General features: G+C 51.7%; 1 protein-coding gene across 3 annotated transcripts; it reads right to left on the bottom strand.

Moving 5' to 3' along the window:
• Positions 1–36046: 36046 nt before the first annotated feature.
• On the bottom strand, positions 36047–91989 carry BIN1 (bridging integrator 1). 3 transcript variants are annotated; one of them, XM_082841119.1, is made up of 16 exons: positions 91819–91989; positions 63371–63451; positions 57713–57767; positions 57390–57484; positions 56836–56931; positions 55699–55806; positions 50792–50877; positions 50520–50595; positions 49102–49184; positions 46059–46206; positions 44656–44784; positions 39900–40007; positions 39041–39130; positions 38712–38822; positions 38363–38464; positions 36047–36678 (listed from the first exon to the last, which is right to left on the bottom strand). In XM_082841119.1, the coding sequence occupies exons 1-16, from the start codon at positions 91900–91902 to the stop codon at positions 36571–36573; spliced, it is 1560 nt and encodes a 519-aa protein (XP_082697245.1). In that variant the 5' UTR covers positions 91903–91989; the 3' UTR covers positions 36047–36570. The 3 variants fall into 3 exon arrangements, with proteins under 3 accessions (XP_082697245.1, XP_082697246.1, XP_082697247.1); XM_082841120.1 differs by lacking the exon at positions 44656–44784; XM_082841121.1 differs by lacking the exons at positions 39900–40007; positions 44656–44784.
• Positions 91990–143407: the final 51418 nt, after the last annotated feature.

Here is a 143407-nt window from a genome sequence, read left to right as displayed (position 1 = left end):
ACTTAGCATAATGTTCATCCATGTTGTGACATATGTCAAAATTTCCTTCCTTCTTGAGGCTGAATAATATTGCATGGTATATAAGTGCTAAGTTTTATTTATCCATTCATCTCAGTGGACACTTGGGTTGCTGCCACATTTTGGCTATTGTGAATAATGCTGCTATGAACATGTGTGTACAAATCTGAGACCCCTGCTTTTTTGGGTATATGTGGAATTTCTGAATCATAGGGTAATTCTATTTTTAATTTTTTGAGGAACTGCCATACAGTTTTCCGTGGCATCTGTACCATTTTACATTCCCACCAACAATGCACCAGGGTTCCTATTTCTCCACATCCTCTCCAACACTGGTCCTTCTGTGTTGTTTTCTGTTTGCTTGTTTTATAGTAGCCATCCTAATGGATGTAGGATTCTATCTTATAGTGGCTTTGATTTGCACTTCCCTAATGATTGGTGATGTTGAGCATATTTTCATGTGTTTATTTGCCATTTGTATATCTACCTTGGAAAAAACTCTATCCAAGTCCTTTGGTCATTTTATAATTGCATCATTTGTCTTTTTGTTGTTCAGTTGTAGGAGTTCCCTATATATTCTGGATATTAACACCTTACTAGATATATGATTTAAAGTATTTTCTGCCATTCTGTGGGTTGCCTTTCTACTCTGTTCATAATGTCCTTTGATGCACAAAAGTTTTTAATTTTGTTGAAGTTCAATTTGTCTATTTTTTGTTTTGTTGCCTGTGCCTTTGGTGTCATATCCAAGAAATCATTGCTAAATTTAACGAAGATTTTGCCCTATGTTTTCTTCTCAGAGTTGAGAACATCAGATCTTTGATGTTTAAGTTAATTTTTGTTTATGTTGTTAGTTAAGGGTCCAACTTCCTTTTTTTTCTTTTCTTTTCTTTTTTTTTTTTTTTGCATCTGAACATCCAGTTTTCCCTACATCATTTGTTGAAAAGACTGTCCTTTCCCCATTGAATGGTCTTTGCACTCTTGTCAAAAATTATTTGATCATACATGCCAGGGTTTATTTCTGGGCTCCTCATTCCATTGGTTTATATGTCTCTCTTTCATACCAATACCACAGTTTTGATTATTGTAAATTTGTAGTAAGTTTTGAAATCAAGAAGCGTGAGAACTCCAACTTTGTTCCACTTTTTCAAGATTGTTTTGGCTCTTTGTGTTCCCTTGAGATTCTATATGAATTTTAAGATGGACTTTTCCATTTCTACAAAGACATTATTGGGATTTTGATAGAGATTGCATCAAGTCTGTAGATTGCTTTGGATATTATTATCATCTTAACTTAACATTAAGTCTTCAAATCTGTGACCATAGAATGCTTTTTCATTTAGTTATGTCTTCTTTAGTTTTTTTCAGCAATGTTTTATAGTTTTCATTGTACAAGTCTTTTGCCTCATTGGTTATATTCTTTTTGGTGCTATTGTAAATGGAATTGTTTTCCTAATTTCCGTTTAGAATTGTTTATTTTTAGTGTATACAAATGCAACTGATTTTTGCATGTTAATCTTGTATCCTGCTACTTTGCTGAATTTGTTAATTATTTCTAATAGTTTTCTGTAGAATCTTGGGAGTTTGCCACAGTAAGATCATATCATCTCAGAACAGAAACAATTTTACTTCTTCCTTTCCAATTTGAACACCTTCTGTTTCTTTTTCTTGTTTAATTGCTCTGGCTAGAACTTCCGGTAGTATGTTGAGTGGAAGTGGTAAAAGTGGGCATCCTTGCCTTGTTCCTGATCTTCAAGGAAAAGCTTTCAGTGCTTTACCATTGAATACGATGTTAGCTATGGGTTTTTTGTATGTGGCTTTTATTATGTTAAGGTAGTTTCTTTCTATTCCTAGTTTGTTGAGTGTTTTCATCATGAATGTATGTTGGATTTTGTCAAATGCTTTCTCTGCATTAATTGAGATAGCACGTGTTTTTCTTTCCTTCATACTGTTAATGTGGTATATTACATTGATCTATTTCATATGTTGAACCATCCTTGCCTTCCAGGCATAAATCTCATTTGATCATAGTGTATAATCCTTTTAATATGTTGCTGAATTCAGCCTGATAGTATTTTATTGAGGATCTTTGCATCAATTTTCAGAGAGATATTAGTCTGCAGTTTTCTCTTCTAATGACTTTGTCAGCTTTGATGTCAGAGCAGTGCTGGCCTCAGAATGAGTTAGGAAGTGTTTCCTCCTTTTCAGCTTGTGGAAAAAGGTTGAGAAAGAATGGTATTAGTTCTTTAAATGTCTTGGAGAATTCACCAGTAAAGCCATTAGATCCAGGGCTTTTCTTTTCTGGGAGGTTTTTAATTATTGATTCAATCTCCGTACTAATTATAGACCTATTCAGATGTTCTATTTCTTCATGATGCAGTCTTGGTAGGTTCTGGGTTTCTAGAAATTTGTCCACTTCATCTAGGTTATCCAATTTTTTGGCAGGCCATTGTTCATAGTATGCTCATAATCCTTTTTATTTCTGTGGAATTGGTAGTAATGATGCCACTTTCATTTCTGATTTTAGTAATTTTAGTCTTCTCTTTTTTTCTTTGTCAATCTTATAAACTTATTTTTAAAGTGAGAGTTTTCCAAAACTACCTCCTTCAGTGGGGTAAGTGAGTAAGTGGGTGACTGAATGAAAGTATCATATAACTCCCCTCTTACTATCCACATGCCTCCCACCTACCAGGCATGGATGTTGGAAAAGACAATCAAGGCTCAAAAAAGAATACAATCCTAAAAGTCAGTTTTCCTTAGAGACCCATCCAGAATGTTTCACAGCAACCTCCAGGACCCAGTCCATTCTCAACTTTATCCTTTTCTTTCTAGCTCTTTGAAAGTTGTTGACAGTTCTGAGCTGGTTTTCTTCTAGGTAGAGGAAAAGCAAGCACTTCCAGTCCAGCACAGACTGGACAGCTGACTTCGGAAGAAAGTAACTTTCCTCCACATTCCTGCTTTCCCTGCAGTGGGGCTCACACCTTCCTCAGTGCAGCCAGGCCCGTCATCTTTCACGCCAGTGCAGTGTCATGCTGCAATGTTCCCTTTTCCCCTCCAAGCATGGGTTTCTGTGTCCCAGGCTGGGACATTGCTCAGGGGCTGACTAATCCAATGAAGTTATCCAGGCTAAGACCCTAATGAGCCATACAGCTTAATGGATTCTACCTTCCATAAAACACCTGAATTTTAATTCAGTCTGAATGCATTAAGCCAAAGGAGGAAATAATTGAGTTTCATGTGCAGTGGCAGGTCAGTGGAAAAAGAGATTTGGGGATGTGGGAAAGACCTTCTTAGTAATGGCCCCCATACTGAGTGAAAGCTAAGAAACTGGAAGCATTGGAGAATCCAAGGAACATCAATTTCCAGCAAGGGTCAGGGAGACTGGGAGGGAAGAGGGATGATGAAGCAAAAGCTTGGAGCAGCCTTGGACACATCACAAAATATTTTCAAAACTACCTCACCCATCTTTTCACTCTCCTTCCAAAGATTTCAAGAAAGTATCATAATATACATTATGATAGGTACATTGGTCTCATGTGAGAGTTACTGAAATCAGTTCAGACTTATAGGATGACCAATATTCCGGGCTTGTCTGGGACATTGCATTTTTTAAAATTTTTTTTTTATTGAAGTATAGTTGAGTTGATTTACAATGTTGTGTTCGTTTCTGCTGTACAGCAAAGTGACCCAGTTATACACATACATACATTCTTTTTTATACTCTTTTCCATTATGTTTTATCTCAGGATATTGAATATAGTTCTCTGTGCTATACAATAGGACCTTGTTGTTTATCCATTCTATATGTAACAGTTTGCATCTACTAACCCCAAACTCCCAGTCCCTCCCTCCCCCACCTATATGATATGATCCAGCAATCCCACTCCTGGGCATATATCCAGATAAAACTATAATTCAGAAAGACACATGCACCCCTATGTTCATAGCAGCACTATTCACAATAGCCAAGACATGGAAACAACCTAAATGTCCATCGACAGATGCCTGGGACATTCTTAATTTCAGCACTGAAAGTCTCATTTCTTAGGAAACCTCTCAGTTTCAGACAAACTGGGATGGTTGGTCACCCTAAATCTGAGAGACACCTTTGGGATGCCTACCCAACCTACCCCCATCTTTCCAGAGGTCCACCAGTCTCCCGACTCCACTCTCACCCTCATAGAGGGCATCCAGGAGAGCAGGCTTCTGCACAGCCAACTGGACAAATTATACCAAACATGCAGCCTGACACAAGCTGGGCCAGTCAGAGTCTGATTCCCAGAAAATGACACCAGAATTCAGATACGGCAAAAACAATGGCAAAAAGATGAAGATTTATTAACATTATCCGAACATTATCAGAACATGCCAGGTTCTTTTCAAAACTCTCTACTTGTAGCAATTTCTTTAATCATCACCCTAACCCTAACCCTGTGATGTAAGTGCTACTGTTCCTCACCATTTTGTTGGAGAAGTGAGGGAATATGCCTGAGGTTGTACAGCTAGTAAATGGCAAACCTGGGGTTGAAATCCAAGCAGTTTGTGTCCAGAATTTTCTCAGTGTACCCAGCTTGACCCCTCTACACTGTTTCTATGAGAGGCACTCCTAAGAAAGGAATCAAATCTGGGCTGAACAACCATGTTCCTCTGTGTGTCTGGAGGAGCTGAGAAGGCTGGTGTGTTTATGGGAGAGAGACAGACTGGGAAGGAGAACGTGGCCCAGGGCTGGGCAGCCAGCCGGCCCCTGACCACTGACCACATCTAGACTTGGTTCCATGTGCTCCTAGATGTGGGAACACCTACTGCCCCAAATACCCCTGAACCCTTACATTTGTGTGGAAACTGGCTGGACTAGGTTTCTGGTTCTGCAAACCAAGCGGTCTAGTCTAATCAGACTGAGAGTTGGTAAGGCATGGTGGTGAAGGGCAGATTGAAAATAAATAAATAAATTCAGCTCTCCACTGCCCAGCTGAATGTCCCTGAACAAGTTTTGTGACTTGGAGCTTGAGTTTGCCTCTCTATAAGGCACAAACACAAATCCACTCTCATACTGGTCCTCGGGAAGACTGAGTGGGATTAAACTCTGCTGAAGAGATACACAACTAGCTCTTTGTGAGGCTGTAGCTGGGACCCCTTTCTTCCCTAGGGCTTCCCTGCAGCCATCTCTGAATCTAGGATTCATCTGGTATTGGTCATCACCTCTGCCTGACATCCATAAGGGAGAGCAGATGCCCCAGGGGCAGGGTGGAACCAGGAGTTGGTAATTTGAAGCCTTGGAAAAACTGGATTCGTTGACCCAAGAGGAAATGCCAGCAGAGGACAGGAGGAAGCATATTAGCAGGAGGCCACTGGGGCAATGACCAGCCTGAGCCCCTACCCCTCCACGCACCCTCAGTGAGCACGGCCTGCCCAGTCACAGGGACAGCTGTGCTCACTAGAAAGTTGTCCCTGGGATGCAGCAGTGGAGCATAGGGGACACACACACACACACACACACACTCAAACTCACACTCACACACACACAGAACCTAGAGACCGAGGTGAAGGTAGAAGCCTTTAAAGTTAGATCTAGGGCAGTGCATCTCAAAGTGTGTCCCCAGCAGCAACAGCCCACCTAGAAATGTATTAGAAATGCACAGCCTCGGGTTCCCACCCCAGAACTGCTGGATCAGAAACCTGGGGGTAGAGAGCCAGCTCTCTGTGTTTTCATCTTGTCTGTGATTATAACCAGACAAGAGCTCTAACTGTGAGAACAGCCCTGAGCAAAGAGGTGAGAGGCCCAGCCTGGCTGTGACCACTCCAGCCTGACATAATATCCAAGCCAGCAGGAAGTAGGCAGCACTGCAGACAGAACCCCCACCCCCGCCCCTACCACCCCTGGAACCAGGATCTGGGACTTCACAGACAACAGTGGTCACAGAGACTCACAGGGGCCCTACAGGGGCTGCTAGGTGGGCTGGCCTGGGAAACGGCTCTGGCTCACCCTCTCCACTCCTGTGTGTGCTGGAGACCTGTAAGTGCATCACAAGGTTCTTCTACAGGTAGAGTTTCTGTTCTTACCAGCTCTCCTGTTCCCACTCCACCATTGCACAGCGTGTGTGCCAGGGCTGACGAGCAAGGCTTTCAGCCAGAGGCTCCACCAGAAGGCGATCCACCTCGACCTAATGGACCAGTATCCAGACACAGAGATCGTGGAGCAGCTGCAGGAGGCGATGACATTTCAGCATTGTCTCCCTTTGGGGAGCGTCCCATGTGTGTGAACATCTTTGAAGGCCGAGGTCTGGAGGATGTTGGTAGCCAGGGGATAGACCCTAGTGGACACTGACAGCTGAGTCCTCTGTATCCATTTTATCCTTCTTGACTGACTTTCACTCAGATCTCCACTGTCCCCTGACCCACCCTATGCTTCAAGGGAGCCCGGCCTGCTCCCCAGTTCCTGGAGTGGAGTGGGGTGGCCAAAGGACGTAAAGGTAATCCAACCACCCTCTTCAGTTACTTGTTCCAGAATATGGTCCTAACCAAACACAGCCTCCACACCGCCGGGAATAGGCATATGGCCCAACTCTGAAAGAGGGTCAGCTAGAGCTGGAATTAGCTTTCTAGGCTAGTTTTCTTACTTACACATAAGAAATAACCAAAGGAATTCTCCTTTCTCTCTCTCACATCAAAATTTTCCCCCTCTCTGGATTAACCCCATCACCAAAGAAACTATTATTCATCTCACCTTTAAAAAAATATTCTTTTGATCCTTTTCCTCTGTAAGCAGCTTTTCGCAGGAAAGAGGTCTCTGCAGGGGGACCCTTTGTCTCTGACACACTATCCTTAAGCCAGCAGCTCCCATGCGCTACTCAGCTCCCATGCTCTACTCATCTCCGGCCCTAGCACACCTTTCAAATCTTTTGATCACACCATACCGTGCCTAATGTGTTGGTATGGAATCTATGGAATAGATTGACTACAGTTACTGTCTACCGCCCCCTGCTGGAACATGGACTCCTGGTCAAGGCATCTCCACCGCTTTTGTTCACTGATTTAACTCCAGCACCTAGAACAGTATAACACATGCAGTAGGCACCCAGTAAATATTTGCTGGATGAACGAATGAATGAGATGGTTTCTCTTCCTCTGGACATTGTGAGGCACAGACGCGAAGGCTGAAACTTGCCCCCAGCCTGAGGGCTGCTCCCAGACCTGGCAGAAGGCAGAGAGGAGAGAACAGCACAGGATGGAGCTGAGCCTGACTCCTGCACCAGTCACCCCCTGCACTGGGGAAGCTGCTGGGCTTGGGAGCTTTACTACTAGCAGCTCAGACCCTTCTGTGACCGGAGGTGACAACAGTTGTCTATGAAGACTTCAAGAAATCGCTCCACGGTGGTACGTAATTAAAGCGGTGACTGACAGCTGGTGGGCGGGGCTCAGCGTTGCCCACCACATCCGCCAGCGGGGGGCCCCCAAAGGTGTGATTTCTTCCTGCTGACTTCTCCCATCAGCCACACTGCGAGCTCGCAACCGGGATTTATTCTGATGTCATCCGATGTAAACGAGAGCCCTCATTAGCATCCGTCCCAATGAACAATTAGGCAGCTGAAAGCAACGCCCCCGCACGTGCAGTTCAGGAAGTACCAGCCCAGAGGACACAGCTCCCTCGCAGGTGAGGGCACAGACAGGCAGGCCCGGGGGACAGGGGCACGTGTGCGAGGACGTGGTAGAATCATCAGGGGCCTCGGAAAGCCCTCCCCGCGCCTTCTCTCCTCTTCGTCCCACATCCCCAGTAGGTGACCCTTCAACGCGCCTCTCCAGGCGCTCAGCCTCCACACTGCCCCTGCCCAGCCGCGGGCAGAGGCCTCCTCAGCCTGTCGTGACCGCGCATCGACACCCTCACACCGGGTGGGTCATCCTGATCTCACACGCCCCCACCCGCAGCTCAGTGCTCAGAGAGTCTGGTCCCCAGTTCTGGCTCCCTCCTCTCCTCCTGGGTGATCTGGGGTAAGCCCAAGCACTTCTCTCACCCTCATTTCTCCGCTGTGAACTGAGATTACCTCTGCAGTCTGTTAGCTCGCAGTCTGAGCACGGCAGACCTAGGACCACTTGGACTGTTCTGGTATCATTCTGCTGCTCTGCAGCCTCTGGGTCCACACACACACCCTCGCCCCACCCTCCCCTGCCCACATGCTATCTCCCCTCAACCAGGCCCTCCCAGGATGCTCATCCCCTCCTTTTTTCCTACCCAAACACCAAAGATCTTTCTCCTTTCAGGGTTCTCCTCACACTCTGCTTCCTCCAGGAAGCTCTCTTGGATCAGCTCAGCCTGAGCTCTCCTTCCTCTTGGTCTCTACGGGTCTTGGGCCCATCCGCCGTATTTAGAATATTGTGGATGATATTAGAATAAACCCTCCACTTACCTCCACCAGTCTCATGCCTGCAGCTTGTAGAAGTTTGCCAGTAAGACAGAGCAGTGATGTGACCGGAACAGAGACTGTGTGACCATGGGTAAGTTACTCGACATCTCTGAGTCTCAGCTTGGTTGTCAAGAAAAACAGGAATAATAACATGTGCTTTTGGGGATGCTATGAGCATTAAATGAAAGACTATATGTAAAGTACCCAGTACAGCTTCTGGAAACCAACAGCCAGTTAATAAATGGAAATTAATACCCTAGCCACCATGGAAAGGGGCTTCTTTATTGTGTCTCAAAAACCTACATTCCAAGCGTTTCACTGAGCTGTGCTAACCGATTCTTTGGTTAAATTATAAAAATATTCCAGCGTCTACAAAGCTGCCTCCCTTTATGATAATTCTAACCATGCCAGGTTGTCATAGAGGGACGCGAGCACTGCCACCACCTCCGCCCACCGTGACACTCTTCTCTACTGATCCTGAGACTAGCCTCGGAATCTTTCTCGGCACAGTTTTGAAAGCAGCCACTAACAAACCAGAATGGGCATACGTTGTATAATAAAGAATTGGGCTGGCCTTTTTCTAGGTTTCTGGGAAGTAACCTCGAAATCCCTGGAATTCCTGAGTAATAAGAGTACCTTGGTTATTCATAGCGCACCCCGATAGTTCATGCTAACAAGGTAACTCACATGGGCCCTGAGAGAGTCTCAGGATGGGGGAGAGACCAACCATGTGATTAGAGGGTTGGGCTTTGAGCCACTTGAGATCAGCCCAACCTCTGACCTCTGGGAGGAGAAGGGCTGGAGATCAAGTTCAACCCTATGGCCATGACTCAATCAACTGTGCCCATGTAATGGAATCCCAGTAGAAGCTTCCTGCCTGGTGAGCACATCGGTGTGCCTGGAGGGTGGCACATCCTGGGGGTACAGAGGCTTCACATTTGTGGCCCTCCCAGGCCGGACACTATGCATCTCTTCATTTGGCTGAATTGTATCCCTTATAATAAAACTGTAATGATACATGTAGCACTTTCTTGAGCTCTGTGGGCCATTCTAGCGAATTATTGAACCTGAGGTGGTCATGGGGACCCCTGAATTTGTAGCTGGTTGGTCAGAAGCACAGATGGCCTGGGACCCGCCCCCCAGAGCCTGTGGCTGGTTTTTAAAGAGAGGGGAGTCTCCTGGAGGAGGGTGCCCTCGGCCTGTGAGGTCTGCGCTAAGTCCGGGTGGTTAGTGTCAGGACTGCATCACACTTTCATCTAATCGGTCAAAAGCAGATCCTGTGGGTCTGGTGCGGGCCAGGCTGAAGGCCAGACCAGGGACCTACAGTGGAGCCAAGAGGACGATGAGAGGGAGTCCTATGGTCCTGCCCACAGGTGCTCAGGTACGAAATCAATCCTCAGTCAGGATGCTGCAAGTGCAGAGTTGGTGCCAGGCCCAAGCCTACAGGGCGAGCAGGAATTGCTGCGTGTCTGTCCCCCTTTGCCCAGGTCCTTAACGGTCCCCAGAACCACCCCAGCAGGTGGGGGACGAGAGCAGTAAATGCTCCAACTGCAGACCTCCCAATGGACGGTCTTTGGGAGTGACCCCATTGTCCACAGAATCCTACCTGATATGGGCTTTGTCTGCTTCCCAATCTTGGTTTGCCTCATTCCCTCTCTCCTGCTTCCCTTTGGGGTCACCTCCCAAATAAACTCCCGGCAGAGTCTGTTTCCAGGACAGCACACACCACAGCTGCGGGCGACTCTGCAGCGCCGTGCTCAGTAACATGGCTGGGCGGCCCGAAGCCCAGCCCCACCTCCATGCCGTGAGGGAATGGAGGGACAGAGAAGGGCAGTGTGGCACTCCTGGGGACAAGGTGGTCCTGGACAGGGGGAGGGGGCTCCTGGGGCCAACAAGGGAGTTCTGAGGACCTGCAGGGCAGCTTCAGAGGGGGCCACAGACACAATAGGAAGAGCCTTCATCCCTCCTGGCGCACAACCAGGGCTGGACAGCGGGGCCCTGCGGGACTGCCGTGGGGAAGGACGCAGGGACACGCAGGCCCTACTCCCCACCCACACCCCGGCAGGCTGCTCTGTCCAGGGGCGCATTGGGCTGGACGCCACCCCAGGCTGAAGCCCCAGTGACCTAATGACCTGGGACCCTTACCAGACCCATCTGCAGGGCAGCGTCCAGCCCACGTCAGGACAGACCACACTCTGCCCCAAGGTGCTGTTACCCGAAAACTGAGTTCGCCTCTTGGTGGGTGTCGAACCAATAGATACAACCAAGCCAAAGCTCCAGAGAAGGAAGCATTTATTACTTGCAGCAAGTGAGGAGAGCACCGGGGATCTTTCCCAAAGCAGGGTCTCCCCAGACAGCAAAATTGGGGAAGTTTTAAGCTAAGGGAACATGCATATTCATGAAGGGTCTTGAGCAGAGGAGAATTCAGCATAGAACTGGGGCAAAGGTTGACAGAGTCCAAGCTTTAGTTGACTGAAGTCAGGAGGGTCGCATCATCTTTCCATCCTCCACCTGGGTGGGGACCTTTGTTCCTGCAGAACTCAAAGATTTACTATTATGTATAGTCCTTAAGGAGGAACTAGGACCCTGCTTTACCACTGCACAATGGTTTGACTGCCTTTTCTCTGTTCCTGCATTCCTTTGTCCCCTTAAGATCATTAATTACTGAGACCTGTTCAAGGGCAAGCTTTGTGGCCAGGCTTAGGTCCCAAAATGGCTTAAGCCAAAATGGCTTCTCTTATGTCAAGAAAGCCATGCGGGGTTCTCTTTCTCCAGGGACCCCCTAACCTGTCTGCTTACAGTGCTTTCCGAGGGGCGGGGGTCAGGCACCACTCTGCTCACATCAGCCACCGTGCAGGGGCCTTCCCCTGCCCTCCGCCTCAGGGAATCTCATTCTAATTCACAGAACAACTGTGCCAGCAGAGGCCCTGAGTCCCTCCAGAGTCCCTCTTTCCCCCAGAGGGAAAGACCCCAAGAGGAGTGGCCCTGGATCTCCAGAATTCACCACAGCCTCGGCCTGGGGAAAGTTCTGGCACAGATTTTAGCGCTTGAGGGAGTGTAAGTGAGAGGACAGCTCCGTATCCCCACAAAGGGGGCTGCGGAGTGGACGTCTCTCCAGACCCTACTGCCCCAGCTGGCCTGGGGGCTCCTGACCGGCCAGCGTGTCCTGTTCTCTGAGGGTGGGCACTCCAGAGTGTAGGCAACCCAATGCCTGAAGGCCTTCAGTCTCCACGCTCACGCTCACGGCATGAAATCCAAGTCTCTTCACAAATAGCCTGCAGTCCCTCTTCTTACGCAGTCCAGAGGGAGCGCTGGGCCTTCCCATGCCTGCAGCTGCCCTGTCCCCTGCCTCCAGCTTAAAGGACAGCCCTTCCCCCTCCACCGCCCCAGCAGGAACTCTGTCTCGTTCCTAAGCTCCCTCTGCACTTTGTGGCATGAAGTGGGTGGTTCACTCCTGGGCCCAGCCCTTCTACTGAGACACCTTCAAGAGTAACGGGGTGAGGGAGTGCCTGTGGAGTTTCAGCTGTAGAGCCCCCTCTCCCGGTGACAGAGTTAATGCAAAAAACAACAAAAAACTCCATGATACACAAAATATCAAATTTTCCATTAAAGACAGCATCCATATTACTGATTTTTCTTTTTCCCTTAAGCTCCAATATGATTTGGCACTGATACTGTCTTCATTTAAAACTTTGTTATTTTGGGTTCATCTTGAAAATTTGACCCTAATTTTTTTTTATTTATTTTTCTAATTTTTTTTTATTATTATTATTTTTGGCTGTGTTGGGTCCTTGTTGCTGAGCGTGGGCTTTCTCCAGTTGTGGCGAATGGGGGCCACACTTCGTTGCAGTGTGCAGGCCTCTCATTGCAGTCGCTTCTCCTGTTGTGGAGCACGGGCTTCAGCAGTTGCAGCATGCAGGCTCAGTAGTTGTGGGTCACAGGCTCAGCTACTCCACGGCACGTGGGATCCTCCTGGACCAGGGCTCGAAACCACGTCCCCTCCACTGGCAGGCAGACTCCCGACAACCATGCCACCAGGGAAGTCCCTTAATTTTTTTTTAACATTGCATTAACATAATATGTATCTTGATTCCTGAGTTTTTTGGGTGCCATTTTAAAATTTGCACCCAAGGCAACTCCCTCATTCCCTGACCCTAGTGCCAGCCCTGCCCCCAAAGTAAACTTCTTGGACCTTCCAATGGAGGGGGCTCTAGACCAAGCCATTCCCTGCCATGTTTTGTGCAAGAGGGTTGACTAATCAACCTGAACCATGAACAGTTAAGACAGTCTTGGGAGAGGAGAGGAGAGGAGAGCAGAGAGAAAGAAGAGAGACACAGAGACAAAGGCAGAGAGGGAGAGAGAAGCGCAGAAGATGCAAAGATTAAAGAGAAGAGAAAGGACTGGGTCCAAGCCAATGATTGCAGGAGCTCATGCAAGGACTCCCCGCTCATAGATGCAGTACTTGTCCTGATTTGAAGGCTTTCCCTTCAAAGAGCTAATGTTTGTAATCAGCCAGACACAGTAGCAGAATCATAGTGAGTAATTCAGTAGCTTCCAAAAAAAAATCCACTGTTTATCTTGGATTCCCTGAAGAGTGGAAATAACCTCCATGGGGGCCCAAAGCACATGTCAATTTACAAACTCATTCCAAGCATGGCAGCCCTACTCACCTGTCCCGCTGTCAACATCTGGCAGAGCAAAGGCCGAAGTGTACAGAAAGGTCGCCCTCCATACTCAGGGTCACCAGGAGTCCCAATTTGTTCAGCATTGTCCCATTTGTACCTACTGTCCCTCTGTAGTTATGAATAACACACCCTGCCCCTCTCAAATCTGGCCCAGCTTGGACCAACAAACTACGTGGGTCACCTTATCCATACACAATGTCTGCGTGGGTTCTTTAAGCCTCAAAGCAACTCTTTGGGACAAACAGAACAGGTAGAATGATTTCTGTTTTATAGTTGAAGAGGCTGAGGGTCAGGGAAGTTATGATCCTACTCAAGGTCATAGAACTATTAAACAAAGGAGCCAGTATTTGAAGATTGGTCCACTACTATCCAGGTTCAAGGAACAAGTTAAAGCCAACAGACTGCAAAAGCAGGTCAGAACTGTCACAGATGTCAATCCACAAACACACCCTAAGGCACCAATATATGGCTCCTGGGTTTTGCAAACCAGAAAAAGGAGGCAATGGCAGCTCAATGAGCCAGTTTACTCTGTCAAAATCCCACGTTCCCACAAATGGCAGCCCTCCTGTTTTCCAAGTGGTAGATTTGTGATAATCAAATCTTTTTAAATCTTTTTCTCCTGAGGTCTGTGTTCCACAAGGCTAATTAACTCCCTTCTTGGCCAAGTCCATTTTCCTCAGTGGAACTTGAGTCAGCACGGAGAATGCGACAAGATAAGGCAGGAACGGTCGGCGAGGGTCAGACCGCATCAGGCCTTGAAGGCCCTGTTAGGGGCTGTGGTTTTTAAAGGCGAGAGCAATGGACAGCTACTGAGGAACTGTTTGCAGAGGGGCGATGTAAGGAGATCCATAGTTCTGGAAGATTGCAGGGGACAGAAATGGGACAAGAGTGTAGGCAGGCTGGCAATAGAGCAGAAACTGATTAGACTTGGTTAAGATTGGTTCTGGAAGGCAGTAGGAGGAAGAGGAAGGAGGTAAAAATGACCCCACTTCTGGATGGAAAGGATGCCTCTCATTGAAGGAGGAAAGGTGTGCGGGGCCTCAAGCCCTGCATTTTGTCTTACATGCTGGGCTAGGTCTGAGGTGCCTTTGAAAAATCCGTAACAACAGCCAGGTAGGCAGCTGCATATTTATGTTTAAAGCTCAGAGGAAAGGTCTGGGCTGGAGATAAAGAGAGATGGCTAGTCATCTGCATATGAATGGTCACTGCACCTTATAGCAGCTCCCAGGGAGCGGTTCACTCAAGGCCATGGCCTCCAGTGGGGCTGGAATGAGGCCAGAGTCAGGCTCACTCCTTTGCCCAAAGAACCGTAATATTGCTTGGAAGTTAAAGAAGTATTTACCCACCAAAATGTAAATTGGTGCAGCCACTGTGGAAAACAGTATGGAGATTCCTCAAAAGAATAAAAATAGAGTTGCCGTATCATCCAGCAATCCTACTCTTGGGCATCTATCCAGAGAAAACTATAATTCAAAAAGATACATACCCCCCAACGTTCATAGCAGCACTATTTACAGTAGCCAAGACATGGAAGCAACCCACATGTCCATCGACAGAGGAATGGATAAAGAAGATGTGGTACATATGTACAATGGAATATTACTCGGCCATGAAAAAGAATGAAATAATGCCATTTGCAGCTACATGGATGGACCTAGAGATCATCATACTAAGTGAAGTAAGTGAGAAAGTGAAAGACAAATATCATATGAGATCTCTTATATGTGGGATCTAAAATATGACACAAATGAACTTATCTATAAAACAGAAACAGACTCACAGACATAGAGAACAGACTTGTGGTTGCCAAAGGGGGCAGGGGGAGGGGTGGATTGGGAGTTTGGGATTAGCAGATGCAAGCTGTTATATATAAGACGGATAAACAACAAGGTCCTACTGTATAGCACAGAGAACTATATTCAATATCCTGTGACAAACCATAACAGAAAAGAGTAAGAGAAAGAATGTGTATGTGCATAACTGAATCACTTTGCTGTACAGCAGAAATTAACACAACATTGTAAATCAACTATACTTCAATAAAATTAATTTAAAAAAATTTATCCACCAAAACAACCTCTTCAAATACCCTCTCTTTGCTCAGACCATTTAGTCTTTCTGGGCTGTAGTGACCATCGCTGTGGCCCTTCCCACAGCTGTCCAGACCCCTGCAGCCCTAGTTCATCTGCTTTGGAAATTCCTTCAGTGGGATTTGTTTGCTAGAGGAAGCCCTAGAAGAATGGTATACCCAGCACGTCTTATTTGGGGAGCCGGCTTCACCCAGGGCCTCTCAGGGCCAGCCCACAGCTGCTCTGGGTCGGCAGCACCAGCTCATTCAATCCTCACTACCGCCTGGGAGACCAGTGTTACCCCCATTTGACAGACAGGAAGCCAAGGCACTGCCCAGGAACACAGATGGCAAGAGCAGAGCTCACACTGGAACCAGGCACCTGGGAGAGGAGACGCATGAGTCATGGGGGAAATGGCCCAGCGTGGCCACTTTGCCGTGACCAAGGAGCAAAAAAATTTAGCGCTTTGGCTTCGCTTTCAAAAGGAATTTTCTACTTTCGTTTTCAAAGGGAATGTTTTAGAATTCTTACTTGTAAAGGTGTGAGCACTCAGGTTGTTACTCAAAACTACTGGCACCGAAAAAACGTCCCTAAAAGTGAATCTGCGTAAAGCAGAGACTAAAGTTCAGAGGAAATATTAGAGGGAAAAGCTTCTAGTTAGACTTATTTTGGAAAATAAAGCTAAGAATTATAAAAATAACATTATTTCATCTTATCTGAAATAAAACCTGGTTTACAATTATAAACTGTGTTTCCACCACACAAAGGAGTACTGAGCAGCTATAATTAGAAATATCTCTATATACTGATGTGGCAAAGAAATAAGTAAGTGAGCACAGTTTATTCAATCAGTCCCCTGTACTGGTTTGAACCTTTATAGCGATTTTCCCTTATGAGTTCTACTTTTCAAGTCATTTGAATAATTTTTAGAAGTGAAGATTCCAAATAAATAACAACAAATCCTGTCCTATGGTTTCTCTTAAAATTTTTGATTTTTGTTTATCTTAGTTCCTTAAATGAGGTATTTTTAAAAATCCCATTGAGATCCCAGTGTTATGAGCACACATGAGGCAGCTGGAGTTGCCACCATGAGAATGGTCATTTGCTGGGCTTGTCACATATGACCCTCATCCCCACTCAGGCACCTCTCTGCCGTGGGAGCCTCTCTCCTGGTGCTCAGGTAGCTTGCTGTTCTGTTTCACTGATGCTTGGATACCACTGAGCCAAATTAAGGTCTTGTAGAAGGTGCAAAATTTTATAGATGTGACTTTGGAAAATTTTATAACTGTGACTCTGGAAAATTTCCATGTGCAGTAGAGTAACACAATTTGAATATCAAAATCACGAGGCTAGGACAGTGCATGACTGTACTGGACAAGTTCAGAATGAAGGGAAGTGCGCCTGATCACGCCACAATACTGTCAGCACACACTTTGTAGGAAAATCACCCCTGACCTCGTGCACCAATTGATGCTCTCCCTGCTGGTTCTAAGAATTAAATTTAATTGAGTTTTTAGCTCTAACTTGGAGTTTATAGGCAAAACAGGGGGTAGAGGAACAAATTAAATGACACCACGAAGAAATAATCAGACAGATCTAGAAGGTGGGTATTCTATGTAAAAACTGGCCAGATCCCTTTAACAGGTCAATATTATATATAAAAAGATGTCAGAGTGAACAAGGGGAATGTTCTAGACAAGCAGTGATGAGTAGAATTTTCTGTGATAATGCAAATGTTCTGTCGTGTAGGTGTGACTGTTAAGCACCGGAAGCGTGGCTGGTAAGACCTAAGAGCTGCATTTCTTATGTTATTTCATTTTTATTATTTATTTATTTTCAATTAATTCAGATAGCTGCATGTGGCCAGTGCCTACCATTTTGGACAGTGCAATATCTAGATTACAACATACCTAGAAGTCTAGGTTTATTGGACTTCTAGGTATACTGAAGTTGCATGCAATGAGTGGTTCTTGATTGGATCTTTGTTTGAACAACAAACTGTAAGATATTTGGGGGGCTATAAATGCGGGGCATTTAAACATGTTTTGGGTATAAGATGATATTAGGAAATTTTTGTTGATTTTCTTAAGTGTGATGATAGTTTTGTGTCTATGTAGGTAGATGTCATTTTTAAAAAAGATTCACATTGAAATGTCACAATATCTGTAATTGACTTTAAAATACTTGTGTCAAAAAAAGTAAATATAAAAAAATGTTCACAATGATTCAGTCTAGGTAATGGACACATGGAGTTTTGTTATACCATTCTGTTTCCTGTTCTGCTTGAAATTTTTCATAATAAAGAGTGGAAAAAAATCACTCTGCTGTACACCAGAAAATAACACAACACTGTAAAGCAACTATACTTCAATTTAAAAAGAAGAACAAACAAATGAATACAAAAAAGAAAGCAAGGGAGCTGTCAAAGACTGATGAGGTCATATTAAAGTAAAACAGAGGAGCACAGGGCCACCTGCAGCAGCTACTCCATAATGGAAAGACTGATCAGTCATTGCAAGACTCATGGGGGAGGGGTGGGGACTGCAGGGGGAAGGAAGGGGGGAGAAGGAGGCTCCCAGCACCAGCAGGGCAGGCCTGGATGCACACAGCATGGAGGGTGGGATTTAAACCCCAGCCTTGCATGCAGAGCCCCTGCACAGAGACCAGAACAAGACTGAGAATGCAAGAACCCAAGTAGCCCAGAGGGCCCCACCATCCCCAGGCTGAGGGTAGGGAACAACACCAAGGGCTGGAAACACATGTTGAAAGAACAGGTCCCCAGCCCGGCAGGAACTGGTGTCGGGAGAGTGTTGGGGGAGCAAAAATGTATTCTGAGGAAATAAATACGGATGTAAACAGAGAATATGTTACAGACGTGAAGTTTGTTAGAGTCCAACAGCAGGAGAAAACTTTAGTGAATGATACTAGATCCACACAGCCTGTAGGTAATCATCAGACTTAAGAAGGGTGTTTCACATATGCATGTAGCCGATTGATTTTAACTGCAATATAACGGATACTGTTAATCATACTTAAAAGTATAGATGTAGTAAAATATAGATAAATGTGTGAATGAAAAGATGTGACCTGCCATATCAGTACACGAAGGGTGTTGCAGCCATCAAGCCATCACATTACAGCCTCCCCAGGTGAGCCCTGAGGGACCTCAGGATAGAAACAGATGCGCGCCATCCAGCAGTCAGCCGCTGCAGCCACCCCTTGACAACGGTGCACCCTGGGGAGACTAGGGATGAGAAATCACAGGATGCTGGCCCCAGAGAGCTGAGGTGCGAATCAAAGGAATGATTTCAATGAGCCCAGACTCTTGCATCTTCCCGTATGTAGAAAAGCGCTAAATTCATTAACTTGAGATGTCTGGTCTTCTTTAATTAACAGTAATCTTCTGATGTTCTGACTACCTGGTCTTTGTTGCAAAAACTCCTATATATCCTGGCTCCCCCGCTTACCTCTTCAGAGCAGTCCCTCAGAGCATCTGAGAGGCTGTGTCCCTGGCTTGAAGCCCTCAGAATGTCTGCTGAATAAAACATAATTCTCAAATTTTAGGTTGTGCATTTTTCTCAGTCGACAAATAGAAAGACCCCAAATTATATACACAAAATATTAACTGAGGCTGGGCTCCTTTAGGGCATTTTCTGACTTTTCTGTCATGAACAGGCTGAAATTCACAGGAAGGAACTGGTCTGACCAAACCGAACTATTGTTTTTGCAGCTCACATCCATTCTCATTGGTCAGCACAGGGGCTCATTGGTCACTGTTGTGCCATTTTGGTTGTTAAAAACTTTTCAGCTCAATTCTGTAAGAAGAAAAGTAGTATGTGCATTTTTTAAAAATTATTACAGTATTCAGTCCTGTGCAGATTCCTCCAACACAGTTAAGATAAAATTTTATTTGTGAATACTCTGTGCAACTTTCCAGAAGAACTGGGGGAACAGAGGCGATAGCTACACATCCCTGCAGGAAGCCAGCAAGCCCAGGTCCTTAGCTGGTGTCCCCCTAGTCAACTTTAATAATGTAATAGTCAGTTATCTCACCAGCAAAGGCTAGTTTATCCAGGAATAGCCAGAGGAATTGCAATTAAGGACATGCCAATTATGATGGAGAATAGGCAAATCCAGAGAACAAGGAAGGGGATCTTGCTTTTATAGGGAAAGGAGGGGAGTTGGGAGGGGCTGAAATAACCAGAGTCTGTAACTGAGCAGGACCCTAGGGGCCTTCCTGGAACAGACCCCTCCCACCCATCTCCTCCACCTGCCTCTTGTGTGTAAAAATAACGTTAGCCTCCTAAGCCTTCTCCAAGTTCCAAAGACTAAATTTAATCAGAGAAGTGAGAAAATGCAGAAAGGAAAACAGTCAAGCAAGACAAAACAATAATACTTTAGCCATTAAACAAAGTCAAAGACCTTTAGTTCCTCCTCAAGGGCTATAGATAATATTCTGAGCCATGTCCTTGGAGCTGTTTTGCAGATACTGAAACCCTCATCAGGTGGAAGAAGTTAATTTTATGATTGACGCCTACAAGCATGTAGACCCCAGAAAGTTGGAACCACAAAGTTGATGATGTTGACTCCCAATTACCTCACCACCAACCAGTCAGAAGGTCCACGAGCTGATCACGCACCCCGCAACCCCCCTCCCTCACCCTGTCTTTAAAAACCTTTCCCTGAAAGCCATCAGGGAGTCCAGGTATTTTGAGCACCACCTCTCTGGACTCATTGCTGGGCACCCTGCAATAAACACTGCACCTTCCTTCACCACAGCCCAGTGTCAGTAGATTGGCGCACAGGCAAGAGGACCCAAGTTTGGTTTGATACCAAGTCCACTGGAGGAAGCTGGGAGTCCAAAGGATGAAGGCTTCTCATTGTTTGGGATGCTACAGTCTCTGATTGGCTGAGCTGTTGTAGGGTGGACAGAAGTATTTTTCTTCCTGCCGGATAGTAAAATAGGCAACACCTTTCTGCCCAAGATGTAAGGCATAGGTCTCATCCTGTTTGGAAGCAATTGAGAATGCAAGGCAGGGTGTGAGAGCGCCCCCTTCAGGCCTGTCCATACTTTGATTTTTAACTGAGGTTTGTTTAATTAATTCCACTGCCTCCACTTTCACCCTCTCCTAGACCCACACTCAATCTCTTTCCCCCGGGAGAAAGAAGTCAACTCAGAGGAGCCAAGGCAGAAGCCAAGTATGTACAACATCCTGGGGCCATAGCTCCTTCCTTGCTTGAGAACATCTCTAAGCACCTGGTGACTCCTGATCACTGGACTGACCAGTAGTTGCCAATTAGCTGGCCTCTCCTCTGTGACAGGTGCACTTCCTGCATCCTTCTGTCACGCAAAAGACTCTGGAATGGGAAAAAAAGATTCCAAGGTATCCTTACAATGGAATTCTGGTTGGTGGCTAGCGGACCCTCCAGGAGCTGTCTGATTCTATGGTGATGCACGCCTTGGGCTGTCTTTTTTTTTTTTTTTTTTTTTTGCGGGGAGGGGGCGTCTATTTGGCAACTCTGAAGAGACAGAAGTTAACTTGCAGAGGGTTGATGGTGATGTGGGTGTTTTCTGTCCTAGTAATGCCAAAGATGTTCACAGCCACGCAAATGGGTTTTATCCAATGGAGAATATAAATCTCTGTAAATCCATTTATCATTTGAACTGGCTCTCATTAATTTGTAGTTAAATAAAACCTTTGATAGGTATTCATTTTATATTTGTGTGAGAGTCACGATTTCACCTCTTGGAAAATTATCCTTTAGCAGTCTCAGAGGTCCCACTGAGATACATGGTGGATTCACCAAACAGAGCCAGGTAAACTGTGTGCTGGAGAGGACACAGGTAAACTGTGTCCTGGGCTGCTGAGCTAAGACACAGTTATTCTAGCCCCAGGGTGAGTCCCAATCAGCCACAGAGCTTTGACCTGATCCATTCTTTGTTTCTCTACTTCTATTTTCATAATCTTTACTGAATCTGTGTTTATGTTTTTGTTGCTGGTTCATGCATGACTGATAAGTTATTCTCCATTCTTGGCAACAGTGGTTGGGAATTTGGTTTTATGGTCTGAGCATTTGGTGATCTCTGTAGACGGATGATAGAGATCTAGTCCCTTCTGGTGAGAGACAACAGAAAATCCACCTTGTTAGTGCTTTTTTATTTAACTTTTTTTTTAATTGAATGAATGAGTCTTTAAATTCTATAGTGCTTTACAACTTTCAAAAGTTTCACACGTATGATTGTGTATACTCCCACAATAACCCTTTTTTCCCTCCAGTCCTATATTGCCCCTCCCCATTGGTAACCCACTAGTTCGTTCTCTATGAGTCTGCTTCTTTTTGTTTTATTCACTACTTTGTTGTGTTTTTTAGATTCCACATATAAGGGATATCAGACAGCATTTTCCTTTCTCTGATTTAAGTATTTCATTTAGCATAATGCCCTCCAAGTCCATCCATGTTGCTGCAAATGGCAAGATGTTATTCTTTTTTATGGCTGAGTAGTATTCCGTTGTGTATATATACCACATCTTCCCCATCCATTCTTCTGTTGCTTCCATACCTTGGCAATTGTAAATAATGCTGCTATGAACATTGGGGTGCATGTATCTTTAATACATTTTTAGTCCTTTTTTGTTTGCTTGTTTGTCTATTTTGAGCTCAAGTCAATTAAGAATTTAGTGCCTACTGGAAAGACCAGCTCTTTGAGATCTGGGATTGGTCAGATTTTGTCTTTACTTTTGGCCTGTGACTGAACTTGTAAAACCGAAGACAAATCTCTCTATGTATCTATGTATTCATGTGTCTGTGGATCTATTGTGGAAAAAGACCTTGACCTCTTGGTGTGTGAGCATAAAATACGTTAATAGATTATATTAGATTATCATATCTTAAAGAAACTCTGTTCTGATTTGTTTATAGAAAAAAATTAAGCAATATATAAATCTAATATTCCTAAGTGGTGATACTTTCAATGTATTTGAATAAAATATCCTTCATAAATAAATGGCTATCCTAGAAACATTTTATAAATCCAAGTTCATATAAATAAGGTAAATCAGGTTAGCTTAATAATTTTGGCTTTAAAAAACAGGTAGGTCTTTTCCTTGATTTGTCAGTGTTCAGTATAATGCAAGTGTACATTTTATTTGATTTCTCATGGAAAGAATAATTCATTGAACTTCTTAAATAGCTTACCGACCAAAAGGCTAACATTACTCTTATGTAATATTCCAATTATGAAAACTGTAAATTGGTGTTACTCGAAATTGAATCATTATTCAGACAAACTTACATGTTTTGTAGTGAATCAGATGAGGTCAGGTTCCAAGATCTTCACATCTTGGAAACTTTAAACTGATATTGAATGGAGATAATTAATGGATAATCATTGGCTACCTAGGTAATTTCTAAGATAGAATACTGAAAAACATTACTAAGCATAATTATAACTCTATGTACTTTTGCTTCTAATTTTTACATGCTACAGAAACGCTCTGTGTGGGAGTCATGTTAACAAACGTATTCACATTTTCCACTTGAAGAAGGAGTAACGCAGCCATAAAAAAGAACAAAATAATGCCATTTGCAGTAACATCAGTGGACCTAGAGATTCTCATAATTAGTGAAGTAAGTCGGACAGAGAGAGACAAATATCATATGATATCGCTTATAAGTGGAATCTAAAATATGACACAAACGGACTTATCTACGAAACCAAAACAGTTACAGATGTAGAAAATAAACTTAAGGTTACTGCGGGGGTAAGGGAGGGGAGGGATAAATTGGGAGATTGGGACTGACATATACACACTACTGTATATAAAATAGATAACTAATAAGGACCTACTGTATAGCACAGGTAACTCTACTCAATACCCTGTAATAACCTATGTGAGAAAAGAATCTAAAAAAAGAGTGGGTATATGTAGTTGTATAACAGAGTCACTTTGCTGTACACCTGAAACTAACACAACATTGTAAATCAACTATACCCCAGTAAAAAAATTAGAAAAAAAAAAAGAAGAAGGAGTAAGGGAGGTGTGTGCCCGTGAACTCATGTGCCCTGCTGGTCAGCTCAAAGGCTTGTGTGGGAAAGTTCTCAGTTTTCCACCCACCGCCCCAGTTTTTTCTGTAAAATACAAGCTAGTTACTTTGGATAAAAGTTATCACTAATATGGGTGGTTGATGTTCTACACAAAGCAATTGTAACAAAGAAATAACAACTGTGGATGGGCTTTCGTTTCGTGAGGCAGCGAAGGGCAGTTTTCTTCCACAATGTGAAAGAGTACAGTGAGGGACAAAATTGAAAAAGTAAATTTTATTCATCTTGGTTTAGAATACCTGATTCTGAAAAGAAATCATGAAACATATTTAAAATAGAACTACCATATGATCCAACAATCCCACCCCTGGACATATAGCCAGAGAAAACCATAATTCGAAAAGATACGTGCACCCCAGTGTTCACAGCAGCACTATTTACAATAGCCAGGATGTGGAAGCAACCTAAATGTCCATCGACAGAGGAATGGATAAAGATGTGATACATAAATACAATGGAATATTACTCAATCATAAAAAAGAATTAAATCGTGCCATTTGCAGCAACATGGATAGACCTAGAGATGATCATACTAAGTGAAGTAAGTCAGACAAAGACAAATATCATATGATATCACATATGTGGAATTTTTTAAAATGATACAAATGAACTTATTTACAAAAGAGAAACAGACTCACAGACATAGGAAACAAGCTTATGGTTACCAAAGGGGAAAGGTGGTGGGGAGGGATAAATTAGGAGTCTGGGATTAACATGTACACACTGCTATATATAAGATAGATAATCAGCAAGGACCTACTGTATAGCACAGGGAACTCTGCTCAATACTCTGTAGTAACCTATATGAGAAAAGAATCTGAAAAAGAATGGATATATGTATATGTATAACTGAATCACTTTGCTGTACACCTGAAACTAACACAATATTGTAAATCAACTAGACTCCGATATAAAATGAAAATGAAATTTTAAAAACATTGGCCAAGTTCACTCCCTATGGACGAGCCTGCTGCCTTTGTTTACTGACTAGCGCCTTTGTCTACAATATGAAAGGTGACTCTTTACCTTGCATGTAACCTGCCCAGATAACAGATAGTCTGGGTCTCACCATAAAAATTACTGTGCTTTATGTTGACTTTATGATGTCCTTGATTATGAACAAACAAAACACACACAAAGCCTCACTTGGGAAAGAGATGCAGCTCTTCAGAATCATCCCACCTTCTAGGTTGGCTTCACAATTTTGTATTATTCCCAAGTAGGAGAGCAAGAATTGTTTCTCAGTGCCTGATATTCTCTTAATCACATGCCCAGATCCTCTCTGACAACTCTTTTGATTTCTCCGTCCCAAGATCAGATCCTAACTACAGAAACAGTAAAATAAAACTTTCAGATATCTTTAAAACATTCTTTGAAACTTCTCAGAGGGGCCCTAGAAACTCACAAAGATTTGTTCTTTCACCTTATGAAACAAGAGAGTGAGATGCCAGAAGGAATTGTGTGTTTAATGGGTTCCACATTCCTTCATCAGAGCTGCACTGGAGGAGCTGAAACATCAGAGGAGCCCCTCAGCCTTCCGCAGGCTAAGTTGGTATCGGTAAATGTCATCAATATAAATATTCCCGACATTGCCTGCCTTATGGGAAGGCTCTGAAGGTTTGTCAGTGACCTTGCTTTTCATAATTCATTTTACCTTCAGGGAAACACTGATCAAAACTCTTATGAAATAGTTGTTTCCCAATAGAGATTTTTACTCTCCTCCATTTTTGCCTTGCTCGTTGCTGTCATAAATGAACCACAGCTTTTGTCATCGACAAAATTAGTCTTTAGTTTGCTGTTGGTCTGGAAGTTCTGCTATCAGCTACAGACCGGATGCTTTGTCTTCGGCAGTGACGTGCAGCCTGAGAGCCCCGTGAAAAGACCACTGATGCCTCATGGAACCACCTCCTGGGGACAGACTGGTGAGCTGACCTCCCCTGCACAGCCATCAGACCACACCAACCCGTAGATCAGGATTTCTAGGACTCTTTGTTCAGAGGAGACCGTTCTTGAAAGCAGACTGTTGACCCAGGGTGCAAGGAACGAGAATTAATTACTTAGGATTGAATGAGGCCATTTTATTGTGGGTAATTTTTTTTTTTTTGGAAAATTCCTGACGTTGCTTTAGCCTTTTTCATTTATAGATTCTGTGACAGAGGCCTTTCTCTTCCTCCTTAACCTACAGTTTAATTCACTTTGCTTTCGTAAATTGAAAAGAGACATTTTTTTTTCCAGAGATGACTTAAGTCCCTGGATAACCCCTCCCCACCTTCCTCCCTCCTCAGCGGTACTTATTCATCTAAATTTGATGTATGTTACTCCCGTGCATTTTTAAACACTTTGTTATATATGGATATCCATTAGCGATATATGGCATAGTTTTTTGCAAGCTTTCAATCTTCCTAAAGTTGGAATCATAACTCTCCTCTTGCAGTTTACTTTTTTGGGGAGAGTGTGGTGGACATTGCTTTTGAGATGACTCCGTATTGGTCTATATAGTTCTTGCTTATTCTTTTTCCTGTCTGTATATTCCATCATGTGACTATACTTTAATCATTTTTTGTTGGTAGACATTTAGGTTGTTTCCAGTTTTTACCCATATATGGTACACTAAACGTCTTGTACAGGTCTGATGACCTCTGTACTGAGTAGAACCACCTCAGATGGAAAGCGGGCATTGTTTTTAGCTGCTGAACAGTTCATAGCTGGGCATGGAAAGAAACATTTTCATCCAATTATTTCTGACCCCCTCAACTCCAGGATTCAGAGACTCTTGCTTAGTTCCCTGAACTTTGCATGGAAATGCAGTTATTGTCATATGTTCAATGAGAAACTGTCCTCCTTTTTCCTGGAATATAACTGGACTGTGTATTTGGGATGTCATACTTGGGGACGATTCTCATTTCGTCAGGTGTGATGAGCCACTTTATAGACACAATCAGTGCCACAAAGCCCATCCCAGCCTCACAGGTGGTGAAGAAGGTCGCTTCCTGCAGATCGGGAGGATTCCCCAATCGGAGAAGCTTTGACAAAAGAGGAAATATATCCAGTCATCCAGTGGCAACAGTTCCTTGGGGTCTGTTTCCCAGCAAATAATAGAGGCTTTGAAAAACCCAGCCTGGATCATATTCCAATATGACCCAGCAATATAGCCAGACAAAACTGTAATTCAAAAAGATACATGCACCATTATGTTCATAGCAGCACTATTCACAAGAGCCAAGACATGGAAGCAACCTAAGTGTCCATCGACAGACGAATGGATAAAGAAGGTGTGGTCTATATATACAGTGGAGTATTACTCAGCCATAAAAAATTGCAATAATGCAATTTGTAGGAACATGGATGGACCTAGAGATTATCATACTAAGCGAAGTAAGTCAGACAGAGAAAGACAAATACCATGTGATATCATTTATAGGTGGAAACTAAAATATGACACAAATGAAACAATCTCACAGACATAGAGAACAGACTTGTGGTTGCCAAGGGGGAAGGGGGTGGGGGAGGGATGGATTGGGAGTTTGGGATTAGCAGATGCAAACTGTTAGATATAGAATGTAGAATGGATAAACAATGAGGTCCTACTGTATAGCACAGGGAACTATATTTAATATCCTGTGATAAACTATAATGGAAAATAATATAAAAAAGCAAGTATATGTATGTATAACAATCACTTTGCTGTACAACAGAAATTAACACAACATTGGAAATCAACTATACTTCAATAAAAAAAAAAAAAATCCAGGCTGAGACTCATGAAAACTTCCCACAAAGGCTAATTCCAGGGCCTTGGCAGTTACTCGATGGCTCACAGAAAATTTAAGGAGGTCCGTAAATTAATGAACATTCTTACTGCATCTAAGTAAATAATCAGGCCAGACCTAATGAGACCGTAGTTTTGTGACCAAGAGGAATTGAAGGTGAAGCTTATGGCCCTAAAAATTGTGAGAAACTTTATTGCACAGAAAAAAAAAAATTACTGAGTGTCCCTTCATGGCATTCTGGGTGTCACCCAGTGAGAGGGTTGTCTGATTGTAAGAGGTGCGTGCCTGCAACCAACCTGGTGTTCCCGTTCTGGGGAGACTGAGTTAGTTCACGCAGGACTGACAGAATACATGTGATTCCTGGTCACAGGGCACGTGAATTTTGTCCAGGAGAGACCGTGAATCTCTGTGAATCCAGTGCCCATTGAAACTACCTTGTAGCATCTCGCTGGTTCCTCATTAATTACATAAAATGTGTTGCTTTTTTATTTGTATGATATGTATGTATGATTTTACCTTTTAAAAAATATTCTTTAATACTTCTTAGTTCATGCAACAACCCTGCAACTTAAGCGTTGTCACCACTATTTCGTAGAAAACAATCTGAGGCGCAAGGCAATGTCCCACCATCAAGGCCACATGCTTGGAGCCCAGAGGCAGGCTGCAAACCGGCCCATCACCAGCTTCCGGGGGGGCCTGAATGCAACCCAAACATCTGCCCTCTCATTGCCCAGGGCCCCTGCCCCTTTGGGAACCACCCTTTCCTTTGCTCCCAAGTGGAATGGCCCTCTGTCCTTTCCTACAGCTTTTGAACATTTCAGACCCTGCCCCACCGTCTCCTAGGGCCTCTGCGGGACGGAGGGCTGGGGGGAGATGGTGCTCTTCTCCACACTCTGCTCTCAGCACTTCCTGCTCCTTGATTTCCTCAAAGCAGATTTGACACATAAAAGGTTCAGGATCGAAGGTGGGATTTTTCAGCCCAGCACAGAATTAGAAACAAATTGAATATTAGTCTTCAGTGTCCTACAGACTTAAAGGTTCACTGCCGGGGATGTTCTGGCCGCTGGGTCCTTGGGCCTGGCTTCTCCCCATTCTCAGGCCCCTTTCCCTCTAGACTCCTCCTCTCCTTCTCTTTCCACGACCCCACCACCACCACCACCACCCCACCACCGCCCCACCACCACCACCCACACACCCCCCACACCCCCCTCACCCCCCACACCCACATACCCACACACCCACCACCCCACCACGCACACCCCCACACCCCCACACCCCACACACCCCCACACACCCCCACACCCCCCTCACCCCCCACACCCACACACCCACACCCCCACACATCCCTCACCCCACACCCCCACACCCCACACACCCAATGCACACCCCCCCACACACACACACACCCCCACATACACACACCACACACACACACACACACACACACACACACACACACACCCGTCCTCTCCGACAGGCAGAGGGAAGGTATTCAATACTTCCTTCTTCAGAACAATTCACCTCTTTGTCTCCTCCCATCCAGGCCGTGATTGGGGAAGGAATCATGATTAGAACCAAACAAACCAAACGTGATCTAAAGACATTATTTTTCCAACAAATGACCTTTTTCCTCATTTAAAGGAATTTTTTGCTTCCTCTCCGTTTAATCCATTCCAACTTCAAACTGTAGACAACATTTCTGATAGAAGTCGCTTTCTTCCTATTACACAAAAAATGGAATTCCCCGACAGAAGAGGATAATCTTCCAGCACAGAAAGCTTCCACACACAGCTGCCCTGGCCTGAAGACGCTCCCCGAGAAATCCTAGAACATGCTGGACAACCGTAGTCTTTTGTTGGAATAAGGACACGTACACCAAACACATTACTTTGAAAGATAAATGTTCATTTGGAGAAACTGTTGGCTGAAAAAATTATGGACACACATCTTAAAATGCAATTCTTGCCTCAGGATCTCATGGGCTCTCAAGAAATTCTTGTGAACAAAATAGAGAAAGATTAGCAGCTGGCAGGACGATGGGTATTGGGAGGGGGTGTCTAACTGGGGAAACTGGCGTTCCAGAAGAGACCATCTGAGGAGAGTGGGACTCCGCAGGGGGGGCTGGTGGTGTAGGGTTCAGCAATTTTATCACAACCTCCGGACTTAAACATGGGGAAGATGGGTTCAAGGCCTCTACGCGGACTGGGGGAGGTCCCCTGAGGGCTCTGAGCAGATGGGGACTTGCTCCTGTCCTTCTGTCTGTCCACCACCCTCAGAGCCAGGCATTGCCCACTTTAGGACATGGGTTGACACGGACGGAAGTCAACCATGGCAAGATCGAAGCCCACCGAGGACCAACGCGTCTCAGCCATGGTGACCAATGCTGAAACAGGAGGAAAGGGGACAGGGCATAACCTTTAAAAGCATGGCATAGCCTGAGGACATGACATATAAGCTGACTAGAACCAAATAGGTCCAAGATGGCAGATGAGTCGACTTCCAGTAGCCCCTGAGCCTCATTATACTCTCATTGTAATACATTAGCTAAATGACACACCCCCAGGTGCCGTGACAGTTCCAAGGCCAACCATAAAGGTCAAAAAGTGGGTGGTGGCACAATTCCTGGAAATCCCTGCCCCTTCCCGAAATAGCTGGAATACTCCTCCCACCCATTAGCCTATGAAATTACCCAGCCCTATAAAAACTGACAACCCCATACCCTGGTGCCTTTCTTGCCTTCTGAGATGGCCCACACTCTGTCTGTGGAGTGTGTGTTTCTCTCTGAATAAATCCACTTCTTACCTATCACTTTGTCTCTCACTGAATTCTTTCTGCTACGAGACATCAAGAACCTGAGCTTTGGGCTTCCCTGGTGGCGCAGTGGTTGAGAGTCCGCCTGCCGATGCAGGGGACACGGGTTCGTGCCCCGGTCCAGGAAGATCCCACATGCCGCGGAGCGGCTGGGCCCGTGAGCCATGGCCGCTGAGCCCGCGCATCCGGAGCCTGTGCTCTGCGACGGGAGAGGCCACAACAGTGAGAGGCCTGCGTACCCAAAAAAAAAAAGAACCTGAGCTGCATTAAGTCCTGAGACCAGGTATATGATCTCAGTTAAAAGACCGTGGGTTCAAGTCCCAATATGAGTTGCATGGTTTCAACACCACCAGCAGACATGTGGCCAAGAGAATCGCCAATCTGCCCTGGAGTTTTAAAAACTGCAGATCGAAACAGGAAAACAGGCAAAAATGAAACAGGTGACCAGGCTGTGGTGATAGGAGTATGACTCATTTCTTCCAGTTTTACTAAACAATACCCTCTGGCTTCTGCAACAAGCAGAAGTGGTAGTCGCTTGGCAGGGACTGTGCAGAGTGTGGAGGACTGCAGCACCCTGAACCCCCCGCCTGGACCCCCGAGCGGGCAGCTCCATCCCCTACATGCAGCACTAGCACCAAGCACCCCTGACAGACAGATGGACAGGGCGTGGGGGAGAGCCAGAGGAGGCAGCCAACACCTAGGGCTGAGCACGCAGGTCCTACAGGGAGCAGGGTCAGCGGAGGGGAGAGCGCATCTCTGCAGGGCGCTGGGCCACAGCAGGGCAGAGAAGTCACAGCGGGAGAGGTCAGGCAGCTCGGCTGTGTTCCAGGGACAGTAGATTCAAGGCAGGGAGTGGAAGAAGATGGGGTAGAGAGACGGTCAGGATGGGAGATTTAAACAAGAGAGCGATTTAATCAGAAATGAGTTTCTGGGGCTTCCCGGAGGTCCAGTGGTCAGGACTCTGCACTTCCACTGCAGGGGGCATGGGTTCAAGCCCTGGTCCAGGAAGATCCCACGTGCTGCGGAACAAATAAGCCTGTGTGCCACAACTACTGAGCCTGTGCTCTAGAGCTCGCGAGCCACAACTACTGAGCTCACGTGCCACAACTACTGAAGCCCGAGCGCCAGAGAGCCCGTGCTCCACGGTAAGAGAAGCCACCGCAATGGGAAACCCGCGCACCGCAGCAAAGAGTAGCCCCCACTCGCCGCAACTAGAGAAAGCCCACGCGCGGCAACGAAGACCCAATGCAGCCAAAAAATAATTTAAAAATAAAAAATAAACAAAATGGGTCCTTGAAATAATGAGACTTAACACTATAATCAATAAACTGATAAAAAAAAAAAAGGAAGGAAGGAAGGGAGGGAGGGAGGGAGGGAGGGAGGGAGGAAAGGAAGAAAGGAAAGAAAGAAATGAGTTTCTGAAAAATTGCCCTGGCAGCCCTGGTCCACTCCAGGTATTGACTAAAGGGAGACACCACAGACAGGCCAGGACACTGTCACATTCCTGCAGGAAGAGGTGACAGGCCTGACCTGGGAGGAGGGGGAGATAAAAGGATTTAGAGCTCTTTAAGAGGCCGGTCAGAGGACTTGGTGACAGACACCGGAGCACGGAACAACCAGGACCCTTCTGGTCACAGAAACCTCACGAACGTGACGGGCTTGTTTCATTCCAGGCAAGGAAGGAGGCGAGGGCCCTGCTCTTTTTTTTTTTTTTTTTTTCCTGTTGACCAAGTCGCACGGCTTGCAGGATCCTAATTCCCAACCAGGGATGGAGTCCAGTGAGAGCACCAAGTCCTAACCACTGGACCGCCAGGGAATTCCCAGGGCCCTTGTCTTAAGAAGGCTTTGACTCTACGGGGAGAGGATGCCCTCCCTCTTCTCGCTGGCCAGGATTGTGTCAAAGGGTCACCCATAGCTGCATGGAAGTCTGAGTGATTTCAGTGGAGTTGATTGGTACCCTGGACAAAATCCAGAGTTCAGTTAGTGGGCAGGGGCAGGTGAGTACCGAGTGAGCACGAAGTGGCGTCAGGGGGACGCCCCGGGTTTGACAAGCCCATCTGAGAGGTGCCGTGGCCATCGGGGAAGATGGGCAGTTAGACACCTCCACCTGAAGCTTGGGTGAGGTCACTGGCCTGAAGCCATGAATTCAGGCTTGCCAGCTCATAATGAAGGATGACCTTCTACAAACTTCCCAGCCCATTTTGTGACTCTGCCCCATAGACCGCCCAAAGTAAGAATGGGGCGTCACATCAGGCTTCCAAAGGAGGAATGCCACTGCCTCCACGCTGGGATGGTCTCTGTGTGCGAACCTTGGCCCACCACGAGCTTATCACCTCTTTGGGGGAAGAGCTGGGCCTCCTTCCTGGTCACCCCGGCAGTTCACACAAGGCAGGTCACTGTGGGGACGTGAGATGAACCTCTGCCCACCCTGGGATTCCGAGACTTGGCATCCGTCTCTGCCCACTGTGCGTTGACCTTGGCGGGCTGGGAGGCCAGGAAGGTCTCTCACCCCCTCCCCCATCAGCAGTCGGGATCCTCATCTGTAATCAGGGGCTGGCTTCCTGCCTCATTGTCAATTATCCTTCTTTATTATACCGAGAAGTGTCTTCCTCAGTGATTTGCCTCCGCACAACCAGAGCCGGGCCTGGAACGTTGTTGGCAGTGGCCTGCCCGTGTTCTCTGGCAGGCCCACGGCAGCCTCTCCCCGGAGTCCCGGGGACCCAAGAGCAGCCGAGGCAACGCTGTCTTGACTGCCCTTCACATCCTCTCTGGCCTCACTGGCCACAGTGGCTTTCTTTCTTTTTTTTTTTTTTTTTTTTTTTTGCGGTACGCGGGCCTCTCACTGCTGTGGCCTCTCCCCTTGCGCAGCACAGGCTCCGGACGCGCAGGCTCAGCGGCCATGGCTCACGGGCCCAGCCGCTCCGCGGCATGTGGGATCTTCCCGGACCGGGGCACGAACCCGCGTCTCCTGCATCGGCCGGCGGACTCTCAACCACTGCGCCACCAGGGAAGCCCCACAGTGGCTTTCTTGAGCAGGGAACTCTTCTTAAAGGAAGGCATTTCGCAACTCCGTAGCATTCTGTGCCCGCAAAACTTCTTCCTCCCTCCTCTTGAGGCTGTGCTCAGGCCGCACCCCCAGGGCCCTCCCCCTCCCAGGTGCCCTCGTTTCTCCCCCGGGCCATCTCTACCTCGCTGCCCCTCAGCCCAGACCTCTCCCCTGAGCTCCAGGCCCCCTGCGAGAGCCTGAGCCCTCACAGGCCCCTCCAACTCCACTGACCTCGCCCCCAGACTCACCTACTCTTCTGCCCGCTTCTCTCTGCCTGAGATAGGCCCCCAGACGTCAGCTCCTGGGGACCCTCGTTAACTCTAAAGGCTCAGCGCAGACACCCCCTTCCGTGTGAAGCCAGGTGGTGGTGCCTTTCTGTCTCCAGAACCTTGGACTCACCACCACGAGAGCACCTGTTGTGGTCTTAACTGTACCCGTCTGCTTCTCCCCAGACTGAGCACAGCGGGGTAGGAGCTGCACTGAATGATCTCTGTAATCTCCTGTGGGAGATGCGAGGAACGAATCAGGGAACGGATGAACAGTGAATGAACGGTCAGGAGACTGGATCTACGCAGACACAGGCGCATCCCCAGCCACACGTCTCCAAGCGGCTGGGGAAGGTCACAGTCTACACGAGTCTCCAGTAGTGGGACAGGTCCTATCTCCAGCGGGAGAGCGGGGGACGGTCGGTGAACATTACTCCTGGAACATGGAGGAACAGCCCTGCGTGGTCACACGCTGACCTTGAGATAGATTGGATGTGGTGAATAAAGCCAGGGTCTCCCAAATGTCACACACATACACTTACGGTCTCCATCAGGTACGTTCCCTGGTCTCTCGGCCCTTTCTGGAAGCCACCGTGGTGTGCACAGTCACTGGTTCCAGTTCCTAGAAACCATCCCTCTTCTCCTTGGAAGCTATATCCAAATTTTTGTTCAGGTGTCCTCTCTCTCCAGCCCCCCAGCCCAACCCCACCTCCATCTCAAGGCCTTGTAAGTTTGGGGCCAATCCTGAGGTCCCACCCCTGGCCACACGGCTGATTCAGCACTGGGGACCTGACCCAGTTCTGGCCAATGAGACAAAGGAGCTTTGCTGGGGGGCTTCTGGGAAGGAAGTCCCCCGCCGCTCTGGGTGGGGTGTGCAGACATCAAACCTGAAACCGTTGAGGACGCAGCCCAAAGATGAAGCTGACGCTCAGGGCACAGGGGAGCCGGGAGCATCTCGGAGGGCCTGAGCTGCAGCCCAGCTGCCCACCCACCTCAGGCGCTGAAGACTCTACCAGCTGAGGTTTGCTGAGCCAACAACCCCAACGTTCGGTCACAGAGTCCCTGCACAGAGCTTGGTGTTTGGGGTGGTGAGGCTAGAGGTGTGAACACTTGAATTCCCAGAGGCAGAGCCGAGGGTCTGCAGGCCAGTGGAACCAAGAGAAGCAATGCCAGCCTGGTTCCCAAATCCAACCGAGGAGGAAAAACAGGAGGCCAGCCGGCAGGCTGGACAGCGTCTGAGTCACTGTGGAAGGCCTCCTGGGGAGCCGGCCAGAAGGAGGGGAGGCCAGGGGAGTCCATGAGATGAGCCAGGGGCGTCTGTGGCCTCGAGGATGGGGAGGGGAGGCCGACAAGGTGTGAGCTGACTGGCTCTGAGCTCTCTTGGACTGACGCACACCTGGAGATGTCCCAGCTCCCAGACACGGCGCAGCCCAGGCCTCGAGCTAGCTACTTATTCGCTTGGGCTGGAGCTGTCCCTGCAGGGCCGGCTCCCTCCCCACTCCCACAAGGAGCTCCCTGCAAGCCCCACCTGACACAAAGCAGGGCTCTTCCTGCCAAAGTGCCCCAGCTGCAAGGGGGGAGACCCCCTTGAGGGTCAGCCACCAGCTGATACCTCTCTGAATCTCACCTTGTGAGAAACCTAACGCAAATACTTTCTCCTGACTAATGTCTTTAAATTTCTCATCATGAAATAAAAGTGAAGCCTCTCGTGTTGGCACCGTGGCTGCACGCCTCCACAGACCCCAGGGCACACACACCCCAGGTTTGGAAGCTCAGTGGAGCTCGCCTGGTCTGGGCTTCAAGCTTGGCTCCAACAACAATGATCTGAGTGGCTTTGGGCAAGAGAATTAACCTGTCAGCCTGGAAGGGAGGGAGGGAGGGAAGGAGGAAATGCTAAAGCATGCGAAGCAGGGGCAATAGAAATCAACTTCCTGTGCCCCACTCTCATAATTTCCTTGCTCACAGAAATTTTGGTTGACAGAGCAGACACTGTCAGACACAGGACAAGGCAGAACCACGGCAGTGACAATCCCGCCACCTGAAACAAAGCTCAGGAGTTATACCCAAAAATAAAGCTAAGACTCCAACATTCAGCCCTTTCACCTGCTTTTTCTGCAGAAGAGATTTATGCAGAGATAAATCCTTGCCACCTGGAAGTCCAGGCTGGTCCCTGGGCCCAAGAGCACAACTCCAGCGGCCCCCCGGGGAAGGACCCAGGCCACTGCTGCATGTGCCACATGCCACTCAGAGCAGCCCGCGTCCACTGATGGAGCTGGAGACCCGGGCTGCGTGCAGTGGGGGCCTTGATGCCGGAAAGAGAGGCAGGTGGGGAGCGGGGCGGAGCCAGCCCGTCAGGCCTTCCCGCGCCCGGGGGCCAACTGCTCCGGTTCAGCCCCTGCCCCTACTCCCGCCCCTGTCCCACCACTCACCAGCAAAACCCCTAAATCCCTTGAGCCTGACTCCTCACCTGTGCAATGCTGCCCTGATACCGCCCCCGAGTTCTCACACGCACTAAATAAAGTCACTGAGGGCGGCACCCAGCAGACTCCTGGGCACAGAGCTGGCTCTTCGAGCCCCTTGTCTGCCCTTCCCGTCACCTGGCCCCCATCTCCTGCATCCCCACCAACAGCCAGTGAAAACATCACGGAACAGGGCCGAAGCCCCTGCCGGGTCCGGGCCCAGATGAGCCCCAAAGGACGCGGAGGTCACGCACGGGCAGGGGTGCTGGTCAGGGCAGAGGGCCTACTGGGTGGGCTGTCTCAGGACAAAAGCACAGATAATCGCGGCTGCACTGCATAGCAGACAGAAATGGAGGGACACACACACACACACACACACACACACACACACATTGAGTACTTTTGTCATTTTTGTTTGTTTCATTTTGTTTTGAACACTAAGATTTATTTTCAAACAGCACACAGACGTCTGCGGGGCAGGGCCAGGCCAGGCTGGTGTCTGGGCCCGAGGTCTCAGCGGACGCTGGACGCCACCGGCGGCAGCTGCCAGGAAAGGAGGGCCCCGGCCCGGGCGGCCGGCCCAAGCTTCAGGCAAGCGCGGTGCGCGGCGGCCCCCAGGACCCGCCCCGCGGCCGGGCACCCAGGCGGCGGCAGTGGCGCCACCCAGCGGGCGCGGGCGAGGGAGGCGGCCAGGAACTCAACTAGGGGATACAGCAGCTTCAGGAACACTGGCGATTCCGCCGGACTCGCCGAAACCAGGCTCTTTGGAAAACCACCTCATCTTTGGGAAGACACCTCCTGGCTTAGGTCTCTCCCCTCAATTTCCCTTTGCTTTTCAAAAGTTTAAAAACAAAAACGGAAAAAAAAAAAAAAAAGAAACACACATTTTTCGGGAAAAGGTGCTGCTGTTCACGCATCCGCAGCACCACCAGCCGCTCTGCTCTCACTGCACCCTCGCGGTGAAGTTCTCGGGGAAGACGCCCCGGCACTTCTCCAGTTCCTTGTGCAGATTCCAGTCGCTCTCCTTCACACCCATGAGCCAGCCTTCATCCTGAGGGGAAGCCAGCGCGTTGCATGGGGCTGGGGGAGGACGACGTCCACCCCGACAGGGCGAGCCCTCCTTCTGGCCGCTCATTTCCTCTAGACCGTCACACCCGCCTTAAAGGACGCCTCCTCCAGGCAGCATTCCCTGCTCTTCTCTTGAGACCCAAACCGGGCCCCCCAGCCCAGGAGCCATCCCTCCCTGCAGTAGGTGCATTTAACTCTTTATTGTTTGGTGAGTCCTCAGGCGGGAAGGCAGCCTGACTGCTGCACTGGTCCAAATGCCTCTAAACGACTCCTTCAATCCCCCACCAAAGAGTTTCCCACCAGCTGGTGCCCACAGGGGCCACATCACCGAGGAGGACATCAGGTGTTCTTCCGGCCTTCCACAAACAATGCCAGAAAGTTCTGCTGAGCACTGACCACTTGAAAGCTTCTAGAGCGACCTGAGGCCATCCCACCAAGCCCTCCGAGTCGAACCTGACCTTTGCTTTAATAGTGACCCCTCAGAAGGATCATCTACCCAAGCCGTGACAAGCCCTGACCCCTGGGCCTGCAGTGACCACACACTCCCTGCCATTGCTGCCCCTGCAGCGGGGCTATGCCTGGGACCCACCTGCAGGATTACCTGCCTTGTCCTAGACCCTGAGCCACTTCCACCCATCCCAGATGGCTCCCACTGTGGGCTGGGAGGCCAGGAGTCTGCTCCTACAAACCCCACCTAGCCCGGGGCTGGCCCACTGGGGAGATCGGCGGGGACCTGGGGCTTTAGGAAAATGGGCTGATTCAGCGCCAGGCCCAGGAAATCCTTGTTACTCAAACCTCCCAGCCCATGGTGGCCTCAGTGAGTACCTACCGTCCTCAAGCCCCAGCCCAGGACGCCCCAGCCGGGTTGGCCTCACCCAAATCCAGCCCTCCTCCCACCCTCGGCCACTCTGACAATTCCACCACAGGGACATGTTGGTGACTGAACGGACTAGAGTCCCACTAGGTCCCCTCTGCACTGTGGCTGCCACCTGGATACCCATGTGGGCAGCCCCACTGGACCGCCAGCACCCCACAAACAGGGGCTCCTGCTGAGGGGCCCCAGCGACCTGAATAAAGCAGCCCATCCAGACCTGGCGGGGGAGGAGAGGGGGCAGTTCTGCTCAGCAAAGCCCACTCTGAGGACCTTCACAACAAGGAGAGGCCACAGCAGGAGAAGGGTCTGCGAGGCACAGGGTGAGGACCAGCTGGGGACAGGGCTGTGGACTCGGGGGTCTGTCACATGGGCAGGGAAGGGCGTGCCCTTGGGGACAGGGCGGGGCCAGCCTGGAGGGTGGCACCTGGGGCCAACAGGAGGCTGCAGAGCGGCGGGTGGGGGGTGTGGTCCATGGAGGGGCAGCCTGGGATGCGGTCCTGGAGGAGGGGGGCCCGGGGTTGGGGGGGGCCTGGAAGGGAGAAGGGGCCCAAGGAACTAGGATGCAGAGAATCGAGAGAAAGGCAGACAGAGGCTGAGGAAAGGAGGAAGCAAGAAGCAGGAAGTGAGAAACTGAGGGGGGCAGACAGGGTGAGAGCAGAAAAGGGGAACTGTGCCGGCCGCAGGGAAGGGAGGCGGAAGCAAAGGCGAGGCCGTGGGGAGAGGCCGCGGGTCGGCCGGCGTGGCTCTGCTGCCCCCTGCTGGCCGCGCCGCCTCCCTGCAGACCGGGCCTCACCTGCTCCTCTGGGTTCTGGAAGGGGATCACCAGCACCACGTCCCCAGCTTTGAGCTGCAGCTCGTCCGTGTCAGTGGCCGTGTAGTCGTGCTGGGCCTGCACCTGCAGAGGGTGGGGAGAGCTGACACCCCTTTCCTCGGCAGCCTCTGTCCCACCTGCAGCCCCGTGGGCGCCGGGAGAAGGTGATAGTAGCAGGAGCGGGGCTCGGAAGCCACCTCGCGGATTGCGGAGCAGAGGGCGGGTAGTCGGGCAGGGACGGCTTTGGGCCCCCCACATAGCCTCGGGCCCAGCGTCCTCCCCCCCCCCAACGGAGGCAGCCGAAGGCTGCGGGTCAGCAGGCCAGGCTCACCTTGAACATGAACCCCGGGGGCAGGTCCAGGCGCCCTGCCCCGCTGCCGCCCTCCACAGTGCCGTTCACAGCTGCCGAGAAGGTCTCCACCACCAGCGCGGGGAGAGAGCTCTGGCGGGAGGGGCGCAGGTTAGCGAGGGCGGGGAGTGGGTCCCGGAGGGCGGGGCCGCGCGGGCAGAGAAGGGGGTGTCTGTGCCCAATGCCAGACCAGCCTGCCTCCAGGTTCCTCACCAGGAACCATGACCTGGACCAGCACAGAGCAAGACACGGGGCTAGGGAGCCGCGGGCGGCGGGGAGAAAAGACAGGGCCTTGGTCCCTGTCCTCTTACGGAGGCTGCTTCACTTGCTGCCGTCTCCCCGGGCTCCTGGGCTCCAGCCGCAGGGTGGGTCCCACACGTCACCTCCGAGGCCTCTGCTGGCTGCAACATAAATGCCAGCATGGGGTCAGACACAGGATGGGGCGCTGAGACCGGGACAAGGAGAGGGGCCACGGAGAGCCAGTGCCTCTGCCTGGTACAGGGAGCCCCTCAAAGAAAGGCTCCGGGCACGGAAGCGGCTGGAGAAGGTGCTGGCAGACACACGGACCCCGAGTGACATGCTGCTGAGAAGCCCAGCGCAGCCCCTGGCTGCCACCCCTGAGCCTCCCTCAGGCCCTGCCCTCTAAGCCCAAGCCCTGGCCAAGCCTCGGCTGCCTGCCACCCGCCTGGTCCCGCTGGCCCCTCACAGGTGGCTCCCGTGGCGAGGGCCCAGGCAGGGCACCCCGACGCTGCCCGGCTGCAGTCAGGCTGCGCTGGGCCCGCACTGAAACTCAGCCACTTCTGAGCTCTGGGAGCAATCACTCGGCCCTCCTAGCCCCCACCTCCTCATCTGCAGGAGGAAATGTCTAGGTCAGGCTGCAGGTTAAAGAATTCTGGAGAGTGCCCACCATGGACCTGGAGGTGCTCGAGACATGCCTCCCTCCCACCGTGGGAGTCCTGAGCTGGGAAGCTGGGGCGGGGGTCGGCGAGCGGGTGAGGGGCTGACCTGACTGAGCCACAGCCCTGCCCCGGGGCCTCCTGGCTCAGGGCCCTAGCCTCACCCTCAGTCCCACGGTGGCCTTGTCCGTCCTGTGCCCCCTCCTCCGGGCTCTTCCTCCATGCTACACCCCCAGAGGCCGGGGGCGGGTGAGGGGCTGGCGGGGGCACTTACTTGGGCAGGCCCCGGCTCGGCCGTCTGGCTGGGCCAGGCCACGGCAAAGGTGCCCTCGGCAGCGCTGGGCTCCCTGGAAGGCAGGCTGCCAGCTGGACTCTCTGTGGGCTAGTGATGGGCCACCAGGGAGAACAGGGTGGGAGGGGCGGGGGGCGGGGGGCGGGCGGGAGACAAGAGAAGACGGTCGTGAGCAGCCCAGCGTGGGCCCACGGGAGCAGATGGGCACCTGCAGCCTGGCCGGAGCCCCACGGGGCACAGACAGAGACTCCCCAGAGGGACACCTCCTCCCACCACTGCCCAGGGGACAGGAAGGTGCGAATGTGCCACACGCAGCTCAGCACGTGGCTCTCTCTGGCCTCCTCCAGGGAAATACCCTGGAGCTTGCGAGCCCCGGAGCCTGGGCTGCAGGCGCCTTCTCCCCAGCCCCTCCTGGTCCTGCGGGAGCCGCGTCACCAGCTGTGGGGTATCCCGTGTCCTCCCTGAGGACGTGGATGTCTGAGCCACCAGGTGATGGCAGCACCTGTTGGGCAGGCGCCTGGCCTCACTCTGTCTGTCCTGTTTCTCGAATCATCTCTCCCCCCTCCTCTGTCCCAGCAGCTCCCTGGTGCCACTGCCCTGCGGGGCCCCTGCTGACAGAAAGCTCCTCGGGGGCAAGGACCCTCCACCCCAAGGCACCCCTAACCAGCAGGCCTTGGCCCAGCACGGGGACACCCCATCCACCCTCGGGGACCAGTCGGTCACTGTCTACGCCACTCACAGGCCCTGACAACTGGGCTGCACCACGGGGGACTCTTCAGAGGCTAAGCTGAGGAGCCTTTTCCCACAGGGCCTGGCTGAAGGCCCAGTGTCTCCATGGGTGGGGGGGGCGGGGGGGAAGCAGAACAGCTGTAGGCCCGACAGCTCCCTGTGCGCGTGGGCACGGCCAGGCGTGCGTGTGCATGTGCACCTGTGAACCAGCCAGGTGCAAGACGAGGCAGGGTGGGCACAGAGCAAACACAGCTTACCTCCCAGAGGTCCCACGGAATTGACTGAGCACAGCAGAGGGGAGAAGGACAGAGTTAGCACGGAGGTTAGAGGCGGCGGCAGGCAAGCAGTCCCCAGGGACGCCCACCCCGCACCCGTCCCAGGGCCCTCGAGCCCAGCAGGCACAGGGCAGGCAGAACAGAGCCGGGCTCTGCGGTCCCCAGAGCACCGAGTCCTGGACACCTTCCAGGCTACGGAGACGCCCAGGCCAGGGAGTGCCCAAACCCGGGGCTGCCACCATGAGAGGGGCAGGAGGGTGCTGAGATGGACCGTGTAAGCTGCCAGGTGAGTGAGTGTTCAGCTGACCTCGTCCCGAAGGTCCTCTTGCTGACCTGTGTCCACCCTCTTCCCTTTCCCATGGTCAGGACCAGGGGAGGTGACAAGAGCTGGGGACCAGGGCTCCAGGGGAAGGGCAGTGAGTGGGCAGAGAGCCTGGTGACCCCAGGACCCCCAAAGGCCTGGGCCTAGATGGGCCCACGTGGCCGGAGGGCAGACATGAACCCAGGCCCCGGGGCCCAGAGGCCGGTGGGCCCGTGGGCAGTGCTGGGCTCACACCAACCTGACCAGAGGGCGTGGGCGCCTTCACAGGGCTTGCCACAGGTGGGAGGGGGTCAAAGTCCAGGTCCAGCAGACTGGCCTGCTCCGAGAAAGGCCCCGGGGCCTCAAACTTGGCAACAGCGGCAGAGAAGGAAGGCAGTTAGTGCCAGGCTGTGAGCACTCGGCCAGGGCGGCACAGCAGGCTCCGCTCCCAGACACACCCACCAACACGAGGCCACGCCCCCACCACACCCCCGGCAAGGCTCCGCCCACACGAGGACACACCTGGGGCGGGGCCGGCCGCCAGGCAGCCACCCGCCGGACCAAGGCCGAGCCCCCAGCTGTCTCGCGTCTGTCCCATCCTGCAGGCCGAGGAGGCCTCCCCGGGCCTGCGCCCCCCAGCAGCAGCCCAGGCCAAGGCACGGGCTGGACAAGACCACACTCAGTCCCCCGGCTCGGAGGGCCCCTGGACGGGTACAGGCCTCCCCTTGCTGCCGCAGACTGAGAGGCAGTCCTGTGGTGACACCCACCCCCAGCCAGCTCAGGGCCGAGCCAGCACACAGAGCCCAGGAGCCCCGTCGTAACGGAGGGGGCGGGGGGGTCCCCAACACCTGAGCACCCGTGTTCACACTGCACGTCCCTCCCCAGCCCCCCCAAGTTTCCCATTCAGCGGGGCTGAGTGCAGCCCTGGGATGTGCATGTAACAGGAATGGCCCCAGGAGACGGGCCGCAGTGGCCCCGTCCACACTGTGAGAAGCCAGCCCCTCAGTAAGCTGGGCCAGACGATCGTGGAAGAAAAGGGTCTTTCCCAGAGCCACCCTGGAGGACAAGCCGCCTGGCACCAGCGCCCAGCGGACACGCTGCCTTCCTAGGAGGAGGGCTTGGTCCCCTGTGGCCCCATCTCACACAAGGGGCTTCCCCGGGGACAGGGAGGGCGATGCCTGCCCTGGCTCAGCCCAGGGTCCTCCCCTCAGGCAGGGCTGGGAGCGCCACAGCCCCGCAAGCCCAGGCCAGCCAGCTTCCCTCCCCACCCCCTTGATGGGGCCCAGAACTGACGGAACACACTCTCCACCCCAAAGCACCTGTGGTCCTCCATTTAGAAGGACCCGAGACCTGGAAGCATGGGCAGAGGTTCCCAGGGGGGGCCTTCCCACCTGAGCTGTGGCCTGTGTGGGGAGACCCAACACCCGCACTCCTGAGAAGGGCTGGTGCCGGCAGCGCACAGCTCAGGGGATGAGGCGCAGAGCGCAGAGGGCCCAGGCCCAAGCTCAGGGGACTCACTCCCGCCCCACACTCATCCCCAGCCACAGACTCCTTCAAGTCAAGCCCTGTCCAACGAGCCTGGGAGGAAGGTCACTGCCATCTCTAGGGGACCGAGTGTCCGGGAGGCCGCGCAGGCTGGGCCTGGGTGCCCTCACCGGCTGCAGGCAGCATTTCTCTGCCCCTCACGGCCCCACCACCCACCCCTCTAAGAAGCCAGCCAGGCCCAGGCAGCCACCGCCCCACCCACCAGACTCCAAGGGTACAGGGTCACCAGGCCAAGGGCAGACCGCGCACGCTCTGCTCACCTCCCAGCAGGCCAGCCACCCACCATGCAGGCCCGGAACCGGCCTCGGGGGCAGGCACGCAGGCTACTCACCAGAGCCCAGCAGAGCAGCGCTGTCGGCACAGCAGCCTGGGGGGACCAGCCCACCCCAGCCCCATGCAAAGCACCCCGGCGAGCGCTCTCCAACCCCGCTGGGCGGGGCCCCGGCTCCGAGGAGTGGGCGGAAGGACAGACGGGAGGCATGCAGAGAGCACGGAGGGGCGCAAGGGCCACGCTCAACGGGCAGCCTGGCTGCAGGTGAGGCCCTCAGTTCCTCACCTGTGAGGTGGGGACAGCCCCTCCCAGAGGGGACTGAAAACCGAACCAGGCCCCGTAGGTCAGCGGCTGGCTCCACCCCCTGCACAGTGTCTACTAGCCCTCGAGTGCACCCCAAGGCGAAGGTAGGCTCCAGGCGGCAAGCGTCCCAGCCACAAGCTGCCCTGAGGCCGCGGTTCCCCAAGGCACCGCGAGTGCCCGGGGCCAGCCTCAGCCAGGCTCTCCAGAAAGGCTCCCTCCCGGTCCCCCGAGGCAGGGCAACCCCCGCCCTCCCCCAGCCGCCCTGCACTGAAAGTTCCTAGCTCCCACCCGAAGTCCTCCCATGGGGGCTTGAAGCCCACTCACCCCACGGTCCCTCATCGCGGAGAGCACGGTCCTCCGCTCCTAACTGCCTCTCCCCCGATGTGCCAGCCCCCAGCCCAGCCCCTCCCTGCAGGCCTCTGAGCTTGTGCAAAGGAGCCTGCACAAGGCAGAAGCCGGAGACCCGGGCAGGACAAGCCCACAGCAGTGCTGCAACGTGGGCCCAGCACAGCCTGGGACTAGCCAGCCTGCACGAGTGGCGAGGCCCGGCGGGGACAGGGCAGCCCGGCTGTGAGGCCCGGAGGCCAGGCTTGGAGCGGTCGGCGCACTGCGGCCTCTGTGAGCTGACACGACCATGTGCGGCCCACCCCCCTGCGACCACAGTGACCTCCCCTGCTCCGCCCTCCCTCCGTCCCCCTGGGGATGGGCATTACGTGCCTCCTAGGGCATGGACAGCAGGAGCCGGGCTCTGCGGCCCAGCCACAGCCCCGGCTCCAAGTGGGGTCAGCAGCTCTGGGAGCTAAAGTCTCAGCGCCTTGCAGGTGTTCCCAACCCTGCGAGTCACCTCCTCACCGCCGCCCAAGCAGTGCTCTCCTGACGCGCACGGAACTCCCGGCAGATCCTGAGCCTGTCCCTCACCCGTCCTGACCTACACGCTCGCACGCTACCACCTCTGGCCAACGCACGGTGTCTGCTCGTAGGCAAACGTCACCTGCTCCAGGAAGCCTTCCCTGATTGGCCCAGGTCCTCCGTGCTCCCTGCCCCTTTTGGCCACAGCATCAATGGAACGGAGAGGCCACTGCGCAGCTGACGGTCTCTACTAGGACTGTTTGCCCGTGTCCCTAGGTCTGGCCACGTGCTCAGAGATGAGGGATGACGGGTGGAGAGACGGAGGGACGTGCGAGAGAGAGAGGCCCAGAGCCGACCCCTGCTCCTGAGGCAGAGGCACCGGGGGTGGGAGGGGGGGAAGGCCATGCGCACCCTGAAAGAGCGAGAGAAGGGAGAGAGAGCTGGGCCGCGGCGGCCGCGGCTGACCTGGGAGGGGGTGGTCACGCTGATCTCAGGGACAGTTGTGTCCTCAAACAGGCTGAGGGTCTGCTGCTGCTTGACCTCCGTGCACGGGGTGTGTTTGGGAGGCGGAGGGACCGGTGGGCCTTTCCGGAGCTGGGGGTCGGCAGCAGTTGGGGGGCCGCACAGCAGAGCATGGGGGCCAGGGAGACAGACAGAGACAAAGCCACGTTAGTCACACCCCCAGCCGCCGAGGAGGACGAAACAAGGAGAGCCACTGCTCCCCGAGACATGGACACCGAGACCACAGGGGCCCCCGGGAGGGGCCGAAGCAGGCGGTCGGAAACCCTGTGCAGAGAGAGGGGAGGGCGGAGGGCGAGGGAGCGAAGGAAGAGAGAAGAGGAGAGAACAGGACAGAAAAGAAGGAAAGAAGGGCCTGCGGGGCCACCAGGGGCTGGCATCGGAGGATCTGGCCCTCACCGCCCTCGGGGGAGGCTGAGGAGAGAAAGAGGAGCTGAGAGAGAGCCGGGCGTCCAGCCCCCTGCCTCTGCTCCTGCACGCCCGGGCCCTCTGCCCACCCCAACCCCTGGAGGAGCTGCAGCCCAGCCGCTGGCCGTCACCCCCGAGGCCAGCACACAGCCAGGGCCCCGCAGAGGGCCACGCACCTGCCCACTCGGGGACCTCAGCAAGTCACCCCCCCGCCCAGGCCTGGGTTTCATCGCTTGTCACTGGGGTGATAACAGCGTCTGCCTTGCAGGCTGGTTGTGAGGACAATGAATGAAAATACAGAAAGGCTGGCGGGGTGCGGCCCCGAGCAAGTGCTCGAGTCAAGTGCAGGCCCTCAACACCCTCTTAGCGTCGCTCTCCTAATCAGCCGTCCAGCGGGCCCAGGAGCCGAAGGGCCAGGGGACAGCCCAGCAGGGCTCAGATGGTCCTGCCTGGCGGACCCCACCCCTCCTTCCTCCCTTTGCAGCCCCTGGGGACGCTGCAGAAACCTGGAGAAAACTGACGGGGGGAGCGGGCTTCCCCCGCCCTCTCCCCTCACTGAGCCCCTCCTCGCGATGCCCCTTTCAGGGTCCCGCATGGCCCCCCGCAGAAGAAGGCAAGGAAGAGGGGGAGGCAGCCAGCTGCACAGATCTGGATGCAGTCTCCCCTGGAGACTGTGTCTCAGGAGGAAAGGAAGACGGAGAAGGTCAAGCAGCCCAAAGGCCAGGGGAAAGGAGAGAAGGGGATGCTACAGCAGGTGCGGGTGGGGGGACACTTAAGGAGGAGACAGACGGTCACAGGTGCCCCTGTGACCCTGGCAGGGGCCGGGGCCACAGAGAGGAGCCAGGGCCGGCAGGGACAGGGGACAGGGATGGAGGGGAACGGCGGCAGAGCAGGAGGCAGAGGAAGGAAGGGAGGGACAGGCCACCGAGACACGTGCCTACCTGAGACGGGGATTTGGGGAGGGCGGCCCCGGGGGTGGCCGCAGCAGCCGGCTCGGGCTCGTGGTTGACTCTGATCTCGGGGGTGGCGGCAGGGGAGCCATCAGGCGGAGGAGAGGGGCTCTTGTTCCCTTTCGCAGGGGCGTTGTCACTGCGGAGGCGAGACAAGAGAGGGGCCCGGATGCAGGGAGGCCGCGGCGTCCAGGAAGGTGTGCGTGTGACAGGGTGTGTGCACGTGCCAATGCCCCGGGGACCCGTGTGTGAAAATGTGCACGCACGTGTGTGTGTCCACGTAGATCCTGGGAAACTGAGGGTGCACGTGTGTGTCCAGACTCACTGGAAAAACGTGACGCCCACGTGTGCACAAGTGTGTGTCCCTGTGCACCCACGTGTGAAACTGCACATTCGTGTGCAGAAGGACAGGTGGAAATGAGGCAACACAGGCGTGAGCACTGGGAACAGGCAGGTGTCCGCAGCAGGGCCTGCCCTGGACAACCACAGTGACAACCACACCCGGAGCTGAGGTCTGCGGGCCCCGGGGTGGGGGGGGGGGGGGAAGCTGAGATCTGCGGGGCCCCGGGGCGGGGGGACCAGGGCGGGAGCCGGGAGCCGCCGCCAGGGGCCGGCCAGCCTCCCTCAGGCCTCCACCAGGTGCAGGGGCACCGAGCCCCACAGCAGGAGAAAGCCACGCATCCTAGAAGCAAGGTGAGTCTCACCCCCACGCGTCACGCAGCAGCCTCTGCGCTCAGGGCGGCCCCGCTCCTCAGCCTGAGCCCACGGGCCTCCGGGCCAGCTTGCCTGCCGTCCACCCCTCACGCCAGCGCACTGCCAGCCCCGCTCCCCAGGCCCCGAGCCTTTGCTCCCACAGGTCCTCCCGGGGAACCCGGGGAACCGGCAGAAGCAACGGGCAGAGGGGGTAAATAAACGGGGGTGGGGTCTTCACAGCGGGGACGAGAGGGTGAGGCCCCCAAGTCGAGTCTCAGTACCAACAAGGACAAACGGTGTGCACGGCCCGCTACTGGGTGCAGAATAAAAATCTATGCTGTACTTGCCTAAAGAAACTCTAGAACAGTGCTGACTGAGACCAGCCACCAGCTACAGGTGGCTGTTTAAATTAAATAAACTAAAAATTCAGCTCCTCAGTCACCCTGGCTACATTTCCAGGGTTCACCAGCCACATGAGGCAGGCGGCCACTGTGCTGGACCGGGCAGGTCTAGAAGGACAGACAGAAACTAGTGACCCCATCACCTGCCCAAGCATGGCGGGGGGCCAGTCAATGGCACAGATGCATGGGAGACTCGCTGCTTCCTTCTCACCTTTACTGAATGTGTTTTATGGGAACGTCTTTGCCTCCTTAAAGAATACACATACATCCAGCGTATGTACACACGCGCACACACACAGAGAATTCCTACACACCGCGGGGCTACAGCAGCCCTCTCCCCGAGCCTCCGGACCTCCCTTCTGGCTGCATCCTCCACTCCTGGTCAGGCCGCAGCCCAAGAGGAACGTGCCGAGGCGGTCTGCCCGCCCTCCGTTCCCACCGACACCCCTCTGCCCTCTGCCCCCCAACACGCACACCACACACAGGAAGGCGAGTTAGGGGTTAGTGGCGCCCTCGGCAGGGCCAGGCGCATGCACAGGGGCCGGGGTGCTGGCCTCCGAGGCCCCCACCACACAGCACTCACTGCCGGTACCTGTTCTTCTTTCTGCGCAGCCGCGAGAACAGTTTAGTTTTCTTTCTGTGGGGACGGGCGGGACGTTGAGGCCTTTGTTTGGGGGACATGCAGATGTGGGCCCGGCCTTTTCCCTTCCCTCATCGGCAGCCCCTCTGCTCAGAGGAGGGCTAAGAGCAGAAGCCCTCCTAACTCCCGGAGGCCGGGAAGAGGGCCCAGTCCTGCCCACGGCCCCGGCTGTCCAGTCCTGGGCCCCCCGCTGGCCTCCGTGTCCTGCCAGGCACGCTGAGGTGGTGCCCACGGAACAAGCAAAAAGAGGACGCTGCCCTGAAGCAGGACCCGGCGGGCGGCAGGCGGCTCAGGCCGGGACAGCGCTGGCCACCCGCCCTGCCCGGGGTCCAGCCACAGGAGCTCTGGGGCCCAAGAAGGACTGGGGCCAGCGGGGGGCCCTGGGAGAGGTGGCAACCTGGCTGCCCGCTTTGCTGCAAAGGGGGCTCACGCGCCTCCAAGGCCCTTCCTCTCCCCTCAGACCAGCCCTTTCCCAAGGCGGCCTGGCCCCCGCTGCCTGCACTGCCCGGGTGGGCGGCGCCCTCCACCCCCCTCACCCATCCTGGACGCGCCACCATGACCTCCAGGCCAGGCGGTGGCCTGGGAAACACGTTTTGGCCTTTATTGCCCCCCAGGGCACCCTGTGGGCCGCCCCCTCCCTCACACATACTGTGTTTGCAGGGGACAGGAGGGACAGTGACGTTCACTGAATACTGACTGCCTTCCTCCTCCTAGGGGACACCCTAAGTACCCCAAGAACCAGATGCAATCACCCCGCCTTGTGGCCGAGGAGGGCGGGTGCATCGCTGCGCTCCACACTGTACTGCGAGGCAGGGCAGCTCACGGACGGAAAGGAAGGGAAATCTCAGACTTGCTGTGGTTTCCCACGGGCCACAGCCGAGGCCCAGGCGTTTCCCCTCCTCCCTGGAGCTCTCCTCCCAGGAAGCAGGGCTCCCCTCTGGGCAGAGGGCAGGAGCAAGGGCACCCCCCCTCCCCGCCATCCGGGGCCTCGGATAAGGTTGGGACCAGGCCCCCGCTCTACGAGAAGGCCCCCTTCCCATTGGGCTGAATCATTTAGTCCCCGGGTCCACCTGCAAAGCTGCACAGATAGGGAAGCCAGGCCCAGGCAGGGGAGCTGCAGGCTGCCCGGGTAGCTCCTTCCCAGAGGGGACACGGGGTGGAGGAGGAGGGGGGCCCTCACCTGCTCCCCTGAGCGCAGGGAGGCCCAGCCAGAAAGGACCTCAGCAAACAGCCCAGCCCCAGACCTCACCTCCCTGAGCCCCCAGCGGCCCTTGGCAGGGGAGGGGGGCGCATCACACACCTGGGCTGGGCCTTGATCGTGAAGGTGTTGCTCCCGTGCTGCTTCTCCAGGATGACCAGCACATCGTTGAGGTTCTGGTTGAGCTGCAGGAGGGACAGCAAGCCGGTTGGCTGGGGGCCACCAAACAGCCCCCCTCTCCCTAACAACATCCCTGATTCTCTTCCTCCCCACCAGCCCCTCCCCTGTGCCCCTGCCCCAACCAGGAGCAAGCTCTTCTCTTCCCATCACTGGGGGCAGGGAACCAGCACACCTGTCCCAGAAAACCCACAGGAAAAAAAGGAGGAGACAGTGGGCTGCCCTGAGAACAGCTACTGTTTCTGGGACCACCTTTTTCTTCTTCCTACTTACGGGGCGTTTCTTAAAATGCCCCATAGAGCTTGTACTGTTTTTATTTTTTTTCAATTGTTTTGGCAAATTAACTGTTGATCCTAATTGCTGAAGTCACTTGCCAAGATGCTTTCAGGGCACGTTACAACTGCCAGAGGTTTCACCAAAAGCCCAGGCGAGACGAGGGGCTTACCCCATGCACCTCGTGATTCTCTTTACTGAGTATACTTCCCTCTGCTTTAGCCACTAGGAAGCCCAGAACTGAATTTTCCTCCCACCTTACATAAATGTTTTCTTCCCAAAACACCTCTCTCTGTTTTTTTAAATTTTTTTTACAAGTTGTCTCAAATCTTTGAAGGGAAGAAGAAAAAGTAGGAAGGAAAGGGAAGGCCTACCAGGCAAGAAACCATACTGAGGGTGGTCGCTCAGGACAGGCCCCAAGCTGGCAAAAGCCCTCCTCCTGCCCTGGGCCTGGAAGCCCCCAATCACTTCATTCCTCTGGACCCAGGAGACAAAGTCAGGTCCACCCAGGGCACAGGGAGGGAGGGAGCTGCCAACGCCACGTTTCTCCCACGCAGCTTTGCAGCTTAACTGCCAGTTCAATCAGGATGAAGACAACACAACATAAGAATTTAAGCTAATCAGACCCAGATTAGCTTGCGCCGGATTCTGTAGGTAGAGCAACCTTAAAACATTTTTTTAATTGGGAAAATTTTAGTAATTTATTTCTTATCTGCCTACAAATTAGGAAACTGCCACCATTTTCTGACACTGAGCTCCCTGGGCCAAGGCTGCCTGAGAGCACGTTTCCAGTTTGAGGGTGGTGGGCTCCACCCAGGCAAGGAGAATAGAACTGGGAGCTGGGAGGGGGCCGGGGCTGGACCCCTGGGGCCCACTCGCAGCCTCCCCAGAGCCCCCAGCAGCTCCCACTGGGCCCTGACACTCTGTTCCTTGAGGACTGGCCCTGACACTGTTTCTCAGGGGCCCAGAGGGTCCCCCTGTGTCCAACCCCAGCAGGGAAGAGGAAGCTCGGCCCACCCATGCCTCTGACCCTGGCCCTTGGCAGGTGGAGCACAGCCCAGGGGCACTACCTTACTCATCTCCTTGTGGAAGTTCTCCTCCAGGCCTGCGATGCTCTGAAATGTGTTGACATAGAAACCCACACGGCTGCAGGGGGGAGGGAAGAAGGGCCAGGTGAACTGCAGACCAGGGCGGGCAGCCCAGGAGAGCCACACGGGCTGCTTCGCCTCCACCCTCACCGGACCCAGCCCTGGGAGGGCACGGAGCAGGGCACGCATAATGGCCATGCCGCCTCAGGAGGGGAGGGCGGCCGAGGCTCGGCCCGCCACCCCCCGCCCCTCACCTGTTCCACAGGGACGGCAGCTCCTCCTGCAGATCCACATTCATCTCCTCAAACACCTTCTGGGCTTTGACGAGCTCCTCCTCGGCCTGGAGGGCGGGACGGGTCATTCCCCTCTGCCAGGCCTCCGTCCCAGCCCACCCAGGCTAGGCCACGCCCACCCAGGCTAGGCCACGCCCATTCCCAAGACCCGCCCCCCCGCCCCAGTGCACGGGGACCAGGGCTCGGGCAAGATGGAGGTTGAAGTGGATGTGGACGCCCGGGCAGACCTCCCCATGCAGCCCTTCGGGCCCCTACAGCCAGGCCCGTCGGGGGCATTCCGGGCAGAGCAGCCACGGCCAAAGGGAGAACCCGCCCCGCCCCCCAGCATCTGGCGCAGATGCGCCAAGATGGAGGTGAGAGGAGCACAGCAAGAAAGCATGAGACAAGGGACAAAGGGGGCTGGGGCACAGGAAGGGCAGAGGCCCCAGACCCAGCCAGGTGGGACCCTGCTCACTTCCAGGGGAGCCTCTCTCAGGCGAGGAGTCCGCATGCCGCCAGCTCTCGTGCCGGCCCCTCTGACTCTTCCTTCCCTCCTCTCCCAGGTCTGGCCCCTACTCAGCCTCAACCACCAGCCTGACTTGGCCTCCCTGGGAGAGCCTTTCCTACCCTCTCCCGACCCCTCTCTCCTCTGTAACCCTTCCCCACCAGACTGAGGCCAGAGGCAGCAGATCGGGCACATCCACGAGAGGCAGGGGAGGAGGGAGCTGGGCTGCTGGGCAGGGGGCCTGCACCCACTCCCGAGGCCTGGGGACCGGGCGCCGGCCGGGCGCCCTCCAGGCCTGCCCACGCCCACCAGGCGGTGGCGCTAAGACCCCATCACAGAGCCCAAGAAAGGAGCTTGGCGAGGGCTGAGACGAGGGTAGGGGTGAGTCACAGACCCCGGCCCCACAAAGGGCTCGGCTAACACATTCCGGAGGGCGCTGCAGGAAACAGTGACTCAGAGGGGGGGTGACTTGGATTCAGGCTCTGAGTCACAGACCAGGAACGAACGTGGAGGCCCCGCCCAGGAGAAAACTCTCCTCCGGCAGCCTCACGTTCGCAGGCCAACTGGCCGGAACCGCCAGCTGCCACAGAGCACACCCAAGCTGCCCCATCCAACCTGAGCCCCCCCAGCTGTCCCATCCGGCTTCAGGCACCAGCATCAGCCCGACTCAGGGCCTACCCGCCGCTGTGCCGGGGCCGAGCCGTGGTGAATGTGGGGGTGGGGTTTGGAGGGAAGAAGGGCCACCATGCCCCTGACTACATGGCCTTCAGGTTGCTGGAACTTGCTAGAGTGAGCAAGGGCTCCTCGCCTCACTTTTTAAAATCTCACTTAAAAATTAAAGGGAGTCCACAGAATACTAATGAAAACAAATATTATCAAAAAAAATTAAAGGGCGATAGGAAATAAAAGAAACGTCTCTAAGCATGCATGCCTCAGGCCACTCCTGGAATGGGTCAGATCTGCGGTGCCCTCCAGGCCATGGGCCGCATCCTCCCTGCTTTAGTCCTCTGAGAATCCCAGTGCCTGATGGGGGGGCCACTACCCACACTTCCAGCCTCCAGCACCTCGCACTGTCACGTGGGCCTCCCACCCAAGTACCCACAGGCCAGCTCAAGTCCCACATCCTCCAGGACCACCTTGACCGCCCCGGCTCCTGCAGCCACAGAGACCACCACTCTGGTCCCCACGATGCTCGTCCTAACTCCCCAAATGGACAAGCGTAGCCAAGACGGTGGCGGACAGCACAGCAGCTTGTAGCTGTGCACCAAGCGCTGTTCCCACACCCAGCAATGCAGCAAAGGACAAGGTGGCTCCGTTTCAGAGTTCCTAGAAGTCAGGGCCTGTGTCTTTTATTCCCTTTGAGTCACATTCCTCATATCCTGGCTCTTTCAGAAACACTAGGGGTGGCAGGAGGTGGGGGGAGAGCTGTCCATTGCTGGGGAGACCCTGCAGCCCTGGTGGCTCCACTACACGCCGCTGGCGGACGTGGCGAGCAGTGGGAAAGCTCGCCATGCAGCAGGGCCCCGGGGCCCTGCAGGCAGGTTTGGGGAGGCCCCAGCACACATGGAGAGCAGCTCAGAAGCAGCCCAGGGGACATCCGGAGCTGGCCGGCTCAGGAGAGCACAGCCTCAGGAGGTGGCGCTGTCTCCCCAAAGTCAAGTCAGCCAGCAGGGCAGCCCCGGGACCCCAAGTGACCCAGCTCACTGCCATCCAAAGGCCTGAAGGCTCCCCAGCCTCCAGCCAGGCGTGAGGCAGGGTGGGGCAGAAGGAGGAGAAGCTCAAATGAAACGGATCCAAATGGGAATGTCAATTTGGCCGAAAGGCGAAACATCTGCAATCCAACATGCAAAGATGAGATCCCAGTGCCTTGGCCTGCCCCGGCCATCCTCCAGGACCGATCCTCCAGGGCGGGGGCTTGGGGGCCCTCCAGCAGGATCCCCAACCACACCCATCCCGGGAGCCCCAAAGCGGCCACGGCCACCACCCCAAGCCCCACAGCCTCCCAGGGGCTTCTCCCACAGAACAAAAATGTTCACCTGGCAACTGTGCCAAACCCGTCTCAGGGGAAATTATGCAGAAATCCTGGCTCTGGGTGAGTGGCCCCATTCCCCCTCCAGCCAGAAGTCCTGAACTCTACAGGCAGGACAGGCCACTCCAGCCCCTCGGCCCTCCTCCACCTCCTGCAGCAGGGGAGGACACGGGCCTGTCCAAGATTCCCCCGGCCATTTACCGCAGACCCTGGAGAGGTAAGGCTGTCAACAGCTCAGTGCCTCCAAAGTCGGCCCACAGCTTTGGCCTAAAAGACATCGGGCAACAGGTAGCCACAAGCCCACGTGGAGCCCAGAGTTCTCCATATCACAGGCGTTCAATACGTGTGGGCTGAAGGTGAGGAAATCGGAAGGTGGCCCAGATAAAAGGGGGCAGCTGCCCAGAGCGAAACCCCACCTCCTGGGTGGGGCCTCTGTCACCTGCCCCCACCCCAGGACCACGAAGGGGTGCTACAGCCTGGTCAGTTTCACCGGACTGAGAACCACGAGGCCACCTCTCCCAGGGCACTGCATCGTGGTCCTCGGCCACACTGTGTTCACCCAGGGCCCGGCCCATTCCGAGGTATTGCCAGGATAGTAGTCATCACTCGTGACTTTCGTACAAAGAGCCTCCTCCAGGAAGCCCTCAGGGACCACTGTGACGCGGACTGTTTGCCCTCCATGAAATTCCCAAAGAGCCAATCCTCTCGGCCCCAGGTCTCAGCATCCCAGCCACACTGAAGAGCCTTCCTGGCGTCCCCTCCAGGGGCACCATGGGGCCTACAGGTCCACTTACAAGGGTCACCATGACTCTGGCCAGCTGTGGCAGGACCACCCACATGGAGCCCCGGGCCAGGGAACCAGGATAATGACCCAGGGCTTGAGTCGGGTGAGCCCCAACTCAAGACACTAAGCGGCTCTGAGACCTTGGGCAGGAGATTCTGCCTCTCTGGGCAGGTTTGTCTCTTCTGTATATTCAGGGCAACCTCACAGTTCTTATGAAGCTTGAAGGACAATGCATTAAAGACACCACATCCCTCCCCGCAAGAGCCCTCACAGAGGACAAAGATTCCGAGGCTTTCCTGGGCTCCTGGAGGCTAGGATTTCAGAGTCGGTCCCAGGACGACCAGAGCCCCGGGCACCACGCAAACAGAGGTGGGCCCATCCCAGGTCAAGCAGAGCCCCCAGCCTCTATCCGCTTCCTGCATTGGACCTCAGATCTCAGAAGCAGGAGCTCTCGCAGCAGAGACATAATGAAAACAGCCCTGCCTCCCAACCCAGGAGGAGCCCGCCCCCGCCCCCGCCCCTCCCCCCCAGGGCGTCTGGGCAGATGGGCGCCCAGCACCACCCAGCACCAAGGACAGGACGACAAACCAGAAGGCGCCAGCACGTGCAAGGTTAGAAGCCAGTGTCACCTGATTTCGGAGCAGGTTAGTTTGAGCTACGAGATGAGCCTGCAGTTTGCCTTGGCACCACTGGGGGGCGGCTTTCTCAAGCAGCGAGACAGGCTGGGGGTGGGGAGGGGAGGTCAAGGTCAAGGCCAAGGAGCGTAGAAAAACAGGAGGGAGGTGGGGAGAAAGAAACAGAGACACAGACATTAAACACCACGTCCAAACAGTCTCCAGTGCAGTGACAGACACCTGCCACCCTCCAGAGGGCCGGCCCCCCAGAGCAGGTAAAGGCCCCGAGGCTGAGAATTAAGGGGTGCCCCGAGCGGGGCGGAGAAGGGGGTGAACTCCAACTGCAAAGCAAAATGTGACACTCGTTAGCTGGGGCAGAGGGGCTCAGCAAGCACAGTCCTGCCCCGGGCTGGGCGGGGGGCTCCGCCCGCAGACCCTCACCTGGAGAGTGTGTGTGCAACCTCCGCCCCACCCCCGCCCGGCTTGTTCCAGCTGTGGCAGGGTCGCTTGGGATCCAGTGAAGGAATTCCAGCCAGAGCGCGCCAGGCCAGGAGGGGCCGGGCCAGTGAAACCCAAGCCAGGCCTGTTCTCATCTTGGAAAGCAGCCTCAGAGCAGGCAGAGGGGCCAGGGGACAGGGCGGCACTACAGGAGGGGCCAGGAGGGGGGCCTCGCCCAGGGGCCCACAAGAGCCTCTCACTCAGGCCCTGGGCCCAGCGCCGTCCCCACCCCAGCTCTTCGGCCAGACCTACCGGGACTAGTCCCCAGCCATGAAGCCATCTGGCCAGGGGGTTGAGGATGCCCGCGGGCCAGGGCGCAGTGACAAACAAGCCCGCCAAGGGTGCGGTGAACGCAGCACAGGAAGAAGGCTCCCCGGGGGAGGGCTTGGGACCCCTGCGGCCCTGCTGCCTGCCACTCCCTGAAGACTCCCCGGCAGCACCCAACACCCCCAGCCTTACCTTAGCAATTTTGGCTTCATCCTTCTTCTTGGCGGTTTGGAGGGACTCGTAATGGTGCCGGGCACTGTCGTAGTCAACCAGCTTCCGCCCACGCTTGGCGATGCGTGACTGGGGGACAGAAGGAGGAGGGGGCTGAACAGGGCCTGGCGCCCACGCTGAGATGCTGACCCGGGGAAACTGGGTCACGGGCACGGTGACCTAGATGCACCCGGAGGGCTCAGGGCAGCCGACTCCAGGCTCAAGTCCGTCTAAGACGTGCCTGCGACTGTCTCTCGGACATTTCTGGTGGCAAAGAGCTCACCCTTCGAGGCAGTCCGTGCCCTCTGCGGTCCTTTCTTCTATGGAGGTCCTCGCAACAGTGAACCATTTTTGTCAGTTCCTGCCAGCCGCGTCCGATGAGCCCCTCAGCTCCTTAAAGAGGCCTCCTGGGCCTCGGGCTTCTCTCCGCCCGGGCCACCACCACCTGCCTCCCTCCTACTCTCCCCGTAAGGCACCTTCGGGAGCCTGAGGCATCTGCACTGGGTGGCCGAGGTGGCCAGCGTGGACCAGGAGCCCCGCACCCACCCACCCAGGGGATCGGGTCCAGCACTACGGTCACCACCTGAGCTCCAGACAACTCTGCCTGCATGTCCGGGGCACCTGGGGTCCCAGTCACCTCGGCGGCGATCCTGGCACACTGACGGGTCCTCACTCACCCGGGCCCAGCAAAAGCAGCTGGCTTTTTGAACACGCGGAGTCGCACAAACACACCCAGGTGAGAGGCGACACGCACAACTATACACACCTTCCCTTCCAAGCACACAGAGCCTAACACGGGGCACACATACCCAGGCCTTCCAGCCCCCTAATACACCTCGTCAACCCTACAGGCACTCCACAGGGACACGGCCACACACTTACATGCCCCATGAGGTGTCTTTCCATAGTCTGGAGACCCAAAGGGACAGGGCTCCCAGCTCAGAAAGGCCCAGGTCTGGGGGCTGGCAGGCTGGTCTCAGAGGGAGCAGCCCTGGAGGACAAAGTGCCAGGAGAGTGGGGGAGGCCTGCCTTCAGCCCGGGGCTGCCCTCTCTCCCTCTCCAGCTCCCCGACACAGGCTGCCAGGCCGCAGCAGGGTGGACAGACCAAGCGCCTCTCACCTTGATGTCAGGGAACTGGCCCAGGTACGTGTCCATGGTCAGCAGCGCCTGGTCCACCAGCTTCTGGTGGTAATCCACCCAGAGCAGGTCATTGTTCTGCGGGAGACGAGAACACAGCAGCGCGCACCAGGGGAGCCGGCCCACAGCCGGTCCGGCTCTCGCCTCCCAGGGACCCGGGGGCCAGCTCTGCCCCATCACTTCACGGCTGGGCGGCTCCTCAGAACCTCAGCCCCCTTATCTATGAAATGGGGTCACACCTCCTGCCTTTTCAAAACGTGACCCTGAGGATCAGATAGGCCCAGGGCGGGTGGGGCCAGGGAGGGAGGCTTCCCGAGCCAGGAGACAGCACAGAGAGGAGAGGTGCCTCAGGACCACATCAGGAAACCCATCTCAGTGCGAGGGCTGTCAGAGAGGGAGGTGGACTTGTCCAAGAGCACACAGCACGTGAGGACCAGAAGGGCTGGTCCCAGAGGGCGCCGCAGGGTGCGACGGGCGGCCAGCTGAGGTCAGAAGGGCCCTTGGGGAAGGGCCCAGGCCACCGGTCCCATACTCACCTCAGCGATCTTGTTCGCTTCATCCCTGCCAGGCCAGTCAGGCTCGTACACCTCCTGCAGACACTCGTTCAGCTTCTTGGAGGCCTCATGCATGGCTGTGGGGCAGAAGGGCCATGCTGAAGCTAGGGCCATGGGGACCCCTGATTGGGGGGGGGGGGTGGGGGGGTTACCCTTGCCCCACCCCTGAAGTCCCAGGAGGTAGGTGGACATCCCTGACAGCCCTGCTGCCCCTTCCCAGCTCTGCGCCCATCAGCTCCACGTGGCGAGGGCCCCCTCTCTGCGTCCCAGCAAGCCCGCCCATCCAGGCCAGGTCTGCCCCTTACCTTTGACCGAGGCCAGGTAGGTCCGGAGATCCTTCTGCAGCCGGGTGCCCTCGGTCTGCAAAGAGGCAGACGAGAAGAAGGTGAGGGCCTGGGGCACAGCCCACACCTGCCCTCTGCCTCCTGCACCTCACGGACACCTGCCACGGATGGGCTGTCCACGGCCAGGCACTGAGGGCCTACAGGATACCACACCGGGGCACGGCAGCTATCGCCTCTCTGGCCACTGACACACTGAGCTCCCTCTCGGGAGCCTGTGCCCGAAGGAACATTCACCCAAGGGTGTCAGCACCTCCTCTCTCAGACAGTATTCTCAGCCCTGTAAGGAAGGCAAGAAGACAGAGACCCCTCCACCCTGGACGAGACACTGGAGCACGGCCGAAGGACACACACACGCACAGCCCAGGTGTAGGATGGGACCAGCGTGCGGCAGGCCTGCCCTCGGGTAACCATGAACCAGGCGACCAACAAGCCCAGGAACACGACCGGGTGTACAGGAACCACCCAGCACCTTGTCCTGAAAGCTTAGGTGGTTGGTACCTGAGGCCAGCGGACTCCCACTGCATCCCACCAGGGTCAGGAGGGTTCTGATGGGGAGAGGAGAGGTCCGGAAGGGGAGGCCTTTGGAAGGAGCGCAGAGAAGTATGGGGGTCATGTCCAGGCCTCTCGGGACACTGGCCCAGCTGAGAGGGAAGATGTAGGAGGAAAGGGTGATGAGGGAGAATGGGCCAGGGAGTGAAGCACCCTGAGCTGGGAGGGCAGCTTCCGGGGCTTCCTGGAACAGCAGGCAGGGCCAGCAGGGAGGGTGGAACCACAGGCACAGCCTCAACTCCCTCTGGCCATCAGCACCGCAGAAGGCAGGAGCAGGACAGCTGAGCTCCAGGTGCGAGGAGGGGCGAGCAGGCTGAGGCCAGCGGGGAAAGTCTGAGACCACCGCCAGGGAGATGCTGCAGTTTTCAGAAGCCGCGTGGAAAGTGGGAGAAAGCACACATAGGCTTTGGGGCCGTGAAGACCCAGCTCTGTCCCTTACTAGACACGGAGCCTCTCTGAGCCTCGGTCTCCTTGCCTGCCAACTGGGTCGAACGACCCCAGCCTGGGAGACCACAAGCAAATGTGCGTGGAGTGCCTGCAGGGGCGCCTGGCACATCACAGGCCTTCAGGGAAATGGCTTAAGTGAGCTGGGCCGGGCCCGAGGTCGTGCAGGCCAGCCTCAGGAAGTGGGCTGTACACTGAGAACAATGATGGGGGACCTAGGGGGACACAGGAGACCGGGGCCTCTGGAGGGCCGTGACGGCAGACCTCCTGGGCTCTCCCTACCCTGACACCAGCCTACGCCTCAGTGACACCTTGTTTTGAAGTCCCTCCCCCTGGTGGAGGGTTAGATAGATGACAGCATCGAGCCACAGTCCCAGGAGACCTGAGTCCCTACAGAGCTCCACCCGGCCAGCCTGGAACTCCCGCAGGAGACGGAAGGTGGTGGTCCACCCCTGCAGGTCAAGGCTCCCGCCGAGGGCAGGCAGGGACCCAGCCCCCCTGCACAGGCTCACCCCCAGCACCCTCAAACCTCTCCTATCCCCCTGCAAACAGGCCCCTCTCTTTACAGCCAGAGCTCTTTCCTCCTGCCCTGGTGTCCTCAGAGCTCCGGGCAGCAGCTCCTCACTGGGGCCGGCACTTTCCACACACCAGCTCTCAACACCACTGTTTCCACCTAATGAAGAGGAAACTGAGAGGTTGCATGACTTGCCCAGGGTCACACAGGCACTGGGAGAGCCGGCGAGAACCTCCAATACCTGGCCACTCAGGCCCCAGTTTGCCGAATGGGTCACGAAGGGGCCGGAACAGGCAGCTGCCTGTTCATTATGACGAACGCCTCCATGGGACAGCAGAGACACTGTGCAAGGAGGGTTTCAGCACATTGCATTTCGAAGAAGGAAACCCTGGCCACATATCATTCTTAGGAACATCCAAGTTTGAGGTGTGTGCTGATTAAAGATTAAAGTACGAAACAAAAGGCCAATCCACAAGCATTCAAACCTCTCTGGAATTCCCTCAGGGATCGCATGTGGACCCCATGGGACGGGGGAACGAGGAAGGGTCCACCTCATTCCTGATGCAGCCTTGATACACCCACCCCCAGTCTTCACAACTCAGTGCTGTGGTGGTAGAGATGAAGACTCGAGTATGTTTGTGATGTGATGTGATTGTGTTCATCTGATGTCACAGAATCTTCCAGACCCAGCTTAGCCTCCATCACCTCGCTCCCCTCCCCAGAGTCCCCCAGCGTCTGTCTCCAATGCACCCTGAGAAAGGGGTCGCCCGTGGGGGGGAGGGGTTGCCACGCTTGCCCAGGCTTCAGGCCGTACCAGGGCCCCTTGTGCTTCCCAAACAAGGCCACGCTGTGAGCAGGCCCGCTGGGTACAGATGTGCAAGGCCCGCCCTGTGCCAACTGCAGCTGGGCCCAGGGTCGACGCCCCCCGCCCCGGGGCCCCCAGCCAGCTGTCTCCTCAGGCGGGCGCCCAAGCCACCTCCCCTCCACGCTGGCTCTGACAAACAGCTCGGGGGAGGCTCCTGGGCGCTAACAAACGCCTTGCAGAGCAGCTGGGGAAGGATAAAGTTCTGGAGCCCCTGCCCCTCAGCCTGCTCTCCCGGCTCCAGACTTGGGAGTCTCGGAAGGGCACCACAGCCTGGGACCGACGGCAGGTGCGGCTCCATGGGGCGGCCAGCAGGCAGTCTGTGTCCCCCGAACCTCCCTCCAGAGGCTCTCCCTGCCTCCCTGACGTCAGCCCCCATCTTCCCAGGGAACCCAGGGGGCAGGGAAGTCCTCCCCTGCATGGACCTCTCTGGCTCCAGCTGACTCTTGCCCCTCTGCAATCAATGCCACAGGAGCTTCAAACGACAGACAGCCAGCAATGCCCCCTTGGAGCAGAGGCCTGGGGGGATCCTGGGGGATGAGAAGGAATCAGACCTGCCCCACCTCGGTGACAGACAAACAGCAACGATGAGCCCTGGGGGGCAAGGTCCAGGTGGCTCCCAGGATGAAGAGCTTGGGCCACCTGGAGGACCCAGGATGGCTTCCGGGAGGGCCTGAGCTGGGTTGGAAGCACTCAGGTGGGCGGGAGTGTGAGTGGGCCCTCCAGGGTTTCACAGTGCAGGGACGGGACACAGGGGCAGGGATGTCGCCACTAACACTGAGCAGGCCCAGAGGAGCTATGCAAACTGGGTCCCTGTGAGAGCAGGTGACAGCAAGGTGACCGACACCCTCTCCTAGGACCCACCCCCATAGGAAGGGGTGGAAGATTCACTTCCCTGAAGCCCAAACTCCCTGCCATCCTGAACTCAGCTAGGGCTGGCCCGCTAGGCCTGGTGTTCCCAGGTGAAAAGCAGGGTTCCCCGTGCTCAAGCTTCACCTGGCCTTTCCCAAGCCGCCCGCCCCCGCCCCCCGCCAAGCCCTGCAGCTCCCCTGAGAATAGTGACCCTCACACCTTTGTAAATCCTGAACCCCACCCCCAGGTCCTAGTCATCTCCACACACCCATCAAATCCAGAACTGCCCAGCTGCCCTAACTCCTAAGGGAGGGTTACCCCGAGCCTCAAACGAGACCTTCAATTTGCCCACCCTGCTTCCACCCTTGGCCCCTGAGAAGCCGACCACCCCACCCAGCCTGACGGCAGAGCACCAGCTCAAATGACCGCCCATGTCCACAGCCAGGGAGCCACCAGCACTGGCTATCTTTAGCCCTGGCCCCACTCCCCAGCCCCTCTGGGCAAAGATCAGTGGGTGACTCCTTGCCCAGAGCCAGCAACGCAGAGGGAACCTCAGGGTTCTTGTTCAAACCTCTATTTTGCAAGTGAGAAACGTGAGGCCCAAGGGGCAAGGGCTCACACAGAGCCACGCAGCCAGCAGACGTCTCTGTTCTGGGCCTTGAAACGTTCCTGGCCTGGGGGACAAGCAGCCATGGGGGCTCCCAGCCCTGTTCTGGGGAACCCCTCAGTTCAGCTTCTCTGGCAGGTGAGGGTAGACTTGGTCCTGGGCCCTCTCCCAGCTGCTCCCCTGCCCTCTCCCAGCATGCTCCCGGCCCTCTCCCAACATGCTCCCGGCCCTCTCCCAGCATGCACCCCTGCCCTCTCCCAGCTGTTCCCCTGCCCTCTCCCAGCATGCACCCCTGCCCTCTCCCAGCATGCTCCCGGCCCTCTCCCAACATGCTCCCGGCCCTCTCCCAGCATGCACCCCTACCCTCTTTCAGCTGCTCCCCTGCCCTCTCCCAGCTGCTCCCCTGCGCTCTCCCAGCATGCACCCCTGCCCTCTCCCAGCAGGCTCCCCGACCCTCTCCCAGCTCCTCCCCTGCCCTCTCCCAGCATGCACCCCTGCCCTCTCCCAGCATGCTCTTTGGCCCTCTCCCAGCATGCACCCCTGCCCTCTCCCAGCATGCTCTTCGGCCCTCTCCCAGCTGCTCCCAGCCCCTGGCCAGCGGGCTGTCAAGAGTTTTCCAAAGGAGGCCCCTTCCGCCAGAGGTTCCATTCCAGCCGCAGAGGCTGTGGTGGGTACCTTCCGTGCTTTCTGAGGCGTCAGGTGTGGACAAGCAGGAAGAGGCCTGGGCCCTCCCAGCCCCTGTCTAGGCCCACCTGCCCCTTTCCTAGCAGAGCTGAGACCCTGACCTCACTCCCCACAGCCATGCCCATTCCTGTGGCCTCCTCTGGCCCCCATCCCCATCTGTCACTCACTGGGGCTGGTCTGCAGAAGCCACAGAGCCGTGGCCCGGCTCTCTCTCCCTGCCTGCTTGGCCCTGCCCAGTGAGCGGACACTTGCCAGGGTCATTTCATTCCCCTCTTCTACTACACTCAGACACAGCCACCAAAGTAGCTTATTCTAGACTTAGCAGACCTGAGCGGGGAAGGTCTCAGGTACAACCCAGTCAGGGTATTTAGAGCCCTTTGGTCAGGAAGTCCTCCCTTGGATCTAACCACTGCCCCCAGGCTGCCAACATAATTAAGGCCCTCCTGTCACCGGCCCCTGGCCTGTAAAAGGAATTGCTAAGGATGCCCTTCAAGTCCCTTGCAGTTTTTGGAATCAGACAAGTATGGGTCTGAATCCACTCCCAAAGCCGGATGGCCTTGGGCAAATCACCCAACTTCTCTGAGCCTCAACTGCTTCATCTGTGAAAGGGGCACAGTGACACCAGCTGCCTTACAGGGTTGTTACAGGCACCCACAAGCCATCTACAAATGGCCAGGCCTGGAGCTTGCCATTCAGCCAGGCACGGTCGACACTTTGATCGAGGTGCCCAAATCAAAGCCAGTCTGCTCTGCTCCCGCATTAAACCCTGCAGCCACCACTCTCCTCACAAGAAGCTTCTAGAGATCCCACTTGCCTTGACATTCAAGGTTTCCCAGAGCCTGGGCACAATCTAATGCCAGCTCCCACCCCAACCTTAAGTGTTACCAAGGACCTAAGGTATACCCCTGCCCCTCCTTCCTCTCCCCCACGGTCCACACCCAGGGCCGATGCTCCCTCTTCCAAGAAGTCTTCCGTGACCTCGCCAGCCCACACTGACGCTCTTCTCAAGTTCCCCTAGCCCACAAATTCAGCTCTTGACATTTTCCACCTGGCAGCCACAGTTCCATTTTCACAAGCTCCCTAAGGCCAAGGGCCACCCACACTCACCAGCTGCTTGTTGAAATTCTGGACGCACTGTTCAAACTGCTCATCCTTTGTCTCATCCGCCTTCCCCAGTTTCTGGAGGACCTGCCAAGGCAGAGGGGGAAAGAAAGTGTGTTACTCTGAGAAGAGAAGTGGCCAAGCCAAGAGGGCCCTGTCACCGATACCGCAGACCCCTCCCCACCCCAGCCAGGGTCGGGTCTGGGAGGGCCATGGCCAATATCACCCAGCCCAGGGCACCGGGGCCATCAGAGGTCTTGTGGCTGCTGTGACCCCCAAGGGCAGGACTGAGACCCTCTTCATCCTCTACACAGGGCTCACCCATCAGTCAAGAGGAGGAACTTAGGACAGACTTGCTGTAGTAACCGAAACAGCAGTATGAGGGGTCGGGCGCCCCTCCTAGCTGACCTTACACTGCACCCCTGGGTGCTCCCCCCCAACCCTGGCAGCTGAACATGAGGGGGCCAGTAGGGGCAGCCCCACCTCCCCACATGACTCCTTTTCCTGGGCCCAAGGCTCATAAATACCAGACGGAGGGGCAGGGAAGTGACCGCCCCAGGACCAGGAGGGCAGGGAGGGTGGCTGGGCGTCAGGCTCTTGCGGTCCCTGGGAGTCAGCTCCCAATCTGACCAGAGTTTCAGTTGTGACCCATTCTAGCCCATATCTAGACTCCCTCCCACCCCTGGCACTCACACTGGCACACGTGCATTCACACACACAGGCACACAAGGGCACACACACGTGGGCTCACGGCCACACACTCTACTCCCCAAATCCCAGAGGCAGACTCGCCCCTCTGTGAGTCACAGCTGTCCCTTCTCAGCTGTATCAGCAGAGAGGGCATTGAGGACACAGATGGGGAGGTGGGTGGGTAAAGGCAGAGAGAGAGAGAGAGAGAGAGAGAGAGAGAGAGAGAGAGAGAGAGAGACCCAAGGCCGAGAGAGGGGGGAAAGATCTAGAAAAAGAGGGAGCCGGACCAGGAGCCTGAGAGGAAACCCTGGCCCACCAGGTTCTCCCAGACTCCCCTCTCCCAGCTTCTGTCCCTCCAACCCCAGAGTTCTCTATGGGCAGAGAGAGAATAAAGAAGCAAGGAAGGGTGAGGGCAATGGGAAGACAGCAGAGAAAAACATGAGATGGGGGTACAGGAAGGGGCTACTGAGGGAGACAGGAGGTGGGGTGTGCAGGGGTAGAGGGAGGCAAAGACGCCCCTCCACAGGCCTGGGCAGGCAAGCAAAAAGGACAACACCGCGATGATGGGCGGCAGAGACGGCGGCCAAGACCCAACAAGAATAACAAGTCAGCAGGTGGTAGGGGGTGAGGGTGGCAGGTGGAGGAGACAAACAGGTGGGCCCCTGGCAGGGATGAGTACCAGATGGGGCTGGAATGCCAGGCCAGGGTCCTAGACCGAGGGATGCCCAGTCCCAGAACACAGCCTGGACCCTTCCCACCCCTGACTGACCCTAGGATGGCCTGTGCTGCCCCGCTCCCCTTCCCCCCGCTGCCCAGGAGCCAGGGCGAGGCCAGTCAGCTCTCAGACCCTCTCTCATCATGCAATGCATTCGGCCATCTCTTGCCAAATGCCCGCTCTGTGCCCAGCCCTGTTCATCTCTGCTGGGTCAGCAAATCATTCAGACGTGTGCCCAGTCCCAAGAGAGAGGGAGGTACATGAGTCTGCGGGAGCCCAGGTTGGAGATCCTATCCAGGCCGGGCAATTAAGGAAGACTTCCAGGGGGAAGGGGCAGCTCAGATGGAGGGGAGAGCTTGCAGCAAAGGCGAGGAGGACCAGAAAGATGAGGTCCGTTACCAGGGAATTTCAAGTCGCTCAAGATGACTAAAGGTCGCAAAGGACGGAGAGGAAAGGTGAGAGTGGCGGGTGCGGGGGCAGCGGCGCACACTGGGGAGCAGCCCGCCAACAACTTTGTGCTACAACAGTCAGGACACTCCATGGGTGAAGTGCAGCCGGATGCCAAGGGCCGACAAGGGACTGAGAGGAGAAAAGCAAAACCACGAGCAGGAAAACGGGCACTTTGGGACTTCCCTGGCAGTCCCGTGGTTAAGGCTGCGCTTCCAATGCATGGCGGGAGCGCAGGTTCGATCCCTGGTCAGGGAACTAAGATCCCACATGCCGCACAGTGTGGCCAAGAAAAGATTTTTTAAAAGAAGAAGAAAGTAAAAGAAAGAAAACGGGCACTTCCCTCAATCCACAGGCTCCCCATTCCCCTGGCAGCCACATCCGGCTGGCCCCATGGGAACAGGGTGGAGCTGTGGGGATGCCCAGCCCACTCGACACTGAGCACAGGTAGGTGACTCACCCCATCAACGCCCACCCCACAGCCCCGCCACCTCCAGAGAAAGAAATGGACCACCAGGGGGGAAAGAACCTGCAGAAGTCAGCCACTGGAGCAAACCATCAGGCAGGAGAACTGGAAAGTGAGCCTGTCCACCCCCTGCCTCTCCTTCTCCCTGAGGAGATGCCCTCCATCAGTGGAGTCACCAGTGCCCGGCCGGCTATCAGGGCTCCTGAGAACGCCAAGGCCCCGATGTACACACAGACATGCACACCTGGCCCCAGGCATCCAACACAGCTGTGGGTTTCCCCCAGCCAGCGGAAGCCACCAGAGAGAGCTTCAGGCCTCGAGAAAGAGGCCAGCCATGGTGAGACTACACCAGGTGGTGAGAAGAACCCTGAGAAAAGGGACTCTGACCATGTCTCTCAACCTCAAGTGCCTTGTCGGAAAATAAAAAGGACGTTAGCGGGCTTCCCTGGTGGCGCTGTTGTTAAGAATCCATCTGCCAATGCAGGGGACACGGGTTCGAGCCCTGGTCCGGGAAGATCCCACATGCCACGGAGCAACTAAGCCCGCGAGCCACAACTACTGAAGCCCGCGCACCTAGAGCCCGTGCTTCGCAACAAAAGAAGCCACCGCAATGAGAAGCCTGAGCACCTCAACCAAGAGTAGTCCCTGCTCGCCGCAACTAGAGAAAGCCCGTGCACAGCAACAAAGACCCAATGCAACCAAGTAATTAATTAATTTTTTTTTAATAAAGGACATTAGCGCCCACCTTAAGGCTCATGTCTGTAAAACATCTCTGTACCTGGCCCATAGTAGGTACCCAAGTACAGGTGATCCCCTAAAAGACTTTCAGAACAGCCTTCACACAGTTGATGGCTGGACCCGACACAAACCCACCCTCCCAGTCCAGACAGACGGCATCCCAAGATGTCAGACAGAAGTCACGTGCACACACTCTGTACCTGAACGCAAGGGCATGCATGTGCACACAGCAGACTCCTATTCATCCTCCAAAACCTCGCTCAGGCGACACCTCCTCTGTGAAGCTGCCCCTGCCCTTTCCCTCCTCCCCCCCACTCTGTACCACCTAGGGCCTGTACCAACTCTCCTCATTGCCTGAGTGTCTGCCTCTGGCCTTGCCCAAGCCTGCACAGCCTGAGATCGAGGACAGTGTCCAGCCCTCTCTGTGTCCCCAGCTCCGTTACAGGGCTGGGCACAGGGTCGACACAAAACTCGTTCTCATCTGAGCTTTGAACTTTGAGATCAGAGTCTTGAACTTGAACAAAACAGTCCACTTCTCAGTTTCCTGTTATGCAAAATGAGAGGGTCGTGTATGGAAAGTCCTCAGCCTGACACGCAGAGAGCTCACCATGAAGGTGGCTGTTAGGATCAGGGTGAGATCTGGCATTCACACGAATTTGAGGTCTGGTCTTGGGTAACGTGTGCTGGCTCCAGTGGGTCCCAGCCCTGCAAAGTCAGTGTGGAGGGCGGTGACCAGCACGGCTCCACGTGACCTCAGGCTAACTGCTTAACTCGCTACACCTCGGTGCCTGCCTCTGACACGGGAGTAACTGTACCCACGGCACCGTCGAGGCTCAGGGCATCGCCCAGTGAGTGTGTGCTGGCCTTGGCCTTGTTTATGGCTCACTGTACCCATCCCACTTTACAGACAAGGGGAGGAGGGCACACAGCCTGGGTCCTCGTCCTCAGGGGGAGCTCCCAGTGTGGCTACTGGGGGAAAAACAAGCTGGGCACCACCTGCCCCAGGCCAGGGACCAGGACAAAATTTGTTGCAGTAAAACTCCACAGCACCGATGGTTACCTGTTTGCCACCCTCCATAGCTGGGCCTCCTGCCACGCCCCAGACACTGGGGAAGAGGCCTTTCTGACCAGCCTCTGGGGTGCCCAGACTGCACCCGATCACCCTGCCACCTAAAAGCCGCTGGGCCATGCCCGATCTGTCCCCACCCCCACAGAGGCCCCCGGGTGGCTCTGTCCAGCCCTCACATACACAAGCTCACAGCCCTGTCCTCGCCGAGAGTGGAGCCCCAGACTCTCCTGTGTCACGCTAAGCACACGCTCGTCATGCATGTCTCCCCTGTAATAAACAAAGGGGAGCCTTTTGGACGATGCGACAGATGACGCCAAGGTCGCAGTTGCTCAGCCCAAGCCCAGCGGTCCAGGAAGCCTTATCGGTGCCACCCCGTCTGCTCTCACCACATCCTCAGTGCAGCTAGATAGCAGAGGGTACGGAGAGCCTCGGAAGGACCAGCCCCGGGCAGGGCAGAAAAAGGGGAGCTGGTGGCAGAACGAACCTCCCCGACAGCGTCCATGGGTCAGCCTGTCCGGGCTGGGCTGTGACCCAGGGCCAGTGGCCCCTCCCTGGGTGGGGCAGGAGGCTCACAGGACACGGCTGAGTGCCTCTAAGTGCCAGGGCTCAGCGACAGCTTCCTGTGGCCGGGGTGCTGCAGGGGGAGGGGGGTGCCCCTTCCCCAGCCCCTCTCACGGCCCAGAGGCCTCGTCCGGGCCATCTTGCCAGGCTACCTCCTCTCCTCCTGGATGGCCAGTGGCCCCAGGGGACAGACCAGCTGTGCCACACACCCGGCCACCAAACCCAGAAGAACAGAAAGGGCACCCGGGGCCAGTCCCGTTCGAACTAGGGACCAATTATCGCTCACTGCCCACCGAGCACAGCACTTTACAGACACCACGGGCCCCCTCCGCACAGGTAAGTGTCCTTGGCTCCACGCGACAGATGGCAGGCAAATCAGGACACACAGCCTAGGGCCTCACAGTCAGGAGTGAGCACAGGGCTGCTCCCAAGCCCCAGACTGGAGGAGGGGCACCCAGCAGACCTGGCCCCCTCCAAGCCACCCCAGCCCGGCCAACACGGCGCGGGGGAGCAAGCATGCAGGCACTCGCCCCTCGGCTGACCCCGGGGGCCCCGCTTGGACCCCTCCCTCCTCCCAGAGCGTGGCCCGCCCCCTGCATGTGTGGGACACATGCCCACATCTGAACATGTAGCACAGGGCTGGCAAGAAAAGCCCAGCCCAGGGGCCCAGGACGGAAGCCCTGGTCCCCAGGCTCTGGACCAGGCTAGAAGAGCCCTTCTAGAGACCAGCAGAGATGGAGACCTCCTCCCGCCTCCCCCAGCACCCGGAGCCCTCACGCTCACACACACGGAGGAGCGTTCAGCTCCCCCGGGCACCCACCACCCAGCCGCTGAGACCCCAGCAGGCCTTCACCTTCCTCGTCATCTCCTCCGGCACCTCCAGGGCCACGGCCTCGGTTGAGGTTGGTCACGGAATGAGCTGCGCCCGGGCGGCTGGGCCTCACCACTGCACTTCCTCCTCCGGGCAGGGGCTGCGGTCAGGGGACCACAGCGACAGGATGCACGTCCTTGCAGCCTCACAGAGGCTCCCGGGCAGGCAGGGGCACACAGACAGACAGGCAGATGGGCAGGTGGAAGGCCAGGCTTTCCCAGGGGTCACACAGCAGGGACCCATTCGGATGGAGACACGCCAAGAGGCAAAAATGAAGAGGTGGCCATCAGAATTGGGCCAAAGGCCACCTGGTGGCTGGAGCTGCCCCCTCCCAGAATATTCTGCCCCAACTTTCCACAGCCTCAGGGTCTCTGGCTCATTCCCCGACACCCTGGGGTGACCCCCTGACTCCTGCCCGACGGCTCCATCCTCTGTTCCAAACAGCGGGATGGGCCGGCTTCATGGTCCTCGAGCCCAGATGCTGCCCGGGCCCCCCGGGCCCCCTGTGATGGACGCCTGTCCCCACACTCCTCCCAACCCTCTAGTAACCTAGGAGCCAGGTGGGCAGGGCCTCAGCAGAGCAAGGAGGGAGAGGGGAGAGGTAAGCCCCAGCCCACCAGGCACGGCCACATTGCATAGGCCCCCTCCTGACTTCTAGTTTGAAATATAACCCACATAAATGGCAAAACAAGTTGAAAGAAGAGTACAACAGACTGCTCTCTGCCCTTCCCCAAACTCACCAATTGTTACCACAGGCCACAATTTTTCTCTCTTTCTCTCTATTGAAACAGTTTAGTTCGTTTGTTTGTATGTCAGCCCAACCACTGGAAAGTAGGCTGCAAACATCATGACCCTGTACCCCAAGTCCTTCACCCCTAACAATGTCGGCACATTTCCAAGAATAAGAATGTTCTCCTAAATCCCCGTGGTACCATGGCACCCCCGATGTTTACTCTTTACTTATTACTATTACCCAATATACGTCCATATGCAAACATGCCTAGTTGTCCCCCAAATCTCCCTTAGGTCTGGGTTATTTGTTTTTTGATCTGGGATCCAAACACAGTTCATAGTTCACACATTGCTTTTTTTTTTTAATTGAAGTATAGTTGACTTACAAGGTTGTGTTAATTTCTGCTGTACAGCAAAGTGATTCAGTTATACATATGTATACTTTTTCATATTCTTTTCCATTATGGTTTATCACAGGCTATTGAATATAGTTCCCTGTGCTATACAGTAGGAACTTGTTTATCCCTCCTTTATATAATAGTTTGCATCTGCTAATCCCAAACTCCGAATCCATCCCTCCCCCTCTCCACCCTGGCAACCACAAGTCTGTTCTCTATGTCTGTGAGTCTGTTTCTGTTTCGTAGATATGTTCATTTGTGTCATATTTAGATTCCACATATAAGTGATATCGCTTTCTGACTTACTTCACTTAGTACACACTTTGCTTTTTATTGTCATGTCTCCTGTCTCCTTTAGTCTAAAATATTCCCCCACATACCTATTCACTGTACATATTTGTTTCTCTTTCAAGATATTGACATTTTTTTTATTGCAGTACAGTTGATTTACAATGTTGTGTTAGTTTCAGGTGTACAGCACAGTGATTCATTTATACATATATATCTATTCTTTTCCAGATCATTTTCCCTTATAGGTTATTACAAAATACTGAGTATGGTTCCCTGTGCCACACATTTTTTAAGAGTACAGACCAGTCCCATGGAGCATGCCCTACACTCCAGATTCATCTGCTCATTTCCTCATGATTAAGTCCAGGTTAAACACTGTTTTGGCAAGCATACTACAGAGGTAATGTGTCCTTCAACAGCATCACCTCAGGATGCCCCCAGCTTCTGGTGCTGAGCTTGACCACTTGGTCGGGCAATGTTTGCCAGACCTCTGCCGTAGAGATGACTTGTCCCTAGATAATTAACTAGTCATCTGAAAGGCGATACATCGCCACTGTGTGACAGTCCACGGCCAATAACTTTTTACCCGATGTCTTTATATCCATTTAATACTTTACTACTCAAAGTGGGGTCCACGGACCAGCGGCATCACAGCCCTCTGGGAGCCTGGCAGAAATACAGAATTTCAGGCTCCACCCCAGACCTGCTGGATTCCACGACGCATTTTAACAAGTCCCCTAGGGCTCTGCGTGCATTAAAGTCTGAGAAGCTCTGTGCCTCTCATCTTTGCCTGAACCAACTGTTACCGTGGGCTTCTATCACCTCCTCTATATTATCTCGCGTGCTATAAAGAAGTCCTTCCCCTGGTCTTGCCTCTATGGGGATATTGTTATGGACTCTTGCCTCCGTTTTGCATTCAATGTGCTATAGTCTATTACCATCATTATTCTTTTTCACGCTCAAACTGTCCTCAATTCTGCCACTGGGAGCCTGTGGACACGCCTCCACTAGTCTTTGAGCACTTCCTTGCTTCCTGACACTACGAGATGCTCCAGGCTCAGCGGGTCCCTGCCCCGACCCTAGAATCAGCCATTCCTCCAAGAAGCCCAGGGTCCCTTTAGGGGAGAGGTGTGCTCACTGCTTCTGGGCGTCCGGTTCCTAGGTCTTTCTTTTCATCTTTATGCCAGGCCTAGAGCTATGTATTCTCACCACCACTTTAGAGATGAGAAAAGGAAGGAATTTGGCCACAGGGCAAAGAAGGAGCAGAGCCAGGACCCCGTGGCTGAGCAAGTGTGGCCCAGATCTCGTCTGCTGTGGAAAGTGAGCTAGACTCAAGGCCCTGCAGCTGCCCACTGGGTCCGTCCCTGCCGAGGCCACACCACCCAGTGACTGAGCCCTGGGGATGCAGAGGCGATGGGCTCCTCCGACAGTCGACCCTAGCGCAGGGATGCCCTGCTGGCCTGGCCGAACCCTTCTTGGCACTGTGCAGCCGTCTGGACCCCTTGGGCCTCTTCTTCCAGTGGGCCTTGGCACCCCCATTTCATGAATGAGAATGAGACAGCCTGGGACCTGGGACCCTTTGCTGCAATGCTTGCACCTGGACATACCTCTCCACGAGCAACAAAATATAAAGAAACTATATGGGACTAAAAGTAACTGCGTGCATGCACAGTTGGGGCAAAATTATGGACAAAAGATACAAAGAGACCAAAAAACCCAGCTGCCACTTCTGAAGAGCCCGGAGCAAAAGCAGGGGGTCGGGAGCAAAAGCAGGGTACTGCGCACGCCCCCTGCACACAGCACCACCAACGGGGTGGGCAGAGCACCTCAGCCACCCCTCCGGCCAGACCCCTGGACACACCTCTACCCTCACCCCATATAAGGAACAAGCTCTCCCCCCTCAGGAAGCAAGCGAGCAAGGGAAGCTGTTGTGTGTTCTCGCTCCCACCAGCTGCAGCGGAGGGGGGTGGGGGGAGGGCCCGTAAAGCCTTGCCTGAACTTCTGGTCTGGCCCCTAGTCAGTTTCTATTGCTTGCGGAAGGCCAAGAACCCCGGTCTGTATCAAGGAGACTGTGGGCCGGCCAGGGCTGGACCCAGGGCTCCTGACTCCTGGGTCCTTTTCCCTGGCTGCCGCTCCTGGGCTGCAGCCCCTGCCCCCGGCTGGCCGGTGACTACACCAAGGCTGCCTCTCCCGCCGAGGGCCCGTGAACTCACTCACGCAGACGCATCAGGCACCTCTGCCTCCAGAACCACAGTGCTCACGCCCAAGGCTGGCGATCTGCTGGCCAGTGTGACACGGCTACAGCCCCAGAGCGGCCGCTGCACCCTGGCGTTGGGTGGGCACCAGGCAGAGAGCGGCTAGAATGAGGGGTCTGGCCTCCCTGGCCCGGCTGTGACCGGCAGCGGTGGGGAGCGGCTCAGGCTCCTGCCTGGGAGCAGAGCCCAGGGCCCGGAAAGCCGGTCCAGAGCACAAGGCTTCCAGAACGCATGGCAAGGGGCCTCCAACAGCACTCCTCAGCCCTCCTGCGGTGCCAGGCTGGCCATACATCAGGCCCAGCCTGACGACTTCCCCAACAGGCGATAACTTTTTAAGAAAGATAAATGTTAAAACGCCGGCCCTGGGCAAGAGCCAGGAACAGCATTCCAACCCCAGCAGGCAAGAATGCCCCCCAACGCAGGCCCGTGTGCACACTCGCGTGTCCGCGTGCCGGTGCTCGCCCACGTGTCTGCACACAGCCCCACACACGCTCCCGGACACGGCTCCTGCCCCGGCCCTTCAGTTGCCTCCGGACACAGGAGAAAGGTGGCAGGAACCACACGGAGGCCACAGAGCCAGGCAAGAAGCAGAGCGGAGGCCAGGAGACGGTGTGGAAGAAGAATCCGGAATGCAGAAGGGAGCTGGGGAGAAAACCAGAGAAAGGGAAAGCAACAGTCTCCCAGGGGGGCAAGCCAGGCTCCAGGCCCAGGAAGGGCCACCTCTGGGCCAGCGGGTCTCAGGAGAGGGCGTCCCAACTCCAGCTCCCTCTCCCCAGCCCGGCACACACGCAGGGCTGCCCCCAAGAGACAGCCCCCTTCCCTGGTTCCTCTGTGCCCCCATCTTTGCTCGGCACCTCCGTCACCCCAGGCTGGCTGGAGGAGGTGACAGGAGAGGCTGCCACCCGCCTTCCTTTCAGGGGAAGTCTGTGAGCTCAGCTCACCCGGGGGGGGGGGTACCCCTCACCATCGGATGTCATCTCCCAGCCATGCACCCGCCCAGCCAAGCTCCCCATGGACTGCATCTGCCCCTCCTTCGAAGCTCCACAAAGATCATAGTGTAAGGCATGACCCCAGGGAGCCCTGGCCAAGGACCCAACTTGAGGGGAGCCCACCACCCCTGACACTGCCTTACAGGTGGGCTCATATCACCAGGACATCCCAAGGTGTGACTGTTGGTCCCATGTTACAGATGAAGAAACAGGCTCAGAGAGGTCACTCAGCTAATGAGTGGCAGAGCCAGGACCCCGAACCTGATGGATTTCAAAACCGAAACCCAACTTGTGATTCTTTTTTTTTTTTTCTTTTGGCCGCACCACTGGGCTTGCAGGATCTTAGTTCCCCAACCAGTGATTGAACCCCGGCCCTCAGGGCAGTGAAAGCTCGGAGTCCTAACCACTGGACCGGAGGCCTAACCACTGGACCGCCAGGGAAATCCCTCAACTTGTGATCCATAAACAGGGATACAGAGCCGCCTGGGGGTAACAGGAAGCGTGTCTGTTTACTACAAAAGATTCCTGCTCCACTTTGCAGCATTCCAAAGATTTGACTGGTAAAGAAACCACTTTTGTGACATAAGCGGCACAGATTGTGTATTAGAATGCAAAGTTTGCAAACATTTTTGCAATGAAATACAAAACTGAAAAACATTTCCAGGTTCCCCTCCCAAGCCTCCCTGAAGCGCCAGGGCCTCACCCCACTTGGTGACCTATTTTTCTTCCCAAGTCCTCATGTTCTGGAAGTCGCTATCCCCTGACACCAGTCCACAGAGACCCATCATCCTTTCCTGTGGGCCCTGGTAGGAACGGCTGACCGACTAAGGAAGCCAATGGGCCTTTCTTGGGAAACTGTCACTCTAAAATTATCTCCTTCCTCTTTTAGTGATTCTTCCTTTCCTTTAGAAAGACTGGCGAGAGTGAAAAGTGATGTTTGGTTTTCTTTTTTTACGTCCTTAACTGGTACACAAAAACTTGGCCGCCATGTATGTCAGACCCACAACAGTGCCTTGAAATACGACAGTCTGGTCGAAACCAGTTTACTTACTCCCAGGTAAGGAGTTTCCAGACGATTCCAGCCAAGAAACCCTGCCCTCCTCTCCCCTCTCCCCTCCCCTCCCTGGAAGCCTGAAATTCCAGCCTGTTCAGCAGATAAGCCAGTGGCCAGAAGCCAGAGCAGGGCCACCCTGACCCCAGAGGAAGCTAGGGTGGGCTGCGGTGGGTGCAGGAGGTTGGAACAGCCCAGAACAGAGCATCGGGGAGCAGAGGCAGCAGGGGCCAAAGTTGGGATGGGGAAGAGGTTGGGGGGTGCTGGGAGGGGCGGGGCTGGGCTGGGCCTGTGCGGGGGCGGAGGCAGCCACAGATCAGACGCAGCCGCTAATCCAAAGGCGTCCGGAGAGCCTTACAAGCATTCGCTAAATCCCACGAGAGGGAGGTATTCAGATGAGGAAACTTGAGGCCTGGGACTTCCCTGGCGGTCCAGTGGTTAGGGCTCCACGCTTCCACTGCAGGGGCCCTGGGTTCCATCCCTAGTCGGGGAGCTAAGATCCCTCATGCCACGCAGTGTGGCCAAAAAAAAAAAAAAGGTATTATAGATAACTATCAGGCAGTAAATTAATAAAAATCTGTTGTAGAAAGAAAAAAACACAAGAACTTGAGGCCTAATGCCCCAGGTCTCAGGGCTAAGTAAACAGGAGCTAGAATCTGAACCTGGCCATTGGTTCCCAAACAAAATGGCTCTAAAGGAGCCCCTTTCCTCGCAGGGAGGACCTGGGAGGGGGTCAGCCCACATGGGGTGCCCTGGAGCCCCAAGGGGGCACAGGAGGGGGCCCAGGCTTGGTCATGACTGGCTCCCCTCTCCTCAGGAACCACCCGCCAGTCTGAGCCCATTCCTGGATGTCCACAGAACCAGAACCAGAAGCAGGCCTCCATGTGGGTAGGAGGGCTTCTGGAAGGGCCGGTGCTCCAAGGGGGAGGCGTGTCCAGTGGCGATGGAAGCCTCTGAACAAACACACAGCGGGGCACGGAGAGGGCGGGGCTCAGGGACGTGACCTCTGTGACCTGATGAAGGAGCGAGGGCACAGCAAGTGCAAAGGCCCTGGGGTGGGAAGAGCAGGCCAGAGTGTGAAAGAGGGCAAGAGGGTAGGTGTAGGAGGAAGATGCCCTGCACACAGGTGCCGAGCCCTTCGCATGGAAAGAAGTACTATTATTATCCCCACTTCGCAGACATGGAAACTGAGGCACTGCCTTAAAAATTCCCCAGGGTCACACAGCCAGCCAGCGGGGTGGTTAGGATCCAAAGCCCGAGCCTGGCTCCAGAGGCTAGACCCTCCAACCACTGCACAAACTGCCTTGGCAGCCAGGGCCAGGCCGCAGGGCTTTGAAACTCCAGCGGGGGTAGGAGGCCCTGGAGAGCTGTGGTCTGACCCACAGATCTGAGCCCAGGCGGCTGTGTGGGAACAGACTGCAGAGCAGGTTGGAGCAGGGAGCCCACTTGGCTGACTACAGTGACCCAGGTGAGAGGCAATGATGGTTTAGGGCCAAGACAGGAAATGGCGAGAAGTGCTCAAGGATGGGGGGACAGGGAGAAAACTGAGGGGGACGCCAGGTTTGAGCGACAAGAGGGAAGGAGCCTGAATCACCCGAGGTGGGGACACCTGGGGGTCACAGTGAGTCTGGTCCCCAGAGGTGTCGGAAGGCAGGTAGGTGGGGCCAGGGGGCCAGGGCTCACCTTTCTGAGCCCTGAGCCCCATCAGCAAACCCAGCTAAGACCTCAAGGGGGTATAAGGAGGAAGTGGGGCTGTGAGGCTAAGAGGGTCCAGCACAGACCCCTGTGTCGACCTGGGATTCCTCCCACCCAAGCCAGAAAGCTCTAGCAGCCGCTCCCACCTCGTTCCCTCACCTCCACCACCCCTCCGGCCCACACATCCCTTTCCTGTGCCTGGTGCCTGGCGCCCCAAGCACCTGCTCGCCATGACTCACTCGGGCTTACACACAGCATTGCACGGCAGCCAGCCCACCTCCCGTTCCTGGTCCCACCGCCCTCAGCAGCCTCCTCCCCCTGGCTCTGCAGGGGCCCTGCCAGGCCCACCACCATTACCCTGACCCCCGGTAAAAGGGTAAACTGGTAAAGGCCCCCTGGAGCCCAAACAGCGGCTCAGAGTACTGGCCTCTGACGACCCACAAGCAGCCCTGATAGGCCTTGCTATCTGACATACCAGCGCTGAGCCCAGGATGCCGCCCACTCTACAGAGGGGTCAGGCAGGGCTCCCAGGCACAAGGTCACCCGCCGGCCACTTGCTTCCGTGCTGGGTGGGGCCGGCAGAGGACGCGCACAGCCCCGCCCTGCGCCCAGCCCTCCACACCACCTGTTCTGAGACATCAGCTCCACCCATCCCAGCCACCGCCGGCCCACCTGTCCCCTCCATGCGAGTGTGGGTGCTATTCTCAGCCCCAGGCGCCACGACGCCGGCCATCAGCAGAGGGGTGGAATCTGCCCCTCCAGCCCAGCCACCTCCCACCAGCCCCTCATCAGCTGCTTGCTGGGCTCCCTGGGGGAACAGCCTGTGTGGAGAAGCAGCAAAGCAAGAGCCCAGCCCCCAACTCAGCAGAGCACAGAGCCAGAGCCAGGCCAGGGGAGGTGAAGGTCTCGCCTCCACCCACCTGCCTGGGGCCAAGCAAAGGTCTGACGGGGCAGGACCACGGCCACCTCCACGATATTCATCAGGAAACCACTTCCCTGCTGATGCCAGGCCAAGCCGGCCCTTCACATCACCTCCTCCAGGCAGCCTTCCCTGACCCCCACCCCAGGCACAAGGCTTCACTCATTCTTCTGAATGCCCTCGGCCCTTTGCCTGTGTCTGTTTGGCCTCAACGTGCAACCAGGCTATTCATTCAGTTTACCACTCGGAATCCTCCATGGCCACATCTGTGGACCTGGAACTATTAAAGAGTACCTAAAGGGCATAAGACATGTGGTATTTTTTCCCAACATGTTAGTGCTTTTATTTTGGTTATTGTTGTTATTTTTGTCACTCAAAGGAGTTGATGCCCAGAGTCAGCTTTAAATAGCTCCACCCAGTCCTGCCAAGTGCAGACACATGCCCTGCCCACAACACAGCACGGGGGAGGGCCGGCTCCCTCCCCCCTCGCCCCACCTCTCTCCACCCCGGCCCTGTGGTCCCTCCCAGGCCCTCGGCTGCCCCGGAGCTGTCCTAAGGGCTCCCCTAACGCAGCCCTGGCCTGATTCCAAGTTGCCATTACCTGTGAGGACACCCCACTTTGCAGATGCAGAATCAAAGGCTGGGGACTCACCGGTACAGGGCCCCAGAGCAGAAGAGGGGGCCAGGGCCAGTGCCACTGCTTTCCACTAGAGCAGGGGCTGGGGGAAGGCTGCGAGGGGGCTGGGAGGGGCTGGAGGGGAGCATAGTCAGAGCAAGGGCGAAGACCAGGGTGCGGGAAACGAGAGGGGCCCAGAGTGGGAGTCCGGCGGTGGCCCCGCCCCTGGCAGAGGCGGGCAAGGGGGCTTTCCCAGGCTCCCTCCTGCTAACCCTGCACAACTGGTCTTGGGCTGCTGCGGGGTAGAGAAATACTGTGGGCAGGGAGGGGCCTGGGGGGAGGCACTGGTCCTCCCAGCCCAGCAGATGCAGGAAATCAGCACACGGGGGACAGGAGCTGGGGCCTCTCCCTGCCAGCCTGGAGACCACAGGGGACAATGCAGGGGCCGCCAGAGGTCTGGGCAGGTCCCCACCCAGGGTCCCACCGGGGACCAGTCCCACCTCTACCCTGAAAGGCGGGAGGTAAGGACCAAGTGAGCGCAAAAGGCCCCTCCATCTCTGACTTCCCAGGGTTGGGACAGAGCATCAGCCCCGGAGTCTCTCTTGCTAAGGAGGTCTTCAGGGTCTGAGCCACGTCCCTCCCTGAGAAGAGCTGAGGCAGTGTGGACACGGAGGGGTAGCCGAGACGCCCCACACCCACCCACAAAAGAGGGCCCTGGCCCCCGGAAATCACAGCCAGTGCCAGCTCACCGTCTGGGCCTGCTGCAGAGGTTGCTCACACCCACCTGTCCCTTTCCTCCCCCAGGGCCCGCTTTCCCAGGAGGAACACAGTTCAACAGTAAGGGAAAGCTGAGCTGGCAGTCAGAGTTACCCACTTCCTTTTTACAAAAAACACAAAATCTCAGCAATGTGCCAAAGGAGGAGAGCAGAAAAGAGCAGTGCAGGGCATGGCCTGGGGTGGACGCCCAGCCCCAGACCCCAGGAGGTCGGCTCCTGGCCAGCCCATGCTGCAGCTCTGGACACTTCTGGAGCATCTAAAAGCTGGAAGACACTCCTGCTGCTTACAGGGAGACGGAATAGGGGTCGGGGGAGGCCTAAAAGTGGTGGGAAGGGGTCCACGGTGTCACCTGGCCCCTGCCGGGCCCTCTCTGGGCAACACGTTCCCCTTCCTTCCTCCCACGAGGCCTCACCATCTGGATCGCAAGCTGAGCCTGGATGGCTCCACCACTGCTGGGCCAAGGCTGGCCCGGACTTGGGCAGGATGGCCCAGCTGGACACACACGGAGGGCATGGGCACAGCTGAACACCCCACGCCCGCCAAGGCGCCTCAGTACCCCCACCCCACCCGAGCTGGAACCCCAACCTTCAGTGTCCTTGGCTGTGAAATGGAGACACATCTTCCCCCGTTAAATCCTCACATGCGGGGAAACCGAGGCTCAGAGGGGACAGGTAACTTGCCCAAGGTCAAGCGCTTGGGAGGAGCAGGGCTGGGATTTGAACGTGGGCCTTCCACCTGCCACGCTATGTAAGCTGCTCCGAGAAGCCTTTTCCATCCCTCGTGCACGGGAGCCTCACAGCCCAACTCAGCGTTAAGTGCCTACTGTGTGCGGGTGTCAGGATCACACATTCACAGCGGGACCAGCCTCCACCACTGAAGACTCGGGTCTAGCAGGGAGGACGGTCATCCCATTGCATGGAGGAGCAAATCGAAATAAGAAGGGTAGAGTAACTGGCCCAAGTCCCCAGTGGAGGGGAGGGGGCAGGAGCTCGGATCCGGGCTGCAGGATGTGGGTGTGGCCTCTCCTGGTCTCTCATCTCCACCAACAGCGCACACAGTGGGACAGCGTGACCCGACGGTGCACTGACTCAAAGCTGGGACGCAGGAATCAGGTTCTGTCCTGCTGCTGACCATGGGTTTCCCAGGGTGCTGACTCAGCTCTCCCAGGCGGCCCTGCAGCCCTGCACCCACGCCTCAGCTTCCTCAATGCAGTACCAGGATGGCCCCCACCTGGTCCACCAGACCCACAGGAAGGGCCCAGGACCCCCCTTGGCTGTGGCCCCTGCCAGGCCCATGGTCCCCTCCACCAGGAGGCCTGGGTGGCAGGGACACACACACACACAACTTATAAACTAGCTCCTGGCTTAGTTTATATTTCAAACAACAATATTTTCATCCTGTCCCAGTTTCAGCAAATGCACCCAATTAATTGTGGATTCTATTTCTCCGTTTAGATCGACTCCACTTGTATTCCTGGCCATTAACTCCTCCTCAAGTCTCCCCTCCCCTCCCCCGCCGTGGGATTCCCCTCCCTCCCCAACTCTGTTTTCAATCTGCACCCAGGTCTCTCTCTACCTGAGGCTGCCCCTGGGAGTCAAGTCAGGACAGTTCCTTCCACATCCGACCCTGACCCTCTGGAGTCCCATGATTCCTGCATGAACCCAGGTTCCCCCACCTGCCTGGTGGAGTCATGGGGGATCCCAGGGACCATGTGGAAAGTCCCAAGGTGGCTCTGCAGGGTCACCTTCTCCCCTAGCAGGCCAGCCCCCCTCCCCCATACACACCACACACACACACACACACACACACACACACACACACACACACACACACACATAACGCTCCCCAGGTGTTCGCCCCACAAAGGCAGCCCCCACCCACTGATTTTTTTTTTTTTTTTTGCGGTACGCGGGCCTCCCACTGCTATGGCCTCTCCTGTTGCAGAGCACAGGCTCCGGACATGCAGGCCCAGCGGCCACGGCTCACAGGCCCAGGCGCTCCGTGGCATGTGGGATCTTCCCGGACCGGGGCACGAACCCGCGTCCCCTGCATCGGTAGGCGGATTCTCAACCACTGCGCCACCAGGAAAGCCCCCCACCCACTGATTTTTAATGGAAAACATTTCAGCATTCACATTTGCACTACAAGAATCTCTTCCAAGCATCCTCCAACCACCCTCTCCCAGCTCAGGGATGGCGGTGGCAGCTCCCAGGAAAGGCCAACCTGGGGCCAAGTCCAAGACTGGGAGGGAGGAAATCCCAGGGCTTCCCTGAGCCCCAGTGTTCTCATCTGCCAAGTGGAACCATAATCCAGTCCCGCCGACCTCATAGGTCACTGAGAGGAACAAATGAAAAACAGCAAGTGGGAGGGTTCTCAGTAAACCGCAAAATGCCACGGAGATGCTAACCCTGACCTCCCCTCCAGAATCATCCAGACCCAGCGGGACCCAGCAGAACTCAGCTCCACCATTATCACTTACAGGAGTCCTGGAGTTCACCTTCCCTCACTGGGAGGGGCATCTCATGCTTCCCAGGTCCTAGGTGGGCAACTGAGGCTCGGTGGCCGAGCCAGGGTTCAACCCACATCTCTCAAGCCCCAGCTCTCTCTGCTGTGCATTGGGTTCCTCGAATGAACGAATGAATGAATGATGGGAGACCCCTCACCTATGTCCCCAGGTCCCTCCCCTCATTAGGCCCCTCAACCCAGCCCACCTGGAACTGTTTGCCCTCCCCCCACCCATTCAATCAAGCTCCGGCTCAGGGGGGCTCTGGCTTCCCTCCTGGGGGAGGCAACACCACCCCTCCCGATTTAGTGTTTTCAGCCTATGCAGGAAAGAAAGGAAACAAAAATGCACTGCAGTTCAATTTCAAGAATCCGGTCATCAGAACACAAAAACCAGGTCCCTACCTGCGGGTTCCCAGGGGTTCCCCAAGATGCTCCCTGGAACAGAACCTGTGCGTCCTCCCCGCCAGGCACTGATGGCATCACTTCCTCCACCACCACCAGGCACTGGGCACTGATCATGTGCCTTCCTCCTGGACCCTCTCCACAAGCCCGTGGGCAGGAACTCCCATTCCCGTTTACAGAGGAGGAAATAGGGGCTCAGAGAGGGCGTGACTTGCCCAGGACCCCAGAGCAGGTGGGTGGTCACTGGGGTCATGCTCCCTTCTCTCTGTCCAGGTCTGTTTTTCTCCCGCACTCACCCCAACCTCCTTCCTCCCCTTCCCTTGTTCAATCTCTCTTTGACTCTTGCCCACCTGCCAGGGATCCTGGGCCCAGTTCAGCACCTTCACCCACTCCATCACCCACATCTGGCCCCGAGATAGTTATTGACAGGCTGGAGGATACGACTTGAGAGAGGTGATGCCGTCTCGGAGCAGAGAAGTAGGGGCGGCCACATGGGGCTGGGGTGGGAGCAGCAGGGAGACCCCTCGGGCCAGCTTTCCCTGGGCCAGGTCTGTCCTCAGTGTCCAGCGACGGGACCCGGCTCGCCAGGGCTCCAGCATGTTGGTCGCAGTCCCGGGGAGAGGCCGAGGTGACCAAAAGGTCCAAAGAAAGTAGCAGCAGCTGTCGGAAAAAGGGCTGGCAAGGCGCTCCCGTCACCCCAGCCGCCTTCCAGCCCCACGGCCCCTGCGAAGCTCCTCAAGCCGAGGCTGGGTGGAGCCCTGGACCCCTCACCAGCCAGCCACGGGCCCTGAGACCATGCACACAATGCTGCCTTACTGCCGTGCACTCCTCGCCCTGCAGTCTGCACTCCGAGCCAGTGTTCCCACCAGCTGGCATGACCCCTCGTCCTCTGAGGACCCTCCCCGGCTCTGATCCAAGACCTAGGGCACCCCCCACTTGGCCACCTGGTCTGGCCTCAAAGGGCGGAGCACACTGGGGTGCCTTGAACAGGGGTGAGCTGGCCCACTGACCCCTCCCAGCTGTCCAGCTCGACAGGCTTAGCAGTGTCATCCCCTCCGCAGTGTCACCTTGTGGCCTCAAAGCAGAGAGAAGCAGGTTTGCACATACTGGGAGGAGGTACAGGACGTACAGCAGCCTTTCCAGGAAGGCTGTGACCCCAGCCCTGATGGAGCGGACTCCAGGATGGCAGCCATGCCCCAGACCCCCCCGTACCTTCCTGGGCACAGCTGGATTCTAACCTAACCCAGGTCCCTCCCTCAAGAGGAGATGCCACTTCCTCCAAGCAGTCTTCCCTGACTGCTCAGGCCTGATGGGAGGCTCCTCAGGACCCCAGTGTCCTTCCCCTCACCTCCCCCCAGTGCTGTGATGGGCACTGGGTGTGGGGCTGGGAGCTCCTGGAGGGCAGGGGCCAGCTCTTCTCCTCCCAGTGCCCTCAGCCCTCAGACCTCAGCCCTCTGGCCCACAACGGGCAGGCCACGAAGGAGAGAATGACAAGGGGAAGAAGAGTTAATTCAGCGCCAGAAGTCCAGGCATCTAAAGCGAGGAGCCAGCTCTGATGTCCCTACAAAGGTGCCCTGGGGGCTCCAGGATGGCGGGGGGGGGGGGCTTGCAGGGCCTCTGAGGGCCCGAGAGCCCCAGCTCCACTGGCAGTGACAACAGCGACAAGTCCCTCCCCCCAGCACTGCGGTGGCTGCTGCTGGCTGCCGCCCACTCACTCCCAGCCCCTGGGGCTCAGCCCCCGCCTTACTGCGGCCCTTGCACTGCAGAGGCAGCGATGTCTGCAAGCTCGCCCCCTGTCCACAGAGCAGGGACAGCAGCAGAGACCCAGCCGGTCACCCCAGGTACAGCATGGGGGGGACAGGGCACACATGTCCACTCCCAGGGGCACCATGGACAGGTCTCAGCACCCAGGGCCGATGCCCACCCCCAAGGCTCCAAACCCACCCTCCACCAGTGCTGTGGCCCCAACCCCACCCCCTCTGCCGTGGCACTGGGACCTGGGGTCAGGGACTGGGGCTGAAGGTGAGGTCCAGGAGGCAGAGGGAAGAGGCCCAGCCGACAGCAAGCCCCAGTGGGTCTGAGGGCAGCAGTGAGTCTCAGGTCTAGCAAATCAGACAGACCCCCAGGTCAGGGACCCCCGGCACCCCGATCACCTCAAAGCCTTCTCAGGTCAGAAGGGGACCCCTGCAGACGGCCCAGGCCAACCCTTCTTTGGCATTCGGCCCGAAGCCAAGGAGGGCTCCCCAGCAGGGCCCCAGCCCACTCCTGAGAACTTGAGTGTCTGGGCCCAAGCACTGCAGCCCCAGGCTCAGGGTAGCACCATCACAGCCCTGAGACATTTTACCGCCGGAGAAGGTTCTAAGCAGCGATGCCCAGGGGTCCCTCGGAATGGCCTGTGCCAGGGCCGGATGCGCCCCCTGCACCTGACCCCAAGACCTGGGCTCTGATGCCTCCTGTGCTCTCTGGGGGCCTGAAATCCAGCAGCCACATCGCCCTTCCCCCTCCCACCCTACACCCTGAACCCAGGGCCTCCCGGACCTCTGCCAGCCGTCAGCCTGCCTCTACCTGCCTGAAGAATCCAAGCACCCCGTCAACAAGGAAGCACTGAGCACCTACTGTGTGCAGAGCTGGGGGCACCATCACTACTGCAGCAGGCAGGACCCACTCTTGTGGAGCAGATATTCTAGGGGGCTTGCCCCAGGCCACCACGGGCCTGCTTCAAGCCTGGACCCAGGAGAGCAGCAAACAACACCCCGGCTCCAGGCGGCCAGTCCACAGGGTGGGCAGCAAACTGCCCCAGGGCACTGGGCCCCAGACTTTTAGATTCCACACCAGGAAAATCTTCCCTGTGTGTGTGTGTGTGTGTGTGTGTGTGTGTGTGTGTGTGCGCGTGCGCGCGCGCGTGTGTGTTTTTTTCGGCCAGTGTGTATGTGTGTGTGTGTGCGTGCCTGCGTGTGTGTGCGTGTGTTTTGCGGGAAGGGGGGGTGCGGTCAACATTATGACTATTTCCTCCCCCAAAACATTAAGAAACTACCAGAATTACCATCATTTCATAAAAGAAACACTGTTGCAACAATATGAACAAAAGTAGATACAATCTCAGGATAAAGGGTGTTCCTTTATATTGAGTAAAGCGGATGCAGCTTTCATATTTGGGAAAACACACACACATCACCTCATTTGTCCTCACTTGCAGGTATGAACTCCTGTCCCTAGACTTGCCTCAGGAAACCCCAGGCTGTCCCCTCACCCCAGGGCCCACCAAACACCCCCAAAACAGAAAGGCCACATCCCAAAGTATAAGCTTAGACCCCATGTGGGGACCCAGGGGCAGACAAGCAGTCCCAGATCTAATTTAATGGTGGGGAACATCTCAGGACGAAAATCTGTCAAATGACACCCCGACCCCACAGACAGGCCTTCCCTCCTGGATAGAGATCCGCATCTTATTTGCATGATCTGGGCCTTCCCCCTGGCCTGAGGGCCTACTCACCAAGGAAGAGGTAGCACCCTGGACAGTGGACCAGGACAGCCCATGGGCAAGTCACACCACTGCTCTGAGCCTCAGTTTCTTCATCTGCTGAATGGGTATCATAATGACCTCCCCTGCTTGCAGTGTGGATGAGAATTTTCACCAAGCATCTGGCACTCAGCAGGTGTGCAACAAACCAGGTTTGGTTTTTTTTTGTTTTGTTTTGTTTTGTTTGCGGTACACGGGCCTCTCACTGTTGTGGCCTCTCCCGTTGCGGAACACAGGCTCCGGACCCACAGGCTCAGCGGCCATGGCTCACGGGCCCAGCCGCTCCATGGCATGTGGGATCTTCCCGGACCAGGACACGAACCCACGTCCCCTGCATCGGCAGGCGGACTCTCAACCACTGCGCCACCAGGGAAGCCCCCAAACCAGGTTATTTTTAAGTTAATATTTGACAAAGGCTTCCCTTGGGACAGGAAGAGCCTGCCTTTCTCTTCTCAATTCCCCAGCCCTGACCCCTGCCAGCCCTTAGCACTAAGCCAGCTTCGCTGCCCGGTCCAGAACCATGTGGCCTCTTTGGGAGGTGGCAGCCTCTTTGGGGAGGCCCCAAGAGCCCCAGATGCCAGCCAGGTCCCACGAGGCATGCCCCATCCCCGGTCCAAGAACCACCAGCCCTGCCCTTCACTTGTGTCCATTTAATCCACACAGCACTCTCTGTGGCTCTCACCACTGACTTCCGCTGAGGAAACTGAGGCTCAGAGAGGTCAATGTGACCTGCCCCAAGGTAGTAACGTGTGGGAAGGGATTCAAACCCAGCTCCCTAGAGAGTGGCTGCCACCACCCTGAGTCGCTGCTTCATGTGAAAATCTTTTAAGTGGTCCTCCCCGGGATGGGCCATCTTTGGTGTCTCCCTCCTCCTCTTTTATGGGCCCCTCCCACCTCCTATTACATCCTGGGTGAGAGCCCCTGCCCACAAAGAAGCCCTGGCCTGCACTGTCAGTGCCTTCAGCTCTGGTGTCCTTTTCTTTGCATTGTTAATCCCAAAAGGAGACTTGCCAAAACAGGAGCTTTAGTGACTTCCCTGGCGGTCCAGTGGTTAAGACTCCATGCTTCCAATGCAGGGGGCACAGGTTCAATCCCTGGTCAGGGAGCTAAGATCCCACATGCCACGCAAAAAAAAAAAAAAAAAAAAAAAAAAAAAAGGAGCTTTAGAAAACCACACAGCAGGGTGACATCAAACAGGAAGGCAGCATCCCCCAGAGGCCCTCTCACCTGGAGCCAGAAGCTTCCGCTCAGCCTCTGCCCAAACCAATCCCTTGCACCATGTGAGCGCCCAGCCCTGGAATGCTCAGGAAAGGCTGATCTGAGCCATCACATTCCACGGAGGAAAACCTGCCCTGCTCTTGTATCTACCTGCCACCAGCCTTTTCGTTTCTTGAGTGTCTCCCCCAACGAGACGTCAGCTCCAGGCAGGCAGCGGCCTGGTTTTGCTCAGCCCTGCAGAACCAAGATGGTGCCCAGAACACAGTGGGTTTTTCAAGTAAATGAAGAAGCAAACCCCGTGATCACTTTACAGATGGCCAGAGTGAAGCCCAGGGAGGGGGGGAACACTTACCCAGGGCCACCAGATTTACGTGCAGATGAGTCCAGTTCCCGCCCCAACCCCGGAACTGTGCAATTCCCTCCCCCGCCACACGCCGCTCCCCTGCACACACAGACACGGACACACACGCACACACGCGCACACACACGCACACATATCACCCTGGGCTGGGACAACATTACAAACCCTGATTCTTCAAGGGCTCAGCAGGGATTAGCTGTCTGCAGAGGCCTGTAATGGACACTCCAGGGAGAAGGGCTGGGACAAGGGCCTGGCAGGGACGGAGGTCTCTGGCTCATCGTGCGGCTCTGCCCACCGAGCACTTGCTGTGTGACGGGCAACTGTCCGAGGCCCTACTCTCCACAACGGGCGTGTGAAGGGGAACCAGTATTACCCCCACTTCACAAATGAAGAAACTGGGCTCAGGAGGGTCCTGCCATCTGCCCAAGGTCCCGGCTGGTCAGGGGAACCCAGGATCCCCACCTGCTGCCTGCCGAGCCCATGCCCGGGGTCTGTCTCTGACATGCCCCTGGGTAGGACCCAGGGATTCTAGAACCTCACAGCAAAAGCCCAGGCAAGGCCGGGCTAAGGCAGAAAGGGGGGGACAGAAGCACAACTTGGTGAGGGGCGAGCTGGGCAGAGATCGCCTCATCCAGGCGCAAGGGCCTGGGCAATGGCAGAGAGCGAAGGTGAGAAGGGGACACAGCGAGGTCATCTGCGGAAGAAGGAGGGTGAAGAGTTGAGGCCTCAGCCTCTCTGAGAGTTCACAGGATCCACAGATCCCACCGGCATTCAAGACTTGATCACACCCAACCCAAATCGACGGCCCAGGCACCCCTCTCCGCTCCCGACACACCCCACCCCTTCCCTGGGTGACCCGCGGCTCACTCCCCCACTCCACAGGCACCCTGACCCACAGCTGTTCCCCCCGCCCCCAGGGAACACCTTCCCCAGGCCCCAGACAGCCCAGTGAGCCGACCTGGGCGAAACAGCCTGCTTTGGGCCCTGCCACGAGCCAGCAGGCTCGATGGAGTGGGGTGAGGCCCAGCCCATCCCAGCCCGCCGGGGCCCGGGAAGTCTGGAGGTCACACTTGCAACCTCCCCACACCCACAGGCCTCAGCTAAATGTCCACCGAGCCCCCAGAAACACCCCACCCAGAGATGCCGCCTAGCTCAGGAGCCTTCTCTCCAGCGCCGGCAAGATGAACCATCTACATAAATAACTCGGGTTCAGGGAGCAGCTGATCCGAGCCTGGAGAGGTGCAGAAACACTTGTGTAAGCTCAGAGGAAAGAGACACAGCGCAGGGAGGTACAGAGTGATGGAGGCAAAGCCAACAGGGGAGGGGACGAGACAGAGGACACTCAGGGGCGAGACAGACACCCCGATGGGGAGGACAGTGGAAAGTTGGGGCCGAGGAGAGCCACTGCTGACCAGGGCCCGGGGCCTCAGAGGCCGTCCAGCAGACCCGGCGGGCTCCCTGCCCCCTGCCCTCTGTGTGGCGTGGCTACTCTCAAGGCCACCGTGAGCGTAAGAACCGGTTGCAAAGGCCTGGCTCCTACTGAGGAGGCCTCCGTGGCTACGGCACGGGAGGCCTTGACCACCCAGATGACCGTGGCCCCATCATGGCCATGTGTCGGGGTCCCATAGATAACTGCCACTGCACCTTCCCTCTAGGGAGCATCTGCTGTGACACGCCAGCGCTATTCCGTGCACGGACAGCCCCAGGCCCTGCCCCTCGGGGCCAGGCCTCCCCACTCCCAGCAGCGCCGGGCCAGTGGCGGGGGGGGGGGGGGGGGGGGGGCAGACAGTGGGCAGAGCCTCCTCCCCTGCGCCCTCCGTGGGCCCGGCTCCACCAGCACAGGCCGGCCTCTCTCATGCATGCCCCGTGAGGACTACTGGGCAGTGGATCTCGGGGCAAGCAGGCCAGAGCATACCCCCACCTCACCTGTCCCTTCTCCCCAACCGTCCCGTCAACCCTGGGACCCATCCCACCAAGCCCTAATCTTCTCTGTCATCTGACCCAGGCTCCACCCCAACTTGGCTCCGCTCAGCCACCTACCGAGGCCCAAAAATGGACAGAGTCATTTATAGAGGATCCGACAAGCCAAACGCGACGGGAAGATGACCTCATGGTACCTGGGTCCGAACTCCAGGCACATGCTCTGCACCCGAGCACCCTGGGGGCAGCTGGGGACTGGGAGGTGAGCGGTGACCGTGCCATGCTTGGCTGGCGGACCCCGGGGAGCCCTCCGCCGTGGTCTCACACCCTCTCACACCCTCCTCCTCCAGAGGCCTCAGGACCTTACGACAGTAAGCTCCACGCCGGCCAGAGCCACATACACCCTGCTCCCCGCAGCACCCCGGGCTCAGCCCAGGCTCAGGCACACAGCGCAGGTCCAGGCGCAGGCGGGATTCGCTGAATGAGGGAGGGCCAAGGAGCACACACAGGACAGACCAGCTCACAAGAGCCTGCGCCAGGGCTCCCAAGCCAAGCCCCCAAACGCCCTTGTGTTTTCGTAACAGTCACTCTGCACCTGCTGGGGCCAGGCGAATGCTGGGTGCCCACACGGATCTGCCCAAGCCCCAGGGAGCACCCAGACCGGTGGTGGATGCTGCCGGGTCAATGGGCAATGCCAGGGCCCAGCGGGAGTCACTGAGCTGGGGGACAGGAGAGCTGGCTCCACGGGCACCAGCGGGCAAGCTGTCCCACGCCTCACCGTCCCCCTCTGAATCCTGGTGGACGACTGGGCAGAGAAGACACGGGGGGAAATGGAGGGTGCGGAAAAGAAGAGGAGAGATGGGGGCCCTTCCTCCTATGCAGATACAACCTTGGCCCTCCACCCAAGCGCCTGCTTGTCCCCGCTCAGGAAATACCCTGCCGTGGCAGCAGGACCACTGGAATTGCCCCTTTACTCATAGATTTGACCAAGGCAGGGTGGGGCTGGGTGCCTATGAGACCACTGCCACTGCGAGTTAGACACGGTCCTGAGGGCCACCTGAAGATGCCGAGGAGATAGCCAGGTCAGCGGCACCGAGGCGGCAACGCAGACTCTGAGCCTCCAGAGGGCAGAGGAGAGAGACTGGTGTGGGTCAAGTCATCGGGCTTCCTGGGAGGGGGCTGCAGCTGGGCCGACAGGGGAGGCTACGTTCCCAGACTTGGCCAGGATGCCCGTGGTGCTGCCCTGGCTTCCGCTGGGGAAGACCTCCCACCCAGAGCCCACGGGGCAGGGAACAGCAAGAACGCTAAGCAACTCCAGTCCCATGAGGCCCAGGCTCGGACAGGGCCAGCCCTTGGCCAAGGCCAGCATCCACAGCTGACCAGGTGTCCACCAACTGCCCACGGCCACAGAACAGAGGCTAAGGAGGAAGGGGGGTCAGCTCCGTGGGGTCAATGATGACCTCTTGCCATGTACACGGAGGGGGTACAGCCCATGCCCACTGCCCCTGAAATTACTGAAAGACGCTGCTGCAGAAACAAGGCAAGCAGGGCAACGGGGACGCAGCAAAAGCAAAGGGGAGCCGGGGAAGACTAAGGCGTCACTGGATTGGGGGCAGGGAAACTGCCTCTGCCTTCCCGAGGCTTCCCATTCATCTTCCTCAGCCCCTCGGGGGCAGGAAGCAGGCTTAGACCCAGAGCTGCCGGCTCCAGGCACCTAAATGGATTACCCAGCCGTGGGAGGGGAGCAAGGGCAGAGGCATCTGCCCCTCCCCTCCCCCCAACCTGGGCGACTGAAGCCTTCCCAGCCCCCAGCCAGCTATCTGTGGTACTCTAATCCCTCGTCCCGCCCTGGGGAGGGGAGGAGGACAGCTGGGACAGGCCAGATCTGGAGTCTGGCTGAGGGCCCTTCCCTCTACGCCACCCACCTACCTCCTTAGCCCGGGCCCGCAAGGATGAGCTGCAGGACTCGGAGGGCAGCGCGGAGGAAGCTCCAGAGGCCGCCGCCGCTCTCACCCCGACCCCCACCCCCACTGTCACGTGGCTGCATCCTTAGGGAGCCCGCAGGTCTCGGCTGCAAAAGTCATTGTTTATAAACAGCCAGAAGCCTGGCGGGGGAAGGCCAGCCGGTCTCCGGGATCGGGCGGCAGAGGGGACAGACCCGGCCAGGGGAGCACTGGGGGGCCACCCTGGCAGCAGCACTGATTCTGCAATCTCAGATTTCAGAGTTGGAGTCGGCAGGGGAAGTGGCGTCAGCAGCTGGCGTGATCCAATTCAATAAACCAGAGGCGGCTAGGGATAGCAAGCCGGGCGGGCGCGGACCCCTGCCGCCCAATCCCGCGTTTCCTGCACAGTCCGAGGGCCACGGGAAGCCCCGGCTGCAAACAGTGGCTCTCCGCGCCGAGGGGTCGGGTTTCCTGCGGGGCCCTCCACACCCCCGGCGGCTTGCCGCCCCTCCTCCGGGCCGGCTCCCCACCCCGGCCGCGGGCTCCCAAAGCCAGAGCCGCCACCCTCTCCCCCCGCGGCCGGAAACACGAAGCCCCTGCTCCGGCGAGGGCACCTCTCGAGGGGTGCGCAGCTCTCTGCTCCCCGGGAGCCGGGCCGGAGCTTCCAGGCCGCAGGCACCTCTCGGGAAGGGAAACCTGACCCCTCCCTCGGCCCACGGGGACAGAAGGTGGAGCGGCGGGTGGAGAGGAGGGAACGGCGAGCGCAGGAAGCGCTCAGAGGCCTGGAGTCGGCGCGCAAGCACCCGCGAGCGGAGGGGCAGCCTCGGGATTCCCGGAACTAAGCGACCCTGGGGACAAGGGGCAGACCCCCCTCGCCCCAGCGCCGGCCCCGCCCGCAGGGCTCAAGTGGTCCCGGAGGGCTAGGGCCGCCACCTCGCCTCCCAGCCTCTGGGCCTCGGCCTCCACGGCGGAGTGAGCCTGGACCTCGCGCCCGGAGAAGAGCGGGGGCCGCCGCTCCTCTGCAGAGGTGCCGCGAAGATACAAAGCGGCGGCGGTGGGGGGGGGGGGGGTGAAGGGACAGCTGCGCCCTCTCCTGCACCTCGCCGGGGGTGAGAGGAGACGGAGGACGCGGACGGCAAAGGGCACCCAGAGCGCCGGGGGGCGCAGCCTGTGGACCCCCGAAGGCCCTCGGCAGCGCTCGTCAGGAGGTGACAGCGCCCGGCCCGGGGTCAGGACCAGCGCCCGGCGCAGGGGTGGGGGACAGGTGTCCGGACGGCGCGGCTGCAGGGTCTCGGGCTCTCTCACCTTCTCCTGCGCGCGAGTGAGCTTCTTCTGCACGTTGCTGGCGATCTTCCCGGCCGTCACCCCCTTACTGCCCATCTCAGCCATTGCGGCTCAGGCTTGCCCGGTGGCTGGCGCCGATCTACCCAGCCCCCAGCCCCGGCCCCCGGCCGCGCGTCCGGCCCGGGCTCCCGCTCCACGCCGCGCACTAGACCGCCGAGCCGACTGGCGGAGGCGGAGCGTGCGCCCGGCAAGCGAGCTAGCGAGCGACACGGGGACCGTGGGAGGGACGGACAGGCGGAGGGAGGGGGAGGGAGGGGGAGGGAGGAGGGGCCGGGCCTCAGGCGGCGGTCAGCGCCCCCCGCCCGCCCCCTCCGGACGAGACACGGCCTTTTAAAGGGCCACCCGGGCGCCGGAACCGCTCGGCCGGCGAGGAGGGAGCGGCGCCCACCGTCGCCGCGGCTGAGGTGGCGAGCGGGACTCCCGGGACCCTCCGATGACACCGCCCCGGGGCTGGGACGAATACGACAGGCCCAGGTCCGGCGCCGCCGCGGGCCGTCTTTCCTTTCCGCAGCCCCGGAAAGGAGGCCAGATGGAGGAGAAGGGTGCTTTCAAAAATCAAAGATAAAGTGTGTGACGATCAGGGAGCCCGGGCTGGAGCGCGCAGCCCAGCCGGAGCCGCCTCTCCTTCCCGGGGCTCACCTCTGGCCCCCCCTCTCGACGCTCGGCCTTCTCCTGGCCTCTAGGTTCACCCTTCTCGACCTGGGCTCTCAGGGCGCCACCTGTGAACTGTTCCCCTTGCCTAGTCCCTTGCCAACCAGGCGCTCGGTTTTCTAATTTGCGGATAATTATTATAATAACAGCAGCCTAACAGCACTGAGCCTTCCTGTGTGCCTGGAACTCTGCTAAGTGCCTCATCGACAGGCATTATCTCGGTCCGTGTCCAGGACAGCCCGATGAAGTAGGTGCTAGTATTTCTCTCCTTTTGCAAACGAGGCACAGAGAGGCCTGGAGTCAGACCTCTGACTCCACATCCCAGGCTCTCCAACCACTATACACTGGGTGGTCTCCTATGCCCTGCTGGAAGAAAAATGAGTAATTGTCATTATTCAAAGAGAAGATAAGGTTATTGCTAACCGACCGATGACAACTTTGCCAACAGACCAATGACACTTGTTCAAAATTAATAAATATGCATTGGGTTTACTGATCCCACCCACACCCCTCCCCAAAATCATGTCAGGGCCCTGGAAGGGTGCCGCAGCACTTTGCTGTCCTGGAAGTCAGGGTGTGTCCCAGGAATTGTGGGCCGAGTCGAATGCTGAGAGGAGTCCTGGAGGCCCTGTTGAAGAGGACTGGACATGTCCAGCACCCAGGCAGGAGCCAGGGCAGGGGTCCCCTGGAGGCTTCTGGGAGGAGCAGGAAAGGCTCTTGCAGACCATACACCAAGCCTGCCATACTCATGGAGAAACCGAGGCCCAGGAAAAAAAGGTTTGGCTTGTGCTCCCCGGGAAGGCTCCTCTGCAACCTCTCTGGCTACTCCTCTGGTATTTCCCCAGGAGTGCTCAGGACTTCAGTCCTCCGGGCCTATTATTATTCCTTTTTGCAGAAAGACAGACTGAGGCTCTGCAGCTGCTGAAGGTCAAAGAGATAAGCAGAGATTCAGACCCAGGCCCTCCAGCACTAAGGCCCTCAGCTGATACACAGAACTGCATACGAGGAAAAGCACCAAGCACTGCATGAGGGGAAGGCATTTTGTCAGAATTATTATTATAATAAACTCATGCCTGATTCCTGAGTTACAAGAACAAAACCTAAACAGTGCAGTTTCTAAGGCAGCTTTCTCCTGAAAGCTCATCAAGCTTTCACCTCATGGTCCCTCTCCTCCTAATTTTATGTTTGGCATTCTTCTAACCATTCTCTAAGAGCGATTTCTTCCAGTCCTCCTCTGAGGAAAGGAGGAAATGAGCAGAAGTCAAATCATATTACAGTCAGCCTCCAGGGAACAGTGGGAGATTCTGCTTCGCTGGACTTTGGTGTTTCAAAATACCACTTGACAGAAACATTGGAGGCAACTTAAATGGTTATCAGCAGGATAGGGTTAGCTAGACAGCACAGTGACCAGAGAGACCATTAGAGGATCATTTTAAACAATTACAGAGATTGTGTAGCAACATGAAAACAATGCTTAAGTATAATTATGAGTGAAAAGGAGATGATAGGAAATCGTGCATGCCCTCTCCTTGCAACAACATAAAAGTAAGTGCTCATGATAAAAGACTCGAAAGAACCATGCACAAGGAAATAGATGTGCTACAATCAAGGCATGATGGCTGATTTTTTCCCCTTAATTTCCTAACTATTCTGTAATATGCTATGTTGCCTTCATAACTAAAAAATATGCACAGCTCTTATCTTTAAAAAAGATAATTCTTTATCCGATCTCTAGATTGGGAAGACTTTTTAAAGCACAAAACCATTGGAGGAAGTATTGACTTAAAAAAACGCTTGTTTGAGGGTACGCAAAAATTCAATTTTTTTAAACCTCAAAAACTACCGTCAGGGCTTCCCTGGTGGCGCAGTGGTTGAGAGTCCGCCTGCCATTGCAGGGGACACGGGTTCGTGCCCCGGTCCCGGAAGATCCCACATGCCGCGGAGCAGCTAGGCTTGTGAGCCATGGCCGCTGAGCCTGAGCGTTCGGAGCCTGTGCTCCGCAACGGGAGAGGCCACAACAGTGAGAGGCCCGCGTACCGAAAGAAAAAAAAAAAAAAAAAAAAAAAAAATACCGTCAACACATGGGATAAAAGTTTGGAAGGAAATGCTCAAAAAATGTTAGTATAGGCCAAAGGGTAGGAATGTAGGCGATTTTTACTTTCTTCTTTATGGTTTTCTCTAGTCTTACTTTTTACCAAGATAGTCCATTGTTTTCACCATCAGGAAAAAAATTATTTCCGTTTTGAAAAGAAAGTTGACATAAAAAATTGAAGTGTAAGAAACTAAAGAAATATCTTTGAAAATAAAACAGAACTCACAATTCATAAGAAAAACATTAAGATTTCTACAAATAAATGGGCAAATGGCACAAATGGACAGTTCACAAAATTGGAAATTCAAATGATCAATACATAGGTATTAAAAGTTCAGTCTTGGGCTTCCCTGGTGGCGCAGTGGTTAAGAATCTGCCTCCCAGTACAGGGGACATGGGTTCGAGCCCTCATCCGGGAAGATCCCACATGCCACGGAGCAACTAAACCTGTGCACCACAACTACTGAGCCTGCACTCTAGACCCCGCGAGCCACAACTACCGAAGCCCGGGCGCCTAGAGCCCATGCTCTGCAACAAGAGAAGCCACCGCAATGAGAAGCCCACGCACTGCAACGAAGAGTAGCCCCCGCTCGCCGCAACTAGAGAAAGCCCGTGTGCAGCAACGAAGACCCAACACAGCCAAAAAAAATAAATAATTTTTTTTAGAAGTTCAGTCTTACCAGAAGAAGAAAAAAAAAAACCTGTCCATTAAATCAATGAGATACCGTTCCTGCCCTCACTTTCATCAAATCAGCAAATCGTTTTTTAAGTTATGTTACTTAAAACCAGAGAGACAGATACTCTCACATACTGCTTCTGAGAGTATAACAGATACAGAATTTCTGGAAAGTAATCTGGCAGTATATATTAAGAATCATCAAAATACCCATATTCTTCAACCCTAGAATCCCAAGTATAGGAAATATAAAATTTTAGCAAAGCTTTCATCACAAAGATATGGATCCCATTGTAATAGTACAAAATTGACAATACGTTGGCTATTATTATATTGTTCTTGTTACTCTTCATGTTCACTCTCTCTTTCAGTCTCCAGACGTTTCTGAGCACCTACTGAGTACCAGTCTGGGCTCAGCTCTGCCAGTGGTGCCAGCAACGAAGCCCCTCCCTCGAAAGTTCACTGTTGCAGGGGCTTGATGGGGTCTGGGGGTGGTGGAACGCTCTTTGAGGGGGTGATGTTAACAACCTGAAGCGGGCATTGACAGGAGAACAGGGAGGGGCGCCTGGTGCCCAGCAGAGCCCTCAAATATCGAGGCAGGAATAAACGAGCAGACAAGCAAATATCTGACGGGTTATTGGTATACCTTTCCTTCTGTCCTTTTAGCGCAGGCCTCCCAGCCCCTGCATCCCTCCAGCTCTCCAAAGCCCAACCCCAGGCCTCTGCACAAAGGCCTATTACCAGCTATGATTAAACTACAGTATGGCCAAACATGAAATGTTTACCAAAACAATAACACTTCTACTTTTTCGTGATGGGGAAATGCTATAATGTGTTGTTAATAGAATAATACAGTATATTAAATTCTACAGCAGTATAGTCCCAACTGATATGCAAATGTGGTTGGTACACACCATGCACAAAAATAAACTCAAAATGGCTTAAAGGCTTAAGCATAAGACATGACAGCATAAAACTGCTAGAAGAGAGCATAAGCAAAACATTCTCTGACATAAGTTGTACCAACGTTTTCTTAGGTCAGTCTCCCAAGGCAATAGAAATAAAAATGAAAATAAACAGACTGGACCTAATCAAACTTACAAGTTTTGCACAGCAAAGGAAACCATTAAAAAAAAAAAAACTAAACTAAAAGACAGCTTATGGAATGGGAGAAAATAGTTGCAAATGAAGCGACAGATAAAGGCTTAATCTTCAAAATATACAAACAGCTCATACAACTCAACAACAAAAAAAACAAACAACCAATTGAAAAATGGGCAGAAGACCTTAATAGAAATTTCTCCAAAGAAGACATACAGATGGCCAGTAAGCACATGAAAAGATGCTCAACATCACTAATTATTAGAGAAATGCAAATCAAAACTGCAATGAGGTACCACCTCACACCAGTCAGAATGGCCATCATTAAAAAGTCTACAGATACCAAGTGTTGGAGAGGGTGTGGAGAAAAGGGAGCCCTCCTACACTATTGGTGGGAATGTAAGTCTGTACAGCCACTATGGAAAACAGTATGGAGGTTCCTCAGAAGACTAAAACTAGAATTACCATATGAGCCAGCAATCCCACTCCTGGGAATATACCCAGACAAAACTATAATTCTAAAGATACATTCACCCCTATGTTCATAGCAGCACTATTCACAATAGCCAAAACATGGAAACAGCCTAAATGTCCATCGACACATGAATGGATAAAGAAGATGTGGTACATGTATACAATGGAATACTCCTCAACCATAAAAAGGAACGAAATAATGCCATTGGCAGCAACAAGGATGGACCTAGAGATTATCACACTAAGTGAAGTAAGTCAGAAAGAGAAAGACAAATGCCATATGGTATCACTTAATATGTGGAATCTAAAATATGACACAAATGAACTTATCTACAAAACAGAAACAGGCTCACAGACATAGAGAACAGACTTGTGGTTGCCAGGGGGGAGAGGGGGAGGGATGAACTGGGAGTTTGGAGTTGGTAGATGCAAACTATTATACAGAGAATGGATAAACAATAAGGTCCTACTGTAGAGCACAGGGAACTCTATTCAGCGTCCTGTTATAAACCATACTGGAAAAGAATATAAAAAACTGTATGTGGATAACTGAGTCACTTTGCTGTACAGCAGAGATGGGCACAACATTGTAACTCAACCACACTTAATTAAAATTTTTGTTTTAATTTTAAAAAAACAAATGTGGTTGCTATCTCTGGGTGGAGCAGTTCGGCATGGGTTTGGTCTTTTTTTCCCTTCCTCCTTTTTTATTTTGCAAATTTTTTTGTGTACTATTTTTGTCATCAGAAAGAAATGCTATTAAAAACACAAATTGAAATGAGGAAACTGTTCCCTGGGACACTGGTTGGGAAACCACACTGTGAAAGAGTGTGTGCCATACGTGCTGGTCTGCATGTCTGAACAGTGAGGTCTGGGGAAATGATTTTTTAAACCATGAAGGACCCAGGTGGGCAAAGGGAAGTCCTCCTGTCCCTTGGAGAAAAAAGAGCACTGCGTGATGTTTTCCCTCTATCCTTCAAGAATTGAGTAAGACGCTCTGAGATGGCACTATGACTCTTAGCATCACCTGCATCATTCTGTCTTACAAAGCAAGATTTTTGCTTCATACTCTTTTGACAGTCAGAGTAATCCTGTGTTCAGTAGCAGTAGAACTTTGTGCCATTCTCTTACAGGTGGAGACTTGAAGAAGACAGGTTTACCCAAAGGCTGCTAGGTCCTGTGCTGGGATCACCTAGCACCTGGCCATCTCCAGAATGGGGAACAGACCATCTTCATACCTTCCTCCTGGGACAGCAGGCTTCATCTTTTAGAGAGGCAGGGAGGATGCAGAAGAATCTACAGGCAGAACCAAAAGGGGATATGTCTTTCCAGAAGCATTATTTCAGGCAGCATATGTGTGATATGGTGTCCAAGAAGGGCCCCTGGCTCAAATTATCCTCACTCCCTCCAAGTGTAAAATGTCACCATGACGTTGTAGGAGGGCCAGTCAGATCTAGAGTCAGAAGTCAGCTCCTCAGTTTACCACTTGCCCATCCTTGGGTATGTCATTTAAACTGTTCAAGCATCATCTGCCATATGCAGGTATATTACACTCTTTAGATTGTTGTGGAAATAAAGAACAATATATATAAAGCTCCTGGAATATTAGAAGTGACTGTAAATGGTGGCTCTGTACAGTGAGTAGCAGGTGCTATAAATTTACTCTGCCCAGCTAATTGTCCTTCTTTTTTGATGCTGCCTTGTCCCTTGCACCATGATGCATACATACCCCAGGTGAGCCATTCACCCAGGCCATAACCATTGGCTCAGGGATGAGCACATGACCCCAGTAGAGCCAATAAGAGTCTTCCCTGGCCTTGTAGGAAAATATGCCTGTAGGACACAGAAGTTCCTTTTTCTGCTGGGGTTGCTGATACACGAGATGTAAGTGTGGAGCCTCCAGAAGTCAGCTTGGTCACCATGTTGAAGATCCTGCCTAGCAAATGAAGTCAACAAGAGTTGAGAGTTGGAGAGACGGAGACAGAGAGAGAAACAGAGGCAGAGAGACAGACATAATGATATTGTCTGAGAACGTGGTTTCAGTCATGCTTGAATCCTGCCCACTCCCCACCTCCCACTATCCAACTAAACCAACCAATACATTTGTTTTCTTGCTAAAGCCAATGTGAGGTCACCTGCAGTTGTCATGACTGATATATCGTTATCAAAATAATGTCCTTCTGAGAGACAACCCTGGTAAATCCCTAACGCAAGTATCCTCAAGTTAGAGCTTCTCTTGAGTGCCTCTATCTGGCCCATCTGAATTAAGGTGAAATGTCCAAACTTGGATAGTTTTGAGGGAAAGTGGGAAAAAACAATGACACTGGGATATTAGACCTAAACCAGGACTGTCCTGGGCAAATTGGGACGTTCGAGCACCTAGTTAAGGAGTAGGCGTTCAGAATACAGGTGGAAAGAAGCTAAGGACATGCCATTCACAGCCTGGGCTCAAGCTGGTCCTCAGTGCTGATACCCATCTGTTCTCCCGGGCATGTCCACTATCCTGGAGGGGACCTTTGCAGAGATAGGAAGACAGCCCTCCAGGGGACCTTCTGAAAGGGGACGTGTCTCCAGGCTCCACCTACTTGCTTCCAAACCTAATGACCCAGATGGTCAGCTCCAGTTATCATCCATTTTAACCAAGACATGCAGGAGGGGCTGGGGAACAGGCCAGTCACCGGGCCACCAACCAGCCCCAGGATATTTCCAAGGCTTCCAGCAAAAACCAGTAACTCCCTTTGGCCACCGGCAAATGAAATCTCCAAGAGCAAAAAAATGTTTAGGATAATAGACTTCCCTGTATTCCTCCCCCATGTCTTTAAACATTTGTTGACCTGTGTGTGGTCTATGGTGTGGCTGAAAGGTAATAGACCAAAAACATGACAACAGCAACATAGGCTTCAGAGCCAAAAGGCCCCAGCTCTGTGATTCTTAGTGTTGTGAAACTGGGCCAGTCACTGCTCCTTTTAATTGAAGCAAGAATATCACCAGGCAAGGCTGTTGCCGAGGATTAGAGGTAACCTAGCAGTCCCTGCCCGGGGCTTAGTGGCCTCAGCAAATGGTTACTATCATGACATCCTGTCCTGAGAGTCAGGAACAGTGTCTCTGGTTTGTGGCCCTCTTTGTTAGTGAGACGGAGTAGGCTGACCTTTGCCAGGTTTAGAGACGGGTCAACAGAGGTACAGAAAAGCAAATAGCCCTTTGCCCAGCAATCCTTCAAAAAATCATGGCTGAGTTCCTTTAGAAGTAAGATGCCAGCCTTTGGAAATGCTCACTGGAAATTTATTATAATTGTCTTTGTATTATCTAGGGGAAAAAATGGTTTACTAAACAAAGTGTCATGACAAGATTGCACATGTATGTTTTTAAGCATTTCTAAAGTTTCATTTATCTATGAACAAACTAGCAAGCTCTGGGAAGGAATACTAAGAGGACTGGCTAGTTCCTTGAAACTGGACTTCATTTACAGTGTATGAGGAACCCTTTAGGAAAGCATTTTCAGAGTGTATAACAAAAGCTTTACAAACCCTTGCACCCTAAGATGCGTCTGAGACTATCCTTGAAACAGTTATAAGTACAATGACATTCCTTACAAGAAAAATAGTGAAAAGTTGGAAACAGCCTAAATGTCCAAGCATGGGTTGGTTAAATGAGTTAATCTCTAAATGTTGGTATGTTTTAATATTAATCTACCATTAAAAATTGATAGGGCTTTCCTGGTGGCACAGTGGTTGAGAGTCCGCCTGCTGATGCAGGGGACGCGGGTTCATGCCCTGGTCTGGGAAGATCCCACATGCCGTGGAGCGGCTGGGCCCATGAGCCATGGCTGCTGAGCCTGCACGTCCAGAGCCTGTGCTCCGCAACGGGAGAGGCCACAATAGTGAGAGGCCCGCGTACTCCAAAAAAAAAAAAAAAAAATTGATAAATAGAACTTCTTTGAAATTTAAAAACTCTGCTCTTCTAAAGACACCATTACACTGTATGAAAATGAAGAAGTAATCCCCTCAGATAAAAACTACCCATGATACATATATCTACCAAAGGACTTGGATCCAGAATATATAAATAATTATTGTAACTCAATAAGAAGAAGGCAAACAATCCATTTTTTTAAAAAAAAAAAATTAAAGAAAAAACAGGAAAAAGAAAGGCAAATGATTTGAAGAAACCCTTGGCCAAAGAAGGTGGTAATAGGCACATGAGAAGACGCTAAACTTCATTAGTCTTTAGGCAAATGCAAATTAAAACCACAATGAGCTAACACGACACACTCCCCAAAATGGCTAAAACTAAAAAGACTGACAGCACCAATCTTTGGTGAAGATGTAGAGCAACCGGAACTCTGCCCAGAACCACCTCTTCCCTTGCCTCAGATTCCTCCTCCTTTCCTCATGGCAAATTTTTCTTTTTCTTCCTGTCTTTTCCTCCTACCTCTTCTTCTACTCAGGTTCATCGTATATGCCTAAAAGCTAATTGTGGGCACAGCTTCATGTTTCGCCTCCTGAGCATACTGGATGCAGACAGACACCTGAATGGAGAGGAGCTGCCCAGCTCATCCCACCCATGCCCGTACAGGCTCCAACATGCACTGGAGCTTTGAATGTGTCCTTCCTGAGGACATGTACAGACATACCAAACTTTCCTACCCTAGTTTCCTCATCTGGCTACCTGACAACCCCTCCTCACCCTTCAGACCCAGCTCACCTGTTTCCTCCTCCAGAGAGCCTTCTTCCACCCATTGAATTCAGGCAGGGTTAAGTGACCCTCCTCTAGGCTCCCCAGAATCCTGTGCTTGCCTTTCTCACACACCTAGCACCCACCCCCCCAAATGTCATTCTGTAATAGTGAAGAGAAGGCACTCTGGGACCCAATTCTTCACTAACTCAGCATCCACTGTGTTCCTCCTGGCCGTGGGGATAATAGGAGCTGGGAGAGGAGTTTATGATCCTTTGGGGGGAAGAATCACTTCTTGCTCAGACCCCAGGTTGAGAAGTGACAACACCTGCATGGAATTGTGGTTGCCTTTGAGTGGACCTGATGCTCAGTTGGAGAACCACAGCCTCCAACTGAGGTTCCTGAGGGGCAGGGACTGGGTCTGATGAGCTCTGACCCCCAATGCCCTCCATCAGCTGGGCACAGATCAGTCACTCAGCATATGTAACCAGGATGTGGCCACTGCACTTGGCCCTGGGCATGATCCCCTCCACCTCCAAGCTCAGGGAAGGCACACAGCACCAGAGGACGGAGACCTACCTGGAGAGTAGCTGGAGCTGATGGCTTATCAGTGGGCAGGCTGCACTCATTCCAAGGCACCTGCCTTTTTGTCTTTTCATATATGCCCCACCCTTGTCACCTCCTCTCTCTCTGACATTTGCTGCATTAAGTATGCTGCATTTGCTTATGGTTATACGTCTTTGACCGTGCATAATTCACTTATTTCCTGCAGACCTGTATTGCTTCTGAAGCCAGCTGCTACCACCCCAGCCTAGTTCCTGGCCCCCAGGAGCTGGTGGAAGCGCCAAGGATTCAGCCGAGCTCTCACTGGTGGACCTATGGGGGCAGGGGTGTGGCGGGCAGACAGTGATGCACATTCACAGGGTGCAGGTGGCCAGCATCACTCTTGCAATGAAATCATGTTTCTCGCATTTTATATTTTACAGAGTGGGACAGAAAACATAATAATAGTTTTTGTTCATTCTAAGTAAACATCTGACAATGTCCAATTCAATGGGTCCTGCCCCCCACCCCCCAAACACAACAATGCTTCCTTAAATAAAAAATGGCTGAAAAGATGTGCATTCAAAGGTAGTGGGGACAGATCTCAAGCCACAGTCCTGGCTGTGCAGGAAAAACTTGACTCCCTTTACTCTTCACTCTTAAACCCTTCTTTCCCCGGCAGGTCCCTCCTGCCCCCTGCCCCCTGCTCCCATGTCTCCAGACATAGAAAGCTCTGGCCTCATGTGTGTCTCCTGGCCACTTCCACACACCATAGCATCATTCTCCCACCCTTCTCTCCAGTCTGGGATCCTTGTGTCAGCCACCCAGCTGCATCGTGGGTCTGTTCCAGGGCATGGGAGAAATAGCCCCCTTCCCTCATGACTGGTTTTTAGGACACCTAGCTTTGGCAGCCTCTCAGAACAGACCTAAGGAATCACTTTGTTTCTCCCTCCATGTTGGGGCCTCAGGGAACCTTCTGAAGCTTCCCTAGGGCCCACTGCCCAGACAGGATGGGCAGGTTTCTCCTGGCTTACACGTGACAGCTGGGGACTCTGGGCAAGGTGTACTCTGCTCTCAGATTCTCCCAAACCCAGATTTCCATCCCTCTCCCTGTCCCCGGGGATTGGTCCTGGCAGCAGGGTCGGGGCCTCTTTCTGAACCTAGAAGAAGCCGCGTTCTCTTCTCCGATTCTCCACAATCCCACCTTCAGAATAGATTTCTGATCTGAAAGGAGGCACACTTGCTCTCGACTGACTTGTCAGGTACCATCCCCAGCCTACTGGCTTATAAACAGGTCCAGACTTTTAAAAATCAAAAGCCAACAACCTAAATGTCCATTGACAGAGGAATGAATAAAGAAGATGTAGTAGATAGATGTGCAATGGAAAACTACTCAGCCGTATGAAGAACGAAATAATGCCATGTGCAGCAACATGGATGGACCTAGAGATTATCATACGTAGTGAAATAAGTCAGAAAAAGAAAGACAAACACCATATGATATCACTGATACATGGAATCGAAAATGTGACACAAATGAACTTATCTATGAAACAGAAACAGACTCACAGACATAGAGAATAAACTTGTGGTTGCCAAGGAGCGGGGTCGGGGGTGGATTGGGAGTTTGGGATTAGCAGATGGAAACTATTATATAGAGAATGGATAAACAACAAGGTCCTACTGTAGAGCACAGGGAACTCTACTCAGTATCCTGAGATAAACCATAATGGAAAAGAATATGAAAAAGAATGTATTTATATGTATAATTTCTGTACAGCAGAAATGAACACAACATTGTAAATCAACTACACTTCAATAAAATTTAAAAATTAAAAAATAAAATAAAAGTCAAAAGCCAAGAATTTGATCCATTCCTTGAAGCAAGGAAAGCAGAGAGCTCATTTGTTTGAACCAGGGAGGGTAGCGGGTAACAAATTGCCGATAAGAGAAGCAGTGGTTAGCATTCCAAATACTATCCTGTGCGTGTGTATATTTACACATACACATATATATAGTTTACGTGAACCCCACTGTAACCACGGAGCAGGGAGGCATTTTTTAACAGCCTCATAAGGCCCCAGCACAGCCTGCCTCTAAGTGCAGAGACAAAGGCTGGGGGGAGTAGTTCAGCCGACCAAGCAGTGGAATCTCGGGTCAGTGTTCAGCCAGCGCTGAGCCAGCCAGCCCTGCGAGCTGGGGACGCACACAGGAGGATCCCGCCCACAAGGTGCCTGCCCACAAGGAGTCTTCAGTCTGGAAGGAGACTGACGACACCCTGTGAAGCCCCCAATAGTCGACGATCATCCGTAACATCATGAAGTGCTGTTGCCAAAATTTCTACAAGTGGGAGAGAAACCCGAACAAGCACACACACTTTGAATGACTTTTGCATCCACACCAACGTAGACGCCCTTGGAGGTGCTGCAGCTCCTGGGGGCGTGGGGGAGGTGCGGGTCCCTGCAGTAAGCATCACTCAAACAGCCTGACCCCGTGCAAGTCATCTGCAGAAACTAAGGCATTCCCAAGCAGTGAGCAGACTCCTGGCCCGGCAGCTCAGAGAAGGATAGGAGGCAGCCCAGGGCAGGGTCCACCCTGCCCCAGGGTCCAGGCGGGGACAGTTTGGCAGCCCAGAGGAAGCTGAGTTCCGGGCATTCTTGGAGGGGGCCTGGCCGGGGCTCTGGAACCACTGTATCTATGCTGCATCTACAAAGCCCTGGTTAACTCAGCCCCCAGGTCCACTTCCATCTGAACCCTCCTCCGCGTGCCCACAGTCTGCCCTCCTCCAGGGCCCTCACCTCCCCCCGGCATTGTCCTCTGGGTTGGACCCTGGCCTTCCCCCCACCAACTTGCCCTCTCCACTGCCCACGGAGATTTTTCTTAAATGTTCATCAGATCATGCCATTCTCCTACCCTTCACTGCCTCCCCAGAGATTGTAGAATAAATGACCAGCGTCTCCTTCTTTGCCTCACTGCTTCCAGCTCATCTTTCTAAACCCAGTTCAAGACTCCTGCCACCCAGGACACCTCCCCAAGTCCGCCAGCTGGGCCAGCGCCTTTGCTCTGGGACCCAATACCTCTTCTTCCACTGTGTTACCTGTCCCTCCAAGGAGGAGACCTCCACCTTTATTCATCACCGTGTGCCCAGTGTCCAACAGCATTGATGCACTGAGTGCTCAGAAAAAGCAGAGGAGAGTGGGAAGCAGAGAGCATGGGATGCTACGTTACCTGGACCCTTTTGACTAGACGGCGCTCTCCTCTGGGGCGAGTACAGCTCACTTCATCAGTGCACCTGCCGGGCAACCAGGATGTATCTGCACCCACTAGGGCTCGATCCCAGCCCCTCTGCCCCCACTTCGTGATTCTCCAATTGGGGTTGTGGGCCCTGATACACTCCATCCTAATAATTTTTTTTTTCTGAAGAAGTTTTTATTTTGCCATCATTTTTTTCTTTACTTTTCATTTTTTTCCTTAACTTTATTTTTTTAAAACTTTTATTGAAGTAGAGTTGATTTACAATGTTGTGTTAGCTTCAGGTGTACAGCAAAGTGCATCAGTTATACATATACATATATTCACTCTTTTTAAGATTCTTTTCCATATAGGCCATTACTCTTTGCTTTTAATTTTGAAATCATGACAGTTTCACAGGAAGTGACAAGGTAGTTGAGATCCCATGTACCCTCCACCCCATTTCCCCCAGTGGTAATATCTTACATAACTATGATCCAATGTAAAACCAGGAATGTGCCGTTAGCCCAATATACGTGTATAGCTTTCTGTCACTTCATTACACGTGTAGATTCATAGTAACTATCACCACGGTCAAGATGCAGAATTATCCCGGCCCACAAAGCCCTCCCCGGTGCTGTACCATCATGGTCATACCCTCCCCCAACCCTCCTCCCACTCTGGCAACCACTAATTCATTCTCCAATTCCATGATGTCATTTCAAGAATGTCGTATAAATGGAATTCACAGAGAATGCGATGTGTTGAGATGGGCTTTTTTCATCCATCCATAGTTCATTTCTTGGTGTTACTGAGTAGTATTCCATGATATGGGTGGACGTACCTCACCTTGCTTAGCCCTTTACTTATTAAGGGACATTTGGGTCGACTCCAGTTTTTGACAACCACAAATAAAGCTGCTATGAACAATCGTGTACATGTTTTTGTGTGAATGTAATTTTTATTCCTCTGGTATTTATCCCAGAGTGTTTATAGCCAGGAGTGCAATTGACAGGTCATATGAAAAGCGTATGTTTCCTTTTTTTAAAAACTGCCAAACTGTTTTCCAGAGTGGCTGTACCATTGTACCTTCCCACAAGCAAAGTATGAGAGATCCAGGCTTTCTGCATCCTTGCCAGCATTTGGTGTTATTTTTCATTTTAGCCATTCTGATAGGTGTATAGTAATCACTCATCATAGTCTACATTTGCATTTGCCTGATGGCTAATGAGGTTGAACACCTTTTCAGTGCTTATTTGCCATCTGTACATCCTCTTCAGTGAAATGTCTCTTCATGTCTTCTATCTATTTTCTAATCAGATTGCTTGTTTTTTCACTGTTGAATTTTGAGAGCTCTTTATATATTCTAGATCATTGTCCTTTGTTGGCTATGTGGTCTGCAAATATATTCCCACAGTCTGAAGCTAATTCTTTTCGTCCATTTAACAGGATATTTTTTAACAAAGGCTTTTAATTTTGAAATCCAATGTATCCTTTTCTTTTCTCTCAGAAATTGAATTTTTGGCATCATATTTAAGAGCTCTTGGGAATTCCCTGACAGTCCAGTGGTTAGGACTCCACGTTTTCACTGCCTGGAGCCTCGGTTCAATCCCTGGTCGGGGAACTAAGATCCTTAAAGACGCATGGCGTGGCCGAGGAAAAACACAAGAAAAAGAAATCTTCACAAAACCCTTGGTCCCAAAGATTTCCTCCTATCTCATCTTCTAAAAGGTTGATAGCTTTATGTTTTATATTTAAATCTACAATCCATTTTGAGTTAATTTTTGTAAAAGATGTGAGGTGTTGGGTTGCCTACTGATAGCCAATGATCCAGCACCATGCGTTGAAAAGACTTTCCTTCCTCCACTGAATTTTCTTACTACCTTTGTCAAAAATTAGTTGGCCTTACTTGTATGGGCTATTTCTAGGTCCTCTGTTTTGTTCATTGACCTATGGGTCTATTCCTTTGCTCATCCCACAGTGTGAATAAAGCTAGCTATATAACAAGTCATGACAACAGATAGAGGGTCTCCTCATACTTTCTTCTTCCTCAAAGTTGTTTTAGCTATTATCATATAATAAAGAATTGACTAGCATCTGTCCTGGGTTCCTGGAAGAGAGACGACATCCTTAGAATTTCCAGAGTAATAGAAATGTCTATTATTCATGAGCCCTTTCGAATCCCACCTGATTTTATTTCGAATCCCACCTGATTTTATGCTAAAAGATGAAATGACTCCTGATGGGGGCTGGTCACCAGAAAGACTAAGCAGGTGATTAGAGGGTTGGGGCTTTGAGCCGTGTCATATCAGCCCAACCTCTGACCTCAGGGGAAGCAGAGGGGAACTGGAGATTGAGTTCAATCACGTGGCCAATGATTCAATACATAACAAAGCCCCAATAAAAACTCTGACACTGAAGCTCAGTGGATCTTCCTGGTTGATGTGCCTTGATTCCACAGGAAGAGGGCACAAAACATCTGCCGTTCCCCCCAGACCTTGTCCTATGTGTCTCTGCATTTGTTTGTTCCTGATTTGTATTCTTTATAATTAAACTATAATCATAAGTATAGTGTTTTCCTGAGTTCTGTGAGATGTTCTAGTGAATCATCTAATCTGAGGAAGTGGTGGGAACCCCCGGATTTATAGGCAGTTCATCAGAAGCGCATGTGTCCTGGGACCCCGCTTGCAGCTGGAATCCGGAGTGGGAGTAGTCTTGCTGGTGACTTTGACCTTTGATTTGTGAGGTCTGGGCTAACTCTGGGTGGGTAGTGTCAGAATTGTATGGCAGTACATCCACTGGTGTCAGAATAGTTGGGGCTGAAATGAAAAAGCCGTTCTAGTTCCTTCACATTTCCATATAGATTTCAAGATAATCTTGTTTATACCCACAAAATTTCTTGCTGGGATTTTGAGAGGAATTGCATTGTATGTCAATTTGGGGGAGAATTGATATCTTTTCACATTAGGTCTTACAACCCATGAACACTATATGTCTCTCCATTTATTTAGGTTTTCTTTGTCTTCTTTATTCAGGATTTTCTATGTAGACAATATGTCACTTGCAAATAGGGTTAGTTTTATCTCTACCTTCCTCAATCTATATGCCTTTAATTTCCTTTTTTTGTTTGTTTGGGTTTTATTGTTTTTGTTTTGATTTGGTTTGGTTGTTCTGTTTTTGTTTTTGTTTTTTTTTTACATATTGCCCTGGCTAGATCTTCCAGTACTATGTTGAGTAGCAGTGGTAAGTGTGGACATACTTGACTTGTTCCTAATGTTAGGGGGAAAGCATTAGTCTTTTACCATTAAGTATGATGTTAGTTGTAGCTTTCTTTTAGGTGTTCTTTATCAAATTAAGGAAGTGTCCTCTCTTCTAGTTTTCTAAGAGTTTTTTTTTTATTGTGAATTGGTGTTGAATTTTGTCAAATGCTTTTTCTGCATCCATTAATACAATCATATAATTTTTCTTCTTTAGACTGTTAATATGATGGATTACATTGACTTTTCTAACATTGAGCCAGCTTTGCACCCCTAGAATAAACTCCACTTGGTCATGGTACATAATTCTTTTTATATATTGCTGAATTCCATTTGCTAATATTTTGTTAAGAATTTTTGCATCAACATTCATGGCACATATGATAATCTAAACATCTAACATTAGTATATTTTAAATGAATCATTCAAGGATGTATTTATATGCAAGTTAAGTTAACAGACACTGGCTTAAACACATATAAGTTTGTTTCTCCTAGATGTTAAGAAATCTGAGGAAAAGCAGTGCAGGGCAAACGCAGCTGTTCCAGGATGTCATCAAGGACACAGTTTCCTTCCATCTTCTGACTCTGTTACTCTAGTAATAGTCTGTGGGACGTGTATCCTCACAGCTGCAAGATGTCTGTTACACCTCCAGTTTTAGTGGGGGACAACAGGAGAGCCAAAGAGTAAAGGATTGAAGCCACATGCCCCCCAACTGTGTCCCTTGTACAGAGGTTACCCAGAAGCCCCACCCAATGAATCATTTTTACTTTCATCCCATTGGCCAGAACTGAGTCACATGTCATGCTTAGCAACAGGGAATTTGGGAAAGTGAGTATTAAAACTGACACAGAGCCATAATCAGTGCCCTGAATAGAATGGAGGCCCACTGGGCAGCCACCCATGTTGGTACCTGCCTTATCTGCATGACACCTTATAACTGAGACCTGTCAGCCACAGCAGACTGGAGTTTATGTTTCCATATAGGGTCATACTGTCACCAAGTACTGTATCTCATGGTAAATATAAAAGATTTTATACATCATTGTTGGCATCAAGAGACGGTCAAACAACTACATAATGCCCGGTAAAAAGGTTTGACCATAGTTTTAGTAGAGAAAGTACTTGGAGAATTGAGTCTTCTCATGACACCGAGTCCTGTGGGCACCTGAAAATTAAAACGGCAGCAAGAGCTGGCATCCAAGTGCTACCCTACAAGGTATGAACGTCTTCCATCACAGTACATTTACGTTGTTATTTTGATTCTACAGTTTTTTCCAACTTTTCTTAATGGAAAATCTCACAAACAAAGAAAAATGGAAAGAATAATACCACAAACCCTCATATACCTATCACCTCGATGCAAGAGTTGTAAACACTTTGCCACATATATATGGTTAAAAAATATACATATAGTGTATACATCATATATTATATATAAATTTTATATATAAACCATGCATATAATATTATATATAATGTATATATATTTTATATATGATATATAATTTCAATATATACATAATATATATGAACCATTCGAAATTTAGCTGCAGATATCATGACACGTCACTCCTAGAGACTTCAGTGCATCTCCAAAGAATAAGGAATTCTCATAAATTACACTACCACTGTCACACCTAAAAATTTCAACGATAATATGTCTAATATCATCTAATATCCAATCCATATTAAGTTTAATTTTACCAGCTGTCACAAAGACATATATGTATGTATAAAAGTATTTATATATATACACCTGTATATATATGTGTATATATATACATATACACACATATATATACATATATATATATATATATATATATATATATGGGGTTTTTTGTTAACAGGATTCAAGCAATGTTCACACCTTGCATTTGTTGCTGAGACATTTTAGTCCACTTTGAAGAGGCCCCATCTTTTGGGGGGAATATGCTATTGCCTGTTTGAAGAATCCAGGTCAGTTTTCTTATAGAATGTCCCATATTCTGAATTGTGTTTCCTTGGGGTTTGGTTTGACTTGCTTCCCTGGAGTTCTTATAAAGTGGAAGCTGAGTCTAAACACTCTTTGGCAGGTTTACCTGACCCGTGTTGCTGTGCACTTCACACCACATCACTACAGGAGGTGCCTCATGTCAGCCAATCCCATTGGTAGTGATATTCGGTTTGGCTAAGCTGGTGACAGCCTGCTCTTCCCACTGCGAAGGCATGTTTTTATCTTGCAATTAGCAGATGAGAGGCAGGATGGTAGTTTGGCCCCATGCGAGTCCCCGATCCCTAGCACACTCTCAATTAAGGGAGGTTTAGCATCCATTGATGATCCATTCTCAAATCAATTCTTTCATTGGGGATTGAAAAATAATTGTTTACTAACATTCTTTCTACATTCCCTGCTAAAAAGATAGTATAAATACTTAATTTTTTCTCTTTATTTCCAGAATAAGGAATTGGTATAACAGTCATAATAGTAAATGAGGTAGTAAATCAGGTGGGTTTTTTCATCTTTCTCTCTCTTTCTTTTTAAACATTGCTATGGTCTCATGGGTCTTCATTTATTCCATGTTTTTAATCAGTTCATTCTTTATTCTTTTTTCTTGCTCAAATTGTTCCAAATTTGGCTGGTGGGAGCCCCATTTAGCTGGTTCCTTGTCCTTTTGATACGTCCCTACTAGTCTTTCAAGGTCAGGGTTGTCCTGAGAAACAGAACCAATAATATATGTATTTGATTTATTTTAAGGAATAAGTTCACACAGTGGTAGGGACAAACAAGTTTGCAATCTGTAGGGTAGACCAGCAGGGCGGAAACTCGGGTGGGACTTTTACGTTATAGTCAGGGAGGTGGAATGCCTTCTGATCCATTTTTTGTTCTTAAGGCCTTCAAGTGATAGGACGAGGCTCACCCACATTATCCAGGATAAACTCCTTTACTTAAAGTCAACTGATTGTAGATGTAATTACATCTACAAGACAACTTCACAGCAACATCTAGATTAATATTTGACCAAACAACTGGGCACCATAGTCTAGCCGAGTTGACGTATAAAATTTACCATCACAAAAAGCTTCCTTTCTTTCTGGCAAGCGCTCTTGTATTTCTCTCTCCATCCCTGGAGTCAGCCATTTCTCTGAGAGTTCTAATTTCTTTCAGTGGAAAATGGTATTAGAATCTAAAATCTGGGTGCTAGGTGTGCTCATTGCTACCGAGATATGATTGCTCCTGGGCCCTCTCAATGGGCAGAGCTAGAAAATTCACATTAAAAAAAAAAAAACCAGGGACTTCCTCGGTGGTGCAGTGGTTAAGACACCACACTCCCAAAGCAGGCGGCCCAGGTTTGATCCCTCGTCCGGGAACTAGTTCCCACATGCACGCTGCAACTAAGAGTTCTCATGCCACAACTAAGGAGCCAGTGAGCCACAACTAAAGAGCCCACCTGCTGCAACTAAGACCCAATGCAACCAAATAAATAATAAATAAATAAATAAATATTTATAAATAAAGAAGTAAAAACCGTATGTTCTTATTGATAGTCCCAATTCAAATTTAATATTAGAGGGCTTTCCCCCCTCTTTGTTTTCATGTTTGTATCTTTTCCCCCTTAACTTGATAATTTTTGTTTCAATTAGTGTAATTACTTATTTACTGTCTCCTACAACATGAATCAAATAATTTCAAAATTACATTACTAGTATTACTTGGAGGACTAAAACTCTTAAAGTTTAAGGTTTATTTTTAATTTCTTTGTCCTTAGAAGTATAGCCATGCTGAACAAGACAAAAACAAAAGGAAAAACAAAATAAAGCCTTATGCCTCCCAGTCCTACTGTAAGGTTTTATTAATTTTCAGGAAAACATCACTATCCCTCATGTTAAATTAATGTTGTTTTGAATTTTACTGGTTTTGTACTGTTTATATATGATTTCTAAATTTGTTTTGGTTTTATGGTACCCAAAAGTATAAGCGCTATTAGCATAAGAAGTTTATGCTTAATTTTATATTTCTATATAGTTAAGAAACATTATAATCAAAACAATCTAGTCCACAGTTTTAAGTAAAGAGCTCACAATGAAGTCAGTTGTAGTTTCTTCTTTCTTGGATAGCAAGAAAATGTACAAGGTTAGTGAACAACAGCAAAAATTCACAAATTCTGTTTTTGTATTTTTCCATAATGAGTCACTTCTTTAGAAGCCTATTTCATTCTCATAAACGAAATATAGTAATTAAAAAACAAAGCTATTTTTAAAATATAATTTAGGCCCACGCCTGGGGTAAGGGAGAATTTCTTCCTTTAAGAGATGGCAAACACTGCTATAGGCCCGGACTTGGTTTTTAGAAAAAGCAGAAAGCACAAATGAGTTCAATAAAGAGAAGATATTCTTATTGCTTTAGAGCTAATGATAAATAAGTGCCTCCCTAGAAGGAAGGGGCGGGAGGGAGGAGTCCAAGATGCCCTGATTCATTCTTTCCCGACAGAAAATGAAGGGCTGGTCCATGCTGCTTTCTCTGCTTCACAATCTGGTCCAGCCAGGGAGCTGGAACCATCTCTGAGGCCCAGGTACTGCCCACCTGGGGGTCCTGCCCACCTGGGGTACTGCGCACCTGAGGTGACTGCCTCCCTGGGCGTACTGCCCCCAGGGGGTACTGCCAGCCTGGGGATACCGTCACACACAATAGCCTACAGCTCTCTCACTTCTGTCTTGGCTAGCCCAGTGCTGGGGATGCTTCAATCCCTCATGTCAGTTCCCATTGCCTACAAACATGTCTACAGCTCTGCACACACATACACACATATTTGTTTCTAACTCTTTGCTTCCCACTCCGTTCTCCCTTCCTCTCTGGCCTTCACACGGTGCTCTCACGAAGCTAGACCATGAGAGCTGGAAGACCCTCAGACACCATCTTGTTCAGCCACCTCACTAAGGAGCCTGGAAGCCCCAGTCCAGAGAGGGCCATGGTCTAGCCAACGGACACACTTCCAGTAACACAAACCTCCTGCCCCCAGGCCTGAATCCTGTTCCTGACTTTCTCTCTCTTGTACTCCAGGCACAATCCTCACAAAATACCTCTATCCCACAATCCCAACAGAGGGAGGAGAGCGGGAGGAAAAGGACGGGGGCAGAGTGCAGTTGGCTAAAATGATAAGATTTCTCTCCCCTGTTCCTTGCCGCCTCCTTTAAAGAGGCTGGGAGAGTTAAATACTTACTTTACCAGCCTCCATTGGAACTGAGTGGACATTTGACATAGAAATGAGAATTAAGTGAAAATTTTCTGGGATTGGGAAGGTTCTGCTTTTTTTGATTAAAGGGAAACATGCAGCTTTTCCTCCTTTGTGCTTCCTTGAATACAAATAAAATGTCTGGAGCCACAGCAGCTATTTTGTGGTCACAAGGCAATAAGCAAGAGACTTGCAGATAAGCTTGCACCGACATCAGGAGTTGCTAAACCAATGCAAGCAGTTACCTGATCTGAAGAATCTTGCTATATGACTAGGCCTCTATAAAGAGGATTTTCTGTTTTTCATAGCAAAAAGCATTCATAATTCATACATACATAAACCACTTACAAACAACTTAATTCAACAGATATTTACTGAGCGCTTATCATGAATCTGAATCTGAGGATCTAGAGGTGAATAAGACATTGTTCCTGACCTCAAGGAATTCACATCCCCAGGATTACATTTTTGTTCTGTAAGATAAATATGAATGTCCCCATTTGGCAGATGGGATAAACAGAGCCTCAGAGAGGTTGCAGGAATTTGCTCAAGGTCACACAGTACTTGGAACTGACACCTGGCCCATACAAGGCAATCAATCCATGGGCAGGCCAGCAACCAAAGACCTGATGGGCAGTGATGGTGAACCCAAGCAACCATAAGTGTTCTGAGGCCCCTCCCCCAGGGTTCTTTTTTCTTTGAATTGAGAAACCCAGGGAAGATCAGCTGGTAAGCAAGGGATGCTGAAGTGAGAAGTTCTGAGGTGGAAACCCTCCAGCAGTGAGATAACACACGTGGAAGCACAGAGAAAGAGAGACTAAGATACTGAGGCACTGAGAAAAAGATTGAGAGGAAAGGAGGGGAGGGGGAGGGGAGGGGAGGGGAGGGGGAGGGGAGGAGAGGGGAGGGGAGGGGGAGGGGAGGGGGGAGGGGGGAGGGGAGGGGAGGGGGGAGGGGAGGGGAGGGGAGGGGGGAGGGGAGGGGAGGGGAGGGGGGAGGGGAGGGGAGGGGAGGGGGGAGGGGAGGGGAGGGGAGGGGGGAGGGGAGGGGAGGGGAAGAGCACAGGGACAAGAGCCAGAGCAGCGCCAAGGACCCAGGCCCCCACCCTTGCCCACTGGCCCCAGCGAGGGGCAGCTGGACAGACAGCAGTCACAGGAGAGGCAGAAACTGTAGTGACACCATAGGAGGCAAGAAGAGACCTGGGGCTCCCAGACCCAGAGCAGAGACACTGGGGACCCACAGCGAATGTGGACCAGGCACTGTTGCCTGAAACCCAGACAACTCCTTCTAGGAGTCAAATAACAGAAACGAACTGAGGGCGACTCAAGCAATCAGGAGAGTCTGCGACACATACAGCTGGGGATCAAGGGGCCCCCCCTGCCCCTTCGCTCACCCCAGCCGCCCCCCTGCCTCCTCCCCGCAGCCCCGCAGCCCCCAGAACACTCACTGAGCAGAGGCTTGGAGGAGGAACGCTTCTGAGAGTAGGGGTCTCCAGGACCCAGTGCCCCGGGCTCTGATCCCCACGAAGACAACTTTTACTCCCTGCACTTACCCCGTGACCTATGCTGACTTTTCCGAAAACTGAGACTTCAAATACGCTTAAAAAGCAAACAAACAAAAAATACAACCAAGAGCTTCCCTGGCGGTCCAGTGGTTAAGACTCCACGCTTCCACTATAGAGAGCGCGGGTCCTCCCCCCTGCCCCCCACCCCGTGGGTCGGGGAACTAAGATCCCACGTGCGGCGGCACAGCGCGGCCAGAAAAAAAGTAAAAAAAATATAACCAAAACCTTTGTTCTGCTTTTTTAAACTTCCCTTTTCGCTTTCAGCAGAAGTAAAGGAAGAGAACTAGGAAAGGAGGGAAGGGGAAGGAGGAAGGAGAGGGGAAGGGGAAGTCTCTGTCCTGGCGGGGAGCCCCTCGTCCTCCTCGTGGTCCTGGGGCCTGCGGAGGGCCAGCCGCAAGGAGCCGGCACTAGCAAGCCTGCAGGGGCTGCCTGGGAGGGTCCTCGCTGCCGTGCTGCCCCCGGGCCTGACCCTGGGCCGACGTTCACCCCTGTGATGGGAAACAGCGACAACAGCCATCATTGTGGGGGGCGGGGTCGCTCCAAGGAGGCGCTGTGTGTGGCGCTTGTCTTGCGTTACCTGTTTAACCCTCATACCATCCATGCGAGGTGGGTAGATCTCACCCCAGTTTACAGAGGAGGAGACTGAGGTTCAGAGTGGCTGAGTGCTTTGCCCCACGTCTTTCAGTTAGCCGGTGCACTAGCAGGCTCTACCTCTGACTCCAAAGCCTGCGTTTTGGATCCCATGTCAGAGGCTGCGCACTGGCGGCCCCTGCGCTGATTCCAGCCTGTACACGTTTTGCCTGATTCACACAGCTGGGGCCTATCCAGTGTTTTAAATGTGATTAGTTGTCAACACTTAACAATCAGGAGAGTGTACCTAAAACCTCACATTTCTGGATTCTCTAGAAAAATCAGGATATGAGGCCCCCCTGTGCCCATATTTCCTCTGGCAGTAATTGGCCAAGCTGACCCCTTGGTATCAGAACCTGCTCCCTGTTTTCTCTCAGTCCTTATCGAAGCCCACTGGTCCTCCTCCTGGTCTGCTCCACTGAGCTGTGGTACCCACATGTCCTGTGGACAGCTACACCAAGCTACATGGATAGATGGAGGGAGAGAGGGAGGGAGGGAAAGATGGATAGAAGGGAAGAGCTCAGTGCCTCTTAGCTGCCTGCCCAGGAAGTATCTATGGGCAACAGCCCAGCATCTTGTCCGCCACCTACCCCAGTCCAGGATGTCTGTCCTGACAAGTCAGCCTGGTTTCTCATCCCCTCCCTCCTGAAACCCAGTCACCCACAGTCCCCAGTACCACAGAATGATCTGCCCCTCCTTCAGCCATCCCTGTGGCAGCCTCACTGTGTATCAGAGCCTAGGGCAGAGACCCTGGAGAAGCCCACACCTGCGGGAAGGCAGATGTTCGTTCATTCATCCGGCTGTGAGAGCATGCAAACAACACCTCCTCGGGAGTCTGTCGTGAGGATAAGGTGAGATGAGGCAAGCAGGTGCCCGGGCCTGCCCAGTGCCCAGTACTAGTCGGCTATAGAAGGTGGGGAGTCGGGGGACGATGAGGCAGGAGTTAGACCACGTGAGTAGATGCCCATTAGTCCCCGACACTGGCACAGGTTTAAGTAGAGGGACCAAAGCATCAGAGAACAGAGGAGGGCTTGGGGTTGGGGAAAGGGGGAGACAGAGAGAGGACAGGACCTTGGGAGGAGGGGAACAGTGGAGGGGGATAGGGGAGGGGGCTGAATGAGTGAGAAGAAGCACGGGCCTGATGGGGATCTGATGGACGCTGGGAGTCTTCCAGGGTCTCGATGTCCAGACGGAATGGGGCTGGGAGGGGTGACGCAGGACTCAGGGGGAGCCTTGCGGTCTAGTGCCCGTGTCCATCCATTGTGGGAAGAAGGAGATGGAAGTTGACCCCCAGGTTAATGAGGTAGGCACATCTTAGCAATAGAACAGGAACTCCAGGGCTTGGGGGGGAGGGGGTGCATGTTAGCCCCCAGGGGAGGGAGAAGGGCTAGGTGGGGATGGTGCGCAGAGAGGAGCCCTGCAGGGTTGGGACTCTGCTTATCAGTGTGTTTGGGTAGTGAGATCAGCAAGGGGGTGGGCGTGACTAACTCCCAGGATGAGCCTGGAAGCCCCCCTGGTCTGAAAGCCGAGCCAGTCTTAGCCATGCCAGGAAGCCTCTGGCTTGCATCTCCAAATGCCTGGCTCACACACAAGGCCCAGTTTGAGTGGAAGTTGGTCCTGAGGCTTGCGGCAATTTTCCCTTCGGTCTTGGAAGTCCCGGACACACTAGTCATCTCCTCCCGCAGAATGAGACTGAGGCTGCTCTCCTTCCAGAAAAACAGGAGACAGTCTGAGGAGACACCTGCCCCTCCATTCAAGGGCCAAAGTGCACTCCTCTTACAGAGCCCCTGCAGAATGGAGGCCTGAGCCCAGAAGAGCTGGAAGGGACGGAGCGGCCCTGGGAGCTGCTGGACACACCATGGGGAGCTGGTCTCAGCCAGGCAGGCCCAGAGGCCACCTGGTGTCACCCAGTCCCAGGTGTAAAGAAAAAAATGTTGCCAGCCGTTCCAGTTCTACAGGGATCAGGCCATCGGCCACTGCAGCTGCCCACCAACGGCACACCCTGCGGGAGATCCAGGATGGAGAAAAACAGGAACTTTCTGTGCTTTGGGTATATTGATCCCTAGATAGTTAAGATGCGTATCTAAGGAAGAATTTCAAACGACCCTGGATCTTGCATCTTTCCATACTTAGAAAAGTGCTACTATCATCAGCTTGAAATGTCTGTTCTTAGTGATTAGTAGTAATCTTCTGTTGCTTGACTCCATGTTTTTACCAGCAAAAAAGTTCATCTATATCCTGACTCCTTCCTTACCCCTTTAGAGCAGTTCCTCAGAGCTACTGAGAGGCTGTCTCCCAGGCTGTAGTCCCCAGTAAGGTCTCCAAATAAAACTCACAATTTTTACGTTGTGTGTTTTTCTTTCAGTCAACTCTGGGGACAGGTACAGTGCGCTCATCTCAGACACCAGTGCTTGAACTGACAGTGAAAGTTCAGCTGCCTGGGGCCTAGGTTCCCCTCCCTGAGGCTAGCACGTCCGGGCCCACTGGGGACATTGCCGTGGGAAGCCCAAGATCTTCTCATAAGTTCTGGGTGAGACTGGCTCAGCACCAAGAGAAACGGTTGGCCGAAGTCAATGGCCCTCATCCTTGACTGTATCACCTGGATGCCCCTCTTAAGTGTGGTCCAGCCATGAGGACCAGGAAGGCAGGCTTGTGGGCCAAGCCCCACCCCGAGGCCACAGCCCAAGTCTCACAGGCTGATCGCCCTTTTCTAGCCACCCCTCTGGGGATACACGCCTTCTCCAGCTGGGTCCCCCCGTGCTGCCCGCCTGTGGGAAGTGTCTGGGGTATGAGGCCTGGCACCAAGGCACTCACAAGTGCCTGTGGATCATTCTCAGGGGCCCCTCTCCCAGAGGCCACCACTCAGCGCCACAGGCTGCGTGTGGGTGCAGCCAGCCCTGTGCAGCCACACTTACAGATGGGCCCCCCCCCCGCGCCCATTCCAGGCTCTTCGTAAGTCTGACTCAAGTCTTGGGCGGGGAGATAGGTCACTGCTCACGCTGGGTCACCAGCAACCTACTCAGCCCAGTGAGACGCAGCACCATCAAATGAGGAGGAAAATCTGAAACGTTTGCTCTTAGGGACTTCCCTGGCGGTCCAGTGGTTAGGACACGGCGCTTTCACTGCCGAAGGCCTGGGTCGGGGAACTAAGATCTCAGAAGCCACGTGGCACAGGCAATAAAAATAAATAAATAAAGTCAAACGTGTGATCTTAAACCCTGAGCCAAACAACCTTAAACCAGGGGGCATTTACCGTCAACCGTAACAGAGCCCCTGGAAGCGGGATGGACCCCGGGGGCACGTGCGGTTTCAGCGGCTCAGCCAGGCCATCTGTGACCAGCTTTGCCCCATTTTCTGCTCTACCTTCCTCCGTGTTGGCTCCTTCCTCAGGCTGCTCACAGGATCTGGGGATTCACCTCGTCTTCCCCTGACACAGAGAGGTACCATCTCTCCCAGGCACTCTCTCAGAGAACAGCTGTACTTTGCGTGTGTGTCGGGGCGGGAAAGACACACCACAGAAGTTACCCCGAGTGGCATTTCGTACACTCACGACGTGCAGCCATCAGCGCTCCCCAGTTCCAGATCAAGGTCAGCAGCCCGGAAGGAGAACCCGTAGCTATGAAGCAGTCTCTCCCATCCTCTTCCTCTCCCCAGCCTTAGGTAACCACTCATCTGCTTTCTGTTCCTATAGATTTGCCACTTGTGGACGTTCCGTGTGAGTGGTATAATACAATATGTTGTCTTTTTGCCTGGCTTTTTAAACTTTGCCTAATGCTTTGGGGGGCATCCATGTTGTCTCATGGGTCAGTACTTCATTCCTTGTTATGACTGAAGAATCCTCCGGAACTGACAGAATTTCAAACGCCTTACCCCCAAGACTTCTCACGTCTCATTGGGCAGAACTGGGTCACACGCCCATCCCTGAACCAAACACTGGCGAGGCCCATGGGTCACCCTTAGGGGATGGCTGTCTGGGCTGCACATGGGATCACGTGGGGAACTTCAGGAAACCCTGAGGCCCCAGCCCTACCACAGAGGTTTTGACTTAATTGCCCTGGGGTGCCGGCCTGGGCATTCAGATTTTCTTAAAATTCTTTGTTCCTGTCATTAAGGGTGGATACTTCAATTTAAGAAATAAAATTAAAAACCTGAAATAAATGGTGGAAATGATGAGATGATGAAAAAGCAATTAAGTCAGGAGATGGGCAAAGGGAGCAGATGATGGGGTGCCCGGAGTGGGGAGACGATGTCACACATTTCCTAGTCTGCAGCTCAGGCAGCCAGGCCCTGCTGTGGTCAGGGCAGCTGCCAGCCCTTGCCTAAGGGCCAGTGCAGCAAGAGAGGCCCAGACTCCACTTGTGCATGACTCCAGGGCAGGGTTTCCCTGCTTTGATGTACACTGGACCCCCCTCAGGAGGTCCTCGAGGTAGACTCTGGAGAGTGGGGTGCCCTGGCATCTGCATTTGGTGTTCCTCTATTCCCAGTGGTTCTGCGGGTACCAAAGGTTGAGAACCACTGGCTTAGGCATTAACCCTTCTGTTCCTCAGACTTTGCCCTATGCTGGGCCGTGGCTTCTGGAGACCTTGAGCCCTGGAAGGCAGAGGCCCAGAAGGAGAGGCGCTTCCCACCACAGAGAGCTGGTCCCGTGAGACCTGGCCTGTGGCTGCACCTCTGCTGGTCATTATTTAACCTCATCACTTTCTCTCTCTGACTTCCCCATCCTCTCACTGCTGGCCAAGTGCTCTTTTGTGCTGCCAACTCTGGTCCTGCCTGAAATTGCAGTTCTTCCAGAAAGAGGGAGATTCCAGGAGGCACCAAGGTTGCTCCTTTGCTGGCTGCACCCTTCTTCCCAACTGCTCCCTCCACTCTGGAGAAAAGACATTCAACCAGAGAGGTTAGGGATTAAAGATGGCTTTTCTGGAGGGTTTACTTTTAAAAGGGCAGCATGGTGAAGAAAATAAGATCACTAATGATGGTTTGTGGTGGTGTTGGTGGTAGCACTTTCAACTTAATTATTGCTGGGCCATAGGAAAGGCCTATGCTAGCGTGAAGCTATTATAACCTGACCAGCATGCTGAATTCTCTTATTCATTTTAACCATTTGCCAAATAACTCTCTTGGGTTACCTAGGCAGAAGGTTGTACTACCTGCCAACAAGAACAGTTTTGTCTTAAACTATAATTCGAAAAGAAACATGCACCTCTATGTTCATAGAAGCACTGTTTACAACAGCCAGGACATGGAAGCAACCTAAGTGTCCATTGACAGATAAATGGATAAAGAAGAAGTGTTACATATATACAATGGAATACTATTCGGTCATAAAAAAGAATGAAATAATGCATTTGCAGCAACAAGGATGGACCTAGAGATTATCATACTAAGTGAAGTAAGTCAGACAGAGAAAGACAAATGCCATACGATATCACGTATATGTGGAATCTAAACTATGACACAAATGAACCTATCTATGAAACAGAAACAGACTCACAGACATAGAGAACAGGCTTGAGTTAATTTTTATGTATGCTTCTTAAATTCTGTAGCTTTCTCTCGGAATTACTCTCATTGTGCTGGAAGGCATCCTCTCACAGGTAAGATCGAAGATGATTTATTTTGTCATCCTTGGATGCCTGAAATTGTCCTTATATATTTTCCCCTCACCCTTGAATGATAGCTTGGCTGGTTCAGATAATTCTCCCTTGGACTTCTGAAGATATTCCAGCATGCAGTGTTGCAGTTGAATCTGATATTAATCTGCTTTGCTTTTCTCTGTCCTTCATGTTCTAAATTTCATCCTACATGTCTATTCATCATCTTATGTTCTACTCTGCTTGTCATGTGATGGCCCCTTTCACTATGAGAACTTTAGCCTTTCGTCAATTTGAGAAATTTCCTCCTGTATTTATTCTGGTATTCTTCATTTCCACTCTCTTTATTCCCTCTTTCTGGAACTTCTGTTTAATGGATATTGAATTTCTAAATCTAGCCTTCATATATCCTAACTTGTAGTTCTCTCCCTCTCTCCTTCTCTCTCTCCCCACTGCATTCTAGAAGTTCTCAACTTGATTTTCCAGCTCATTTACATGCTATTATCCATAGGTATCCAACCTGTTCATAGCCCATTTATTGAGTATGCTTTGGAGTCCTTTTTTATTTCTGAGCTATCAGACTGTTTCTTCTGATAACTTTCTGAGGCTGTTTGTGCTTACTGTAAATGTTTAATCTATCTGCTCTGTTAGCTGTGTTTCTTTGGGTGTCAGTTCCTCTGTTTATTGTGCTCTGTGCCTGTTTCACGGCAGTGTTTTTCCTCAGTGTTTAATGACTCTTAGCTGTGTGCTCATCTTGGATTCGAGATTCTTTTTACCCCATCTATGGCTAATGTCTCCCATCGTTGTGTGGGAGGCATGACAGTGGGTAAGAAAAACGCTGATGGAAAAGTGTGCCATTACCCAGTGCCCATTCTTCCTGGGTGTTGCCTTGTCTCTATTCCTACTGCAACATCTGAAGCCATTACCCTGTCATTCACCACCACCCCCATCCACTGTCTTCAAGCCTGAAGCACCTTCAAAGCCACTCCCACCTTCTTTGGCAGGTCTCTCCTACACACATTTTAGGCAATGGTTTCTTTCTTCCAATTCCACCATCTTTCTTCTTTCAGGAATTCCTTGCAATGTCAAATCCACTGAGGTTACCACTTTGCCAGATCACTTAGGGATTATATGTATTTATCTTTTCTGATGTTTCTAAGGATTTGGGATAGGAAAAAGTAGCTGGAATTCAGGCTACCATTTTGTTTGTTTGTTTGTTTGTTTGGCCGTGCCACATGGCATGTGGGATCTTAGTTCCCTAACCAGAGATAGAACCCGTGCCCCCTGCAGTGGAAGCACGGAGTCTTAACCCCTAGACTACCAGGGAAGTTCCCAGTCTACCATTTTGAACTAATTTATAAACAGATTGTTCAAATGCTCAGAGCAACCCTATGAGCTCAGTATTAATTATTATTCTCATTTTACAGGTGAGAAAACAAGCTTAGAAAATATATATATAATTTGCTCAAGACTTCACAGCTGGCAAACAGCAACACTGGGACTGGAGTCCAAGTCTGTTCAACCCTAAACCCAGCACTCTGAACTAGCTTCCAGTGCTGGTGAACTGAATGTAACAGAGACCAGTCTCATGATTATTCATAGTACCCATAAAAAGTTCACAACCTCCAGGTCTTCTGCCTCTGGACCACATTTGAGGACCACTGCTACATGTCACGTCTCTGAAACTCTCCCACCCACCACAACTCTTAATTCTTTTTTTCGGTACGCGGGCCTCTCACTGTTGCAGCCTCTCCCGTGGCGGAGCACAGGCTCTGGACGCGCAGGCTCAGCGGCCATGGCTCACGGGCCCAGCCGCTCCGCGGCACGTGGGATCTTCCCGGACCGGGGCACGAACCCGTGTCCCCTGCATCGGCAGGCGGACTCTCAACCTCTGCGCCACCAGCCCTCTTAATTCTCGACTCTTGTATCACTCATTAATTTACTCATTAATTCACTATTTACTGAGTACAGACACTTCTAAAACAAAATAGACATTGTCCCAGGCCTCACGGGCCTTCCTGTCTACTACGCAGATTGCTCATGTTACCGATGAAGATGCCAAAACCCAGAACAAAAAGGACTTGCCCAAGTTTGCAAATCAGTGGCAGAACTGGCATCAGAGCACTGTATTTCCTTATTCCCAGACCAGTATCCCCTTTTCTTCTATCATTTTTAAATAAGTAATACGGGGGAGGGGGATGAAATAGGAGATTAGGATTAACATATATACACTATTGATACTATATATAAAATAGATAACTAATGAGAACCTATTGTATAGCACAGGGAACTCTACTCAGTGCTCTGTGGTGATCTAAATGGGAAGGAAATCCAACAAAGAAGGGATATATGTATACATATAGATGATTCACTTTGCTGTACAGTAGAAACTAACACAACATTGTAAAGCAACTATACTCCAATAAAATTTTTCTTTAAAAGGGAACATCAAAATAAATAAATAAATAATACTTGGGTGTTTTGGAAAATTAGAAAATTCAAGTCAACAATGAAAAAGGAAGTAGAAATCACCCATAACCTCACATTGCAAAGGCCCAAGATTAACACATTGGCCTGTATCCTTCTAGACATATTTCCATGCATGCATAATGTTAACATTTGTAAGGTCCTACAACATCTGTTTTAGCTTACAAAAGTGAAATCACATTATATAGACTATTTCTCCTTAAGAATATACTGTGTAGGACTTCCCTGGTGGCACAGTGGTTTAGAATCCCCCTGCCAAGGCAGGGGACACGAGTTTGACCCCTGGTCTGGGAAGATCCCACATGCCGCGGAGCAACTAAGCCCGTGCGCCACAACTGCTGAGCCTGCGCTCTAGAGCCCGCATGCCACAACTACTGAACCTGCGAGCCACAGCTACTGAAGCCCGTGCACCTAGAGCCCGTGCTCCGCAACAAAAGAAGCCACCGCAATGACGAGCCTGAACACCGCGGCAAAGAGTAGCCCCCGCTCGCCACAACTAGAGAAAACCCGTGCACAGCAACGAAGAGCCAATGCAGCCGTAAATAAATAAATAAAATTTAAAATAAATAAATAAGTAAATAAGAATATACTGTGCAAATATTCCCACGTTAATGAATACTGCAACATCAATCTTAATCATTGTATAGATGTATTACATGCTATTTAATTGTTACTCTATTGCTGGAAATCAAGGATGATTTCCAATTTTTCACAATCATACACCACCCTTCAGTTAATATTCTCATATCTCACAATACTAATCTTCAGATCAGACAGACTGTGGTCAATATTTGTTTTGCCACCTTGGACAAATATTAACCTCTTTTTTTAATTTAATTTAATTTAATTTTTTTAAATTTTATTTATTTATTTACTTACTTATTTGGCTACATTGGGTCTTCGTTGCTGTGCACGGGTTTTCTCTAGTTGTGGCGAGCGGGGGCTACTCTTTGCCGCGGTGCGCGGGCTTCTCACTGTGGTGGCTTCTCTTGTTGCGGAGCACAGGCTCTAGGTGCGTGGGCTTCAGTAGTTGTGGCACATGAGCTCAGTAGTTGTGTCTCACAGGCTCTAGAGTGCAGGCTCAGCAGTTGTGGCGCACTGGCTTAGTTGCTCCGCGACATGTGGGATCTTCCCGGACCAGGGATCGAATTCGTGTCCCTTGCATTGGCAGGCAGACTCCTAACCACTGCACCACCAGGAAAGTCCCAACATTAACCTCTTTGAGTCTCAGTTTCCTCATCTGCAAAATGAGATAAAAGACACGTACTACACATGGTGCTTCTTGTTATTAAGTAAGATAAGGTACATAGAAGGCCTGGGATGGATCTTGGTTCATTGTAGCTGCTATAGTAACAGTTGCTGTGTGACAGTGACGATTATGACTTGCCACTTTATCTCCTAGGAGTCCTGCCTAGTATAGACGGAACCCTTGGTCCACTTCAAGCATGCCCTAAAGGAACTAGCTTGTCTGAGCCTAGCGTCCAGGAGATGTTACAAAATATAGCCAGCTCCACGCTATGTGGGATCCACGGCCACTAACTTTCCCCTGCCACCATCCCTTAGGTCCTCCAAAAGCCCTCCCATCGCTAAGGAGCACCTGAACCAGTGGGATCTCCAGGAGAGAGCAGTCTGGGGTGTGGGAGGGAGAGGGACAGTCAGACTCCATCACGCTAGAATGAATAAGACTGGCCAGGACCGGAATCTTACAAGAGCTAATTTAAGCCTTGCTATCCGGGGAATTCTACACGGAACTCACAGGAAGGCCTGATGGCTGCCCTCAAGGAGCCCAAATCCGAGATCAGGACTGAGGGACCCCAGCGCAGCAGGAGACATCCCTAACTTACAGGAAAAGGTCCTTTTCTTTTTCTACTTTTACTGCTTTCACTTCCTGTTCCTCTTTGGTGTGGAAAGTAGGAGGGGTGGGAGCGAAAGTAAAAAGGGAAACAGGGATGGGAAGAGGAGGACCAGAAGGGGAACACCCCAAGTCTTCCCGCTGTGGGCTGTTGTGCAAGCACGCGTTCACTCTGCTCTGGGGACCACGGTGAGCCCGGGACGTGCCCGCTAGACTCGAGAAAGTGGTTCTAAGAGAGCAGCCACTTATATTAATAGCCAATATCTGTGGAGCGCTAATCGCATGCCAGGATGATGCTAAACTCATTTAATGCCCACTGTGAAAATAGCTATTGTTGTTGTTTTTATTATTATTTTGCAGATGATGTAACTGAGCCAGGGAGGGAGACTCTGAAACCGGGTCTTTTGGTCCCCTATGTCTATGGACTCGTACTCTTCCAAACCAGGCTTTGAAAGCAAAGGGCCGCTTGTTTCCCAAACCTGCGCCCTCAGCACCCTAGGGCCCATCCCCTAGCGTCATAGGGCACATCCTGGGGTGTCTGCATATCCTCTCCCTCCGCACCCCCTCAGCCTGGCCTCCAGATGCAGACCCACCCTTTTCTATTTATTTTATTGTTTGGCCCTGGCACATGGTAGCATGTGAGATCTTAGTTCCCCCACCAGGGATCAAACCCACACCCCCTGCATTGGAAGGGCAGAGTCTTAGCCACTGGACCACCAAGGAAGTCCCCAGACTCACCTTTCCAAGGCTCGGGCTTTAGAGATAGATACCCTTGTCTCTCAGGACTTTGAAGAAAACTTGGAAACTGGCAGGTCCTATAAATTCCTTCATTCATCCATTTGCTCATTCATTCATTTATTCAGGTCAGACTCATCAAGCTACTAATCTTGGCCAAACCCTGACTGGGTGCTGGAGAAACAGGGATGAACCAGACAAGGCACAATATTCCGGGTTATAAATCACTTTCCCCCAGAATTTTGAAGACATTGCTCCTTTGCCTTCTTCTAGTTACCAGTGTTGCTGCCTAATGTTATTAAGTCTGAAATTTAAAAAATTTTTTCAAATTATGTGTATTACTTTTTCAAACGACTACCAAACTTTTAGCACAAAAATACTTAAGTTATTTGGACCTAACTACTTAATCAACTATTAGGTGCTTCTTCTGGCCTAGGAGGAGCTGTGAAAAAATTTCTGAGACACTGAAAGCACCAAGAAGTGAGAAAGTTTGGGGAGCTCTGCTCTAAAATAAATTTCTATAATTGCATTTGCTGGGTCAAAAGGTAGGCAGCTTTGGCTTTTTATACATAAATCCGAATTGCCTTCCAGAATTTTTTGATTTATGATTTAATCAACAGATGATGAGAGCGACAGACAATTTAAAAGTAACATTGATGTAGAGACCCCAAATATCTGATTTCTTCCCTCTAGGAGCCCGTATTGCACAATGAATCCAAAGACTTTCTTGGACTTAACATTTATTTCCATATATGCAAATTATGCATTTTAATTTGTTTTAATCTGTGGGCTTTAGGTATTTGTTTTAAAAAAATTAGAAGCAAATGCACCAACAATCCCATAAGTGTTTCTTTCTGGATGAGGAATTTCCAGTAATTATTGCTTTCTTCTTTAGAACTGTATTATCTGAAATTTTTACAATGATTGTATTCAACCCTTTTAGTCAGGAAGAAAAAAAAATCTTTAAAAAAAAAAAAAAGGGCTCTTAATATTTGGGATTAAATTTGCACCTAAATTCCATTAGTAAGAACTAAGGGCATGGTACTAAAGTATCTGCCAACTGTCATCCTCCTTTTGAGAAATGAAACCCCTGGTCATAAAACTAACCTTTGCTTGCAGTTAGAAGGGAGCGAATTTAAAAAGAAAAAAATAAATAAAAAGAAAAAAAGCAGAAGGAAAACTGTCTGTTAGCAAGTCTAAAGTCAGACAAATGTCTGAGGGGCAGAAAGATGGAGCACGTCCAGGCCCAGCTCACCCATGGTCCCAAACCCTCTGTGGGGCAAGGAGACGCCAGTGCCTCTAAACAAGGTGCCGATTTTAGATGTGGCCACAGATTAATTTTAGAAGGCCTGACATTCTGAGTCATCCTGAAGTGGCCTGATTGGGGCTGATCAGGGGAGCCCATTTCCACCTGGCTGTCTTCTCAGGTGTCCCAGACCCCTGGAGCTCTGCCAGCTCTTGGAATAGGAGGCCTTGTTCCCATCAGCAAAGGCCATCTCACCAAACAGGGAGCACGTAGATCACCAGCTGAAAGTGGCAGGACCACCTCAACACATACAGAGTCCTGGCTGCTCTATTTCCAGGAGCGACTCAAAGCCAGCTAGTATAAGCACACCTGAAAAACAGACTCCGGCCCTTTCCAGGACACCAGCAGCTCTAAAGCACCTGCTGTATACAAACACCGTGGGACGATGATTCCCAAGCCTAATCATCCGTGTTCCGCAGGGACCTTATTAAAACTATAGATGCCCGAGACCAACCCCAGATCTGCAGATTCAGTGCATCTGGGGAGGGGCCCCTAGGTGTTCCGAGGGTCCTCCAGGTCTGGGAACCGCTGCTGTCAGGGACCCAGAACTGAGTGACCCACTGCCGTGGCCCTAAAGACACTCACAGGGACCATCAGGGTGGCTGCAGGGAATGGACTATGTGACTGGCCAGTCTGAGTCATGTGTCCCATTCCTGGCTAGGGTGGGGTCTCATCCCAGCACATGGGCTGAGAGCAGGAGTAGGGTGGTTCCCAAAAAGAAACTGGAGTGGTTTGTGGAATGGGAGAGAGGGTGTTGGGCAGGCAAAAAATAGTAAATGTCCTCCCCTGTTGGCTCTCTCAGCAGCTCACCCGGAACAGCTTCAGCACCAAAGAATCCAGTCACCATCATGCAATAGACATCGTTTGTTTTTCTGCCCAGTACTGCCTCCTCTAAAAAAGGCACCTCCTTCGTTAAAGGATTGCCCCTCCCGCAGGAGCACTGAGTTTCTGCTTCCATCACCCCAGTTACTACCCAAGTTTGGGCTGGGTTTCTGTCACTTACAATCGAAGAGTTATAACTGGGAATTCCCTGGCAGTCCGGTGATTAGAACTCTGCACTTTCACTGCCGTGGCCCCGGTACAATCCCTGGTCGGGGAACAAAGATCTCAAAAGCTTCGAGGCATGGCCAAAAAAAAAAAAAAAGAGTTATAACTAACATTCATGTTATATGTCAATTTGTCCAAAAAGAGGATTAATAGGCCCCAAAGGAGATGCTAGGGCCAGAATCCTCCCTCAAAACCCGACAGACATCACCTATTCATGATCTATTCATCAGCCAAATTCGTGTTCAGTCGTTTGAGAAATTCAATCAGAGAGGTTTGGTAAATCAAGATATGCTTCCTGGAGGAGGGGACGTTAAGGCTGAGTTTTGACAGGAGAGACCACAGGGCGTTCTCAAAGCAATACTGCAGGCTGAAGATCTCTTATTCCAGGAAGGCCTGTGAATACTCCTGACTCCATGGCCAGAGCTTCAGAGGCTCACATACTGTACTCTCGCTATTCTTAGCAGCCTACCATGGTTCAGAAAGGGCTCAGGATCCCTGCGGCTACACGTCCTGGGGGAAAGATGAGCTGGCCCTCAGCTGTGCTGCCCACTTAGCCTGTGAGCTTAGCAGAGGGAACTTGATTCACATTGCAGGGGGATTACAGCCACGGGGCTCTGGGAGGCCTCTCCTGACAGTACCTGCGTGGAAAGTGTGTCCAGCTGACAAGCCTTGCAAAGCCCAAGGGATGCTGCATCCTGACAGCTTGGAGGGACCCCTGCCCCCATGGGTCCATGAACACTAGTATCACACTAACCTTGCCTGGGATTCTGGACTAATCTCTCTTCTGGCATGGGTTACAGGACCCACAAATATCCTCAGAGGTCTCTGCTGAAAGGCCAAGGAGATATAGATTGAATCTATATAGAAAATATAGATTGAAATATGGATTGACAGAGCATTACACAAGGGCACGGTTTCCTGGAGTCTCAACTTTTCTCCTAAAGCACTCGTATGCATTTTTAACACCATACAGTTTAATACCATACAATTTACCCAACAGTTTTTATATAGTCTCAGGGTTGTGCAACCATCACCACAATCAATTTTAGAACATTTTCATCATCCCCCCCAAAGCAACCCCTCACCTTTTAAGCTATTACCCCCACCAGCTGCCGCATCCCTGGCAGCCCTGACTTATTTTCTGTCTCTACAGATTTGACTATTCTAGACATTTCCTACAAATGGAATTATACAGTATGTTCCCTTTTGTGACTGACTTCTTTCACCAAGCATGTTTTCAAGGTTCATCCATGTTATAGCATGAATCAGTATATTTTTATGGCTGACATTGTTCCATTGTATGAATATACCACACTTTCTTTATCCATTCATCCACTGATGGACGTTTGGGTTGTTTCTACTGTTCAGCTATTATGCAAATATTTTCTCTCATTCTGTGGGTTGGACTTTACCTTCAAAGTGCCCTTTTTTTTTTTTTTTTTTTTTTTTTTGCGTTACGCGTGCCTCTCACTGCTGTGGCCTCTCCCGTTGCGGAGCACAGGCTCCAGACGCGCAGGCTCAGCGGCCATGGCTCACGGGCCCAGCCGCTCCGCGGCGTGTGGGATCCTCCCGGACCGGGGCACGAACCCGTGTCCCCTGCATCGGCAGGCAGACTCCCAACCACTGTGCCACGAGGGAAGCCCCAAAGTGCCCTTTGAAGCACAAAAGGGTTTAATTGTGATGAAGTTCAGTTTATTTACTTTTACTTTGTTTCTTGTGCTTTTGATGTCATACTTCAGAAACCATTACCAAATCCAAAGTTATAAAGGTCACCCCTATATTTTCTCCTAAAATTTGTGTAGCATTAACTCTTACTTTAATCTTTAATCCAGTATGAGTTAAATGTTATATATAGCTTGAGGTAGGGAATCAAACTTTTTGTTTTTCTTGCACGTGGACATCCAGTTGTCCCAGCACCATTTATTGAAAGGACTATTTTTTTTTTTTCTTTTAAACAGATTTATGGGTTTCCCTGGTGGCGCAGTGGTTGAGAGTCCGCCTGCCGATGCAGGGGACGCGGGTTCGTGCCCCGGTCCGGGAAGATCCCACATGCCGCGGAGCGGCTGGACCCGTGAGCCATGGCCGCTGAGCTTGCGCGTCCGGAGCCTGTGTTCCGCAACGGGAGAGGCCACAACAGTGAGAGGCCCGCGTACCGCAAAAAACAAACAAACAAAAAACAGATTTATTTAGGTATAACTGATATACAAAAACCAAACATATTTAATGTATACGATTTGATGAGTTTGGATATATGCATATACACGTGAAACCATCACCACAGTCAAGGTAGTAGACATATCCATCACCTCCAAAAGCATCTTTGTGTTCCTTTTCTCTTGTGGTAAGAACACTTAACGTGAGATCTACCCTCTCAACAAATTTCTAAGTGCCTAGTACTGTACTGATAAGTATAAGCGCCCTGTTGTACAGCAGATCTTTAGATCTTACTCTTCTTGCATGAAACTTTATACAGTTTCAACAACACCCTATTTCCCTCTCCCCCAGCCAACGCAACCACCCTTCTATTTCCTGCTTACACAGATTAAGAAAGGGTGGTGTATAAATATCCTGGAATATTATTCAGCCTTAAAAAAAAGGAAATCCTGTCATTTGTAACAACACGGATGAACCTGGAGGACATTATGCTAAGTGAAATAAGACAGTCAGAGAAGGACAAATACTGCAAGATTCCACGTATATGAGGTCTCTAACACAGTCAAACTCATAGGAAGGCAAAATATACATCAAAATGGTATTTCAAAATATTACATTTTAAAACAAATATAAATTATTGAGACGCTCACCTAAAATGATGGTGATAACCAGATGTTTTTCACCTCTGGGAAATGAGTATTAAACCTAAGTTAAGGGTATTACAAACATAGTATGAGAAATTCCAACATGTGAACTGATGGTGCTTATTCTAGAATTCATATTATTGATGATCTTCATCACACACTCAAAAGCATCCTCTTGTTTGGGAGAAAAGAGAGCAGTAGTATACGATATAAGTCTTTCTCCTAAATAATATCATATTGCTGAAGCTGCCATCTGTAGAAATTAAACTGACTGGCATTCTGGATGGTGTTGACATAACAAGTAGTAGCAGTCAGACTGGCATGAGCATAGCTGCTAACTAGCCTGGTCCTTCAATAGTCAAATAAATTTTATTTGACTGGATTTTTCACAAATAAAATCTCAAAGATTTTTTTTTTGAGAAAACTAATCCAGTGGCACAAGATTCCATCATTGGAATCCCTGAAACATTTTGCTCTTAAGAAATTAAAATTAGCTTATTACCCCAATTTGGATATGAGGAAATTAAATGCCAGAAAGATCAAGACAGAGTTACACAGGCAGAGGCAAAGTCCAGAATGCACATATGACCTGGTCCAGAATCCATGTCTCTAAATGCAAACTATACCAATAATGAAACCACTATCCTTATAATAAGACCAAAGTAGGTGGAAAGGACTATTTTTTTGTCCGTTGAATTGGTTTGACACATTTGTCGATAATCAATTGACTGTAAATGTGAGAGTTTATTTCCAAATTCTCATCTATTCCATTATCTACATGTCTATCCTTATGCCAGTACCACACTGTCTTGATTACCATAGCTTTATAGTAAGTTTTGAAATTGGGAAGTGTAAGTGCTCTGGCACTGTTTTTCTCTCTCTTTTTTTTTTTTTTTTTTTTTGCTTACACTTCATTTATCTGCTCTTCACAGTAACCTCTTTTGCTTTTTTATTTAACATCTTTATTGGAGTATAATTGCTTTACATTGTTGTGTTAGTTGGTGCTGTATAACAAAGTGAATCAGCTATACATATGCATATATCCCCGTATTCCCTCCCTCTTGCGTCTCTCTCCCACCCTCCCTATCCCACCCCTCTAAGTGGTCACAAAGCACAAGCGGATCTCCCTGTGCTATGCAGCTGCTTCCCACTACCTATTTTACATTTGGTAGTGTATACACATCAACGCTACTCTCTCACCTCGTCTCAGCTTCCCCTTCCCCTTCCCCATGTCCTCAAGACCATTCTCTACATCTGTGTCTTTATTCCTGTCCTGCCCCTAGGTTCTTCAGAACCTTTTTTTTTTAGATTCCATATATATGTGTTAGCATACAGTGTTTGTTTTTCTCTTTCTGACTTACTTCACTCTGTATGACAGACTCTAGGTCCATCCACCTCACTACAAATAACTCAGTTTCGTTTCTTTTTATGGCTGAGTGATATTCCATTGTATATATGTACCACATCTTCTTTATCCATTCATCTGTTCATGGACACTTAGGTTGCTTCCATGTCCTGGCTATTGTAAATATTGGTTATTCTGGGTCCTGTGGGCTTCCATATGAATTTTAGGATCAGCTTATTGATTTCTACAAAGAAGCCAGCTCAGATTCCAATAGGGATTGTGTTGAATTTGTAGATCTATTTGGGGAGTATTGCCATCTTAACAATACTAAGTCATCTGATCTACGAACAAGGCATGCCTTTTCATTTATTTAAGTTTTCTTTAATTTTTTCAGTGGTATTTTGTAGTTTTCCACGTGCCAATCGTATACATCTTTTGTTAAATTTATTCTAGAGTGTTTTATTCCCCTTAATGATATTATAAGTGGAATTGTTTTCTTAATTTCGTTTTTGTATTTTTCATTCCTAAGGTATAGAAATACAACTGATTTTTGTGTATTGAGCTTGCACTTTGCTGAACTCATTTATTAGTTCTCATAATTTTTTGTGGATTCCCTAGGATTTTCTATCCAAAAGGCCATGTCATCTGTGAACTGAAAAAGTTTTACTTCTTTCTTTCCAGTCTGGGTTCCATTTATTTCCTCTTGCCCAATTGCCCTGGCTAGAACCTCCAGTACAATATTGAATAGAAATAGTGAAAGCAGACATCCTTTTCTTGTTCCTGATCTTAGGGGAAATGGATCCAGTCTTTCACTATTAAGCATGATGTTAACTGTAGGTTTGGGGTTTTTGTTTTAGTTTTGTTTTGTTTTTATAGATGCTCTTTATTAGATTGAGGAAGTTCCTTTTTTTTTTTAACATCTTTATTGGGGTATAATTGCTTTACGATGGTGTGTTAGTTTCTGCTTTATAACAAAGTGATGTAGACCATTTTTAAAGTGTTTATTGAATTTGTTACAATATTGCTTCTGTTTTATGGTTTTTGGTTTCTTGGCCCCAAGGCATAGGGGATCTTAGCTCCCCAACCAGGTATCAAACCCACACCCCCTGCCCTGGAAGGCAAAGTCTTAACCGCTGGACTGCCAGGAAAGTCCCAAGGAAGTTCCCTTCTATTCCTACTTTGTTGAGTGTCTTATCATGAAAGGGTGCTGGATTTTGTTAATGGTTTTCCTTATTGTCTGTTCTACTGAGATAACCATGTGGTAACCATATCTATTGATATGATATATTACCTTAATTATTTCAGGATATTAAACCAATCTTGCCTTCTGGGGATAAATTTCACTTGTTTATAGGATATAAATCTATTCATGTGTTGCTTGATTTGGTTTGCTAGTATTTTGTTAAGGATTTTTGTATTCATATTCATTAAAAAAAAGATTGTCTGGCATTTTCTTGTGATTTCATTGTCTTGTTTTGCTATTAGAGTAATATTGGCCTTATAGAAAGATTTGGGAGGTCCTTCCTCTTCTATTTTTGGGAAAGGTTGTGAAGAATTGGTACTAATTTTTCTTTAGACGTTTTGTGAAATTTACCAATAAAGCCATCTAGGCCTGGGCTTTTCTTTGTGGGTAGTTTTTTGATGACCAATTCAGTCTCTTTTCTTATTTTAAGTCTATTCAGAGTTTCTCTTTCTTTTGAAGTCAAATTTGATGGTTTGTGTCTTTCTAAAACTTTATCAATTTTATCTGTTATCTATTGTCATATATTATTTATAGTACTCCTTTATAATCCTTTTTGTTTCTATAAAATCAGTAGTAATATTCCCTATTTCATTTATGATTTTAGTTATTGGAGTTTCTTCTTTCTTTGTCAAAGTTGTTATAACTGTCCATCTTGAGGATCTTTTTAAAGGACTAACTTTTGGTTTTATTAATTTTTCTCTACTGTGTTTCTGTTCTCTATTTCACTTATATTCATTTTAATATTTATTATTTCCCTTCCTTTTGCTTGCTTTAGGTTTACTTTATTCTTTTTCTAGTGTCTTAAAGTGGAAGGTTAAGCTATTGATCTTAGATTTTTCTGTTTTTTTAGCATAGGTGTTAACAGCTATCAATTTCTCCTAAACTCTGCTTTAGCTGTATCCTGTAAGTTTGATATGTTGTATCTTTCATTTCACTTATCTCAAAGTATTTTCTAATTTCCTGCGTGATTTCTTCTTTGATCCATTGGGTATTTAGAAGTACGATGTTTTTTTTCCACATATTTGTGAGTTTCTCAAAATTCTATCAGTTATTGATTTGCAATTTTATACCATTATTGTCAGAAGATATACTTTGTATTATTTCAATCCTTTAAAATTTATTTAGGTTTGTTTTATGGCCTAGCAAATGGTCTATTCTTCAGAACGTTGCAGGTACACTTGAGAAGAATGTATAGTCTACTCTTGTTGGGTGGAAAGTTCTGTAGATAGCTGTTAATTCTAGCTGGTTTATAGTGACATTCAAGTCTTCTATTTGTTGATTTTTTTTTTTGTCTAGTTCTATCCATTATTGAATATGGCATATGAAGTCTCCAGCTATTACTGTTGAATTATCTATTTCTCCTTCTAAATATGTCATGCTTCATGTATTTTGGGGCTCTGCTGGTAGGTACATATATGTTTATAATGTTACGTCTTGCTGATGAATTGACACTTCCATCATTATAAAATGTCCCTGTTTACTTAGAGTAACATTTTTAAAGTTTATTTTGTTCCATGTATAACCATTCCATCTTTCTTCTCTTTACTGTTTGCATCACATCTTTTTCCATTCTTTTATTTTAAATCAGCTTGTATCTTTGAATCTAAAGCATGTCTCCAGTAGATGGCATATAGTTGGGTCTTATTTTGTTTTGTTTTATTTGTTTATTTTTTTTAATCCAATCTGATAATCTCTGCCTTTTGACTGGATTGCTTGATCCATTTACATTTAATGTTATCATTGATATGGTTGGAATTACATCTGCCTTTTTATTTTTTGTTTTCTATATTTCTTATATTTTTTTGTTTCTCTATTCCTCTGCCTTCTTTTGTATTAAATAGATATTTCCTAGTATAACATTTTTATTCTCTTAGTGTTCTTTTACTATATATTTTCAAAGATTGTTTCTTAATGGTTACTCTGGGATTACAATTAACATCTTAATTTATATCAATCTAGTTCAGATTAATACCAATTTAGTTTCAATCATATACAAAACTTTCTTCCAATAAAACTCCATTCTTTCCCCTCTGCTTTATGATGTTACTTTCATACAAATTACATCTTTATACATTTTGTAACCATTAACACAGATTTCTAATTATTGCTTTATACAGTTGTCTTTTAGTTCAGATGGGAAAAAAAGAGTTAATAACAATATACGTTTATAGTCTTTTTTATATTTAACTATGTAGTTACTTTACCAGTGCTTTTCATTCTTCACTGGCTTCAAGTTACTGTGCAGTATTTCTTTTATTTTAGCCTGAAGGACCCTCATTAATATTTCCTATAAGACAGATCTCCTAGTGATGAATTCTCTCAGTGTTTGCTTGTATGAATAAATTAAATATCTTAATTTATTCTTCATTTATGAAAGAGAGTTTTGCTAGATACAGAATTCTTATTTGAGGGTTTTCTTTCACCACTTTGAATTTATCGTTCCACTGCTTCCTTCCACTGTTTCTAATGGAAAATCAGCTTTTAAACTTATTGAGGATCACTTATACGTGATGAATCATCTCTCTTACTGCTTTCAAGATTCTTTGTCTTTGTCTTTTGAGAATTTGATTATGATGTATCTAGGTGTGGATCTCTTTGAATTTACCCTACTTGAAGTTTTTTGAGCACTTGGAAGTTTTATATATATATATATATATATATATATATATATATATATATATAAAATATGAAATAATATCTTTCATCAAATTTTGGAAGTTTTCATCCAATATATCTTAAATATTTTTTTCTGCCTCTTTCTCTCCTCTCCTTCTGAGACTCGCACTGTGCATATGCTGGTATATTTCACAGTGTCCACAGGTCTCTGGGGCTCTGTTAATTTTTCTTCATTCTTTTTTCTTTCTGCTTAATCTGCTTCTCAGACTGGATAATCTCAATTGCTCTATCTTCAAATTCATTAACTTTTTTCTTCTGTCTGCTCAAATATACTGTTGAGCCCTTCTGGTGAAGTTTTCATATTAGTTATTGTACTTTTATTTTATATGTATATATATCCATATTATACTAAAGGAAAGTATGAGAATGATGTCACAACAAATAGAGAACATCAATAAAGACATATAAATTATATGTTACTTATACATATGTTTTCTTGTAGTATGACATGGTTTTCTTTAGTTCTTTCAACATATTTAAAATAGCTAATTTAAAGTCTTTATCTAGTAAGTCCAACATCTAGGTTTCCTCAGGGACAGTCTTTATTGATTGCTTTTTCCCTGTGAATGGGTTGTACTTTGTATCTTTTCATATCTCATAATTTTTTTTTTTTGACCACACCATGTAGCTTGCAGGATCTTAGTTCCCTGACCAGGGATCGAACCCAGGCCCCAGCAGTGAAAGCACTGAGTCCTAACCACTGAATCAGCAGGGAATTCCCATGTCTCATAATTTTTTGAGAACATTTTGTGAAAAACTGAACATTTGAAATAATATGCTATGGCAATTCTGAAAAACAAGCTCTCCCTCTCCCCAGGGTTTGCTGTTTTTGCTGTTTGTTGTAGTTGAGTTTTTGTTTTGTTTGTTTACTGCCTTTTTTGAACTACTTCTACATGGTAGGGTATTCTTTGTCATATGTGGTCTCTGAAGTTTCTTCTCAGTTAGCCTAGTGATCAGTTAATGACTGGATAGAGATTTCCTTAAACACTTGGAACCAGTAAGTCTGCCAGTCTGTGCTGAAGGGCTGTGTGTGTGTGTGTGTGTGTGTTGGATGTGCCTTCACACTCAGCCAGGCAGTTTACAACTCCTACAGCCTTCACTTCCTGCTTTCACAGAGCCTCAAGACCAGCCAGAGGTGAGAATTTTGAGCTTTCTCAGGTCTTTCTTGCATCTGCATACAGCTCTGAGCATGCTCACAGCCCTACGCATGAAGGTGGCCTTCTAGGTTCCCAGGAATATTTTAGAGCTTTTCAACACCCCTCTGGACATCTCATTCTGCAGCTTTTCCTATTAAGCTTTTTGATTAGTCTAGTATTTAACCCAGCTGTTATCAATTGCCTGTAATTTTTTCAACAAATGTTTCCTGGGAAAAGGCTTTTCACACTGTGTGTGTTCAGAGTCTGGTCAGATACAGACAACCCTGTAAAAGGGGTCTTCCAGGGAACCACCAGCAGGTCAAACAATGACAGTTCTCTGGTGATGGGGTTTTGAAAGAGCTCCAGGCCAGGTCTGCGCCCTTTGGTGGCTGCCAGACTGCTGATGTTCACTGCAGATAGGGCTGTTATTTTCCAAAACTATCATAGTAGATAGGACTAGGACTGAATAAAATGCCACAAAGCCCATCATTTTTACCAAGATTCTGCCATTTTTCTTGAATAAGTATTTCTCAGATTTCTGCAAGCCTGTGGTTAATTTCCAGAGTTCTAAAAAAGTTCATTCTGACCCTTTTTGCCAACTTTCTCATTGCTCTTACAGAGAGAGATTTCAGAAGTCCTTACTCCACAATTTTCGCCAATATCCACTTCATATTTTACATTCTACTCCACAATATATCCAAGTGGGTTCTGTTCCCATCTGTGGTTATTATAACATTATTTGATTTTAAATTATTTCCTGTAGAACGGAATCAACTCTCCAGAAATATACCCTGAGTCTATTCTGGGACTTCACAGCCACCAACATACTATTTTTTTTTTTTTGGCTGCGTTGGGTCTTTGTTGCTGCACGCAGGTTTTCTCTAGTTGTGGTGAGCGGGGGTTACTCTTCATTGCAGTGCACAAGCTTCTCATTGGGGTGACTTCTCTTGCTGTGGAGCATGGGCTATAGGTGCACGGGCTTCAGTAGTTGTGGCACACGGGCTTCAGTAGTTGTGGCTCACTGGCTCAGTAGTCATACTCTTAAGAAGTATAGGTCATTATAACATTCTAATTATGTGTTGTCTCTTCCACCAGACTGTAACCTCCATTTCTGTCAGCTGTGCTTGGCACAGACCTTAAAATACAGTGATTGTAAGTGTGGGGGGACAAAATGAATAGTCTGTGTTCTTATTTATCTGACTGTCCCAATGTTGGACAGGATAGCCCAATCATAACCCCACCAGACTGGGTTCAGTACTTATTCCAAGCTCTGACATAAACCTTGGTCATTCCCAAACTGTATGTTTTCTGCCATGGGCTCTTAAAGGTTACCTGGTGGGAATCACCATCTTGAAAACCGACGTCAGAAGCCTCTGATGCCACCAGAAGATACATGTCTTTCAAAATGAATAAAACCAAGTAGATTAGAGAATGAGTGTTTCCACGGGCATTTCTACCACAGTTTCTTTCTTCTGAACTCAAATAGCAACAGCTCAAAAGAACAATATAAACAGTGAGCTCCAATGGCTTACCACAATCCAGCCAGTGCTTGTACACATGTTTTTGTAAGATTGGAAAAAGGGCAAGAATGATCTGTTATGTTCAGCTCTGATGATTTTGTTGAACAGTATACATACATATATATATATATATATATATATATATATATATATGTATATGTTATCTACTATGTTGTATATAATTGTAACCTGTATATTAAATGTATTCTATATGATATACATATAATAATCAGCAACATATATACATAAACATACAGAATTCTTTTACCAGGCGTTTCAAATGCATGGTTAAAAGAGCACAGTTTCCTGGCCCCTGCGGAGACACCTGATATTTGGTGCTATCAGCCGAGGGAGCTCGCTCCCTGTCTGTCTGGTGGGAGCCAGGCCTTGCCTCCCACTCTGTGGCAGGAGAAAGTTAAGCCCTCTCCCTCCTCACTCCCTGCTGGCCAAGGGAGGTTACACGACTCAGTCTCTGCTCAGGCTTGGCTGACTCCGTCTTTCTGCCAGAGTCACCAAGCTGGTGAGATCATCTTTCCCAGCAGAGGAACTGAGGACCCAGGGAGGGTGGCAGTGGGTGTCCACTGACAGAGGTGCCAGGGGCGGTGCCCTCTCCAGATGGGCTCTGGACAGGGCCTGGGTGGAGATCGGGCCACCCGTTGTTCCTGCCCAGCTCTGCTCGCAGCCTCCCAGTGCACCCCATGCAGTCTGCGATGCTCTCTCCAAACACACCCCTGCTGTGTTTCAGCAGCCGTGGCCGTCTGCACCGCATCCCCCTCTCAGACCTTTGGCCATTCCCCATTTTTATTATAAACAGTCTGGTATGTTTTCTTGATGACTGGGAATCAAGACCCCACTGGTGTAGGATTTGTGACCCGAAGTTTAAGCAGTAGCTTTTCGAGCCTTTGGAGAAGGTGACCTCCAATGACACACGTATCCTCTAGTTCCAAAAGCTTTTCTCGGGAGCCCCACATGCTGGCAGGACCAGTCTGTGCTTGTGCTTATTCCCCACAACCCTCCTCCACAGCTCAGGTCTGGAAGTCCTGCCCTAGAAAACCTCGCATACACAACCACATCCGTCCACTGAATAGTCCTTGTGCTGCTAGGGGGCTGGGACCCCGGCAGGGGCGGGGCGTCCTCAGGGAGAGGCCTGGAACAGGGCTGCTATCCTGGATGCAGGACACAGCCGCTCCCTGAGGGCTGGAGGGCTGCTCATAGGATTCTCCGGAGAGGAAAGGAGCTGATGGTTGGAAATGTGAGCTCCTCATGGCCCTGCCCAGCCCTGCCCAGCCCTGCCCACCAGGGTCCATTCCAGGGGCAGGTCAGCCAAGCCATGACTGGGCAGGGAGGCCAGGAGCCGCGAGTCCCTAAAGGCCTTTCTGGGAACCTGGAGGACCCCACACACACTCCCTGAGAGGGTACACTTGTGGGAGGAGGTCGGAAGACCGTGGTCCCGGAGAGACGGGTGAGCAGCAGATGCCAGAGGGCCCAGCTGTCACCAAGACCCCAGGTCAAGGGCACATGTCCCTGCATGGATAGCATTTGTGTTTTCAAATAACAGGGCTTCTGGGCTTCCCTGGTGGCGCAGTGGTTGAGAGTCGTCCGCCTGCCGATGCGGGAGACACGGGTTCGTGCCCCGGTCCGGGAAGATCCCACATGCCGTGGAGCGGCTGGGCCCGTGAGCCATGGCCGCTGAGCCTGTGCGTCCGGAGCCTGTGCTCGGCAAAGGGAGAGGCCACACCAGTGAGAGGCCCGCGTACCGCAAAAAAAAAGGTTTTTAAATAAATAATAAATAAATAAATAAAATAAAATAAAAAATAACAGGGCTTCTATTTCATTCTCATCTTACTGAATAGTACAAGCCATGGTCCCCCCACCCCATGCCATCATGCCTGATAGTGCATCTCCCCAAGGAAGGCTCTGACTGCCAAGAAATTCTGCAACCCCTTCTCCAGCCACTGCTGGAACCAACTCCAAACACACCATAACGCTGCCAAGAAGACCAAGGTCCGCAATGCAAACCTCCAGGGCTTGTGAGATCTGGATTCACACAAGCACAGGGAGGGCACGGTCACAACGAACAACTTTAGAAATCATGTATGAAACCCCAAATCGGAAAACAGAAAGAGAAACAAGACACTCAAATATATGCCATGAGCTTAGTATAACTTACAAGTTCAATTTGTAATATTTGCTTCCCCAGACCCCGGGCCCTTGGTGGTACGTCTGGCCCAGGGCTGCCAGGGGACCCAGCTCAGCCAGGCCTGGACGCCTGACCACAGAAACTGAAAGATAACAAGGGTGTTGTTTGAAGCTGCTGTGTTTTGGCGTAACCTGTAAGGCAGCAATAGATAACTAACACAGAGAGATTCTCTATTGTTGAGGCAGGAGATAGCTAGGCCCCAGGTGGGCAGCTGCAACCAGTCTCCTGCTGACACTTCGAGATGACTGGCCAGAGACAACCTGGAAGACATCCCCCCATAGGAGCTACCTAAGCCGCCGCTACTGCGTGCAACTCACTCCGAGTTCGCCTGTGCGCTCTTCCACACATACTTTGCTTCTAATGAACGCCGTCTCTATTTCACCAATCTTGGTCTCTTTGCTGAATTCTTTCTTCAAAGAAGACAAGGACTGAGGTCCTGCTTCCAGCCATTCCACCGTTGGACTCATTGTGACCTTCAGGCAAAGGATTTCTTTTTAATTTTTTCAATTGTCAAATTAATATACACTCTTTAAGAAAACCTTAGGAGGAAAGACAGATTAAAATCACCAAATGTGTCACCTTGCAGCTGCCATCACGTTAATCATTTCAGCCATTTCTTTTTTATTTTTTCTTCTATCTAGAGGGTATTTTGCCTAGTTATAATCATTCAGCATACATAACTTTTCACCTGTTTTTTTAATATTTTTATTAGAGTAGAGTTCATTTACAATGCTCTGTTAGTTTCTGCTGTACAGCAAATTGAATCAGTTATACCTATACGTATATCCACTGTTTTTTAGATTCTTTTCCTATATAGGTCATTATAGCGTATTGAGTAGAGTTCCCTGTGCTATACAGTAGGTATAGCACAGGGAACTCTACTCATAACTAATAAGGAAGTAGGTCCTTATTAGTTCTCTATTTTATATATAGTAGTGTGCATGTATGTCAATCCCAATCTCCCAATTTATCCCTCCCTCCCTTTGCCTCTGGTAACCATAAGTTTTTTTCTACATCTGTGACTCTGTTTCTGTTTTGTAAATAAGTTCATTTTTTTAGATTTCACATATAAGCAATATCAAATGATATTTGTCTCTGTCTGACTTACTTCACTTAGTATAATAATCTCTAGGTCCATCCATGTTGCTGCAAATGGCATTATTTTATTCTTTTTTATGGCTGAGTAACATTCCACTGTATATAAGCACCTCCTGTTTTTTTTTTTACTTAACATTTTTGGCTTTTGAAGTTCACCTTTATTAATTTTATCCCAAATGCACGTATGAGGTGCTCTGGATCTGAGACAGATCTCTCACTAACGACCTTGTGGTAAATAATAAGCACGTGGCCTTCTTCACTCTGGTCCTTACCTGGGTGATATGACAGGAGTGGATGGAAAATCTCCAGCAAGCAGGGCACTCCTGAACCAGGGCACAGAGCAGTTCCCGAGAGGAGGGAAGACACACTTGCTCCTTGGACCTTGGATTCTCACACTTACTTTCTGC

Source organism: Leucopleurus acutus (assembly GCF_964270905.1).
Source record: "Leucopleurus acutus genome assembly, chromosome: 6".
Lineage (NCBI taxonomy): Eukaryota > Metazoa > Chordata > Mammalia > Artiodactyla > Delphinidae > Leucopleurus > Leucopleurus acutus.
Note: the sequence above shows the minus strand (reverse complement) of the source record. Positions and strands in the feature narration are given on the sequence as shown.

Coding starts and splice junctions, on each gene's coding strand:
- BIN1 (XM_082841119.1), bottom strand. CDS start 91,902: ATGGCTGAGATGGGCAGTAAGGGGGTGACGGCCGGGAAGATCGCCAGC. Junction 63,452..91,818: donor TCACTCGCGCGCAGGAGAAG/GTGAGAGAGCCC, acceptor CTGCCTTGGCAG/GTCCTCCAGAAACTGGGGAA. Junction 36,679..38,362: donor TCCAGAACCCAGAGGAGCAG/GTGAGGCCCGGT, acceptor GCTTCCCCTCAG/GATGAAGGCTGGCTCATGGG.